The sequence below is a fragment of the Mizuhopecten yessoensis genome, unplaced genomic scaffold, assembly GCF_002113885.1.
Source record: "Mizuhopecten yessoensis strain PY_sf001 unplaced genomic scaffold, ASM211388v2 scaffold11101, whole genome shotgun sequence".
Classification (NCBI taxonomy): domain Eukaryota; kingdom Metazoa; phylum Mollusca; class Bivalvia; order Pectinida; family Pectinidae; genus Mizuhopecten; species Mizuhopecten yessoensis.
The window spans coordinates 1683962-1828140 of record NW_018408880.1 but is presented as its reverse complement, the minus strand read 5'-3'; the positions used below and the strand labels follow the sequence as shown (position 1 = coordinate 1828140).

The window sequence follows — 144179 nt, the reverse complement described above, 5'->3', positions numbered from 1 at the left end:
CTAATTCAATCGTATAATTCTGTAATCGCAAACAACTAAACCGCAGGTATCAGACAGCGTAATGCAAAAGATAATTTGCACCGCAAAAGTTTGACCCCAAGCTGTATACTGTTAATTCAGGTAAATTTCATTCGCATTTCGTTGTTTTACCTGAAAAAAACACACGTCATTTAATTGTACCTGAATCGTATCTGATGACCTCCTCGCCTCAAAGCATACGAAAAGCACAGCTAAATCTGTTTGGTCCTAGGTGATTTGTTTGATAACCAAATGATGAACCTCGAACTGTAGATAGTGTACAGAGGGAGACAGACGTGCATAGTTTCTTTTTATTTCCACATGGTCGACTTAACTTTTTTGACGTGAAGTGATGCTCTCCTCATTTGCAATTGATAACAGAACAACCAATGTATACACAGGAGCACATTTTGCTATCCGCGAAAGGAATCATTTTTCCAGGTAAACCAACAAACTTGGACTATGGTCAGTTAAAATTGATAATTATATATTCTAACATTTTATTTGACCGTTGCATCAAATGTGGATGGTTTGACAGACGTGATAAAGAATATTTTCAATCTATGGAGTTTTTACAAATATTCGGGTTTGTTCGTGGATATAATCATACCCGAATCAAGCCAGGCTAAGAGTTATGCATGAATATTGGTGATATCCATGCACTTCTGAATACCGAAACCAGTCCTATTCCAACCAAATCACTTTCTGTTATGGAATAGGCTATGCATCATGATATGAATAACAATTAATGTGTCAATTTATCAAAAAAATGTGTTTCGAGTGCAGCTTTTTCCCCGCCATTTTCCCGTGTATTGAATCATCATTGTGTATATGCAGATAAAATGTAAACAAAGCAGCCCTACCTGTTACCAGTTACCTCTTAATTACCAGGTTACGTGTATATTTTGTATCACTAGTCAATAGAGAAGGAGGTTTGAAATTTCCACACAAAACGTAACAGACACAATTAACACAGGTAAGGTCTATAAATGTTTTGATAACTGTCCAACCATCGATGAACTATAATCGTCGATCGTCTCCATTCACTGTATATATGATCTAACACTGTACCTGTAACTACAATTCCATTATTGATAGTTTGACAGTCGTTGTAATAATGTGAAACATGCATGGAAGAATAAAATAAAGTACAAAATATACTGATCGGATATTGAACACGTATACGATGTCCAATATTTCACTCGAGCCTTCCGGATTTATTTTCATTCGGTAAATTCGAACAATCGATCTTCCCATATCGCACATGTGGGCGTTTTATCGCACAACGAAGTGATCGATTGTGAAATCGCCCAGACGTTCGGCTGATGTTCGCACGATGTATGCACGGTTAGTTGGTGCGTTGTGCAATCACATAACTGTGTTTTTTCTCGACTGCGTGTTCATGTATTCTTCCCTTTTCTGCAGAATCTGTTTGAAGACTTTCTCCTCGCGTTTGAAGTTTTCAGCCATATCTACAGCTTTTTTCAGACTCTCTACTGCTGATGATCTCTCCCCATCGAGCCAATGTAGTTTGGCTTTAGCACGTTTATACAGCATCTGTCGTCTTTTGTCCGTTTCTATCCAATAGTTTTCTTTGGCTCTCGCCAAGCAATCACTTGCTTTTTCCCTATCATAAGGGGTAATATGAAGTTCTACTGGATCAAAAATGTCCTCGCCAAGTAGACCGATGTTCAAATAACAAAATGTTTTTTTCACCAGATACATTCTTGCCCACATGTTCTTTGCATCTCTGTCTTCTATTAACTCTGCTTGTTGCAGACCCTCGGAGATCAGCTTGAAGATGTTGTCTTTCAGGTCTTGCTCTTTTGTCCTTGTTGCTGCTGCGTTAGCACTGAACTGCGCCAGGTGTACATTTATGTATCCATAAAAACAACTTGCACTAGTTTTAGCCATGATTTTGGCCGTCGTTTTGTCCTTAAAACATAATAGAAGTGTTTTATACCCCTTTTTTGATTCCTTCATTGCCCCTCCTATATCTCTAGCAACAGCTAAAGCAGCTGCATATCTGTAAAGAAATGATGCAATTTTGTGTAAAAAATCAATAATATGTTTCATAAGATTTGGCGCGTAAAATTGCAGCTTCAACTTTTATAAATACGGATAAGAAAAATCACTCTGGTGACATAAAAGGACATTATTTGTATGTATTATGGTGCATAATCGATGTATCTCCATCATATCCAAATTTAATTAAAGGGGAAATATTGGTAAAAATCACTGTTAAAAAAATATCATAAAAAGTGTCATTTTCAGAAAATATGTTATAAAACTTACACTTTCGTTTAATAACACTTATTAAAAGTGTCTGTTAACATATTCCGCACGAGTAGTAATGCGCGTGCGATTTTCCGAGAAAAAAATATAACATGGCGAATCTATTCGAAGCGAACTGTAGTCATTCGTGACGGAGACAGTAAAGTAGCCAAACAGGGAAATTAAAGACCTTAAAAAAGAGGCAAGCCAAGAGGGTCGAACAGAATTTCAGCAGACACATCTAGGAACAGACAAAATAAAGCTTGATTCCGACTTTCCATAGCAGGTGCTTGATACTGACAGGTAAGTAGGTCACATAACCTAACACGAATAGTGATTATAATACGCGTACGGCGACGATTACTCAGCGTTACCCGGTTGTTGAGTGCTTTACAATGATATATGCTACTGCTTACTATCGGATTGGTAATCGGTACAAAACTATTTACTGTAAAACTGGTCACATAACTGATTGTGTGTATATTTTGTCAACAACACATACTAGAATGCAGTGTGGGGCACCATTACTAGGCATTAGGGGTAATATTGTTGGTAGTGTATACGTATTTCTTATTCAAAAACTGAAAATAATGCCAATTCCATTAATGAAACGAGTCACCGATGTAGTGATGTTATTTATAAATTGAAAACAGTCAATGACAGTTGTCTCTGTGGGGACTTATAGTATTGACATCTTCGCTTGCCAATGGTTATGTTCATACAACTTTGATTTTTTAATATATACATTGACTGTAATTCTGCACCATCAGTAATCATTAGTACAGTGACCTGAGAATTTGTGACAGCTACATTCGGAATTAAATAAGGTGCCAGAGTATGTTTACATATTTTTACGGTTTTAGATCAAACTTTTGGTATAAAAGCTACCTCAATGGGTGATATACACTCTAAACCATCAAAGATGTAAAACTTATGTGAACACCTTAGTTTAGGTTCAAATGTAGATGTAACAAATTAGCAAGTCCCTGTCAAGCCAATATATGTGTATTAATGATAGACATTCTTTCTTGAGGAGAAATACATGTTTAGCCATGGCCTAACCTTCCAAATGGTCCCCACAGGCTCTGCGGATCTGCAGAATCTATCAATAGATGTTAAAATAAAATTGGAATACTGATGGCTGTTGGCCAGGGATCTGTACCATGCCCCTGCTACTAATTAGTGATATAGTGTCGGGTAATTTATGTATAATGCAGGCAGTAAGTTGAAATGACGTATCCGATGAAAGTAATGAAATATCTTATTTAAATTTTTTCCAATCCTCTGTAAAAATGTGAGGTGACATTTACAAATGTGTATTGTTTATCACAAATGAATTAAAGATATTTTTTGTCATAAAATACTTATTGAAGCATACTTCAGCATATACCCCCGTATCTATAAATGTCACATGTCACATTTACACTTACTTATATCATGTTGTCATTTAACATCATCTTTCTGTTTAGGCCTACTCAGAAGGAAGACCTACCGCATGTGGAATTCAGTGATGTAGAGTTTGGCTTAAATTCTAGAACAGGACAAGGTTAAAAATAAGAGGAAGACAGAAATACTATGAAGTGGTTAAATCACAGTTGAACTAGGGAACTACTGATCCATTTTTTAAGAAGTTGATTTTTTTTTGATTTTTTTTTAATCATTGATATGTACACATGACTGAACTTCAAGTATCAATGTTATGGCTACGAGGCCACTTCATTGTATCACTAGTATAACTACGAGGCCACTGCATTGCTTTGTTTTTACTATTTACATACTATTGTGTAATTCCATAGAGCAGTTGTATTTGGAATACATTTTTAAACAGTAGTATTTTGTTATATTGTTATTGCTGCTGAAAGAAAAATCTTTTATAAATGACTGGTAACATTACTGTAAAGGACAAAAATTAAGCCTTTCATGTTTCCTTATTTTCCGAGGTATATAAACAAACCTTAGGATCCATAGTCTCTCTGTTTTAATAAGTGTACATGTATATATGTCAAATTCAGTTTGTGTGTGTGTGTTTTCCCCCCACATCGTTTTACTGTTCCAATAGTGCCAGCACCATTAGCATGAAGAGAGCTATACACTTAGTAATGAACTTCTAATGATCTGTTCACATTTTCAGAACCAAAAATATTTCTTATTATACAAAGTTTGAAGAAATTATTCTGATGCTTACTTTGTTTGGTTAATTGATTGGTTTTATAAAAATCGGTTTAATATAACTTTCTTGTCTGTGGACATGGACAGGTGTTTGCAAGTATGTGCTATGATCAAGAACATGTAGACTTGCTCTAGTCAATGCATCGATATACTTTGTTGTATTTATAATGCATACTGGGTTTAGATTTACACAAGATCCATACAGGAAATTTATCAAACAGATTTCAAGTAGACACTCCCTGTACGTTACTACCAGTGTAAGTATGTCAGTCCTATAGTAGTGAGAGTTAAAAATGAAAAAGAAAAATATTTAATGCACTATACAAAATTCGGTTAATAAGTAAAGTCAAAACTTAAATAAACTATTACTAAAAAGAAATTGATTTTCCTGTCAAATTTAAAGGACTTGCGATGGTACGAGTGTGCTCTGGCCCGAACAACAGACTTAGACGTTATGACATGTAGATGTCTGCCAAGTTCCCTATGGCCCGAACACCAGACTTAGACATTTTGACATAAATATGTTAGACATCTTTATGTGAAAATGTCTAAGTTTGGTGTTCGGTCCGGAGGAAACTCGGGCTCGGCTTGTGGTAGCTGACATACAGTACGATTACGATGTTTTGTTATTGGTATACTATAGGTTATTGATATGAAGAAAACATATTCTCCTTTGTAGTTTTTAGTCAAATTCCGAAATTAAACGTGAAACGTGGAAATAATTCTTTATAAGATCAAACAAGAACACAACAGATGAATTGTTATTAAATAAGCATTGCATGTAACCCGTGCTACACCGTACTTACCGTATTAAAAATATTTGTCATGAATATCCGCCATTCTTCTTTAAATTTATCTTATTTGTGTCATTTACACAAACCATTTGCGAAAATATAGGTAGTTACATTATACTTACCTGAATCTATGTATCATGTTTGCTATTTTCGGGAAGCCTGTTAGAGGTGCCATCATTTTCATACATTTGTAAATGTCATGTTTTGGCAAAGTTTCGGTTAATCCAGAGTTAGTCCGCAGTGCATCAGCCTGTCCTTCATATCGGGTAAAGTGATGATTATACACCTCTGGTGATTCTTTGTATTCTATCAATTTCTTACAATCATCGAGGCAATTTTCTGAAGGCATTTTATAGCCTTCATTGTAAATCTCTTTTCGAATTTTTCCCGAAGTCCTTATGGGGTGAACATGATATGCCTCAACCTGTTTTCTAATTTCCATGAGTTCATTTTCATCTTGTTCAATCTTTCTAATTTTTTTCTCGGTTGATGTGTCAGCTTCATCTGACTCAATCGTTCCTATTTTGTTCTCGCTTGATGTTTCAGCATCATTTGACTTTATTTTATCTTCTTTCAGCGTTGATGGTGTTGCTTTAGCTTCCCTTGTCCTTTTGTCCAAGGGTGGTCGTTTCGCTTTCTCCACCGGAACCGGATTATCGTCTTTCAAGGTAGCTGATTTAGCTTCAATCTTACTATCACCAACAGAAACATGAAAAATACTATTTTTTCCAAGAAAAACGTTCACATTTGTATCCATGCTCTCAATTGTTTTTCGTCTTTAAGACTAGCATACAATAACAATGACATTACTTGTGTGGTAATTTTAACCCATGCATTATCAATTATAAGGTAGAATTTAGCAGTTCTCAGCCCCGAATCAGGGATTGCTTGTTCACGTTCTGTTTAGCTTCAAGTGGCATTAATGAGAATTTTCAGAAGATTATTTTGGAGAACGATTATAAAATAAAAAAAAACTTGTCTAATTATTATCTCCCGATGCTCATTTTGAATCTATATGCATTAAAGTTTAGTTTTAAATTTCGTTGTTTTTAAATGTAATATAACTTTGCAAGTATTTCATGTAGAGCTGATTAGGCTTTGAAAAAAAATGAACCGACGTACATTTGTATTATCCCATTAAAACAATATGTCATATTAGTGTGTCTTTATAAGTTGTTATTACGTATGAGTCAACGCCAATGCCATTGTCTCTAACTTCAAAAGTCGCGATTGTCTTTTCATTGACACGCAGTGGGTATGATTTACGGTCTTAAACAAATTGCTGATGTTTGAACATTGAACATTGAGCTACTGTGAATAATTCTAAAAAAAAAAATGCGAAATATTATTTTTTTGTCTTTTATCATTGGAAGACTCTTTTGCGGATTTAAATCTTTCGCGAATATTAATTCCATATATAATAACTATCTATTTGGAAAATGCATCTACTTAATCGCGAATTTATGTACTCGAAAAATAGGATAGTTCGCTCAATTAAGCGCGTTCGAAAAAATAAGAGCTACAGTATTTGATTATGATATGATACCTAAGCGTGCACGCACACTCTGCAACTTGTATACGTTTGTAAACTTTATAAATAAACTTTCAACTTGATGCTCGTTCCGATATAATAAGTGATATGTGAAGTAGCATGTAATATAAACTAAAGCTTTATTTGAATAAACGGCAATGTTGATAAATGGCAATTGCTTATTTTATTATTGGTGTTCAGCGACAGGTTTCATCATATATAAACTGAGATTAAATGTTGAAGTACCCTTGTACCCTGCTGTTAAACTCGTTTCGCACGAATTGTGTATATAAACAATGGGCAAATCCAGCTTTATATTTATTATTTACTCATTTATATTTTTGTTCGGGTGTTCTACTGCTAAAACGTGAAACAAAGGAATAGACTATCTGTTTCTCGGTTTAAGGTCAAAAGTAATTAGGGGGAAAACGTAAATATACATAAGGGGAACTAATATAAATACACATTAACTTGAAATTAAATCAAATTCGAGGAAGTGTCTTTTTGTGAATTAATGCCAAAATACCGATATCACGAAAAATGAAGAATTTACAGCATTATATCTTTATATTTGGAGAACATTTACGGTAGCTTGTTTTCATGCACAAGTCAGGCTGTTGTCATAATGAATGATCTAAAAGGTACCCCTGTGGTCCAGTGTTACATATTATAGTATACCTGATATCACAAACAATGGATGTAGGAGGCACGGTTGTGTAACGTGAACAAAAGACGATAAGGACCCATTGTTAAAAGATATAGGTCTACTTATTGAACGCCTTGTCGGCTTAATCATTCAATAATGTAAATTTTGTAAACTCAAACTTAAACAAATATGTGAAAAAATACAAATATATTTGTCTCTTGTTCTAGTACGATTCTTGTATCTCTTCTCCTAAAACGTTTATTTTTAATCCCATTTGATTAAATTTTATAAATCAATTTTAAAACCATTTCAAATATTTCCGACTAGTTCCATTATGATAAGCAAACTTTAATCAACTGGAAACTTGCACGCATTGCTTCTATTTGTATAGGTAAACACAGTTACTGTATGCTTTAATTAAGATATAATCTTTAGAAGAAACAAAACCTTAGGTCAATAAAGATAAAAAAAATCAAAAGACATTAGAGCAGATCTGGGTTTATTATATTAATTTGGAACATGTTCAATTATCGATTTGTCCCGATACGATATCATATATAATATTGTAGGTTAAAGAGAACCAATAAACAAGGGTGGGAGGGGATATGATTTATCTGTATTTTTTTCCAAAACAAACAAATAAATGATAATTGAATAAGTGCATAAATAAAGAGGACAAATTTCGTTTGAAAAAGGAATCTTCGATGGACTAGAAATAATAAAGCTCAAACAGAGTCGGAAGCGTTCATAAATAAAGAAGAAGAGAGTAAAGTGAACAGGATGATAATATATAATTATACCAGACCAGAGAATATTATATACAGTATGTCCTAATCGAGATGGACTCAATAAAAACAAACAATCCATATTTACAATATTGATAAAAATCTACTTTAACATACTTTACGATTAAGATAATATAAATATACGACAGGATCATATTGAACATAATAGATACGGCGCCGAAATAAGGTAAACTAATTATATAACCTAAGTGTCAGTTTCTTCTGTCAAATCAATATAAATACTAAACCAATAACCAGGGATACAAAAGGTCAGCAAGCCAATAACACTCAATTAAGCTTGTGCACGTGGTAGTCCGTAGTGCACCCGCACAGACAGAAGAAGCTTCGTATTAAATTTAAGTTCGCTCATGCTTAGTGTCTTCGTTGAGTTTGGCGAAAACTAGGACATAGAAATATCCGAGTTGTTTCCCTTTTGTTGTTGATTACGACCAGAAGCAGTGTTAATACACATGTACAATCATGTATAATTGAAATTGAAATCAATAGGTGCAATTTGTCTGCTTTTTGGATTTTTGCACAATGCATTACGCATATGCATATCTTTTACTCAGGTAAATATTACACATATTTTAATCTACATCCCCCGTCCCCAAAAAAAGAAAACGGTTAGGTGTTAATGTTGCCTTTCTGATTTCGCCCCGAGAACCGCGTGACTGCTATAAATGAAGTCAGAGAAATAGTCCCTTGTTTAATTAATTGCCTTTTTTTTTTAAATTATTGATAATCTAATATGTTTTAAGTTTTTTGTTCGTGTTTTGGTTATAACCGAGCATAAGACAGTCACTTTGTGAATGTGAAACTCCCAGCTGCTACATTACCGACCAGAACGAATCAACTAGTCATCATGAAATATAGCGTAACAATGTGTTGTCATTGAAAGTCCTTTAAAGTGTAATCAATCTTTTCTTAGAATTTTGAATAATATGCAGGTTTTCGATAGTTTTATTATCTAAATATATTGAAATTGTTTGATGACTTTTACAAAATGTCAACTAAACGTGTTGTTTTTATATCTTAAAACGTGTATGAAGTTTATGACCTTACCATTTTGAACAGCACAGACGTAGTTTGAAAAGGGTTATCAGAAATATATCTAGAGATATAACATGATAGAAATCAGTGTTATAGCAGTGTTAATATGTTTACACATACAAATGATCATCGTTGTGCATTTCAACAAATATTAACAGTTATAATATATGTTACATACTTGATTATATGTGTTACATACTTAATTATATGCGTTACATACTTTATCATATGTGTTACATACTTTATCACATGTGTAACATACTTTATCATATGTGTTACATATATAAGTTATCTAAAGTAAACTTTTTTGTGTCACCAATACCAAAAGGACTTAAGCAAGACTCATCCTGAAAGGAAGAATCACAGAATGGAAAGGTAGCAGAGACGAAACTAGTTGTTCTGGCATCTTAGAAATCAAACTTTTCTGATTCCGATACTAATATCTTTCCCGCCCTCTTCCAATGTCAATATCATATCGAAGACTCAAAGTTGTTCATTTGATTCAGGTGATAGTTTTCTAAAGTAACATTTCCTGTGTCACGAACATGAGAGAACAAGAATCAAGACTCATCCTGAAGCGAAGAACAATAAAAATGAAAAAGTTTTAAGACGAGATATCTTCTCTGAATGCTAAGATTATGTCAGTTCAAAATCGAAAGTTCACAGTTGGTAATTTGATTTGTTTCAGACATAAAAAAAAAACACCTGTTAGACCCCTGTTTCTAATGAATACAGAAGTGCTACACAAAATCACAGGCGATCAATTATGCTACAGTCCGGATCTTGTTGCCTTTTATAAAAGATACACAGGATTCTGTGACATTACCTGGTCAGTAAACTCATATCATCCATAAGGTGTCACGTGCTGGGCATTAAATTGTTTCCATGACGTATCCGAAGGGTGTAGAGAATATTATGGATGTCGAATGCGGGACCCTTGCATTGCGGACATGGCAATCGGTAAGAGTTAGGTGTCTTGCACTAAATGTTGTACATGATTGATTGATTTATAGGGTTTAACGTCCTATCAACAGCTAAGGTCATTTAAGGTTGTGCCTCCATGTGTGTTGTGTAAGCGTGCATGTGTTTATGTGTGTTTGAAGCAGGGTATGTCGGTGTATTTGCCTCCTTGTGATAGCGGCACTGATGCCGACTTTAAAGCGCTATCTCACTGAAATACCATGCCGAAGGTACCCGACACAGAATTCTGTCCGGTCACGTTATACTGACAACAGGTGAACCAGTTGTTGTCATTACCCTAAATGCTGAGCGGTAAGCAGGGTAAAACAACTACCTTTTCAAGGACTGTGGTTTGTCCCGGACCGAGGACAGAATCCCTTTCCTTCCTCCCCTGGGCTTACGTTCAACATTAAGACCAAAAGTGAGGTATTGCCAAGCAAGGTACTAGGAAATAAAAGGTTGTTAAAGGTAGAAGAAAAAATCCCAAATATCGCAATGGGTGCAGAAGATTTATTTTTGTCGCTCTTGTGTCCTCAGATAGCAAAAACGCAAATCCCCAAATCTGCAGAGGTTCCCACACGTCGCATCCTACGATACCTTTTCTCGATCCCCGACCTACAGGGCTGGTTGCACATGAATGATCCTATCAAACACTGAGAAGTTTGTAGATCACCAATAACATGATACTCTGACGAGCAAACATTTACGCGTAAAATGTTTGGAATTAGGTCATGCTGACAACAAAAATGTATTTTGACTCTGTTTTGATGTAGAGTATCTTTGATACATGTAGATCTAAAAGAAATGATAGAAAACCATTACCAGGTAGTTTTCTTGTTATCCAGGACTTTCCCCCAGAATCTGCTACTTACCACTAAATAATCGTTTGTAAAGATTAAAAAAACAATACAGATATGTTCAGTCATAAAGTATAAAAATAAACCTATTTAAAAATCGATATATAGGTGTAATATCATTATAAACACAAACTTTACAACTTATATTAATCACTATTTTTGCCCCGGATGTTAGCTCGCTGGGGGTCTTTATGTTGAAGAAAACCGGATTACCCGGAGAACACCCATGTGGTCGGGCAGGTGACCCCTTATCTTTTCACGTCCGATCGGGGTATTGGGGGATCGGGGGATCGAACCCCGATCGCCTTGGTGAAAGACACACGCGCTATCCACTGGGCCACCCGACCACCCATGTGTAATAAAGACAGAGAATTAGTCTTTTTGTGTTTATTTTATTATTCTCTTGCATATAAATAAATGATATGAAAAGAAAGTCTTTAATAAAAGACACACAAATATCTGCCATTCATACAGTTATCAGTCAAATCTTGCTACTCCAAGTTAATGACACGCTGCGACAAAACTACACACCAGAACTAGGTTTTACTAGCCAGCTGGCAATGTTCCAGAGCAATGTGTGGCAATAAGTCTATTTATAAGCCCTCATACACAGCGTATAACTACGTCAGGTTATAAAATTATCTACAGTGTGATTACGTTTGTCAATGTCAAAGAAAATACACATATATTGGATCGTGTTAGTGTGTGTTTGTACTGCGACCCAGATTTAATTTAATGAAAACACTGATCTCGTAATCACGTGGTATTCCAACTGCAATAACTGTTTATAAACATGACGGCTTACAACATAACAAACTATCGAAATCAGTTGTATAAGCATTGTCCACTTGACATCATATTTATAACTCAAACAGTATGTGTTTTCATCATAATGATTTAAAACCGAAACAAACAAAACATATCAATAAAGTTTGAAGTTTTGATTGTGAAATGTAACATCTTGGACACTAAGACTCAACTTATGTTAAACAAGTTTTAGATGCATCGATTTTACAAATCCGTTCTAAAAATAAACATTTATAACTAAGTACATTTATCTGTAAGTGCTAAATTTCCATGCTATTATTTCGTTAGTTACAACTACATTTTTTGCAAAACACTTATATTTCGCAGCAAAAAAGGATGGTATCATATAGTCAGAAATGTAAATTGTAGATACAGATATATAGCACACCTATTCATTTAAGCTTTTTTGTTCCCTTTTGTAAAGTAATAACTTTCTTCTATTTTAGGTAACCTTCGCCTTGCCAAGCATTGTATAATCTAGTGAAATAAGCTGTGCATTATATATGTCATTAGTGTACAAGCACGTCTGCGTCACGCGCTGTTTGTTTTCTATACTTCGTGATTTTTTTTGTAGGGTTTATTGTTTTCTAGTGACTCCTGAACCTTATTTACAAAACGTAGATGAGACCAATTACCTAGATAAATAACTAGCTTTCAACATTTGGGCAAGTCCAATAAGAAAATCATGAGGCTAGATCTCACAGATATGTATCCCAATAAATAACAACTACAAGTAGTGTATGCTACAAACAAAGAATGCAATCACTTATGAATACACCAGTATAAAAATAGATACAAAATGTGACGCTGCAGTTTATCTAATGAAGAAATTAATATACGAAATTTGACAAAACGCCCTATCTAGCTAGATAAGCATCCCCAAAGCGCTTAACAGTACACATATGTACAAGTTATACAATCAATACAATTAACATATACAGTAAATAACATTAATCAATACAATTTTCAGGAATTTGCAGGAGCTGCCTTATCAGGCGGTTACTAATAGTCATAGGGCACCTGGGTAATAATTCCATATGTGTGTATGCCTTCCTGTGTGCTGGAGATGTATTCTGTACCATCATAAAACATAAGTAGAGTATAGCGAATAGCTACTGTTTGGTCTTAATTACATTCTTCTTATAATATAAATAATTGATCAGGGTTAATATACATTTGGATCTAGAAAGCTCATATTCACTACAGATACTAATTATCTCATAGTATTATGAACAAACACACCTTCAATTTTAATGGTCTTCTCAAATCTTGAAACACCTTCTGAAATACCTTAGGCATTCTTTGGTATTGGATACTTTGAAGTCTTTAAAGATAGTTTGGACTATTTCTCAACCTTTTCCATTCAGTAACCAGCACAGGACACCAGAAACAAAACTTACACGCGATAATTTTAAACATACATAAAATGTATGTATTGAATCCACTTAAATATTTCTCCTTATTTCTAGAAGTATGTGAAGAAGATAACTATGTTAAAAGAATCCACCGTGGTATATGTTTGAATTTTTAATTCCTAAGGCGAACTGGTGTGCAATTTCGAACGAATCATAATAATACACTGACGAACTGCAATACAACAGTTGCTTCAGCAATATTTTTCTAATTTTTCAATGATATGAACTCGACATAAGAGTTAAATTTCAATCATCATCAAATATAATTTGCAATAATAAAAATGTGACTAGTTTGTGAAAATACAACATGCTGATGTAGTGATTTCTTCGACTAAACAACCAGATAGAATAATTTAATAATTTAAAATGTAAAACCATGTCTGTATCACAGACCAAAATATTTAACCAATGTTTAAAAAGAATAAGTTAAAAAAAAAATCAGTTTAAAAAAAGAAAAAGGATAAATATCACAGATAGGAAGATTTACACATGGATCAAGTCTGAGGAGTATGCTGGAAATATTTCTCATCAAATTTAGATCAGTGAATATCTCTAGACACAAGAACACAATTTTGCACAGTTTAGCTGAAGTTTTTCTCCGCCAGTTTACAAGTCAATGATTATCGCGAAGATATATGACTGTCATGTGGTCCATTTTTGAAGAACAAACAAGTAGCTTTTTTCCTCGCGTTTAAATCCCTTTGCAAGGCGTATTGCTTGTCTTAAATATTCCTGCGCTGCCATTTTGTACCCATCAAGAAAGTGGAGCTTCGCCTTGGCCCGTTTACACAACATACGCCTCCTCTTATCTGTATTTGTCCAATGGTATTCTTCAGCTTCTTCCAGACACTGTCTAGCTCTTTCTCTGTCCTCACGGCTGATATCGTCCTTATCTGGGTCGATATCTTCACCTGAGAGACCGATTCTCAGCAGACAACATGTTTTCTTTACCAGAAACATTCTCATCCACATATTGGACACTTCACTCTCTGTGATAGCTTTCCCTTGTTCCAGTCCCTTCTCGATCCACTCCAGGATGCTTTCTTTCTGTTGCACATCTGATCTTACACAGAAACCTGCTAACTGCACATTGATATATCCATACAAACAACTTGCGTTGACTCGAGCCATGCTTGTCTTATTTAAGAACGCTCGCAGTATCTCCATTCCCTTTTCAGCCTTTCTGATAGCATCCTCAACTCGTCTGCAAACTGCGAAGGCGCCTGCATACCTGTAGAGAATATCTGAGGTTTTAGTTTTAGCTGTTTGTATGTTCTCTAATTTGTTATCAATATAAGTTGATTTATTTGTCTCAGGATGTTAAAAAAATATGATTATTGCTGTACTTTCCACTGTTTAACTAAGAAAAGCTTGAAAAGATGTTTGTTTTTGATAAATATCGCATCTAGAGCAATTTTTTATTATTATCCGACATTGCAATTTCCAATTAATTTATATACTAAATAATAATTACACGTGTATAATATTTCGTGCGAACATTGTTTTCTAAAAATGAAAAAGAAAAGAAAAAAAATGAGAAATACCTCACTAAATATAGATACACACTACGTTCTGCAAACATTCATTAATCACAGAACTGACCCATTTTACTGTGTCATACGGCCATCTCATCAATTTTTTGACATATATAGAGTCAGCTTAGAACACAAAATTGCGTTTGAAGATTTTCTTTCAAATTATGAATGCTATGTGATAAATATATTCTTACATTCGTATCCATGTCATGTTGAATGTATTAAACTCCTTTAATAATTTGATAAACTCAATATGACATGGACACTCATGTAAGATGCTCTATCTATTGCTCTTACCTGAATCTTGTTATCATCAGGGCAATGCATGGAAAGGACGTGTAGGGCGCAAGAAGTTCCAGACATTTATAAATATGATGATTGCATAAGTCTTCGTCGAGACACTTAGAGGTCCTCAGTGTGTCTGCCTGACCTTCATATATTGCGAACTTAACGTTATATTGTGATTTAGGGAGTCTGTAGGCGATGAATTCTTTACATTCTGTGAGACATGCATCACTTGGTGGCGATTGGACAGAGTTATACACATTGTTCTGGATAATGTCTGCTAGGTTTCTGTATTCCGAAATTTGACTGCTTATTGATCGTTCTTCCTGATCGGTTGTTTGATCTATGCTGACAATGTTTGCATGTTCAAAGTTAATTTGACTATTCGACACGTTTAGTACGTACATTGTTTGTGTAGGAAGTAAAACGTTGATATCACATATTTCCACACTGAAGAATCTTATTGAAAATATTAATTTGACTTCCTTCCGAAATCCGTGAAGCTTTTTGCCTCTTCCTGCAACGTTTACATCCCGTTACGTTCTCAGAGGCAAAAGGCATCGTTTTCTTTACGAATCATCACATACACATTGTGCCCCTGGTATGTGCGTACCGAGTTTGTACAACGGCGATCAGGTCAATCTTTACCCAAAGTAAACACACGACAGACCAGGAAGTCGGTGAGTTTCCTCTAAATCCGTAACCGGATTTCCCCACTTTCTTTTTCACGTAACATTTATGTAAACAACCCTCAATATAAATATGCTCTGGGCCTAATAATAAAATACATCAGATTGCTATTATTACCGTGCGATATTAGAAGGTGGCTGTATTCAGTTAGATCGTCTTATGGCGTCCGCCATATGCAATAATACAACATTATGTAGTCGATTGTCGTAACAGATATAGTGTGTCTAGATATACATTTAAACGATGTGTTCAGTATTTATGTCATTTACCGCTTCAAAAGAAAACAGCACCACACTCCCTACTTCACATGGTCACGTGGTTATGTGCGGGTTTATGTAAAGTGCACACATCGTTTTCGGTATATACCTTATAACTCCAAAATTAATCCTGGTTATTCCTTAAAAACATGAAGCATACACAATTATTTTTACCCGTATGTTTCGAACGCTTCCAACAATTCGTTCACATGGATGAATATTGAAAAGTTGAATAGGCCATGTGTGGCATTGTGCACCTGTACGTCATTTTCTATATTTGCATATTAAGGCGTGTTTATTTATTTTTCTAATCAATGATACACAAAAATAGAAATAATATGGAGTAACCAAATGTAAGAAGATGAACAATATAAAAAGAATCATAACAGCAAAATCTGAAATAGGTCTTGAAGAAATATTGTTTAAAGCTGAACATAATAAAAATTAGTGAAAAAAAATTGACAAGGGTGTTTTCATTAGAAAATGTCACTTATGCATTGAAATGTATTGTTACAATTATGATTGTAAGCAATACATTCTCTTCAAACATATTTCATGAACGGTGATGAATCGTAAATTGACGAAATGGAAGAAAAAAGGTTTACTTTGTTTGTATAACACAGTGTTTAAACGTATCTTCCTTACCTCGAATTTCTAGTGGTTATTCTTATAATGATGACTAGGTTCATGAGGGAACGTATGGTCCATCAACAGCAACTCTAGTAACTAGGTGTAGCTACAAAACACAAAAACATACCATATAAAAGGATCGGTCAAGATTTTTTTATTAAAACATTTCATCATCAATGTTTGAAGGTTTTTGAAAATTAAAAGTATTAAATGAAAACCAAAAACACCTTAAGATTTAGAAGAAGAAGAAGAAGTAGAAGAAGAAGAAGAAGAAGAAGAAGAAGAAGAAGAAGAAGAAGAAGAAGAAGAAGAAGAAGAAGAAGAAATGAAGAAGAAGAAGAAGAAGATAAAGAAGAAGAAGAAGAGGAAGAATCTGAAGAAGAAGAAGAAGAAGAAGAAGAAGAAGAAGAAGAATGTGCCCATTGTACAATTTTTGTGATAAATGTTTATACATTGTATATATTTCAATATTATCCTTTAAAATGTCAGCGGTTTTTAATCAAATTTTACTAAACGGAAGCACAACGGAATACGGAATATTCTTAGTTGGAACACATTACGCCATATTGATTATGTTACAGTTTTGGCTGCACCTCTTCCCTCGGACGAACAGTTCGACTTTTGTTCCGTCCGTGTAAGATATTCCAGACAACATCTTGGTTGTACCCAGAGGTTTAGCTTACCGGTTACATCGACCATTGATTCACGCAAAACGCAATCGTAATAAATTCATTTTCCTAACTTATTAAGAAATCCGATTTCATTATAATTCAAAGCTCAGTTTCGAGAGATCTTATTTGATGCACCTGTGAAGAGTTGTCTGTTTTATGGTCTTTACTCTGTTAACTGTGGCTGTACCGGCTTTGCACTAGTTACATCAAGCTTAACTTCATAGACATCTGCATTTGCAATATCATTGCGGACAGTTTGACGCCAAGCATTTCAAAATTGGCCTGAAAGTCCCAGCTGTCGGGAGAGATGTTTCATGATGTCATGTCCCTCTTCCAAGCTTCATGGAATCAGAATGAGGAGCGACCGACTCGGTTGTTGTCAGTAGCCGTAAGCCTGTACATGTCTGCTGGACGTATGGAAAGTGAAGTTAGCTCAGTAGGTAATACTTGATGACAAACGAGGCTAACTGCAGGATGTTACTGAGTTTAACTCATTGGCTCTGTGTATATGCTTGAGGTTTCGCATTAGAAGGCATCAAACTGTCATTCCTACTACATGTATTATCGTCCATGTTTCACTTCTGTAGAGTAAGGTGCTGAGAACACAGACCAGGAAGAATCTTTTCAGCACAAAACCATGCAACAATCTCTACGTCACTATATATCCCTTATTGTGTTTGATTGCCCAAGCCAGGTCGACGTCGATTGAAACACTGTTGCTGAATATCAGTCCCAGGTTAGAAACGATACCCTTAACTGCCATGTTAACTTTGATGAAGGTAAAAGTTATACATCTTGTACGCTGACATGATTTACAATGAGCCCGAATTATTTGCAAGTGTCGTCAAAAAGGTTTTCCGGTCTCTGAAATGCATCCTCTCTGTAGATAGCAAGGGTCGCAACATCAGCAAAGCATAGGACAAGGAACAGGGAACACGTTTGATTTGGAAACAGTCCGAGGGTGATCCGTTGTACAGATGTGTTCCTTTCATGTCCGTTTAGAGTGAGATCAACATGCTTCGGACTTTTGTGGAGGCAGAGGCACCCTCCAATGAAGTTCGAATAGGTCATTTATATTGAGCTATATCACAAATTTGTGAAATAAGGGGTTCTCCATTTTTTTAAACCATTTGCTCTGATGCATTGTGAGTATTTGATATTTCTATTTTAACAGTTTTGAACATGTAAGAAAATGGCTGATTAATCAGTGACTTCATGAACTCTAAAATCAGTTCTATTAGAAGGCAATCCTCGAAATCCATGGGTTCTGTGCACAATACATACATATTTCTCTTTCTGCAATCCTGGAATATGTCATGACAAAATAGAAGGCTTGTGATAAGCTATTTGATTCATTCATTCAAACACATTTGATTGACATTAAACAGTCAAAGGGATTGGGTACAAGTTCTTTCAACTTTTTAGGCCCTCTCCCAGAAATAAAGCTATTTTATTGGTTCATTGCAAAAAGAACTAGGCCAGTCGAAAGTACCTGTCCTTGACGATAACAGAAGAACAACACCCAAAATTAAAGACTGCTTATTTTACCGTTACGTGCCGCTCGATTCAAAGATGTCGGACAGCTACTAGTCTACTTGCATTATCAACAAGGTGTCGGGTACAAAAAAAGGACTTCAATTTTTATTGATATACTCAAGTAGTGGAGAGAAGATATGTGTATCGAGGGTGATCGGCGTGGATTTCGGGGATGCAGGAGTACATGTATACATCTGAATGACTTATGTTATAATTATGTTGGTTATATTAATAAATTATGTTTTAATAAGATAAATCGACTAAAAACCTTTGCAAATCGATGCCATTGAAAAAAAAAGTGGTAGTTAAATGAAGTGAAAGTTTGTATTATGCGAATATAATACTTTTGACTATCTGTAATGTGCCTCAGACAAGCAAATATGCTGAAATGATCGAAATAAAAAAAAACTCTGAAAGTTGTGTAACATTATTTGTGATCCCTTTTGACTTCATGTGTTCATTACAGGCAAATATAATGTATATAGCTGAAAAGAGGGCAATGTTTTGATAATCTGGACCCTACCTCTTCACCAGTCCGTTACGTTACTAGATTAGCTGTGCGGGTATATGAATGATACTCTATAGCTTTTGTCTAAACAGGTATTTACTGAAAACATCTGTCCACATCTATTTACTGGACGCGTGTCTGTATAGTATTAGTTGTTTTCCTTTTGCATTTAGTTCAGCCAGGATGCACAAGATAATTTATGTTTAAATGAGTACATACGTACATGAACCGAACATCTCAAGGTTACCGATCGATGCTTATTTATGTAATCTGACGTGTGACGTTCCTGTATACCCTCAAAAACAACTAATCACTGCATTCTTCACACAATGTTATTCAAAGGAAAAAGGAAAATGAATTTGACACGACCATTCAAAACGTATTTATCGTATAATATCGATGTCTTGCTTTACTTTTTTGACACAATACGTTTGATAAACGTGATACAGGGCTAGGTAGGTAGGGACTGACCTAACCACCTGTCCATGGTGTTACAGGGCTAGGTAGGTAGGAACTGGCTCAACCACCTGTCCTTGGTGTTACATGGCTAGGTAGGTAGGGACTGGCCCAACCACCTGTCCTTGGTGTTACAGGGCTAGGTAGGTAGGGACTGGCACAACCACCTGCCATTGGTGTTACAGGGCTAGGTATGTAGGGGCTGGTCCAACCACCTGTCCTTGGTGTTACAGGGCTAGGTAGGTAGGGACTGGCTCAACCACCTATCTTTGGTGTTACAGGGCTAGGTAGGTAGGGACTGACACAACCACCTGTCCTTGGTGGTACAAGGCTAGATAGGTAGGGACTGACACAACCACCTGTATTGGTGTTATAAGGCTAGGTAGTCAGGGACTGGCACAACCACCTGCCATTGGTGTTACAGGGCTAGGTAGGTAGGGACTGGCTCAACCACCTGTCCTTGGTTTTACAGGGCTAGGTAGGTAGGGACTGGCCCAACCACCTGTCCTTGGTGTTACCTGGCTAGGTAGGTAGGGACTGGCTCAACCACCTGTCCTTGGTGTTACCTGGCTAGGTAGGCAGGGACTGGCACAACCACCTGCCATTGGTGTTACAGCGCTAGGTAGGTAGGGACTGGCCCAACCACCTGTCCTTGGTGTTACCTGGCTAGGTAGGTAGGGACTGGCTCAACCACCTGTCCTTGGTGTTACCTGGCTAGGTAGGCAGGGACTGGCACAACCACCTGCCATTGGTGTTACAGCGCTAGGTAGGTAGGGACTGGCCCAACCACCTGTCCTTGGTGTTACCTGGCTAGGTAGGCAGGGACTGGCACAACCACCTGCCATTGGTGTTACAGGGCTAGGTAGGTAGGGACTGGCCCAACCACCTGTCCTTGGTGTTACCTGGCTAGGTAGGCAGGGACTGGCACAACCACCTGTCCTTGGTGTTACAGGACTAGGTAGGTAGGGACTGGCTCAACCACCTGTCCTTGGTGTTACATGGCTGGGTAGGTAGGGACTGGCTCAACCACCTGTCCTTGGTGTTACATGGCTGGGTAGGTAGGGACTTGCACAACCACCTGTCCTTGGTGTTACAGGGCTAGGTAGGTAGGGACTGGCCCAACCACCTGTCCTTGGTGTTACAGGGCTAGGTAGGTAGGGACTGGCTCAACCACCTGTCATTGGTGTTACAGGGCTAGGTAGGTAGGGACTGGCCCAACCACCTGTCCTGTGACACACTCAGATCTCATTTAACCTTTATTGCTGTTGCCTGTATATATATATGGATATATTAACACCAACTTATCTGATATGACTATATAGTGTACTTAATTTAGCTCACCTATATTTTATCCATGTAGGCCAACCTTTATTTGCATAACATTTTTTTCTACTCTTGTTTGTCGCAAAAATAGCTCTACCGAGCTAATGTTTGTTCGTTTGCGTAATGCGACGTTACATATATATTTTCGTATCTTGTATCTTGTAACCCATTTCCAGAGAGAGGTGTTAAATTACATGTTTTATTAACATTCACCTGTAAAAGTGACTTTTTTTTTACTTTTGCACTCACTCACTTTGGTTTATCTATTTTAAAAGCTGGGTGCAAGCATACAGTAAGTTGGTAATTATATATATAACCTCGCTTCAGTCGGGTTGATAAGTCCATTATTACCCGAATGCCATGCGATAACTTAAACTTGCATCAATGTATATGTAAACATTGAAGAGTTATGACATCATTTACTGATTAGCGATAGAAGGTAGAAATATTGAATACTGTGGTTTAACTACTTGCATCTTTTGTCCGAGAATGTGAAATCTTAACGCTGGACGGAAGGAGGTGAATATATCCCACCAGATTGTGTTGTACAATAGTAAAGGGCACCATCAGTTGAGAGAGGGAAATTTTGTTGAAGATGTGCAACTGAGCAAAGCGAGGTAGGATTAATAATGAAGATTCACAGGTAAATAAGTAAGGGAACAAGGTGGGGTAGGACTTCTATTGGAATTTCACAGGTAGATGTGTAAATGAGCGTAGCGAGATAAGATTGATATTGGAGATTGACAGATAGATATGTAAGTGAGCGAGGAGAGATAAGATTTATATTGGAGGTTGACAGATAGATATATAAATGAGCGAGGAGAGATAAGATTGATATTGGAGATTGACAGATAGATGTGTAAGTGAGCGAGGAGAGATAAGATTTATATTGGAGGTTGACAGATAGATGCGTAAGTGCGCGAGGAGAGATAAGTTTGATATTGGAGATTGACAGATAGATATGTAAGTGAGCGAGGAGAGATAAGATTGATATTGGAGATTGACAGATAGATGTGTAAGTGAGCGAGGAGAGATAAGATTTATATTGGAGGTTGACAGATAGATGCGTAAGTGCGCGAGGAGAGATAAGTTTGATATTGGAGATTGACAGATAGATATGTAAGTGAGCGAGGAGAGATAAGATTGATATTGGAGATTGACAGATAGATGTGTAAGTGAGCGAGGAGAGATAAGATTTATATTGGAGGTTGACAGATAGATGCGTAAGTGCGCGAGGAGAGATAAGATTGATATTGGAGATTGACAGATAGATATGTAAGTGAGCGAGGAGAGATAAGATTTATATTGGAGGTTGACAGATAGATGCGTAAGTGCGCGAGGAGAGATAAGATTGATATTGGAGATTGACAGATAGATATGTAAGTGAGCGAGGAGAGATAAGATTTATATTGGAGGTTGACAGATAGATGCGTAATTGAGCGAGGAGAGATAAGATTTATAGTGGAAATTGACAGATAAATGTGTATAATATTGGAGGTTGACAGATAGCTGTGTAAGTGAGCGAGGAGAGATCAGATTGATATTGGAGGTTGACAGATAGATATGTAAGTGAGCGAGGAAAGATAAGATTTATATTGGAGATTGACAGATAGATGCGTAATTGAGCGAGGAGAGATAAGATTGATATTGGAGGTTGACAGATAGATGCGTAATTGAGCGAGGAGAGATAAGATTTATATTGGAGATTGACAGATAGATGTGTAAGTGAGCGAGGAGAGATAAGATTTATATTGGAGGTTGACAGATAGATGCGTAAGTGAGCGAGGAGAGATAAGATTGATATTGGAGATTGACAGATAGATGTGTAAGTGAGCGAGGAGAGATAAGATTTATATTGGAGGTTGACAGATAGATGCGTAAGTGAGCGAGGAGAGATAAGATTGATATTGGAGGTTGACAGATAGATATGTAAGTGAGCGAGGAGAGATAAGATTTATATTGGAGATTGACAGATAGATATGTAAGTGAGCGAGGAGAGATAAGATTTACATTGGAGGTTGACAGATAGATATGTAAGTGAGCGAGAAGAGATAAGATTGATATTAAAGGTTGACAGATAGATATGTAAGTGAGCGAGGAGAGATAAGATTTATATTGGAGATTGACAGATAGATGTGTAAATGAGAAAAGCGAGATAAGATTTATATTGGAGATTTACAGATAGATATGTAATTGATCGAAGAGAGATCAGATTAATATTGGAGGTTGACAGATAGATATGTAAGTGAGCGAGGAGAGATAAGATTTATATTGGAGATTGACAGATACATGTGTAATTGAGCGAAGAGAGATGAGATTAATATTGGAGGTTGACATATAGATGTGTAATTGAGCGAATAAAGATAAGATTTATATTGAGGATTGACAAATAAATGTGGAAGTGAGAGAAAAGAGAGAAGATTTATATTGGAGATTGACAGATAGATGTGTTATTGAGCAAAGCCAGATCAGATTAATATTAGAGATTCACAGATAAATGTGTAATTGAGCGAAGCGAGATAAGATTTATATTGAAGATTGATAGATGCGTAAGTGAGCGAATCGAGATAAGATATTTATTGAAGATTGACATATAAATGTGTAAGTGAACGAGTTGGGGTAAGATTTATATTGGAGATTGACAGATAGATGTGTAATTGAGCGAAGAGAGATAATATTTATATTGGATTTTGACAGATATATGTGTAAGTGAGCGAGGTAAAGAACGACATTGATATTGACAGATAGAAGGTTAAGTGAGCGAAGGAAAGAAATACTTATATTCGAGATCTACAGATAGACTCGTTCTACTAATGTGATGTTGATAATCATTATAATTTACAATAAGTAAAATTACGTTGGAAAATAATGTAATTAATAAAAGAAGAATATACATTAATGATTACAATTTGTCATTGAATTAATTAAGGAGTCTTGTTTTAGAAGAACACGTTCCATGTTTAGCTATAATACACAACATTGAAACTAATACCTAGATATTGTGAACGATAATACTAAATAATAACTTCACTAATTAACATTTTGTCTTTATATTACACACAATATAAAGGACTATGTATGGTTTGGGCCTGTTTTGGCCCCCAAATGCATCAAAATTCAAAACCTTTAAATGAACTTTGAAATGACTGTTTCTTTAATTTTGAACACTTCCCAAATACTATTATGAAAACATTTATTTATATTTCTAATTATTGTTGCCATGGTAACAAGTTCAAATTTGCATAAATTAGAAAAATTTGAATTTTCACTGAATATTGTGATATTTTGCATAGTTTTTCTCCTTAATAAAAGCTTATTTCTGTGTACAGTAAAACCTCGATATAATGCTCCTCGCTAACCGCCAACAAATTTCAAGGCTGCTCTTTCTATTTTTCTAACAAAATGGATTGTACGTTTTCCTCATTTGATCGCCAAACCTCTTTATAATGCCAATGTGCCAATATAATTCACTGTTGCTGTATTTTGATTTCATCAAAATTCTTATCTAAGTAGGATTGATCGTTCCTTTTTTTACTTCCCTCACAAATTTTGAAGCGACGGTTACCGATGGTTTCCAGGTCTCTATAGATCACAAATCTCCTGTACAAGAACATTATACATTAGAGTCGTGGGTACAAAGATTCGCAGGCACTGTTTCTTCTATTTTCTGTACATTTTAAAACATCATTCAATATCAGAGAAATGGTTTTGAAAACAATTGACCTTACTTTTGTAAATTGTTCGATAGTGCAGTGCGTATTCTCTACTAAACTTAGTCCACTCGGTGCTTTCCTCTGAATTGTCTGAACTGCTCTGTGGAAATAGAAACTGAAATGAAGCGGAGAATGTAGATTTACTCTATTTTTCTGCTTATCTATACGTAAGGTTAATGTATGTCGGTTTTATGTCTGTTGCGTATCTGTCTGTATGTCTGTTACATATCTGTCTGTATGTCTGTAACATATCTGTCTGTATGTCTGTTACATATCTGTCTGTATGTCTGTAACATATCTGTCTGTACATCACTTGTTTATCTTTAATGTATGTCGGTTTTATGTCTGTTGCGTATCTGTCTGTATGTCTGATACATTTTGTTCGTCTGTTACATGTCTCTAAGTCTGTTGTGTGTATGCATGTTACGTGTGATCGTCTGTTGTGTATCTGTTTGTAAGTCTGTTGTGTATCTGTACGTCTGTTGTATATTTGTACGTCTGTTGTATATCTGCCTGTACGTCTGTTATATATATGTCTGTACGTCTGTTACGTATATGTCTGTAGTTCTGTGATATGGTTCACAGTATGTCTGTAACATATCTGTCCGTATGTCTGTTACATATCTGTATGAATGGCTGTTTGTATGTCTGTTTCGTGTCTGTATGTATGTCTGTTACGTACATTTATATGTCTGTATGTCTGTTACATGCTTGTAGTCTGTTGCGTGTCTGTCTCTGTGTATCAGTCTGTACATCTGTTATATATCTGTCTGTATGTCTGTTATATATGTATCTGTATGTCTGCTGTGTGGCGGTCTGTATGTCTGTTACATATCCGTCTGTATGTCTGTTATATATGTATCTGTATGTCTGCTGTGTGGCGGTCTGTATGTCTGTTACATGCTTGTAGTCTGTTGCGTGTCTGTCTCTGTGTATCAGTCTGTACATCTGTTATATATCTGTCTGTATGTCTGCTGTGTGGCGGTCTGTATGTCTGTTACATGCTTGTAGTCTGTTGCGTGTCTGTCTCTGTGTATCAGTCTGTACATCTGTTATATATCTGTCTGTATGTCTGTAACATATCTGTGTGTATGTCTGTTACATATCCGTCTGTATGTCTGTTATATATGTATCTGTATGTCTGTTGTGTGGCTGTATGTTTCTCTGATCTATGGCTGTCTCTATGTCTGTTTCGTGTCTGTCTGTATGTCTGCTACGTAGATGTCTGTAGTTCTGTTATGTAGTTCACTGTCTGTCTGTGACATATCTGTCTGTACATCTTCTGTGTATCTGTCTCTGTGTCTGGTACATGTTTGCACGTCCATTGCATGCGCATCTGTCTGTTGTGTATCTGCCTGTACGACTGTTATACAATGTCTGTACGTCTGTTAGGTATATGTCTGTAGTTCTGTGATATGGTTCACAGTATGTCTGTAACATATCTGTCTGTATGTCTGCTGCGTGGCTTTCTGTATGTCTGTTCCATATCTGTCTGTATGTCTGTTATGTATCTGTCTGTATGTCTGATACCTGTGTCTGGTACATGTTTGCACGTCCATTGCATGCGCATCTGTCTGTTGTGTATCTGCCTGTACGTCTGTTATAAAATGTCTGTACGTCTGTTAGGTTAATGTCTGTAGTTCTGTTATGTAGTTCACTGTCTGTCTGTGACATATCTGTCTGTACATCTTCTGTGTATCTGTCTCTGTGTCTGGTACATGTTTGCAAGTCCATTGCATGCGTATCTGTCTGTTGTGTATCTGCCTGTACGTCTGTTATACAATGTCTGTACGTCTGTTAGGTATATGTCTGTAGTTCTGTTATGTAGTTCACTGTATGTCTGTGACATATCTGTCTGTACATCACTTGTTTATCTGTCTCTGTGTCTGGTACATGTTTGCACGTCCATTGCATGCGTATCTGTCTGTTGTGTATCTTCTACTTCTAAATGGTACTGACCAACTTCAACAATTTGAAGATGAAATGTCAGACGAGGAGTGAAACATGGAAAGAGATTGTTTTTAAAAGATACGAGATGGTCTAATTTGCGTTTGAAAGGTGACGGTAGAGGGCTGATTTGAATAATTCCGTTGTGGGGCTCGAAATAATGTCAGGTGGGAGTTTATTCCACTCGGGTATAGTTCGAGGGAAGAATGATGCCTTTCTGGTCTGGGTTTTTGAGTGGGGAATTTGATACGAAAACTGGTGGTTTGTTCGGGATTTTCTAACTGTAGGGATTAATCTGTCTGATTTTACGATAGCGACTTTCTGGTTTACAATGTTATGAAGCATGGTCAGACGAGCATCTCTACGTCTATCTGCTAGAGGGCGCAGCTTTAGGTGGTCCAACATTTCTGACACACTGGAGGTACGATGGTTGTACCTGTGCTTATTGAGCACATAGCGCGCTGCCCTTCGCTGGACCATTTCCAACTTGTCAATATTTGTTTGGGTGTGAGGGTCCCATACTGTACAGGCATACTCAAGTGATGGTCGAACTAATGATTTGTATGCCTGTACTTTGGCTGATGTTGAGCCAATTTTAAGATTTCGTCTTAAAAAGCCTAGCGTAGAATTTGCTTTTGGGCAGATAGTATTTATATGTGAATCCCATTTAAGGTCAGATGATAGTGTTACACCCAGATACTTGGCCTGACTAAGATGTTCCAGTATGTGTCCATGTAAAGTATAATTATGGACTATTGGAGTTTTGTTTTTAGTCACCGACAACACATTGCATTTGTTTTGGTGGAAGATCATTTTCCATGTATTTTCCCAGAGCGCTAGTTTGTCAAGATCTTTTTGAAGTGTTTTAGCATCACTGTTTGACTTGATAACTAGATATGCAATAGTGTCGTCTGCAAATAAACGGATTGTAGCATTATCTGCCTGTACGTCTGTTATATATGTATCTGTCTGTATGTCTGATACATGTTTGTTCGTCTTTTACATGTCTATACGTCTGTTGTGTATCTATTTGTACGTCTTTTTCATAAATGTACGTCTGTTGTGTATCTGTATGTATGCCTGTTACGTGTGATCGTCTGTTGTGTATCTGTTTGTACGTTTGTTGTGTATCTGTCTGTATGTCTGTTACATGATTGTAGTCTGTTGCGTGTCTGTCTCTGTGTATCAGTCTGTACGTCTGTTATATATCTGTCTGTATGTCTGTTATGTATCTGTCTGTATGTCTGATACGTAATTGTTCGTCTGTTACTTGTTTTTACGTCAGTTATGTATCAGTTTGTACGCCCGTTACGTATCTGTCTGTATTTCAAAACACGGTGTAGAGCACAATGAACACGGAAAACCACATGAAATATACGATCTGGAGCGGTATACATTGCATCGAGATAAAGACCGAATGAAGAAAATGCGGAATGGAAGGAATGACAGTTTATGCGAGTTATCTCCCGTCGGCTTATGTACTCGATTTCATGGTGTACATTTCGCAGCGGTCTGAACTCTTTAGCTTATGAACTCTTTAGCGCATTGCATGATTTCATACTTACTGTGAATAAAAATGTACGCCTAGACCAGCAGCTAAATGCGTACATGTAAAGTCCTAACCAAACTATAAAATAAAAACAAACTATTTTTGTTTACAACAATTATAAAACAAGTTATTTCAACTTATATTAATCACTCTTGTTGGCCCGGGTATTAGCCAAATTAAAGGGCGCACGTGTACTATTTCATTTATATTTCTTGAATTTCAACATATTTTTCAGTGAATATCTGAAATCAATTGCAAAGCTACAGAAACAAAACGTTAGCCCCGTGTAAGGAAATTATCTGCATTATCTCACAATACTTGTAGTTGTTTTCGTTGAGCGGTTTTCCATATGTTACAATGAACGCCTGGTGATCGTTAATGTTCTAGTTCAGGATTTTTTTTATCCATTTGGTCACTTTATAAGGTGATAACTCGAGCTAAGCATGTGTTAATTAAATACAAGAACAACGAAATGCTCGTCCTTTTGTCCCCAACCCCATATTCTCCACGATCTCCCTTCTACCCTTAATCCCATATGGCCCTACCAAATGACATGTACTCTCTACCAGGTACCTCCATCCCCGATCCTCTACATTGTACCCAACTCTCTACCTTGTACCCTACCCTTTATATTGTACCCCCTTCACTCTACAGTTTACCCCCTACTCTCTACCTTGTACCCCTACTTTGTAACCCTAACTATATGCCTTGTACTCCCTACTTGCTACCTTGTACCCACTACTCTCTGCCTTGTACCCCTACTCTCTACATTGTACCCCTACTCTCTACCTTGTACCCCAACTCTCTACATTGTACCCCTACTTTGTAACCCCTACTATATGCCTTGTACTCCCTACTTGCTACCTTGTAACCCCTACTCTCTACCTTGTACCCACTACTCTCTACCTTGTACCCACTACTCTCTACCTTGTACTCCTACTCTCTACATTGTACTCCTACTCTCTACATTGTACCCCCTACTCTCTACCTTGTACCCACTACTCTCTACCTTGTGCCCACTACTCTCTACCTTGCACTCCTACTCTCTACAATGTACTCCTACTCTCTCCCTTGTCCCCCCTCCCCCTTCCTTGTCCCCCCTACTTGCTACCTTGTACCCCCTCCTCTCTCCCTTCTACCCCTACTCTCTACCTCATACCCCCTACTCTCTACCTTGTACCCCTACTCTCTACCTTGTAACCCCTACTCTCTACATTGTCCCCCCTACTCTCTACATTGTCCCCCCTACTCTATACATTGTGTCCCTACCGTCTACCCTGTACCCTCTACTCTCTACATTGTACCCTTCTTTCTACCTGTACTCCTATACGGCTTGACCAGTTTGCTGTATATTGTGCCGATATATGCTTCATGATTTAAAAAGAAATCACGGTTAAGTATATTACAATGTCATTTTTTTTCAAATACAGCCTCGCCTCAATATATATCAATTATATACGTATGGAGAACGACGGTCTGATGTCACTGAAGTATATTTAAAAAAGCGTATAATTATTGAAAATAAAATGACTTACATGATAATGTATTGTATGGTGTACAGTTTATGAACAATAAAATGTTTTCTTTTAAATTATTCATTTATGTATTCGAGCGTAGCGAAAAACACCTATAAAGAACAACTGTATAACACGCACGGGCACTCAAAAGTCGGCTCACCTGAGATGCACGTGTTCGATAGATTACTGACAGGTGATTGCGTACGGCAGCACGTACTGGCCTCATTTTCAACCACGTACGTGTACTCGCCTAACGTGTAGAGAAATGGCGAGAGGAATCGAACCCGGATCTGCTGTCAGATCAATTGTAACATGCTAGCTCATATACAAATGTCAGTCTTTTAGATTTCAATGGTAGGTTTACGTAATGAGTGCATGCTATATGATGAAGTACTAAATTGCAAATCATAAATATTGACGATGGTTTAAAACCAAATTGTTTACTTGCATATTCCATTATGCATCTTTAAGGATAGGTTGTTGCGGACATATGACACACAAGTTTTTAATTCTTAACACATCTATCTACTTCAAAAGTGGTAAAGTGAACTTTGACCCTTTAGTCTTGACCGGTGACGACCGAAATGTAATCATCCGTAGAACTCGGTATTACCATGTTATATTGTAAATGTGAACTCAATCGGACACCATTCGGGGGTCAAATATTGAGTTTGACTTCATGACAAAACTGGCCAGCGATAATTGATTCATTTGCTTCATTAACCTTCAGACATTGAAGGTTTTTTTATAACCAGAGATCGCTTTAATGAGGTTTCACGTAATGTTTTTATATCTTTATTCCTTTCTCTCTGTTTGCGGTTTTGATCTTCCATACTTAGTATGCCAGTCAGCGACACCGTGTCACAGTTCGACAGGAGTTAACAACGGCAACAACCATGTTGGTAACACCTCCGAGGAAATGTTTCCCGAAAACAATCCGGGTATTTCTCCTGTTGATACTGATGATCTACTTGTCTACCATGGTGAGGTGGTCGTCCAAGGAACTCCCCGCTTCTAAGAAACACGGTGCCCCTGGTAAAATTAAGCACATCGTCAAAGAGAAAAAGCCTGTCAATCCACGAAGGTTTTCCTCCATAATTAAAGATTTCGGCATTTCCTTATATAAGGATACAGATCCAAAGCGTTTCCATATCAACGTCAACAGAACTCACATGATTTCAGTGAATCGTGAGAAACCGGAGTATCGTCCTCGTGAGTGCGCATTTGAAAACTATACTATCAGGTTACTTCCGGTGGCGTCCATTGTAATACCACTCTATAACGAACCATGGTCCACATTCGAGAGACTTATAAACGGCATTCTCAGGCACTCGCCCCGATTGCTCATACACGAAATCATTATAATAGACGATATGAGTGATTTGGAACATTTGGGAGCCCCCTTGGATAAGTATGTGGAACAGTTCGATTTCATACGGGTACACAGAGCACATGAAAGACTGGGAACAATGAAATCTAGAGTCGTTGGTGCCAAGCTGGCCAAAGGGGACGTGGTTGTTTTTCTTGATTCTCATACTGAGGTTAACGTTGGATGGTTGGAACCCTTATTGTACGAAATAAGCCAAAATGACACGGCAATCGTCCAGCCGTCCATTGACAGCGTTCACCCACAAACGTTTGAATACAGAAGTTACTTTCGGAACAATATACGGGGTCATTTTAAATGGAATATGGCGTTCGAATTTGTTCCGGTTCCACCAATGCAAAAATCTGAAATTGAATCGCAACCAACTAAAGCATTCGACACCCCTGCCATTGTAGGCTGTGCATTTGCAGTAAACCGGAAGTACTTTCTTGATGTCGGGGGGATGGACACGGGCATGCGCACATGGGGCGGGGAAGATGTTGAGCTCTCCATTAGAGTTTGGCTTTGTGGCGGAAGTATGAAAATAGCGCCATGCTCTCACGTTGCCCACATTTTCAAGAAAGGACACACGTTCAAAATGGCTTACTCCGATCTTGTTTACAACAATAGACGAACAGCAGAGATGTGGCTTGGGGATTACAGGAAATACTTCTATTTTTTCAACAATGGATTTGCCAAACCGCCAGGGTCTTCAGAAAGGTTCGATATAATGGATACAGTCAAAAGGAATTACAAATGTAAAGACTTCAACTGGCTTCTGAAAAATGTATACCCGGAACTAGAAGTTCCACCGGAAGGAACTGTATATTTTGGACACATGCGCAACACGGGTTCCCGAGATTGTTTTGGGCCTGGAGATTCTGCTGTTCTTAATACATACCCTTTACTAGTTTCGTGTGATTGCTTCTTTTACTATCAGGCCAGGAATGTCGCCTTGCTGGAAAATGGTGGTTTAATGACGGTGGGGAAATGCATCAAAGTCGAAAAGGATCTTTTAGTTGTGGCGCCGTGCACGGCTGAAAGTGGAAAGTGGGCCTTGAAAGGGAAGCTACTCGTGTATACTGACGGTGTAAGTTCTAAATGTGCCTCGCAAGTTTCTAATGAAGTTGGTTTCGGGAAGCAGGATGTCATCAAACTCGTGTCATGTGAAAATATCAACAAGATGTTTAAGTGGGAATTTCCTACCAAATTGTTTAAAAGTCAGAAAAACATAAAGTAATAAAACTACAAATGTAACATGTGACTTGTTTATTTTCTGGCGTAAAGGATGTTCTAATCAAATGCAGAATTGAAGAAATTAAAGTTTATTCGATCTCGAGTTATCTCCTGTCGGCCTATGTGCTCGATTTAATTGTGTACATTTCGCAGCGGTCCATTGATAGTGACTCTTTAGGTGTCGAAAATACATCGCATGATCTTATACCTTCCGTTAAATAAAAGTGTACGCCTAGACCAGCAGCTTAATGCGTACATGTAAAGTCCTAGCCAAATGATATTTATTTCTTGCATTTCAATATATTTTTCATTGAAAATCTGAAAAATATTGCGAAGCTAATCCATACTCTCTAACTTGTACCCCCTACTCTCTACCTTGAACCACCTCCTCTCTACCTTGTACCCACTCCTCTATACCTTGTATCCCTTCTCTTTATCATGTACTCCCTACCCTGTACCCATACTCTCTACCTTGAAACCCCTACTCCCTACCTCGTACCCCCTACTTTCTACCTTGTTCCCCTACTCTCTACCTTGTAATCCATACTCTCTAACTTGTACCTCCTACTCTCTACCTTGTACCCACTCCTATATAACTTGTACCCACTCCTCTCTACCTTGTATCCCTTCTCTCTATCATGTACTCCCTACCCTGTACCCATACTCTCTACCTTGAAACCCCTACTCCCTACCTCGAACCCCTACCTTATACCGTGTATCCTACTCTGTACCTTGTACCCTTCTCTTTACCTTGCACTATTATCTCTACCATGGACCCTATTATCTACTATGTACCCCTACTCTCTACCGTGTACCCCCTATTCTCTACCTTGTACCCTATTCTCTACCTTGTACCCTACACTCTACTTTGTACACTACTCTCTACCTTGTACCCCTACTCTTTACCTTGTACCCAATATTCTCTACATTGTACCCACAACTATCTACCTTATACCCCCTATTCTCTACCTTATACCCCCTACTCTCTACCTTGTGCCCACAACTCTCTACCTTTTATCCCTACTTTCTACCTTGTACCCCTATTATCTACCTTTACCCCTACTCTCTACCTTGTACCCCTACTATCTACCTTGTACCCACAATTCCCTACCTTATACCCCCTACAATCTACCTTGTCCTTCTTGCTCTCTACCTTGAACCCCCTATTCTCTTCCTTGGACCCTTACTCTCTATCTTGTAACCCTACTCTCTACCTTGTACCCTTAGTCCCTACCTTGTACCCCTTCTCTTTACCTTGTACCCTACTATCTACCTTGAACCCCCTACTCTCTTCCTTGTACCATTATTCTTTATCTTGTTCCATTACTCTCTACCTTGTACATCTTCTCTTCACCTTGTACTCCTACTATCTACCTTGTCCCTCTTACTCTATACCTTGTACCCCTACTTTCTACCTTGTACTCCCTACTCTCTTCCTTGTTCCCTTATTCTGTACCTTTTACCTCTTCCCGCTACCTTGTACCCCTACTCTCTACCTTGTCACCCTTACTCTCTACCTTGTCTCCCTTACTCTCTACCTTGTACCTCTTCTCTCTAGTACACTACTCTCTTCCTTGTACCATTATTCTTTATCTTGTTCCATTACTCTCTACCTTGTACATCTTCTCTTCGCCTTGTACTCCTACTATCTTCCTTGTCCCTCTTACTCTATACCTTGTACCCCTACGTTCTACCTTGTACTCCCTACTCTCTTCCTTGTTCCCCCTATACTCTCTACCTTGTACCTCTTCTCTCTACCTTGTGCCCCTACTCTCTATCTGGTAACCCTACATCTTGTACCCCCTGCTCTCTACCTTTCACTCTTACTCCCTACCTCGTACCCCCTACTTTCTACCTTGTACCCCTATTATCTACTCCTATATAACTTGTACCCACTCCTCTCTACCTTGTCTCCCTTACTCTCTACCTTGTTCCCCCTCTCTCTACCTTGTCACCCTTTCTCTCTACCTTGTACCCCTCCTCTCTACCTTGTACTCCTACTCTCTCCCTTGTCCCCCTTCCTCTCTACCTTGTCACCCTTTCTCTCTACCTTGTACCCCCTACTCTCTCCCTCATCCCCCCTACTCTCTACCTTGTCCCCCTTCCTATCTCCCTTGTACCCCTACTCTATACCTTGTAACTCTTACACCCTACCTTGTACCCACATCTCTCTACCTTATACCCCCTTCTCTCTACCTTATACCCATACTCTAAACATTGTACCCCTACTATCTACCTTGTCCCCCTTACTCTCTACCTTATACCCCCTTCTCTCTACCTTATACCCATACTCTAAACCTTGTACCCCTACTATCTACCTTGTCCCCCTTACTCTTCACCCTGTCACCCTTACTCTCTACCTTATACCCCCTTCTCTCTACCTTATACCCATACTCTAAACATTGTACCCCTACTATCTACATTTTATTCCAACTATCTACCTTGTCATCCTACACTCTATCTTGTACCCCCTGCTCTCTACCTTGTCACCCCTACTCTCTACCTTGTCACCCTTACTCTCTACCTTATACCCCTACTCTCTACCTTGTCACCCTTCCTCTCTACCTTATACCCATACTCTAAACATTGTACCCCTACTATCTACTACTCTATACCTTGTACTCCTACTATCTACCTTGTCATCCTTCACTCTATCTTGTACCCCCTGCTCTCTACCTTATACCCATACTCTCTACCTTGTACCCCCTACTATCTACATTTTATTCCAACTATCTACCTTGTCCCTCTTACTCTATACCTTGTAACTCTTACACCCTACCTTGTACCCCTACTATCTACATTTTATTCCAACTATCTACCTTGTCACCCTACACTCTATCTTGTACCCCCTGCTCTCTACCTTATACCCCCTTCTCTCTACCTTATACCCATACTCTAAACCTTGTACCCCTACTATCTACTTTTTATTCCAACTCTCTACCTTGTCATCTCTACTCTCTACCTTGTACCCCTACTCTCTACCTTGTACTCCCTACTCTCCTCTTTGCAACCTTACTCTCTTCCTTGTACCCCTTCTCTCTGCCTTATACCCCTTACTCTCTACCTTGTCACCCTTACTCTCTCCGTTGTACCCACTACTCTCTACCTTTTACTCCAACTTTATACGTTGTAACCCCTACTTTCTACCTTGTACCCCTACTCTCTACCTTGTTCCACTACTCTCTACCTTATACCCCCTTCTCTCTACCTTATACCCCTACCTCTCTACCTTGTCACCCTTACTATCTTCCTTGTACCCCTACTCTCTACCTTGAACCCCCTACTGTCTTCCTTGTACCCTTACACTCTACCTTGTACCCCCTACTCTCTACCTTGTACATCTCGTACCCCTACTCTCTACCTGGTCACCCCTACTCTCTACCTTATTCCCATACTCTAAACCTTGTACCCCTACTATCTACTTTTTATTCCAACTCTCTACCTTGTCATCCTACACTCTATCTTGTACCCCCTGCTCTCTACCTTATTCCCCTACTCTCTTCTTCCTTGTACCCTTCCTCTCTACCTTGAACCCCTTACTCTCTTTCTTGTACCCTTACTCTCTACCTTGAACCCCTTACTCTCTTCCTTGTACCCTTACTCTCTACCTTGAACCCCTTACTCGCTACTTTGTACCTCTTCCTTTTACCTTATACTCCTACTATCTACCTTGTCCCTCTTACTCTCTACCTTGTACCCCTAATCTCTACCTCGTACCCCCTGCTCTCTACCTTGTTTCACTACTCTTTACCTTATACCCCCTTCTCTCTACCTTGTACCCCTACTGTCTTCCTTGTACCCTTACACTCTACCTTGTTCCTCTTCTCTCTACCTTGTACCCCCTACTCTCTACCTTGTCACCATTACTGTCTTCCCTGCAACCTTACTATCGACCTTATAACTCATACTCTCTTCCTTGTTCCATTACTCTCTACCTTATACCCCCTACAATCTACCTTGTCCCTCTTACTCTCTACCTTGAACACCCTATTCTCTTCCTTGTACCCTTTCTCTCTACCTTGAACCCCTTACTCTCTTCCTTGTACCCTTACTCTCTACCTTGTACCCCTACTCTCTACCTTGTACCCCTGCTCTCTCCCTTGTCACCATTACTGTCTTCCCTGCAACCTTACTCTCGACCTTGTACCTCTACTCTCTACCTTATAACTCCTACTCTCTACCTTGTCACCCTACACTCTATCTTGTACCCCCTGCTCTCTACCTTTCACTCCTACTCCCTACCTCGTACCCCATACTCTCTTCCTTGTTCCACTACTCTCTACCTTATACCTCCTTCTCTCTACCTTATACCCATACTCTCTACCTTGTACCCCTACTCTCTACCTTGTACCCCTACTCTCTACCTTGTCACCCTTACTCTCTACCTTGTCACCCCTACTTTCTACCTTGTACTCATTCTCCCTACTTTGTTACCCCTACTCTCTACCTTTTGCTCCAACTCTTTATGTTGTAACCCCTACTTTCTACCTTGTACCTTTACTATCAACCGTGTCACTCTTACTCTCTACCTTGTACCCCCTACTTTCTTCCTTGTACCCTTACGTTGTACCTTTTACCTCTTCCCGCTACCTTGTACCCCTACTCTCTACCTTGTCATCCTTACTCTCTACCTTGTACCCCCTACTCTCTTCCTCGCAACCTTACTCTCTACCGTGTACCCCTACTCTCTACCTTGTCACCCTTACTCTCTTCCTTGTACCCCCTATACTCTCTACCTTGTACCTCTTCTATCTAACTTACACCTCCTACTCTCTGCCTTGTACCCCTCATCTCTATCTTGTACACCCAACCACCTACCTCGTACACCCTATTCTCTACCTTGTTCCACTACTCTTTACCTTATACCCCCTTCTCTCTACCTTATACCCCTACTCTCTACCTTATACCCCTACTCTCTACCTTATACCCATATTCTCTACTTTGTAACCCTACTCTCTAGCCTTGTAACCCCTACTTTCTACCTTGTACTCCTTCTCTCTACTTTGTTACCTCTACTCTCTATCTTTTGCTCCAACTCTTTACGTTGTAACCCCTACTCTCTACCTTGTACCCCTGTCCCTCTACCTTATACCCCCTACAATCTACCTTGCACCCCTACTCCTTACCTCGTACCCCCTATTCTCTACCTTGTTCAATTACTCTCTACCTTGTACCCCTTACTCTCTACCTTATACCCCCTTCTCTATACCTTATACCCCCTTCTCTCTTCCTTGTACCTCTTATATTCTAACTTGTACTCCCTACTCTCTTCATTGTACCCTATTCTCTATCTTGTACTCCATACTCTCTTCCTTGTACCCTTACTCTCTACCTTGTATTCCCTACTCTCTTCCTTGTAATACTCTGTACCTTTTACATCTTCTCTCTATCTTGTACCCCTACTCTCTACCTTGAACCTCATCTATCTACCTTATACCTTCCACTATCTGCCTTGTACCCCTACTCTCTACCTTGTTCCACTACTCTCTACCTTTTACCACTACTCTCTACCTTATACCCATACTCTCTACCTTGTACCTCTACTCTCTACCTTGTCACCCTTACTTTCTACCTGGTCACCCCTACTTTCTACCTTGTACTCCTTCTCTCTACTTTGTTACCCCTACTCTCTACCTTTTGCTCCAACTCTTTACGTTGTAACCCCTACTCTCTACCTTGTATCCCTACCCCTCTACCTTGTACCTTTACTATCAACCATGTCACTCTTACTCTCAACCTTGTACCCCTACTGTCTTCCCTGTACCCTTACACTCTACCTTGTACCCCCTACTCTCTACCTTGTACCCCTACTCTCTACCTTGTCACCATTACTGTCTTCCCTGCAACCTTACTATCGACCTTATAACTCATACTCTCTTCCTTGTTCCACTACTCTCTACCTTGTACCCTTACTCTCTACTTTGTACCATTTCTCTCTGCTTTGTACCCCTATTCTCTGAATTAAACCCCTACTTTCTATCTTGTACCCCCTAATCTCTACCTTGTATCCATACTCTCTACCTTGTACTCCTACTCTCTATCTTGTACCCCTCCTCTCTACCTTGTCATCCTTACTGTCTACCTTATTCCCTCTACTCTCTACCTTGTACCCCCTACACTCTACCTTGTTCCTATAATGTCTACCATATACCCTACTCTCTACCTTCTACTCCCTACTCTCTTCCTTGTATCCTATTCTCTACCTTGTACTCCATACTCTCTTCCTTGTATCCTTTATCTCTACCTTGTATTCCCTAATCTCTACCTTATACCTCCCACTCTCTGCCTTGTACCCCTTATCTCTACCTCGTACCCCCTACTCTCTACCTTGTTCCACTACTCTCTACCTTTTACCACTACTCTCTACCTTATATCCATACTCTCTACCTTGTACCCCTACTCTCTACCTTGTCACCTTTACTCTCTACCTTGTCACCCCTACTTTCTACCTCGTTCCCCCTTCTCTCTTCCTTGTTCCACTACTCTCTACCTTGTATCCCTTCTCTCTACCTTGTACTCCTACTTTCTACCTTGTCATCCTAATTGTCTACCTTATACCCCCTACTCTCTACCTTGTCATTCCTTCTCTCTACCTTGTACCCCTACTCTCTACCTTTTACTCCAACTCTCTACCTTGTCATCCCTACTCTCTACCTTATACGCCATATTCTCTACCTTATACCCCCGACGCTCTACCTTGTACCCCTACTATCTACCGTGTCACTCTTACTCTCTACCTCTACCCCTACTCTCTTTCTTGTACCATTACTCTCTACCTTGTACCTCTTCTCTCTACCTTGTACCCCTACTCTCTATCTGGTAACCCTACTCTCTACCTTGTTCCCTTACTATTTACCTTGTACCTTTTCTCTCTGTTTTGTACCCCTACTCTCTGAATTATACCCCTACTTTCTATCTTGTACCCCCTAATCTCTACCTTGTATCCATACTCTCTACCTTGTACTCCTACTCTCTATCTTGTACCCCTCCTCTCTGCCTTGTCATTCTTACTGTCTACCTTCCCCCTACTCTCTACCTTGTACCCCCTACCGTTTCCCTTGTGACCCCTACCCTTTCCCTTGTACCCTTACTCTCTACCTTGTAACCCCTACACTCTACCTTGTAACCCCTACTCTCTACCTTCTACCCCCTCCTCTCTACCTTGTCACCCTTACTCTCTACATTGTACCCCCTACTCTCTATCGTGTAACCCTACTCTCTGTCTTGTATCCCAACTCTCTACCTTGTACCTCCTACTATTTACCTTGTAAACCCTACTCTCTACCTTGTACCCATTTACTCTTTACCCATACCCTTTACTGTCTACCCCTTCCTTATAATATACTCTCTACCCTCAGCCCTCTACCCCTCTACCTTTAACCTCGATCATGTAGCCTGTACCCTTTACACTCCATCGTCTTACCCCTACCATGTACATCTACAATCTACCGTCAAGTATACCGATCATTTATCCTCTACAGTCCGATCATTTACCCTCTACAGCCCGATCATTTACCCTCTACAGCCCGATCATTTATCCTCTACAGCCCGATCATTTACCCTCTTCAGCCCGATCATTTCCCCTCTACAGCCCGATTATTTATCCTCTACAGCCCGATCATTTACCCTCTTCAGCCCGATCATTTCCCCTCTACAGCCCGATTATTTATCCTCTACAGCCCAATCATTTACCCTCTACAGCCCGATCATTTACTCTCTACAGTCCGATCATTTACCCTCTACAGCCCGATCATTTACACTCTACAGCCCGATCATTTACCCTCTACAGCCCGATCACTTACCCTCTACAGCCCGATCACTTACCCTCTACAGCCCGATCACTTCCCCTCTACAGCCCGATCACTTACCCTCTACAGTCCGATCACTTACACTCTACAGTCCGATCACTTACCCTCTACAGCCCGATCACTTCCCCTCTACAGTCCGATCACTTACCCTCTACAGCCCGATCACTTCCCCTCTACAGTCCGATCACTTACCCTCTACAGTCCGATCACTTACCCTCTACAGCCCGATCACTTCCCCTCTACAGCCCGATCACTTACCCTCTACAGTCCGATCACTTACACTCTACAGTCCGATCACTTACCCTCTACAGCCCGATCACTTCCCCTCTACAGCCCGATCACTTACCCTCTACAGCCCGATCACTTCCCCTCTACAGTCCGATCACTTACCCTCTACAGCCCGATCACTTCCCCTCTACAGCCCGATCACTTACCCTCTACAGCCAGATCACTTACCCTCTACAGCCCGATCACTTACCCTCTACAGCCCGATCACTTACCCTCTACAGTCCGATCACTTACCCTCTACAGTCCGATCACTTACCCTCTACAGCCCGATCATTTACCCTCTACAGCCCGATTGTTTACTCTCAGTCCTCTTTTCTGTACAATGTTCCCTCTACTGTCACAATTGTACTCGCGATTTTGCTTTAAACTGCATTTCAGCAGCATTTCAGTGTATAACTATACGTGTATATTTAAAAAGAATCCGCCACTTTTAATCCATTTTAGTTAATGTTTCACCATTTATTTTTTCCTTCATTTTATGAACGATCAATGATTAATAATCAATTGTTTCAGAAATAGAAATGATTAATCATGAATTTTAAAACAATTCCCAACACCAGGTGGCGGGTAATGGGTAGAAAGTACAGGGTTTATAGTATAGAGCGTGAAGCAAAGGGGTATCGGGTAGTCTCTAGTGGACATAATACGGAGTAGAGAGAAAGGGTAGGGGTACATGGTACATGTACAGGGTAGGAAGAAGAGGACACACGGAACAGGATGGAAAGTAAAGGTTAAATTACAGGCGGTATATGATACAGGGCACAGATTTTGAAGTAAAGGTACAGGGTATATGGTATAGGATAGGGGGTAAAAGGTACAGGGTCCAAGGTACAGAGTACAAGCTGGATAGTAGAGGGTAAAAGGAAGGAGGAACAAGGTACAGGGTACATGGTCCAAGGTACAGAGTACAAGCTGGATAGTAGAGGGTAAAAGGAAGGAGAAACAATGGACATGGTTCAGGGTCCAAGGTACAGAGTACATGGTACAAGTAGAAGGTACAGGAAACATACAGTAGTAAACCTTAAAGGGTAAGGGACAGGGGGTACAATATACAGGGTAGGACAGGGGGTACAATATACAGGGTAAGGGACAGGGGGTACAATATACAGGGTAGGACAGGGGGGACAATATACAGGGTAAGGGACAGGGGGTACAAGGTACAGGGTAAGGGACAGGGGGTACAATATATAGGGGAAGGGACAGGGGGTACAATATACAGGGTAAGGGGCAGGGGGTACAATATACAGGGTAGGGGACAGGGGGTACAAGGTACAGGGTAAGGGACAGGGGGTACAATATATAGGGTAAGGGACAGGGGGTACAATATACAGGGAAAGGGACAGGGGGTACAAGGTACAGTGGAAGGGACAGGGGGTACAATATACAGGGTAAGGAACAGGGGGTACAATATACAGGGTAGGACAGGGGGGACAATATACAGGGTAAGGGACAGGGGGTACAATATACAGGGTAAGGAATAGAGGGTAAAAGGTAGGGGGACATTTTACATGGACCAAATTATAGGGTAGGAAGTAGAGGGTAGATGAAACATAGTAAAAATCAGAGGGTAAATGACATGGAGTACAACGTACAGGGTAGAGAATAGAGGGTAAATAGGGGTACATGGTACAGGATGAATGGTACAGGGTGGAGAGTACATGGTAAAGAGTAGGGGTACATGGTACAGGATGAAGGGTACAGGGTGGAGAGGACAGGACAAAGAGTAGGGGTATATGGTACAGGGTGCATGGTGGAATGTAGAGGCTAAAGTACAATGGGTACAGTATATGAAGTAAAGGGTTTGTGGTACATGGTACAGGGTAGGACTTACATGTAGAGGGTACACGGTACATGGATAAGGATAAAAGGCAGGGAATACAGGGTAGGGAGTAAAGGGTATAAGGTAGGGGGTGGGGGTAGACGGTACAGAGTGGAGGGTAAAGAGTAGAGGTGTATTCCCTGATCGGACGTGAAAAGGTAGGGGGTCACCTGTCCAAACTCTTGGGTTTTTCTCCGGGTACTCCAGTTTCCTCCCACAGTAAGACCTGCGCGTGATAACATCTGGGCGAACAAGAGCGTTTTATATAAGTTGAAATAACTTGGTTTCTAATTGTTGTAAAATATACCATTAAGTTTATATTTAATCATTGAATAGAGGGTAAAGGGTATGGAGTATAGGGTATTAGAATCAGATATATACTGTAAACGATATATTGATAGATATTCGATCTCCTGGGTAAACGTTAAGTTCATACCAATGTCGGAGTAGAGTGAGGTGTAGGGGTTACTCTCACTTCGCTCTCTGAATATGTGATAGCGAAATTGAAGGCACAACAATAGCTGTTTGATTGGTCTCAGGTAAAAAAAATGACAAATCGCTAGGCCGATTCCTGTCCTTTGAAGATAACAGAGGGGCGACACCTGACTTCAAAGTCAGTATTTTTTACCGCTACGCGACCGCGAGATTGTTTCCATTAATTATGTATCTCAAAAGATCGAACTAGTCTTCTTGTCTCATCCACACTGAGCCTCCAATTTTGCTCTGACGTGTTCCAGGGGTTCAAAGAGCGAATGTGAGCGAAACCCTCGGAGTATCGAGGATGATGATCGTATAAAAAAACAATATATTTATTTTCTGATAGACAGTTCACTGTATTCTTTTCAAATTTAAAGTATTAATGAACATATTTTTCACTGTCAACTGTAGAAGTTTATTTTTCATATCGATCTGTATTGTAATAATAAGCGTATTCCCTTCCCGACTTGACCAGTTATAGTGTGCCGATATGATTCATGATTTAAAAAGAAATCACGGTTAAGTATATTTCAATGTGGGTTTTTCTTTCAAAAACAGCCTCAATATATATCAATTATATACGTATGGAGAACGACGGTCTGATGTCACTGAAGTGTATTTTAAAAAAGCGTATAATTATTGAATACAAAATAGAATGACTTACATGATAATGGATTGTATGGTGTACAGTTTATGAACAATAAAATGTTGTTTTTTTTTTTATATTATTCAATTATGTATTCGAGCGTAGCGAAAAACACCTATAAAGAACAACTGTATAACACGCACGGGCACTCGAAAGTCAGCTTACCCGAGATACACGTGTTCGATATATTACTGACAGGTGATTGCGTACGGCAGCACGTACTGGCCTCATTTTCAACCACGTACGTGTACTCGCCTCACGTGTAGAGAAATGGCGACAGGAATCGAACCCGAACCTGCCGTCAGATCAGTTGTAACATGCTAGCTCATGCACCCATGTCAGTCTTTTAGATTTCAATGGTAGGTTTACGTAATGAGTGCATGCTTTATGATGAAGTATTAAATTGCAAATCATAAATATTTACGATGGTTTAAAACCAAATTGTTTACTTGCATATTCCATTATGCATCCTTCAGAATAGGTTTTTGGGGACATATGACACACAAGTTTATTTCTTAACACATCTATCTACATCAAAAGTGGTAAAGTGAACTTTGACCCTTTAGTCTTGACCGGTGACGACCGCAATTTAATCATCCGTAGAACTCGGTATTACCATGCTATATTGTAAATGTGAACTCAATCGGAAACCATTCGGGGGTCAAATATTGAGTTTGACATCACGACATAACTGGCCAGCGATAATTTATTCATTTGCTTCATTAACCTTCAGACATTGAAGGGTTTTTTTTATAACCAGAGATCGCTTTAATGAGGTTTCACGTAATGTATTTATATCTTTATTCCTTTCTGTCTGTTTGCGGTTTTGATCTTCCATACTTAGTATGCCAGTCAGCGACACCGTGTCACAGTTCGACAGGAGTTAACAACGATAACAACTATGTTGGTAGCACGTCCGAGGAAATGTTTCCCGAGAACAATTGGAGTCCTTCTCCTGTTAGCACTGGTGATCTGTTGGGCTACCATGGTGACGTGGTCCGCCAAGGAACTCCGACCGCCGCTCCGCGGTGATAAGTTTGTATTGAGCAAAGCGCCATTTAGAAATCTCACTTCTCAGAAATACGTGGTCCCTGGTAAAATTAAGCACATCGACAAAGAAAAAAAGCCTGTCAATCCACGCAGGTTTTCCTCCATAATTAAAGATTTCGGCATTTCCTTATATAAGGATACAGATCCAAGCCGTTTCCATATCAACGTCAACAGAACTCACAAGATTTCAGTGAATCGTGAGAAACCGGATTATCGTCATCGTGAGTGCGCATTTGAAAACTATGCTATCAAGTTACTTCCGACGGCGTCCATTGTTATACCACTCCATAACGAACCATGGTCCACATTCGAGAGACTTATAAACGGCATTCTCAAGCACTCGCCCCGATTGCTCATACACGAAATCATTATAATAGACGATATGAGTGATTTGGAACATTTGGGAGCCCCCTTGGATAAGTATGTGGAACAGTACGATTTCATACGGGTACACAGAGCACATGAAAGACTGGGAACAATGAAATCTAGAGTCGTTGGTGCCAAGCTGGCCAAAGGGGACGTGTTGGTTTTCCTTGATTCTCATACTGAGGTTAACATTGGATGGTTGGAACCCCTAATGCACGAAATAGGTCAAAATCGCACGGCAATCGTCCAGCCGTCCATTGACATCGTTGACCCGCAAACTTTTGAATACAGAAGTTACTTCCGGAACAATATCCGGGGTCATTTTAAATGGAGTATGGCGTTCGAATTTGTTCCGGTTCCACCAATGCAAAAATCTAAAATTGAATCGCAACCTACTAAAGCATTCGACACCCCTGCCATTGTAGGATGTGCATTTGCAGTAAACCGGAAGTACTTTATTGATGTCGGAGGACTGGACACGGGCATGCGCACATGGGGCGGGGAAGATGTTGAGCTCTCCATTAGAGTTTGGCTTTGTGGCGGAAGTATGAAAATAGCGCCATGCTCTCACGTTGCCCACATTTTCAAAAAAGGACACCCGTTCAAAATGGCTTACTCCGATCTTGTTTACAACAATAGACGAACAGCAGAGATGTGGCTTGGGGATTACAGGAAATACTTCTATTCTTTCAACGATGGATTTGCCAAACCGCCAGGGTCTTCAGAAAGGTTCGATATAATGGATACAGTCAAAAGGAATTACAAATGTAAAGACTTCAACTGGCTTCTGAAAAATGTATACCCGGAACTAGAAGTTCCACCGGAAGGAACTGTATATTTTGGACACATGCGCAACACGGGTTCCATGAATTGTTTTGGGCCTGAAGAATCTGCTGTTCTTAATACATACCCTTTACTAGTTTCGTGTGATTGTTTCTTTTACTATCAGGCCAGATGTGTCGCCTTGCTGGAAAATGGTGGTTTAATGACGGTTGGGAAATGCATCAAAGTCGAAAAGGATCTTTTAGTTGTGGCGCCGTGCACGGCTGAAAGTGGAAAGTGGGCCTTGAAAGGGAAGTTACTCGTGTATACTGACGGTGTAAGTTCTAAATGTGCCTCGCAAGTTTCTAATGACGTTGGTTCCGGGAAGAAGGATGTCATCAAACTCGTGCCATGTGAAAATACCAACAAAATGTTCGAATGGGAATTCCCTTCCAAATTGTTTAAAAGTCAGAAAAACATAAAGTAGTAAAACACACGATTGACCAATACTTTAAATTTCTATTATATTTACATATATGACTATCATCAACATTATACTATGCATTATATGATATATATAAACAAGATTTTCTAGCTGATATATCATTTCTGCTCGTTTATAAAAGAAGAGTATAACCCTTGAACAAGAACAAGGAGCAATCTTTAAAAAAAAAATTAAAAAAATCTGGACGATATTTTCAGAGATAGTTCGCACTGTATATTAATTTAGTCTTCGCTTGAAACGCGAAACTTGTTTCCTGTACCTATTTATTTAAGATTCCGTTAGGAAGGTGTTTTCTCTATACGTTAACTCGTTTTTGAATAAACGAAAACAATTTTCACGGTTTCTATTGAGATTTGTCAATGATATTATACTATATCAAAATAACCCTGCACTTTGCGTTAATTGAAAAAATGTAATTGGTATGATCGACTATTTCAGAATAACCGAAGACTTATCAACGCAAACATGTTGATATTTTCTTGTCTCTTTTTTGTGTTACTCTTTTTGAAGGGAGATTTATTCCACAGTAAGGTAACATACAGCCTTAATATAAATGGTCCAATGTCAGACACGGGTACATGTAGTCACAGAGCGAAGGAACAGACATACAACCTTAATTAATGTCACATATCGCATATAATTTCTTTCCTAAAAGAGTTAATGAAATTATATTTACCGACGTCATAATCGATGCCCTACTTGAAAAGTACATAAATTAACAAATGATCGAATTTTGATAAAAAAAAAAAAAAAAAAGTTAAATGAAGGATTATTGTACCGCTGCCAATAACTTTGAAAGTTATAAGTGGCATGGAAACCGCTTTAAAATTCCTTTCTGAAAAGAGACGCACATATATTTCGGAACTCGCACTGTCGTTCTTACTCACTGATCTACACATACGTGATCAGCAGCAGTTTCCTGATCCAGTCTCGCTTCAGTTATATCTAAAACGAAATTAAGGGGGGATTACTATAGTTTGAAATATCAGTGGTTTATCTGCAGTGGGACAGGGCTGCTTAAGAGGAATTCCTCGCATCAATCATATCTAGGTAGCGTGTAAATGTACCCTTAATATCCAAATAACCTCACAACCTATATACTCAAATCCCAAATTTACATGCAACTTAAAATGAACATGAAACATATTTGAGGTAGAGTTTGAATAGAAATTCATGTACGTGCTTCAATGTGAATATATAGGGTACCCAGTCGGCTCTCTCTCTATATATATATTATGTCGGGTCCATGTGTCACCAAACAAACCTTTAGTTTCGGGTTCCTGTGTTACAAAGACCATATTCAGCGGAATTGTGTGACGTCACCTGTTAGGCTAGCCCGAGTTTTCTCTGGCCCTAACACCAGACTTAGACATTTTGACATATATGTCTGGTGTGGGCCAGAGCGCACTACTTTATTAAAACGTGGAATTCTCAGACACTGTTTGGTCTCGGAGAGTTATGAGGTGCTGACAACAAAAATCTACTATGACATAACACATACCTCACATAAATAAATTATTTATTTATCTAAACCAGCTCTTATTATCATATTTTGGACCAGCATTTGGTTAATTTTCATCGGAATTCATTTAAACTTGGTTAGCATTATCAGTATTGGATAGCAGTTTCATGATAGGCACATATTAGCCCTGTAGACTGACCCCCAGGGGTTGATGGATGGGGCCAGAAAGGGTCGAATTGACTGAGATTTCATAACTCTTCTCCTCAACACCCAGATATGGTAGAATCAAATACTCTTCATAGATGGAAGGGTCTGAAGGTGCTTTACCAAAATTGTGAATTTCATAACCCTGGGGTGTCACGTTTCCCCCTGGGGAGGGTGTAAACTTTACTATAGCTAAATTGAGAAGTATATAGTCCCAAGCCCCCAGGAGGCTGAAGGGCGGAGCCAAAAAGGGTCAAATTGACTAACATTTTAAAAAAATCTTCTTTTCAAGATCCAGATATGGCAGAATCAAATCCTCTTTACAGATGGAAGGGTCTTAACCATAATTCAGAAAACTCGGGCTACTATTAGGTCGGTCAGGGGTCTAGAAACAGAAAGGAATTAAGTTTCAAACAAATTATCATCTTAATTACAAAGGCAGACTAAAAATGGTTCCTCTGTGGATACGTACGAAGTCGTGGATCCAACTATACCCCCGGGTCCCGAGATCTACCTGGAGTTTTATAATCAGGAATGGTTTCATTATAGATTCCTGGGTCCACTGTAGATTTGTTTTAGTCCTTGGAAAATGTTTATTGCATATTTCTAGGCTTACTGGGATTTCTGGGTCTCGGTAAAATGCCTAGATCCAAAGTGGATTTCTGGGTCCAGGGAATAGTTTTATTGTGGATCAAGGATCCTAGGTCCACTGTTGATTTTAGGTCCAGGAACAGGATCATTGCGGATAACTAGGTCCACAGTGGATTTCTGGGTCCAGGGAAAAGGTTTATTGTGGATCTAGGACCCTAGGTCCACAGTGGATTTCTGGGTCCAGGGAATAGGTTTATTGTGGATCTAGGATCCTAGGTCCACTGTTGATTTTTAGGTCCAGGAATAGGATCATTGCGGATTACTAGGTCCACAGTGGATTTCTATGTCCAGGAAAAGGAGCATTTTGGATTACTAGGTCCATAGTGGATTTCTGGGTCCAGAGAATAGGTGTATTGTGGATCTAGGATCCTAGGTCCACTGTTGAGTTTTAGGTCCAGAAATAGGATCATTGTCGATTACTAGGTCCACAGTGGATTTCTATGTCCAGGAATAGGATCATTGCGGATAACTAGGTCCATAGTGGATTTCTATGTCCAGGAATAGGATCATTGCGGATTACTAGGTCCACAGTGGATTTCTATGTCCAGGAATAGGATCATTGCGGATTACTAGGTCCATAGTGGATTTCTATGTCCAGGAATAGGATAATTGCGGATTACTAGGTCCACAGTGGATTTCTATGTCCAGGGATAGGATCATTGTGGATTACTAGGTCCACAGTGGATTTCTATGTCCAGGAATAGGATCATTGCGGATTACTAGGTCCACAGTGGATTTCTATGTCCAGGAATAGGATCATTGCGGATTACTAGGTCCACATTGGATTTCTTTGTCCAGGAAAAGGTTCATTGCGGATTACTAGGATTTCTGGTTTCGGATACATGTCCTCTGGATTCCTAGATCACCATTACACGTCGACTGTGGATTCGTAGGACCACATGAAAATTCATTTTGGATTCCTCGATACTCAGAATGATTTAGCTGGTTCTTCTCTGTAAACTTTTGGATGAAGTGCTCCTCGTGCTCAATAATAGCAAAGACTTGCAAAGCCTAAAAAGTTTTCTCGTGGCCATTAGCTATAATTAATGTTCAAATATACCAGCAACGAAACAAAAAAAGGGAAATAACTCTTATGTACGTGCATGTAAATCGGACAGTAAACTGTAATTTTAACACAATATTCAAATAACTAAACTGTGGATATTTCAGGGATGAAAAAAAAAACATATTTGAAAAACATCAACAAATATGAAATGTCTTCCTTAATGCCACATCTCGCAAGTTTCAATTTTGATGGCGACCATTTTTAAATCGTATCAGAAGTGACGAGGACGGGTTTATTTCAGTCCATCACGACGCCAGTTAGGTCTCTCCATACCTCTATTAATGTTCTTTAACCATATCAACTCCATTATTGGTTTGTTGAATGTTTGGTCTTCCAATATATCAACCACGCCCCTCCAAATCATGGGTGTGGTTTTTTTCCGGCAGAGGTGGGTTTTTTTTAAAACTATGTACTCTTTAATCCATTCTGAAGCTTTACTTCAGGTAAAAAAAATCAATGGCTCCGCCCTGAACCACTGGTTCAAATTACTTTCTACCGAAAGAGCTAAAGAGAAATTCTCTCCAAGTGGGTCGGTAGGAAACAGCTAGTATTTTACAAGGGTGACAAACTCCCCTCTAGCTAGGAAAGAAATCGTCCCGAGTTTTCCAGGGGTCATAGCGATTCCTTTGAAAGTATCGCCGAGTTTTTTTGTCACAGAGGTAACTATTTTTTTTTCTATAAGTCGGTCCCGGGACCTCTGGTTTACTCAATCGGCAAACCTCGGGTAACTCCGCTACGCTCCATCATTTTATTGATAAGTAAGTGTCCGAGGACCAGTTAGCTTTAGCTTTTAACAGAGAAAAAGCTGAGATGAGTTCTCCTTAGCTGAGTCGGTAGGAAGCGATAACATATTAATACAAAAGGTTATTCATTTTTGTGAAAATCATAATGCTCTCAAACATTGTTATGCGACAATTTCCTCTCTATTTTCATGGTCTGGTAATATTAGTATTCATTAATAATCTCATTACAATTTAACTGAACAGTGTAAAATAAAACAAACTCTATCATAAGTTGAATAAGAAACTGAAACTCTTATACAAGTGAGGGTAATATTTTTAATGTTTTATCATTGAGCGCAGATTTTCTGTTGAACTGTTGATGTTTATGTGAACGCCTACCCAACCCCAACTCTTCCCCAAAAACAAATTAATCAAATGTTTTGGGAGAAGAATTGACATATATAAGTTCTAGACTTGTATATAGAATATAAACAAATATGATTGAATATTGAATAAAACGCCGTTTTATTTAAACTAAGATGATGATTTTATTATTCTAAATAGCCAGATATACGTCATATCTTGTACAGACCACGTGGACATAACGTACATGTATATATAGGTCTATAGGATATGTTAACCGGACACCAGTGATTATGATCGCCAGCTGGACACTGGCCAAAGCTTCCATATGTACATATATATCAGGGATGGGTGGGAAGGTTTCAAGGTCTGCGGGCAAACGAACGTTTTACGTTAGACGTCAATGAGAGGGTTAGTGAGGGTGACGTGAGTGTGAGGGAGAAATGCGTGCATGTGTGGATTCGTGTGGAAATGAGAACATTCTTATGCTTACATAAGCGTGTGAGAGGGTCTACAATGGGGGTTATTTTGACGAGTGAGGGTAATCTTAATGCGGACTATGGACTTTCAATGGGGATAGGAGTAATACAAAAGTGTGTACACATGTGTGTGAAACGGAGATCGAATAAATGTTTGTGGTCTATACGATGAGGCAATTTTGCACGTGTGTGAAGGAAAGGCAGTATAAGTGTATATATACCAGAACACCATATGTGATCCGCGTGTTTAGGTTGGGGGTATCTACGTGTGTGAAAGGAAAGCAGTATGCGTACGTATGTATGTATGTGATCCGCGTGCATGTGAATGACGTGTGCATGCACGTATGTGACATACAGAAAGTATGACTGCGAACGCACATGTGTGAATCAGTGTATATTGGAAGAGGGTATGCGCGTGTGTATGAAGGAGGGGGAAACAATTAAGATGTGTATGTATACCTGTATGAAGGATAGCACGAGAGATGGGGTGACAGATTAATATGCATGAGGGCAGCAGGAATATGCATGTGTGTGAGGGTATGTGCGTGTGGATGAAGGGTATCGTATGTACAGAAGGATAGATGGTTTCAGTGAGAATAGAAAGCGGGTTTTTCCACGCGAGGGTACGCATGTATCACTGGTTGCATGTGTGGGCGGAAGGAAGGACTTGCATACGGGAGCAATATTAGCTCAGGGAGGTGAACCTCTGGACATTTTTAGGATATTAATATAATCTTTAAACAATTTTAAAATGTCTATAATAACTGAATTTATATTCGCCATTTAAACATACATTTTTCTGTGACTCCAATATTTAGTCATTTAAAAAGTATTGATATGTATATATTTTATTTAAAACATATTTAATTCATTGGAAAACTTCTTGGCTGAATTCATGGGTGATGTTTTAGAAAACAAAAAACTTGATTGTATATTATTATACATTTTTTGCAATATAAAATTGCAATTATCTAATATGATATATTTTGTAATTAACGTTCAATCCAGATTCGTGCCTTTTTGCATCACAACATGTACGTTTAAAAGTAAAATAATTATTACATGTAGCTGGGTTTTATTCTATTTAGCCCCTGAAGTATTCCGATACCTTTCCCCCCTGCAAGACCCCATCCTGGAAATAGATCCCGGCTGAGCGAGCTGACTGGTCTCCCTTATTAATCCCTAGTTGGTAGCGAGCTGGCTTCACAGGTTTACTAGCTGGCTCGCAAACAGGCAGGGACCTGTGGCTACCGTAGGTAAATCAGGGTCCATGCATACACCGGGTCGTGGATTCGCCCCCTAGACGGCCTCTCCGTCAGCGTAAGTACACAATATTGATACTTGTATATACGTTTAGTTACAAAATTGTCTTATTTTCATTGAAAACGTAAGCAAATGTTGAGAAAGGGTCGGGTCCCTTCTCGACGCCATGACACACTGCTGTCAGACGCAGTGCATAAGCCTACTAGGGGCTGTGGTTCGGTTTCATTTTGACGGCGACAGACCTTACACATGTTATGCATATCAGCTGATATCTATCACAGAAATGCCAAGCTTGTTTTTAAACGTGTGTTGGGTCAATTTCTAGTTTTGAGTTTCATTGTGTTCTAGAATAAAAAGGGCAGTTTGCTACGGTCATTACGGGGATAAACATAGCGCATAAATTATTTCCGTGACCCACGATAGGTGGCGCTGTGTAGTTGGCCCCTAGGGCAAAGTGAGGTCACTGGTATATGTAGCTGTGTGCGTATGTGTATTGAATATATATACAAGTTTGCGGAAATAGACTGCAAAACTATGGAAAATAGGGCTAAAATTTAGCTCGGAATATCTTAATTAAATTAAAATATGTAAAGTTAGATAGAGCACTTGTTTTCTTGCATCGAAATCGGTCCATTTATTTCCGGATCATGTTTATTTCCTTCGTCGAGGTAACGAGCTAAAATCCCCGAATATACAGTGTATCTATTTATAGCCCATTGTTGTATAAAGTCCAGAAAGGGGGCCGCGGAGGGAAAATATATGAAAATTATTCAGAATAAGAGAAAAATAATGTATATTTCATCTGCATGGATCACTTTTTGATTTCAGTTTATGAAATAGATTTTTAAGATAACTATTAAAATACTTATTTCTGTTATTAATTAACTTTTTCAATCAAATATTATGGTTTTAAATTAGGATAAACATGATTTCTAAAAATTTGATTTTGAATTATTGTATATCATTAGTACTTAATTTTAATTATATTCAAAAAATAAATTTAAATTAGTTTAGTATTTTTTAAATATAATTTTTTTTATTAACCCTGTCAAATCTTAGGCTTGCAGCTTGGAGTTATGAACCTGAATTAATTAGAATTTCCATAACCTTCCCCATCCTCGATATCCAGGGGTTACGCTCACTTGCTCACTTTCGCTCTTTGCACCCCTGAAATATGTCAGCAAAATTGGAGGCTGGTTTTTGCCACCTTGTTGATGAGACAAGAAGACTAGTTCGATCCTTTGATGTACATCAAAATGGTAAAAACTGACAGGCTTTGAAGTCGGGCGGTCTCTTTTGTAATCTTCAAAGGACAGGTATCAGCCTAGCGATTGGTCAGTTTTTTTTTACCTGAGACCAATCAAACAGCTATCTTTTTGCCTTCAATTTTGCTATGACATATTCTAGGGGTGCAGAGTGCAAAAGTGAACATAGCCCCTGGATATCCAGGATGACCCTCCCCATACCAACTGTACAGAATGATTAAATCTTTTCCTCCAACTTCTAATACAGATTTTTACGAAAATTTGATTCCGATATTGCAAATATAACAAGACGTAATGTAGATATTTTAGAAAGGGTACAAATTATTTACCAAGAATATATCCCAAAAGAATGGAAAAACATATGACGTGGTTACTAATAGTTTTGCTTAAATAATTCAAACAACAATGGGGAAAAAAACCAGATTTGTCTGCTATGACTATTTCTGTGAGCTGATGTCAGTTGCAAACTTTGGCAATAGATTTCTGCCACTGATAGGAAACAATTAAATGAATTTGCTGGTCATTTGTCAAGGTTCAAGGTCAAAGGTCACAGTCAATCATCACTTTTCCGCTGTTGAAGTAAAAAGTTTGTACCCCCTGCAGAATGGGGGATTTGCTTTGGTGTCCTCTATTTGGGGACACAATAGCGACCAAAATAAATCTGCTGCTCCCTACCTATTATTTCCTAGCGCCTTGTTTGACAACACCTTACTTTTGGCTTGAATGTTGAGCGTTCGCCCAGGTGAGGAAGGCAGTGGGTTCTGTCCCCAAGAAGGGACATACCAAAGTCCTTAAAAATGGTAGAACTTTGTTATTCTCTGCTAACGTTCAGCATTAAGGGGAATGTCAACAACTGGTTAACCTGTTGTCAGTATAATGTGACCGGGCGGAACGCTGTGCTTGGTGCCTTCGGTATGGCATTTCAGTGAGATAGCACTTTAAAGTCGGCACCAAATCCGCGCTATCACAAGGAGACAAACACACCAACATACTCTGTCTCCTACATACACTCACGTAAGAAGGCATACACTCACATAAGGAGGCACGTCTTTAAATGACCTTAGCTGTTAATAGGACGTTTAACAAAATTAAACCAAACCAAGTTGTGTACCAGACATCTCATGAACCCCTAAACAAATGTAAGTTTATTTTTACACCATAGTGTGGTAAAATTAGATTCTACACCTGTTTAGATTTTGTTGGTCATCAGTCAAGGTTAAAGGGTCAAAGGTCATTGGCAAAGAGTGGGGGATGCATGGAGGGTGGTATTTCTTTGTTAGCCTCAGAGCTCAGTTTGTTTTTATTTTAACTCATTCACTCTTGAAAATTCATAATGAACTATACCAACCTTTGAATTGGAAGAGGTCAAATGTGTCTTCAGTAGGGGTGAATGAGTTAATAATGCTACAAGAAGACAAGGTTGGGAAATCCCATCCTCGATATCCATGGGTTAACTCACTTTCGCTCTCTGCACACCTTGGATATGTAAATGACAAAATCGAAGGATCAGTTTGCGGGTCCTTTGAGGATGAGACAAGAAGACCAGTTTGATCCTTTGATTGTACATCAAAAGCATTTTGCTGTCCTGTAATGATAAAGAGCTATGGCGAGTTGCTATGCCTATTTCCCCAAAGCTATAGTGCGCGCTTCCAACCGTGCACTGTTATGATGCATTCTCAGGTATTTCTATACAGGTAGCTCTATCGGAATCCCTTGTCTAAGAATAGATTATTGTAAACAGACGAATTCAAGGCCATGGCTCCTAATACATGCGTTTCACGATAAAGACTCAACAAAATGCCTATTTCGCGTTATGCTGTATAAAACACAAGATTGTACAATCCTTACCAACACGTTTGAAAGGATTTAGTTTTTAGCTCACCTGCCCGAAGGGCAAGTGAGCTTATGTGATGGTGCGGCGTCCGTCGACTGTCTGTCCGTCTGTCCTCGTCCTTCAACTTTTCCTTTAAACAACTTCTTCTGAAGAACGGACAGGCCTAGAGTCATGATATTTGGCTGAAAGCTTTGTTGGTAAGAACCCTACAAAGTTTGAGAACGAAAATGACCTTGACCTACTTTCAAGGTCACAGGGGTCAAATATGTCAAAAACTTAAAACGACTTCTTTTGAAGAACTAAAAGGTATAGAATCTTTATATTTGGCTGATGGCTTCCTGGGATGGAGCTTAACAAAGTTTGAGAATGAAAATGACATTGATCTACTTTCAAGGTCACAGGGGTCAAACATGTCAAACACTTTAAATGACTTCTTCTGAAGAACTAAAAGGTATAGAATCTTTTTATTTGGCTGGTGGCTTCCTGGGATAGAGCCCAACAAAGTTTGAGAATGAAAATTACCTTGACCTACTTTCAAGGTCACAGGGGTCAAATATGTCAAATAGTTCAAACTACTTCTTCTGAAGAATTAAAAGGCATAAAATTATAATATTTGGCTGGTGACTTCCTGGGATAGAGCTCACCAAAGTTTGCGAATGAAAATGACCTCAACCTGTTTTAGAGGTCACAGATAGGTCAACAACATTTTAAAGGATTTGTATTTCAGAACTAAAAGGAATGGATTCATAAGATTTGGCTGGTAGCTTTAAGTAATAGAGCTAACCAATTTGAGAAGGAAAATGACTTGACCTACTTACAAGGTCACAGGGAAAAATATGTCAAGCAACTTCTGAAGAAGAATAAAAAAGCATAGAATCTTATAATAATATTTTGCTGGTAGTTTCAACAGATGGAGCCAACAAAGTTTGCGAGGGAAATATTTTTAATGCAATATAATATTTAATGAGAATATTTTGCTATGACTGCTTAAATATATTCAGGTGAGCGATACAGGCCCTCTTGTCATTACTACTGCCTACTTCATGCCGTTACCTGTTTTCTTAAAAACACACATTTTGATTTTGTTCTTCCTTTACCTTGGAATGATAAAATTACATACAGTTTTCGAATAGCATGTCTTACACGTGTATTGCGCTCCTAACTTTGTGCTGCAGTCTTCCTGCATTTAAAACAAATGAAACTGTCCTCGACGATGAATTTTCCCGCATGTTTGGTTATATCTTTGTGATAATAAGGAGGACCACTTTTCCGTCATACAATTTAATTTTGCATTTTACATCACGGAATCAAAAAGTTTATTCAAAAGTTGGTCCCAGGATGGGAAAGTATTGAAAATATTTTTTTAAGTCTAGGAAACCCCTTCACTTTCATAGATATAGTGAATATGGCTATATTTGTAGTATTATATTTAACAATATCGAATATCTCAACAGTTCAAAATTTCATATTCAATTGGTTTTATATCTATTCCATGCATTTTTGCTACTAAAGATTATTAACTCATCAATATTTTTTTCCGTTTTCAAAAATGCCGACTTAGGGAAATACGGGCAGTTTTCCGCCATAGCTCTTTGACTGTCTTTGAAGTCAGGGGTCGCTCCTCTGTAATCCTCAAAGGACCCGGTATCAGCCTATTGATTGGTCAGGTTTTTTCACCAATCAAATAGCTAGTTGTGTGCTTTTGCTATGACATTCCAGGGGTGCAGAGAACATAATTGAGAGAAACCCCCGGAATATCTAGAACGGGGGAATCCAGGCCCCTGTTTCCTCCCCTGTAAATAGCGTGACTAAAACAGTGCTACTAGAATCTTAAAGAGGTTCAGATTTGTGAGAAAGAATTTGTCATTCATATATACATGTTCAAAATGTTAAAAAAGTCATTTTTTTCACTTTTCAGATGAAGATTTAAAATCCACTACCTGAAAGCTTACTATATATATCAACCAATGAATGGAGAGGCCACAACAGGTAACCTTGACCCTGAAGCAATTAAGAAAGAGGTCAAGGAGGATGATCAGTCAATGAATGGGGAGGCGTCAACATCGTCTGTTGCCACGCGATCCAGTGTTTGGACAAGGTCAAGTGTGGAGAAGTCGATGATTACTGCGACGGCCACACCTTCCAATAAAGACAAGTATACAGTACAGGTAGTCACGAAATTTATGTGCAGATTTTGTGCACGGCAGTTTGATACGCCAGTCGAAATGCAGAACCACATAGCGACACACTCGAGGGGTAAGTCAACATCGCATTCTTGTTATGTTTGTGGGAAAACTTACTCGACACCGTCAAAATTACAACGCCATGTTAGAGTACATAGCGGAGAACGGCCGTACGCGTGCAATATCTGTGGTCGCAGATTTACTCGCTCCGATCACGTCAAACAACATCTGAAGGTTCATATGCCTCAGAAACAAAGAAATGTTTGTCGCCTCTGTGACATGAAGTTTCTGCGCCGTCAAACCTTACACTCCCACCTGCAGCAGAGTCATGGAGTCTCAACAGTGTTTACTTGTCACCGATGCGGCGAGGCGTTCGACTTGATCACGCAGCTTCATACTCATAAGGAAAGTCATCTGTCTTTGTATCCCCCGACAACTGAGGTCACAGAAAATGGTGTGATCATCAAAAAAGAGCCCAGTATACCAGAAGATGATGAAAATCCTGTCACTGGCCTTGCTAAATTTAGTTTGGGCCCCCAGCCCCAAGTTCCCGAAGATTTCTCTGGAAAACGGGATACAGTGCCTCAGAATAATGTTCACCGCATCGCAGCTAAAGATGAAAAAGCCAATGGTCTACCAGCCGATTTCCAACTCAGTGAAGATATTGCTATGGAGAGCATCATCAAAGATGCCATTTCAAACGCTGTGCAGAATGAGATGGAACTCTCTTCATATGGAGGTGGGGATTCAGAGAAGAAGGAAGTAGAATCTTTTGGTGAGAATAATGCGAGCGAAGCAAACAATGGCGACGGATACAATGAATATCAGTCCACGACTACTTTCACTGATGATATGAACATGTTTATTTTACCGTCAGACCTGAAAAAAATCAAACAGGAACCAAAAGATGCTGATGAGATTGAAGTACCTGTGGATGCTGCAGGTAACGGGACGTCAAGTGACTTAAGTAAGGAATGTCAAACTATGGATGATGATGATGACGAATCGGACGAGGGTGAGAAATCTAAAAACAACGGCAGTAAGATAAACGATAAAAATGAAGAAAAATCAGTATCAAAGACAAATGAACAAGAAATTTCAAATTCTAAAGTTCAAAATAATGATTCTACGACCCCAAAGCTTCAGGAAGTGGTGGTGGGGCCTCGCTCATCCACCGGGGTGAAGAAGATGAAATTTAAAGTTATTGGACCAGCAAGCTACAAGGCAGCCATGCAACAGAAGTTACGAGCCAAATTAAAGTCGTACGTTCCAATTTCTACCATCAACGCTGTCAGTTCTAGCCCCGGAATAACCACAGGCGTTACAGAAAATAGTTCTAATGTAACAAAACTGGTAAATTCCACTCGAACAGCCTGGGGTAGCACCCTGACAACACTTCCAGCGGGTCCAAGTACGGTCAACAAAGTACCTGCAGGAACTCAGGTGAAAAAGATGATGCGGTGCGAGCATTGCTGTATATGGTTTGAGGATTATGCCATGAGTTTGTTGCACAATTCCCTTCACTCCGCGGATGAATCGGATCCCTTCACCTGTAGGAAATGCTTGAAGAAGCTTGGGAATCGCCTCGAGTTCACGGCACATTTAGTGTGGCACCTCGAACCTACCATGGATGGTTAAATGAGGAATACTCATGAGAAGGTCATCTTGATCTAATATATAAATTCAGATATTCATGTATTTTTCAACTATTGAGCAGGTTGTTTTTGCGAACTCATGCTGTATAATCTGAAATATTCGTATTTATTTACATTCATTCCTGAGTTTTGCCGATACAGGGAAATAACAAAATTATGGTTTTACAAATATGTGTAAAAATTAACCCTTTCACCAATGTAGACCATAATGGACACATCCAGATCAATGCATGGTAGAATATAATCTACTAAATTTACATCGGGAGAAGGGTTAACTAACTTTACACTCATGGACTTACTAAACTCATTCACCCCTGAAATATCATAATGAACTATATATATTTCAACCTTTGAGTTGGAAGAGTTCAAATGTGTCGTAGGGAGTGAATAATTTAAATCACTTATAAATCCCTCTACAAAATGGTTTGTAAACGTGAAACTACAAACCGTAATACCCACAAATATTTCATTTTATACAGAGTGTTTATTGTTTAACTTTAAGTTTCAAAAACAACCTATATATATACATGTTTATGGTTATTCCATACCTGTTATTTTCCCTAACAATAGTGCATATATTTTTAGTCATTGTGTAATATTTTCTTGTGATAATTCTCATAGTTCTTACGTATACGTGTCTGTTGTGTTTACTCTGACACACAAAGTTCACGTTTTGAAAATTTAATCACGTTCGGTGTTAAAGATATTTAAATTATTTATTTATGTTCAGTATTATTTGCTCAAAATATCTATTGGTGTGATTTTCTTTGTGATAAGAAAGATATTCTTTGTTTAATTTATAAAAACCTATGTATAGCTAAATATTCCTTCGTGTTTGCCAGTTACAGAATTAGTGATATTTTTGTCTGTGTTTCCTAACTGTTTCACACAGCGGTCGATTGTTCTGCTAATTTAATTTGCATCAATGTTAGAAGTTGTTTTTTTCCTTCATACGACCAAATGAAAAGAAAAAAAAAGTTTCTTATTCTATTACCATTCATTTCTTTTCCCATTAAGTCTTTTCTAAAAACTGAATTTGACTCATTTTTTCTGGGAATTTGAAGGAGGTACTGTATAGTTGTTTAGTTGGGGGGGGGGGGACTACATCATGTATATTTCAGGGTTGTCTTTATCAAAACAGATGGATAGCTGCCTATACTTTCGTACGCCGGTATCCACTAAAGTTTGAAACATGAAAATACTTTTGCTTTTTGCAACCCCTGAAGCTTGTGTCCCTATCAAGTCCAGCCCTTGACCCACTCCTTAATTAATGAATCCACGCCAAACAAGGGCTGGATACAACCCAAAACAGTTTCGCAGGAATTTAATTTTGTTCAACATTGTTATATAAATACACAGCACTCACAAAGGTACTTTTGTATTCTAATGATGGGATTTACAATGTGAAACACCGCAAATACAAAATTGAATTGTTGTTTTATCATCCTATTCTGCATTAAAATTAAAAACAGTTATTTTCTTTTATATGTGTATATTCATGGAAAAGTTACTTTAAAAACAAAATAGTTTGCGTAAAATGTATTAGAAAGTGAAGATATGTTTTACCTCACTAACTTATTAGCTCATAAAGTTTGAATGCAGATAGCTCTGTTGATGTGCTTATAGTTTCATATTTTATTATCATTATTGTCATGATAATGATAATTTCTGTCTATGGTAAGTTTAGATAATAACATGTTGATAATGTTATTGAAATAATGGAGAAAGCTGAACACAAATCATGAAAACTAAATTCCATAGAAAAAAATATCCTATTCTGTAAGGGTTGTTCATATGCATTCTTCTTTACAATCTTATTAATTGAAATAATTTTTCAAAAATGCATGTTTCATCAACTTCATCCCTTCACACTTATCATCAAAAAATGTTTTTAAAGCTTTTGTATTGTTTAGTAGGAGTAAGAACAACAGCTATGTGGTACATGGATCCAACTCGGTAAACAGTATAAGAGACTGGTTCAGGTATTGCCAGTTTATGAGAACTGGTGTATATAATTAAACAAATTTGAAATTCATTGGTAAAATCTTATTTATTAAGGAATTAAGTCAACTTAAACATCGCAAAGAACTTTGAAATAAAAAAATGTACCTGATACAAAAGTATTTGTTAAATTTTTAGAAGTTGAAAAAGATCAGATGTTTGTAAATGTAGACAATGTGTATGCATGGCGAACATTTAACTTACAACATTGATGGTGTTTGCCATTAGTAAAATCTTACTTGTTAAAGAATTAAAATAACTTAAACATTGCAAAGAATCTTTGAAATAAAAAAAACATTGTTAGAGTATTTGCATTTCACCTACATGAATGATGGTGTTTGTTTGAGCTGTTGTTAGTAATTTGTTTGTTAAAATGGTAGCCACGGTATATTTTAATCCATTGACCCCTAAAGTCACACATAAACTCTTCCAAGACAATGAATTGGACAGTCTATTGTTAAAATCGAGGTGTGAATGAGTTTAATTAATGACATAATGCATACAAACTTGAGAAATATTTTGATATACATTAAAACAAAGAAAGTTAAACATTAACACTTCCTGGTAATCACCAATGGATTAAATAAAATACTGTTTATAATGTTTATAATTTGTCCATGCAAGTGGAATAAAGAACAGTCGCCACCCAGAGTTGTTGTTCCTTACACTGGCTTACACTGTAAATATTTACAGTGTAATATTTACATTACAGTGTAATATTTACAGTGTAATATTTACAGTGTAAGTGAGTATAAGGAACAGCACATCTGGGTGAGGATTGATTGAAAGTTGTTGATTTCGGAGACGAGGACAATACACATGCCAAATTGAATATTTTAACCCTTTCACCCCTATGTAATTTGAGTAGACTCTAGTTACCATGCATTGATATGGATGAGTCCATTATGGTCTACAGTGGTGAAAGGGTTAAAGACTACCTTTCCAGAGCTGTTAACTCCATGTAATCGTTCAATCATTCATGGGTAGTATTAATTCCAGGAGGATATTTCGGCTATTGTCCTGTGGCAACAAATGACTACCTCAAAATTGTTGTAGGGGCCTCGTTTGTAGTTAAATTCCCTATTCATCTAGGTATATCTGAAGGCATTTATTCAAGTGACTCCTCGCATTTACCCCCCAGATCAAATGGCCCTCATGTGCATACAGTTACGTGGTAAATGGCAACAATTAGGGCGAAATAATGGTATCTACCACTGGGCTTATTGGCTTATTGACGGTAAACCTGACGGCCCTATTAATTAGAAGTAATAATGGTTTGGACTAGGGATTTTTTTTTATTACAAAGTTGCATTGTATATTAATTTGCTAAACAGAGTTGGATCTAGTGGGAGGGACCTTGGGGTCTTGGGTACAGCTTCATACTTCCATACATTTATTAAAATAAATAAATGAATAAAAATGAAAGAAATGAAACGGCATAGACACTAAAATGGTTATTTACCCATAAACATTGAAACTTACTACATTTTTTCCATCAATATTCATTTTTTATTTCATCACTCACTTTAAAATTTATTCTTATACAGGATGTTTGTAATCCAAATAGGTAAAAATAGAATAAAAGGTGATAAGTACCCCTTACAACATTTCTGGATCAGTTCCAGGTATACAGTAATATTATATGGGGAGCGGAGTGGATGCAAGCTATAGCGTTTGTTATTTGGTCTCCAGATGTGTTTTGAGTTGTATCTGCACTGGTTGTGCTGTGTTGAATGTTATGTATGTTGTCATAATTTATTGTTATAAGATTATCTCAAGGGCACTCAGTATAGCTAAGGTCAGAAGTTCGTTATATAGATATTGCTCTATGGGTCACAATGCAATTGTCATACCTGACGATTGTTTGTGTGACTAGAAGATGTACATGTGTTGATAATGTTCATTGTAGTCTGCATGTACACATCTACCATTTTCTGACATTTCAGGTTAGAGAAAAATCAGATTGAATTCAGTCTTGGAATACTTGTTTGTTGAAGTCAGAAATCAACACGACATTTTATTTGACTCATGCTTAGAACTAAACACATATTTGACCTTTGCAATACTGAGTGACCTTGACCTTATTTGTTATCATTGAAGAGATTATAATTATATTACATTTAACCAAGAATTTATGTCGTGTAAACATGTTTTATAGATAAGTAGTACATATATAAGCTAACTATTATTTAGCAGATATAGACGTATGATTTCAGTTTTATTTATTAGTGCAAGCGAGTTGGAATTTAATTTCTTAATATTTTATTTAACACGTCTGAGAAGAGTTAATGTTGCAAGTTTTGATGATCTGCATTTGTACACGCATGCATTGCAAGGATTCGAAGCAAGAACCATTGAAACGGTCAATGACGGAAACTTGAAGTTCCATAAATTTCTTGTATTCCTTTCGCATTTGTCTGAATCAGTTAATGCAATGTTTGTTTTCCATAAAATGAAATATTAAGACTATTTTAAATTTAAGATATCAAATGGTTTGTAACTTACCTAAATAATGTCAACGAGAACATTATATTCATACGATATTTCGTATTTAAAACTCATTAATGCTCAATATGAATTATGTACTAAATACGAAACTAATTCGTTATCATCTTAGTTATTCTGTTGGAGTGAAAAACGGCACTGCATTCATTGGGTCCTTAATAGTTAGTCGTTAGCTTTATTCCTTATTTTTAAAGACGCGACAAATACTGAAATATTTTTGAAACGGTGTCGATGCTCATGAATTTCCAGTTAAAATGTCCTCCAATTTGTTCGTTATATTTTTGTCGTTTATTTTTATTTTTTTCTGCAGTGTATCAAATAAACACGAAAATGTCTACGTTTTAATTGCACGAATTAAAAAAACAACAGTTTCTACACCAAGCACTTATCAAATGAATGCAAAATATTTGTGATAAACTTTCTTTTAAAGACAACAGTCTTCTATATATAAATCATTGATAAGTAGCAGAAAACAAATTTATGTTGCCGATTTGAAATATCACATAAAGTATTTAAATATATATATATATATATCTATATAAGTTTCATTTCTATTTATACACCAGTTGTGTACGCTATTTTATATATTAGTAAGTTATATTAGCACCAGTAGTGCTACGATGGGCTATTGTTTGATTTTCATGATTGGTATTGTTTTAATTGTTACCCAAATATTATATTGAAATTTTCGTTTGCATTACGCAATTTTCGTAAAGTGTCGTTATAGAGTTATAGCATATTATACACTATGGATAACATTTGTGTTAAATAAAAATTTATTGATCGACAAATGTTGGGAGCTTATTTACCGTATTTTCCATGTTTCCTGTTCTGGTGTGGATACAGCTGATTGTATTAGGCCACTCTTGAAGCATGTAAACTAACTGTTTTGTTTTATTTAATAGTTTCAATAACATGTTCTATAATCACGAAAAGACTTGGACAATAGTCAAAACAAATGTCAAAAATTACTTATGTATAGTAAGCAATATACAAATGTACTGAAACTTCAATTAGTGCAGTCATAATAAAGAGCAATTTTTTAAGAGAAAAATCGCTAAAATAACATCACCGCTAAATTATTTACGTTTTCAGTATGTTATCTGTCTTTTATTTTATTTTATTTAAAAAAACCACGAATTGTAATATAAAAAAAACCTCATGGTTAAGATTTATTCTTATTTTCATTATTTTCCTTTTTAATTTAAAATTCATTTAGCTTCAGGCTGCATTATTTATTATTGGGCTATTTTTCAGCGATGCAATGGATGTGTACATTTTCATTTACATTTTGTATTGTGATGTGCAATATTTAAGACATGTTCAATGTATGAAATGTTACAGTTACTCATCCGTACGACTAAAGTAACGGTAATCCGCAAGAACTGATCATAATTGCAGGCTTAAAAATTCTAATCTGTCGACTACCCCAAACATTGCAGGCTAACATTATTTAAGCATTAGAGTAGCTCGGATACCCCATAATTGCAGACTTAAACATTCTAATCGGTCGGATTCCCCATAATGACAGGCTTATACATTTTATTTTGTCGCTAGTTTTAATCTAATCAGAATTTTGAAAGCTGAAAAGTATGATCAGTTTTAGTGGACTACAGTAAAAGACCTGATATGTCAACATGTTGTCTGGTAGATCGTCAATTTCGAGCATACACCGAAACCATACCTGTGTCGTGATCCAACGTTACATGTGTTGGATGTTGTTGGGTTAATTTGATAAATATAATTGGCAGTATGTTTATCATTATCCATTGGTCGTATATGCAAGTAAGCACGTGTTTTTTGTTGTTTGATTCTATTTGCCGTTGGTATATTGCATTGCTATATTGTAATGTTAGCTGATGAAGAGTTAAAATATGAGAACGCTGTATTGTGTTGTTGTTTTTAAAAATCTACATTTCAGATTGACAGAGTAAAATATAAATGAAGGAAAAAATGACACGGGAGTTCTTGAAAAAATGTCAAAAACAAATTTATCAGACGAAGTTCGCCAGAAATCTTAAGTCAAATCCAAATTATGTAACGTTCTCGAGGAGGGTACCGGGGTAATGGCAATGAAACCATGAGACACACCAATGAGCATAATCGAACACGCCGAAATAATGTTGCACAAGTCGGCGAATTTCATTGGTGTATGTAATTTGTTGTTGAGATTAAATGCAATAATTATTTATGTCACAGAAGACATCCTTTCTTTATGTCATTTGAAATGAGGTCAATAATTTAGGAGACATAAATTCCCAATGAAAGACATCACAATCATTAGCCCTCAAACCAATTGGAATGTGAAACCAGGTTCCTGAATAGAGTAAGGAGGCTCATGATATCAACTTTCCACGGCCGTTGTAACATCAAATTGCTATTAAAATTAGCATGCAGTCATTCGTGATGCAACCGTCGTTTATGGAATGCAATTTTATTTATGAATTCATTTGTGAATGTCTAAATGATTGGTAATACCATAGTTTAAATTTCTCGGTATATTATGGTGTCATGGAATACGGATTAAATGAGAGGAATATAGCAGCCATTTACGTTAACATAAACTACAGTCGAACCAATGTTCAGAGACCATCGCCGTGGACTCCAAAAAGTGTTCCCTTAACCACGGAATTAGATTAGATATATCTAAGTCCGTGCCTTAACACAGACGGTCTCTGAATAAAAGTGCCCACTAGAACAGGGTGTATGGATAACGTATGCGTCGTACACTCCTACCCCGTTTCCTGGTATGAGTTGACGGATGAACCTATGAGGCGATCTGTTACTTAATTATGCAAAATGTTCCTACTCCGTCTGATTTCATTCTTCTGTGCCCATATTAGTTTAATTTATTATTACACTTCATTCCAAATTAATTCAAAAACAAACTTCAAACTAAAAAAATACTAAATGGCTTAAAAGCAACAGGTTTATGTGGCCTATTTTTATAGATAAAACAACAATGACGGTCTTAGATTCTATTTTAATTTTCAAAGTATTTAAGCAGGAGTAGCACAACTCAAACCAACAGACAAGTAAGTTATAAAGTGATACGATATATCAATGTGATTATATTAATTTGTAAAGAAACTATTGTGCAAATGATTAAAAATAACAGAACAAAAGCATACGGGTTTGATCATCATCAAAGTTTCATATTTCACAATTAAAAAATTTCAAGAACATATCAAGATTATCCTTCCTTGAAAATATCTGAAATATAATGATTAAACATTTAAAACACATTATCCTGTAGCCCCTGCTCCCTTTTGATTGCTGATCTTTGAATAAAACCAGACTTGCATACTTAAATAGTGCTCGTGACATACGTCATAGGAATACATAACGCTTGTATAAAACAAAACTATTTTACATTTTTTTTTTGTCATTTTCTCAATGAAGAAGAGAGAACAACAAGAGGGCCTGTATCGCTCACCTGAATATGTTTAAAATAATCGGAACGAAGTATATATAGATATAGCACTCCATGGTAGGTGCTGTAAGTACATATGAAATTTCAGAAAGATCCATCCAGTACTTGAGATATAGCGAGAACAAACTTCAAACAGAGCCCCTCCCCTATGCCCCTAAGGGGGTCATACCCACCGTTTATACAAAATTGAGTCCCCTCGGCCCAAGGATGCTCCAGACTAAAAAAAGGATAAACTCCCTTAATCCGAATGGCCGAAGAAGGGTTTTAAAGGTTTTACCTCTGTTTTTCCTATTGGGCCCGCCCTTTTACCCCTGGGATACCACACCCTCTGCTTATACCAAATTGAGTCTTCTTGGCCCAAGGATGCTTCAGACTAAACTGGGAAAAAATCCCTTAATCCCTATGGTAGAAGAAGAATTTTCTATTCCCCCTATTTGGCCCCGCATCTCTGCCTCCAGGGGGGTCAGACACACCGTTTTTACAAAATTGGTTCCCCTTCACCCAAGGATGCTTCATTCCAAATTTGGACAAATCTTGTCATTCCTACAGAAGAAGAAGAATTTTGAAGAATTTGCTGTTTCCCCTATTGTGCTCCTCCCTTCTGTCCCCAGGGGGGCCACACTCGCTGTTTATACAAAATTGAGTCCCTTTTGCCCAAAGATGCTCCAGACTAAATCGGGATAAAATCCCTTAACCCTATGGGAGAAGAAGGATTATAAAGGTTTTACCTCTATTTCCCCTATTGGGCCCCGCCCCTCAGCCCCCATGGGGACCAGACCCACCGTTTATACAAAATTTTTTCCCCTTTACCCAAGGATGCTCCACACCAAGTACGGACCAAATCCTTTCATTCCTGCAGAAGAAGAAGGATTTTAAAGGTTATTCCTCTATTTTTCCTATTTAGCCCCGCCCTTCTGCCCCCTGGGAGACCATACCAACTGTTTATACCAAATTGAGTCCCCTTGGCCCAAGGATGCTTCAGACTAAACTAGGATAAAATCCCTTAATCCCTATGGTAGAAGAAGACTTTTCTATTTCCCCTATTGGGCCCCGCATCACTGCATCCAGGGGGGTCAGACATACCGTTTATACAAAATTGGTTCCCCTTCACCCAAAGATACTTCAGACCAAATATGGAACAAATCCTTTCATTCCTACTGAAGAAGGATTTTAAAGAATAATTTGGTATATTTCTCCTATTGGGCCACGCCCCTCAGCCCCCATGGGGACCAGACCCACCGTTTATACAAAATGTGTTCCCCTTCACCCAAGGATGCTTCTGACCAAATATGATAAAAAAATCCTTTCATTCCTACAGAGGAAGAAGGATTTTAAAGACATTGTTATTTTCCCCCTATTGGGCCCCGCCCCTCAGCCCCCATGGGGGCCAGACCCACCGTTTATACAATATTATTTCCCCTTTACCCAAGGATGCTCCACACCAAGTATGGACCAAATCCTTTCATTCCTACAGAAGAAGAAGGATTTTAAAGACATTGTTATATTTCCCCTATTGGGCCCCGCCCCTCAGCCCCCATGGGGGCCAGACCCACCGTTTATACAAAATGTGTTCCCCTTCACCCAAGGATGCTTCTGACCAAATATGATAAAAAAATCCTTTCATTCCTACAGAAGAAGGATTTTATAGACATTGTTATATTTCCCCTATTGGGCCCCGCCCCTCAGTCCCGAGGGGGGCCACACCTACCATTTATACAAAATTTGTTCCCTATCCCGCAAGGATGCTTCTGACCAAATTTAGTCAGAGTCTGCTCAGTCGTTCATGACTAGTAGCGTTTTAAAGGAAAAGCTGATGGACGGACGGACGGACGACGGACGCTACGGTATGGCATATAGTTCACCATGGTCCTTCGGACCAGGTGAGCTAAAAACGCAAGGACAAAATATAAACAGTAGGCAGATGCGAAGCAATCATCGGAAATCGGAGATATGTAAAAAGATATAAAGACTTTGTCGACCCCTGCATAAAACAAAAACGAAATGCATTAAAATTTCGTTACACTGCCATCAGTAATCAGGTGAAATACTAGCGTTATAAAGAAATTAATGGATTAATTGATGGAAACGCGTAATGGGGCTGCTAACAAGAAGGACGAGAAACATCATTAATTTTTGAATTAAGGAAAAGAACAATAATTGAAGATAACACACAAATGTAGAAAACGAGAACATATATGCTATAGAACAAGTGGTACTCTAGAAAGCAGAGATTGGAGTTCTGGTGTGATAGAATATTATTACGTTTTAGCCCTGGGATCAAAAATAAGTGCTAGGTTTAAGTCAAATTTCAATTAAAGCAATTCTCCTTTTCATGATATAATGGTGAAAATATCCATATTTACAATACAGTAGTACCTGTGTATCAAATAGCATTTTGATACCTAGCTGAGACATTACACAACATTTCAACGCATGATCCCGAGGCCTTGTAATGTTATGTACCGTGATATAAATACCAGGATTTACCAAACAATCGGTGAGTAAAAGAAGTGCATTCAGTTGTATTGAAAGGTGCGTGTTCATTGTTTCAAATTAGAAGTGACTATTCCGTCTTTTCGTATTGCAGAGTTATCTGCTCTTGTGAGCATGTATTGATTCTTACGTCTTTTCGTACTGCAGAGTTAATTGCTCTTGTAAGCATGTATTGATTGTTACGTCATTAGTTTGTGTGAGACAATTACGTCGTTTTCTCAAAAAATGATGACGTTACTCTCAAAAACAAATGACGTAACAATCAATACCTGCTATCAAGAGCAGATAACTCTGCAATACGAAAAGACGAAATATCAAAAACAAAAGAATTCAACAAGTTAGGAGGATCATGCACTTTTGTTCTGCTTTTCTGTAACGCATGCCGATATCTTCCTCCTCTGTACGTCAGTAAAGCTAAATATTCTGATCATGGCTCGAAGATGGTGATCGGACTCCTTCACATCTGTTAGGTAATGAAAGAACGAGTCTTTGAGGAACCTCAACGTCACATCCGCTTGTGTTTCCGGTTTCTCTGCCGACTCGTACGACTCATGACGTCGAATAGACTGCCATTTCGCCAGCTCGGATTCCGTGACCACCAGTTTTCTAATGAGTTCATTCATTGTCATACTGGAACTTTCAGCATTTACAGCGAGACGCTCCAGCTAGACAGAAGAGAACAATAATTCTACGTCAGTCTTTATGAATTTGTTTAAGCACTAGAAATAACTAAGTAACGAAACACTTAGAGTGAAACATCGATATAATATGCCCCCAGTTTCATCTGCCACCTCGTTTACCGTCAATATATGTCAATGTCCCTTTTCTCGTTTCCTTAAGAATTCCTTTACACATTTTTCTCAATTTATCGCCAAACGCCAAATTTTATCTGGTACAAATGGTGGCAGTATAACGAGGTTTTACTGTATTTAAGAACTTCTTTGGTTGATGCAGAAAGTCAGTAAATAGCATTTCACTGTACCATATGGGCATAGCCTTCGCATTCATAACGAATCATCAGAGGTATAGAGGTAAAAGGAGAAAATTAAAGTCTGGATTGTTTCGAAACTAATATAGAAATACAGCGAAATGGGAATATTAGTATATGGGTTTACGATGAGTTGTTGGATATCATATTATCAAAATCGAATTTTATATCATATTTCACTTTCAGAAGTGACATCATCCCAATTTAAAACCACAACTAGATCGTTTAAATGCCGGGTGCTTGCATCTTAATACCGTAAGCGTAGCTATATATTAGCGTATCGTCCACAATGTCGGACTTCGATCGTAGCTTCATTGTATCATACAGCTGTGACACTATAAATCACTCTGCTGAGATACTAATGTACGCATTAATTTTCGCGGATTCTTGGAATTAATTTGTGCGGAAGATTTCAATAAGAAATAGCCTCCTCTATATCACGAATGCAAGCATTCGAGGACACTCTTACGCGAATGGAAATTTTCAGCACAAATTAATTCCAAGAATAATTACTATTAATATAGAAATTGTTTTCGCTAAATCACGAGTTCAAGTATTCTCGAGAATGGTCTACATGCGTTGTTAACGAAGCAAAGGGATTCACCTATACCATATTCTACTATTATCATAATTTGCTGCATACGATAAACTGATAAATTTTACAATATCCAGTTAGTCAGTTACGACATAATACAGAATAATAATTCGAAAATCGCATAAATCTCGTTTCCACTGTAGCATTCACGTGTACGGTATTCGGATATACATCTTATAGTCCTGAATACAGATCAATAATATAATTGCAAACTAAATACCTGAATGAACGCTTTATCGCCACACATATGTATTGTCACCAGTAAAACTTTTTTATTTATTTTCTTAATAAAGTAATTTATTATAATTTGAATTTCAATAACCATGCAATATCGACTGCAACGCAATCGTTATGCCGGCTCCCAAAGTTGTAGCGCGATAACAATACTTTAAACCACTACGCTTGGGTTTAACAAAACAGATCGATACAGGTTGTTTCTTTGACGTAAATTTCTCTATATATATTGGGAAAGAATTGCTTTTATTAAGGGGAAATCGTAACTTTAGCTAAGGAACGCTCAGGAAACCGAGGCCAACTGATTAATTGATTGGTTTTACGTCTGTTTCACTACCGAGTAGTTCGAGGCCAAGACTAGATTGTCATTGTATAATGCCATCAATACTAAACCCAGATGGAGAACAAACATCACGTTTTGTTTGGGTTGTCTATAGATATACTGCACGTGTTACCTGAGCACGGTCGTTCAAGTCTTGTTTGCTTAACAAACTGTTAAGAGTAAATTTTCAAAATACTATTGAATATAAGTTACCAATATTTGTGTATACCTTTTTTCTAAGGATTGGCATTTTGAATCATAATACATAAAAACGTTAGTGGTAATTTGTTTTTTAACTAAATTTTGATAAATTGATGTTAAGCTAACCAGTTAATGGTGTTATAGTCAATGGACCAGATCAATATTTACCTACTGTGATATATAACATACTCGTGTAAGCGTATTGTGTATTGTACATGGTTTCTTTATCTCTTGGTGGTATGTATCCATAAAAATAGAGATATCAGATCAATAATTCAGAAAAACAATATTGTTTAGTTTGCACGGATTCCACTATTTACATTGAGTCCTACTATTTACATGGAGTCGTACTATTTACATGCAATTAGTATGAAAAATTCAATTTACATATGTGCCCTATGTAGTAATTATTATGTTTTACTTACTTCAACATTCCGCTCGAACTGGGAAGATTCCTGGCCCTTTTTATACATTTCTAAGTAAATCTGCTCATTCCGTTTCTCCTGGCTCGCAATACGTTCCTGAAACAAGGTGATTAGATCGACCCAGATTTAAAGTGATAAAAACATGCATTTAAATGACCACACCCTTAACTCTCGGGAATAGGATTGATTCGCATGCACGTATTAACTGATATGGAGCATGTATTGAACGATAAAAACTGAACTGCACAAATAGTATGGAAACATATTGACACTTGTTTAATGTTCATTACTGCTGAGCTTTTAACTCTCTAGTTCGACTTTCGAATACTTTCTATATAATATGATATTTAATACAGATCATCATTACAGCACGTAATCACGTTTAGTCAATTTGGTTCATTTATATTGAGGATTGCCAAAAAAATATTCAGACTTATTATCGTACCTTATGTTGTTATAAAGTACTCTCGAAAAAAATGTTTTTTGAAAAAAATAAAAATACACTACGTTCACAGCTGGGTCACTTGTCAACATTGTGGTTGACGTCATGTTTTAGAATTTTACTAGAAATAGTAGGATTTTACTCAAATGCACTTTTATTAGAGATGTATTTGTTTTCGTTATCTTTAAGAAAGATCACTTTAAAGTGTTACAAGAATTGTGTAAATCGGTTGATAATTCATTCCCAATATAAATTATATTGGGAACGTAATTGAAACTTTTTCTGGACTGAATAACAAGAGTCAATATCTAAAGCTGCCGACAGATTAACGAGATTTCACTGATTTTTGAGATTTGAGACGAGAAAACATCTAAAAATGAATAAACGGGAGATAAATGCCCATGATTTAAAAAGAGGACACGCGCACGCCTGTCTTGTTTGAGCATTGTTTAACCCCGTACAAGATGATCCTGGATTGTAACATCGCATAAAATGGACACAATGACTTCGTTGAACACTGACTCAATATTAACAGTCATTTCTTGACGTGGGTAATAAAAGATGCTGCAATCAATCCATTCAGTACAGGCAATGACATGTCATACCCTTGCTCTTCTCAACTCTCGAAATGCATGTACTTACATTGAGTTGGGAAAGGGTTTCTTCCAAATCGACAATGCTACATAAGGATTTCTGATAAGACATCTTCAGATCATCATGTTCAGTCTTCAGGCTGTTGAGGTTGGATTGAAGCAGCCTTGCCTCCTCATTCTTCTGTTCAATTATCTTACGTGCTTCTTCATCTATATCCTGCTTCAGTCTTTCTATCTGCTGATCTCGAGCCTCTATCTCACTCGTTAATTCCTTGACCTGAACTTTTAAGTCCTTAAGCAACTGGTCCCTTCTCTGTGTTGGCGTCATATAATCATCACCGTCACACTCTTGTTCGTGTGGAATGTGACGTTTTTCAAAACGCATACGACTCGTAACAGTCTCACGCACACCGTGATTATCGTTTAAACATGTCTGCGATTCTCCGCGAGGAAGCTTTTTCCTGTCTTCATGGTAAAGAACACCCTTTGCTAAATCAACTGTTTTACTCCTTGTCATGTTTTTTGAAACTTTGATGTCTCTTGTTATCTTTTGTTTTGGCAATGACGATTTTCGAATTAATCCCGACGCACTTTTCACCGGAAGTCGTGATTTTGACTCATTTTTGTTTCTTCCGGTGTGTGCCTCTTGCGATTCTGTTGAAGGCAAAAGAGCTGTTAATTCAGAATTTTCGTTTGTGCTTGAATTTGATTGGCTAAGCGAGTCAAAAGAGTCAGATTGAGAATGGGGCGAATGTTTGTATGCATCGTCATATCCGGTTGCGCCATGAAATGGATTCTTTTTATCCAAAGCTTCTCCGTCGTAATTAGTCTCTTGTGCCTCGGGTTGATAATATTTCAAATCATTTGAATCACCATCTAAACTATCTTTCTCCATGTCTGGTTCTTCGGATCCCAAATCCTTATCTGGTGAAGACTTTGTGACCTCGCCAGATTCTTGGTCACCATTGGGGTGCGGAGATTCATCAATTTGGTCCGACATCTTAGATAATCTGTTTCAGTTCATTTTGTTTCTGAAATAAGTCGAAGATAAACATTGATTTTACATGAAGTGGATGAAGTAAATATTGGAACCAACATATTTACATAATAAATTTACGGAATAATTAAGTTCTCACGGCTTTTCAGTAGCTGTATATCAGCGAAAGAGCTTTCTCGAGTCTTAGTTGATGATGTCGACAGTATGGCGTCCAAGCAGAGCTGACTTATGTCGCTGTTAAATATAGCTGCAGATAAGTACTGAGCACACGTTAACAACATAAATTCAGGATTATCAAAATCAATGTTGCTGTAGCTATTACTTGTAAAAAAACAATAAGACGCCATCGTGTAGTTTTATTGTTCAATGCACCAGCTGGCGTTTATATGTCCTAATCAATATATGTAAATATCCAATTTCTTAACAGTATTACACCTAGTAGTACCGCGGTCAATATTGAAGTCTCATTTCCACTGATTCACTGTGATAAAATGATATTGCCGAGAACACAAAGACACCTGTTACTTAAGTGGTTCGAGAACAGCGTTACCCGGATCTGACGTAGCATGACTACGTAATATATACAGGTAAAACTGCATACCTTGTGTTCTGGTATAGAAAGGAAATGAACAGGTACGCAAAAGTAAGCTAGAACATGCTACATTTAAATAAGTCTCGTGTCGCTAGCATATTGTATTCTTTCAATACAAAGCAAATCGTTTACATTTTAAAACATGTTTAGATTATTAAAATGTTTGTCACATAAATTGTTATTTAAAATGAGGTCTTAAATCGTGTTGCTGGGGTCGAAAAACACCTGGAATGTTTAAGATAAAAATTGTATGCCACTGTTGAACAGACTTACATCAGTGATAATTCAATTTGTCAAATCACGTATGGTGACTCACAAAATTCATTCTAAAACTTAGCAGTTCAATATGTTAAAAGATTAACGTACCTTTAAAATATAGAAGTACATACAGTATGTCAGAAATGATTTACACTGCATAATGAATCTGTTTCGCTCTTCTAGGACTCTTCGGGGATGAAACAGAAGGCGTTTGTGTGTGGCAGNTGTGTGGGGGGGGGGTGCAGAAAATACGAATTGCGCTTACATTCGTTTACGTGTACACTAATGTTAAAAGGTTTCTCATCTAGTGGAAGGGACGTCAAATATCCTGCATTTGCTATTAATCATAGGCCTTTGCACGACCCGTCTTCTATTGAATGGGGGTCAACGCAAAGAAGGCCAGCAGAGATTATAATTCACAAAGCAGATATGGCGTTCTACCCCCAGTACGTACCCCATACCATTCGATGTTAACTTGAGATATTTATCATTCACTTGCTCGACTATTTTTGACTACAAAGCTTCTCTCATTCTAGTGTATCCCCTGACATATGTTTTCTTCTGCTATTTTCTACAATTTGAAACTACATGTACACGATCTTTGATCTAATATATGGTTATAACAAATCAATTTATAAGAAACATACCTATAATCTAAACGACATGTCAATGATTAATTATTAAATTATAGCGCAAATAATTAAGAGAGAATTGCATAAATAAACAGTCGTTTCATTGTTAAGTTTTGTAATCCTATCTGCAGGTAACGTTTTTTAAGCCGGTAAGTTTCGCTCTGACGCCGTGTAATCGAAATATGTTTCCACTTACCTTTGTGTTTCGTTAAGACGAGTACAGATACACATCATGAACACGTGTAAATTGTGAAACACGCATGCGCAGTATTATATTGATTGTAATGAAAAAGATACGCATGTCGCAGTTTCATTTCCAATTAAAAATAGAATATTGACATACATGTCACATCTGATAAACACAACAAAAAAAGTCGATTTTGTTTGACCCAGGGTCATTCAGTAAGTGTTTTCGACATTAGTAGTTTCTTAATAAAATATTTGATCAATGTTAACGTAAGTGTACATGCCATATTTTTCTTTCACCTCTTCATGTTCCCAGTGTGGAGCACTAGTACTCCCGTTAGATCGGTCTCGCATATTTGCACTCCGTGCTTAGTTCTGAAACGACATTCTCAAAATTCTACCTCCTAGGCAGAACATAAAAAATTACTAAAGTTAAAACACTTATTTATCTGTAAGTTGATGTTTAGAAATCTGACATTAGAATGTGCTTCAAACTCTATGCACTCGAAAAAAGAAACAATTAAGGCGCCAGAATGGGCATTAATCCTCACAGGAGTCCTAATCGAAAATGCCTCAGCAATTAAATAGGAGACAATATTAAGCATATTGATGTTTCGGATCGGAAATGCAAGTAATATTATTTGTACCAAATCTTGCGTCAATCGATACAACCGCTCTTGAGAAGAATTTGAAAATGTCTCCGCAAATCAGACGCAATGGTGGTCATGTGTACCAAATGTAGTCAGTCGAGAAAGCCATTCTTGAGAGGGAGTCAAAATGATTCAGCCAATCGGATATGCTTGAGAAAAAAAAGACCAATTGATTGGGACACCATAAGGAATGTAAACTAATTGAAATTTGAAGTCAATCAGTTATTTGGTTCTGAAGAAGATGTTGAAAATGTAAAGACCAATAGCAACAACTCACTTGCACAATCGTGTGATCCCAAAACAATGGATCCTGTGCGTTGTAGGGATACTTGAAAATGTCAAAAACATTTGACCTCTGTAAACATGAAAATGTGTCACCAAAAATTTGACAGACATAATTTATAAAGCATGCTACGGCCCTAATATAATCACCCTAGGCATTTCCGTTTATCAGAAGTTGTTTGACGTTTTCAAAGTATTTGACCCCTGTGACCTTTAAAGGCAGTTTCATTTGTAACCTTTGTTGGGCTCCATCAAAGAAAGCAACCAGCAAAATATCATAATCGTAGGCCTTTTGGTTCTTCAGAAGATGTCATTTTAAGTTTTTGATATATTTGACTATTGTGACTTTGAAAGTTGATCAAGGTATTTTTTATTCCTAAACTTTGTTGGGCAAGATTCTTGTCTAAAATAATTCTAGGCTGTTCTGTTCTTCCTAAAATTTAGGACGTTTGACCTCTGTGACCTAAAAGGTAGATCCAAGCAGTTCTCTATCTTTGTCTAGCTTATCATGACTTTATGCCTTTTGGTTCTTCAAAAGAAATGGTTTGAAATTTATTACTTATTTCACCCCTGTGGCATTAAAAGTCGGTCGAGGTCATTTTTAGCTCACCTGGCCGAAGGCCAAGTGAGGTTATGCCATGGCGCAGCGTCTGTCGTCCGTCCGTCAACTTTTCCTTTAAAACGTTACTTGTCCGGAACGGCCAATTAGATTAGGACTAAATTTGGTCTGGAGCATCCTTAGGCCAAGGGGACTCAATTTTGTATAAACGGTGGGTGTGGCCCCCTTGGGGCAGGTAGGTGGGGCCCAATAGGGGAAATAGAGGTAAAACCTGTAAAATCCTTCTTCTACTGTAGGAATTAGGGGTTTTTTTTTTATCCTAATATGGTCTGGATCATCCTTGGGGGTAGGGGACTCAATATTGTATAAACCGTGTGGCCCCACTGGGGGCAGAAGGATGGGGCCGAATAGGGGAAATAGAGGTAAGCCTTTGAAATCCTTCTTCTACCATAGGGATTAAGGGATTTCGTCCCAATTTGGTCTGAAGCATCCTTAGACCAAGGGGATTCAATGTTGTATAAACGGTGGATGTGTTTGACTCAATCTTAGGAAGCCCCAACGTAATATTCTCAAACTTTGTTCTGTCATCATGATTCTGGGCCTTTTGGTTCTTCAAAAGAAGCCGTTTGAAGTTTTTTTTTTTTACATATTTGACTCCTGTGACACTGACAGTAGTTCAAGGTAAGTTGATTGGCAGACTTTCATAGACACCATTCCAGGAAACTACATGCCTAATAACATGACAATAGGCCTTTTGGTTCTTTAAAATATGTTGCTTAACTCAGTCACCCCTGAAGACACATCTGAACTCTTCCATTTCAGAGGTTGGGAGAGTTTATTATAAAATTTCAGGGTTGAATGAGTTAAAGTAAATGTCCATTGAGGAAGAGCAGAGGGATGTACAAGGGATGCTGTACCACGGGTAGGCGAGCTTAATCAAACGTGCATTGAATTACAGTTAAATATTTGTACTCCCAAGTAATTAAACAGGGAAATATAATAACAAAGAAAAGATATGTGATACTTTTATTTTGTCAAACAAATTATTGACTACATGTTCTATAAAGTATTACAACATATGTAGGTGCAAATGTAAATGTCCTGGGTTATTTTGCATGCAAATGGAAAATTGCAAAAACATTGTCAAATTTACAATGGTTTTGCATGATCCCATAGTTTAAGCTTCAGTCGCTCACCTAATAATGTAAGTACATGTACATGTATTGTATTTCAGCTCAATTTTATGGCAGATTGGGACCAATTAACATCCCATTTAGTACATGAACATTTTCCTGTTTCCTGATCAGCATTGACCTTTGCATTATGTTTATTTTCCTTGTTTTAAAATGTAGCTATTACTTAACAAAAAGTCTACATAGGATATTCAGACTGCTCCTTCTATTAAAAATATACATATTTTCTTAAGCAAACATGTAATCAAGGTTGATTTAGTCAAAGAGAAGCTAGACATTCATTTATTTGTATCACTATGGAGTAGTGTGTACAATGCATGTAATGGCAGTGTACGATATATATTAGAGAATATCACAATAAATTTACAATACATGTTGATCAAACTATCCTCATGATTATATTATAATGTCCCTACAATTTCTATATAGCTATCACCCAGAGAAACTGATCACAGCAATTATCTAAAACCTTAATAATACATATCTTCTAATGATTGTGAGTTAACTCATTCACCCCTAGAGACACATTTGAACCCTTCCAATTCAAAGGTTTGAAGAGTTCATTATGAAATTTCAGGGGTAAATGAGTTAATGATGAAATACAACAATGTTAACATACGAAACAAAGTATTATGATATGACATGCTATAATTACACTGTGGGAAGGTAAGTCTGTATAGAAAAAGTATTCAACTATCAATACAAAGTGAACCTCCCTTAAACAGACTTCAAATATCTAAACACTATGCTAACTGATATATTTCAACAGTGAAATTATATATATACATATGTAAAAAAAAAATCCAAAAAAATGTTTCTTTTATAGCAGGTAAAACAAATTCCATAACAGTCACGCCGCACAATCAAAAACAAATCTACTATCGGTATTCCGTCTTTTCGTATTGCAGAGGTATCTGCTCTTGTGAGCAGTTATTGATTGTTACATCATCGAGAAAATTATTTCGTTTTCTCAAAAATCCATGATGTTACTCTCACATACAAATAACGTAACATTCAATAACTGCTCACAGGAGCAGATAACTCTGTAATACGAAAAGACGGGATATGTACATTGTAGCTTGATATCTACCAGTCTTCACATGATCTAGGTGAAAGCTTAACTCATATACCCCTGAATACACATTTGAACTCCTCCTATTCAAAGTTTGAAATAGCTCATTATGAAACTTCAGGGGTGAATGAGTTAATTTAGCACTTGAAAACACCTAGGCAATTATAGATTATGATATTTTTATAAGATCACATAGATATACCCAGTTAATTATATAATGCCATGTAACGTAACATAATATAATAATATATATCATACTATAATTATATGATGATGATCTCTATGATACATTTTTCCACTTTTTTTTAATTAGTAGTAATAACACAGTTCCTAAATAACAAAACAATTTGATCTACAATATTTGTCTACAAACTCCAAAACATATAGTCATCATGTAAACATAAATGTACAATTTCTAATGACATCATGATGAAAAAGAATTATCTGTATACATGTAAAACACACAAAAAACACTCAAATCTTGGTCCAAGATCTGTTTATACCTTGGTCGAGTTCAGTATTACCTTAAATGTCTTATTCCGATTACTGGGAATTGTTTCAATTTTTTTTAACTCCTAAAAAACCCTGAATACAATGACACATTGTACAAATGATTTTCTATGAATATTGAGAAAATAACATGAAAATAACTATTCTTTCCTGTATAACATAGAAAAGTGGTGAGACTCTACCTTAATGGGTACTTGCATAATTTGTACTGTATATAGAGTTCATTTCACTGCAGTATAATCAACACGATTTTCTATGCAAATGACATAAATAATTTTCCGAAATGCAGTAATCTGTACACATTAATCGTATGTGTATCTGCCTTTAACATACATGGTCGAAAATTTAAACAGTACCATACTTGCCAACTTGTTTAAATTTCCATGGGGGAGATTCTGCATGCTCAAAATAAAAACATAAATAAAATGTGTGTATGCATCCCTAATAGATACAAAAGAACCCTTTAAAATGACATATTTTGAGTTGCTCTTTCAGATGAAATCATTAGATCTTAGAATATAGGAACAGTTTAGCAAATTCACTGGTTGAAAATACTAAATTTAAGGGTCCAAAATCGGGAGTCTCCCTCCTAAATAGGGAGGGTTGGAAAGTATGCAGTACATGTATGTAGGGTACTTTAAATTACACATATAAAATATTCACTTTGTTATAGTAAGATATAGCAAGGTAAATAATATAACAATGGAAGGTTATATAATTCTAGCTACAAATCTCGACTACTTTCTACACAGGTAAGTCCTAAATGGGACGTCTGTGTTATTTAACTATGTACAGAATTAGCCTATATGCACCATGGCCTGCAGTCTTTGCACAAGCCCCCCAAAAGTGAAAATGATTTCTGAAATACCTTATGTAAACTGTAAATGTCATAAAGTCGCTGCCAATTTGTCTAGTTCGTTTTACTTAATTGCTTTGATGTTGAAATTAATACAACATACATGTATTAAACAAATAAGCATGTGTCAAAAACATAAGCTTGCTCTTTTGTGATTACTCAAGTTGTAACACAATTTTATTTTTTTTTTAAGTTGAAACTAATTTATCCCTGAAATTTCATAATGAACTATTCCAACCTTTGGATTGGAAGGGTTCAAATGTGTTTTCAGGGGTGAATGAGTTAACCAGTTGTATAACTCTAACCAACCTTCAAGTAACTGGGGCCTGGTGTTTAGCATGTCCCCTTTGGAGTTTAAGAAATCATTTTCATTAATATTGCAGCATTCCTGGACGGATTTAGTGACTATTCACATATACTGGGCCCGTATTCATGAAACCGTTCTCATGCTCAAACCCTGTTTCTGTGCGCAAGTCCAATATCTTTTTACTGTCATAAATTAATAATAAAATTACATTTTGTCCATGTAATGGAAGCATTTTGAGAGACGTAAAGCCAAATCCTGTTTTCAATGTTTACACTTGCCTTTAGGACCATGTAACATGATATAAGCAAGTAACTAGAAACGAAGTTGGCTTGAGCACAGACTTCATGCTTGAGCATAGGAAAGGTTTAATGAATACAGGCCCAGGTCTATATATCTGATCATTTTGAAGTTAAATTTAGCTTTTGTATATATGGTTCTATAAACTACAGTAAGTATGAACATTTTGAAAACATGAAATGGTGGGGTTAAGGGGGATGGGAATTCTAGTGAGGATGAGAAACAGGTATATTTTTCTTATAAAGGTGATCTATATAATACTTCCTTTACTTTTCGAAAACTTCTAGGATTTTTTTTTACATACATGTACAAATAAATGTTTTGTTGATTAAGAATTGTATTTCTTTCAATTAACAGCAGTAATACAAGCTGGTATTCTTACCAATATCTATAATTTAATGAATATTCTGACTTTTTATTTATAATTCAGGAGTTAAGAGCTTTACCAATGTCCAGTAACTGTAGAGGAATGTTAGGTTTTTGTCTTCTAGGTTTCAGGTAGATACATAGGGCATACAGAAGCCCTCAATATGAAATAAGGGAAGCAACTCCTGAATCCAGCCAGATTTCCATAAAAAAAATCTCCATCATCATATTTGATCAAAATTGCATAAACTTTTGTAAAATAATTCTGCTTGTTTGTACCACGGAATTAGATAAGCCTTGTTTGTAGTTTTCAAAATTGCCAAGAACTACGAAATTAATTTTGTTTAGCACGTTTTTGGGCATGGCATCTACAGAATAGAGTTACAATGTAAGCAAAAAGGAACAAATAATCTTTGTGGATGTTGTATATATAATGTATATAAAAACATGTTTAATTACAGAAAGGGTCAATGTATATGTATAAATATTGTCTAAATGATACAAAATATAACATCCAATACTGCGGAAAATATCAAAACATAACTGACAGCACACAATTGTATACACAAACTTATATACAAAGATATTTACAAAATATTACATATAGATGAAAAAAAAATAAAAGCACTGTACAACAAAATATGTGAATGAAATATTAAATCAGAAATTTTTAATGATATCACACTATGTATAAACAGTTGTGAATATGTGTAGATCTACATAAAAACGTACTGTCAAACATGTTTAAACAATTCAAATATGTATATCAATTAAAACCATGCCCCCCCCCCTTCCTGCTCCCAAAAATCTACATGATTACCATCTTAATCTACTCTATTTTTGTTTAACAACAGGCAATCTGCTGAAGTGTACAACTTCAAAAAGTGTAGCCAGTACCATTGTGTCTAAAATTACCTACATGATCAAACAAATCTTATTTCATCAGAACAAAAAGATAATTTCAATAGAAAGATATATAAATATGTCAGATATATTGTGTTTCCAGTTGACTATACATACATCTCCGAATATTTACTGGGTCACATGTGACTCTGATTCTCATTGGTCAGTTTATCCTACAGTAAATGAAATGATGATGAAATAATATGAAAATTACTCAAAAATAATTGAAGGACTCAGTGCATTCTGTTCACGAGCAATCCCTGAGAATCTTCCAGCAACCTTTCACAGCGCTCCCTCTGTAAAACAACATCAGTACAAAGTGCATTTTATTAACAAATAGAAATAAATTTTGCAAATACCACTTACATCTATACAAGATATATATACCAATATAATCTTTCAAAATCGTTCCAATTGGCAACAATTTTACATTTAGCTTGTTTATTCTGAAACTATTTAAATGTTAAAAAGTAAACATCCTCCTTACTATTTAAATCAACAGCTGAAGGTCCTCAATTTGTAAAACAATAAAACAATTTACTGTTTCTCAACCACTACCTTGGCAATTTTTCATTTACCAAAAGAGTGAAAATTTGGATAACATTTAAAAACATTACCAAATCAGCCAAATTCTGTATTTTTTCTTAACAGTTTTATTTGAACAAATCGTTCCCAAATTAATGAAACATGAATTCAGGTTTTAAATTATATATTTCCTGAAATTTAAAGCACCTGGCAGTTTAGTGCCCCAGACAAGACTTCAATGCTATGTACTCACCGATAACTTATCCAGAGTGTCCTTCCTTTGTCGGCGTTCAGCGTACGAGGGAACCAAAGCCTGTAACCGTACAGCCCTGGCAGCTGTGGGCTGACACGCAATCAAATGACTGATTTCTTGACTCTGTTGTAATGAAATGAGATAAAAATCATGCTGCAGTATTATTATTTCATAATTCAAATTAGTGTTCAAGAATGTGGCTGTGTTGTAAGCCAATAAGCGTTGTATGCACATCAAAATTCCTCAAAACTACGAAATGTGAGCTAAGAAAAAGTGATGAAATGTTGGAATTGTTTAAAAAAATAAACAGATTTACTGTTTCAGTCCATGATAATAAACCATGAATTTTCATAACAACTGAGATATTGTGTATTCAGAATTTAGAATATCAGGTGATGACTTTTACTGGAAGTGATATTGTACTAGGTTGTTAACTGACATATACTAACAATCAAGTTTTTGTTTGTTTTGGAATCTGTGAAAAAGCACCTAAATATTGAATAAATGAAACACTCAAATATTGCTCTCAAAAGCCACATTTTCTCATTCACCCCTGAAGACACATTTGAGCTCTTCCAATTTAAAGGCTGGACTAGTTCATCATGGTATTTCAGGGGTGAATGAGTTTAGTAGCACCAGATTTTTTTGATTTTTTTCTTGGTTTCAAGTATAAAAACCTGACCAATCGTTAAGCTGATACCTGTTCTTTGTAAATTACTGAGGACTGTCAACTGACATCAAAGCCGCTCAACTTTACTGTTATGCTAGCTATGAAGTGACCTCTTGTAACTTCCACAAGGTGGTGCATACAGATTAAGCCTTTGATTTCGCTATGCCATATTCCAGGGCTGCAGAGAACGTAGTTGAAGGCAACCCCTGGAATTTTGAGGATGATGTAAGTACGTAGGGGTGGGCTTATTACAGGACAATGAAATATGATTTGTTTGCTCTTCTACTGAACTGCAATAGCCATCAGTGGGCTTATCACCAGGTATGGGTTTATTGCCTGATAAATACGGTAGGCGTGATATCTTACCCTATTTGATTGGTACCGTAATCTCATGATCCTTAATCTATTTCTTGATTCAGCGGCTCTGAAATAAAATTATCCAAAATATTATAGGATGTAGAAAGTAACACTTAGTTTAAATGATCCTATGATATTTTGCTGTGAAATCTTTGTATAGCATAACCTGTTCCTGCCTTTCAATTTCATTTTTAGAAGTTATCAGTGTTTGAAACTATAGCTGTTGTATGGTTGTCCATTTTACATGTATTCACAATTGCAATGTACGTTACATCAGAGTCCAGCAACAATTAATCATCAGAGTCCAGCAACAATTAAACATCAGAATCCAGCAACAATTTATCATCAGAGTCCAACAACAATTAAACATCAGAGTCCAGCAACAATTAAACATCAGAGTCCAGCAACAATTAATCATCAGAGTCCAGCAACAATTAATCATCAGAGTCCAGCAACAATTAATCATCAGAGTCCAGCAACAATTAATCAAAGTCTAAAACAACAACTTATTTCTCACACAGCAACGATGTAAGGCAAAAAATCTCCATTTTTTTTTTTTTAAATTAGGACAAGATTAATACTTAATTCATAAGCATATATATCAAAAACATAGATATTGTTGTTTTTATCTATATTTGCATATTAATTTCATAGTTTCGTAGACAACAGAAATCAGAAAATTTTGTGTTGAGATAGTTAACAAATACACACATCATGAAGGCAGTAGTAGAGCCAATACACCAGGAATAATTTGAAAAGTCAAATGTGAATATATTTGTACGTGATAATTTCCATTTTCCAATTTTTCACTGTGATGGAAGGGTTAAAAATAGGTGCCATAGCGGATCAAAAACCAGCTGGGGAGAACACTGTCAGTAGGTTACAATGTGAATGAATTAAATTTAAAATATTATAAAACATGATCAATGAAATTTTAAAGACTTGTATAGAAACTTTGTTGAAACTATTCAAGACTTACTTCAATTGTCCAATTAGCTTAGCGTGTTTCTCTCGCTCCTCGTACTCCTCGTCCGGCAGCGGAGCATTCAACCTGGCAAGAAAAAGGTTAACAATCAACTTTCAAACCATAGAAGCTCTTATTCTATAAACCACTCATACAAATGAACAAGAATTCCATGAATGTGAGTATACTGGTTTTTAGATTTGGCCGAGAATACAAACTGGTTAATGATATTACATGTGTATCTATGTCTTCATAGAAAGTTCCCTGAAATTAACGCATTCTTTCAAATGTTACGGTAAGGAAACCATTTATGCAGATTGCCAATGCCAATACCATTAGAGCGATCCCTATATACCACCTTTGCTTTGGTGGGACACAATTGAAAGTATAACAGGAGGTCGATGGCCACATAGCTGGTGGGCTAACATTATTTGTAGCCCAAGCATGGGAAATTTTCGCTGCACTTTAATTCTCACCTGTTTTGCCGGCCGCAATGAAGGTGAATTTATCACTAAAGTGAACATTAGTAAACAAAATATAACATGGATACATTTAGTTATTAAATGTGAAGGCGAAATTAGCACTGTGGTGAATATGGATTATTCTGGTGAAGGGCCAAAGTTTGACTGGGCGAAAAAAAATTCCTGGTATACAGAATCACTTTTAAATTTCACCAGATCTAAAGGGAGAGTCGGTGCAATTTGTGTATGTTGGAGTCGTGAGGAACACTAACAGTACCAATTAGTTTTTACCAAACAGGCTGCTAAGGCCCAGTACCCAATGTTGAAACACTTACTACAGCTTGCTGCCGACACTTTTTTCAGCACAACTACATTTAAAGTTGGGAGCAAACTTAACTTGGTACCTAGTGCACCTTGTAGTGCACTCCAGTTCACTACATTGTTAACTCCAGTTCACTACATTGTTAACTCCAGTGAACAATAATGTTAATTCCAGTGCACTGCAGTGTTCACGCAAGTTTAAAAGACTGAAGTACATGTTTCAATGATTTTTTTTTTATAATAAAATTGGTACCTTCATGAAAAGAAAATTGAAAGAGTAGGGAAAATATACTTTAAATGCATATTTCATAATGTCAATATACATACATATTTTTTTCTGATTAATTTCTTAGATTTCAACCTAACCACTGTACAAGCAAGCTTATGAGGACAAACTTCAAAATAGATTATTTGAAAATCAACAGCTTATCTTTCAAACCTCAAAATCATGGTACACAAGCCATTTTCCCTGGCATGATAGCATTGGCTGCTGGGCTACACCTACCAGTTAACAATTGGGTATTGTAGATGTACCTAATTTCATTGCGTTTCCTATCCAACAGCCTTTTGTTTGTTACACTCTGGGCTTCTGTTATTTCCTTTGCTGGATCCTCGTACTGTTAAGGAAAGATGAATTCATAATTAGGTACCAGTATTTCAATTGATGAGAATTTTGTTTATGTCTTTATATTTCTGGTTAAAACCATTATTGATTGATTGATTTCCTAATCAAGAACTTTTTTCAAACTTCGAGCTTTTGATTGATTAAAACTTTTAAATGGTGAATTGGAAACAAATTTATTATTTACAGGTATGGAAACATGGACATTTGATTCACCAACAAAATCATTTAAGGATCCTGGTAACACCTGGGACTACCCAAAACTGTAACTATGGCATGTGTTGGAAAGTTTTTCCGACATGACTACAGTTCTGATAAATAATTTCTTAAAAGACAACCATTCTGACTAACCACTGTCTAAATGGTCACTATCTGACCCTTGCCTTTATTCTATGTGTGGATGCCTGCGTGTATGCTGGAGATGTAATGTTAACGGTTAAGTTACTTCATCTTGCAGAATTCATAAACAGTGTACATAATATTACGTAGCCTCCAAATGATGATGAAAGTAAATATTTGTTTATACCGGTATTCAATTGCTTAAAGTTGTCTTTATGATTTTTTTACCTCTATACTGTCTAATTTGCCAGAAATCAAATATGTTGCCATCGCCCATGGGGTTATATACTGTCTTTGTGAAACTTTTATGAAAAATTATAAAGATGAAACAAAAACAAAAAAATCAGCAACAGTATTTTTTGTGTAAATATACAACAGGGCCAGAGCTGGATTCTAACCCTTGACCACAAATCATTATAGTGTAGCTCTACCAATCTCAGCTACCTAAATCCCTTTCGCAGCTGAAACTGTTGAACCTGAAAACAAACGACAGGCGCAGATCTGAACCGTGGCTGACCTCTAGAATATTCAGCATGTGTAGACTGAGGGGTCCAGACGCGCTGACCAAAACTAAAATGCAGACTATTGCCATTTTGCGTTATTTCTTAATAAAACAATGTCAATCCAGATGCAGATTTTAAGATGCATTATATAATTTAGAAGATGCATGAAAGAAGGACAAATTATTCTTGGTATATTGTTATTTATGCATTTTTTTAACTCTGCCTACAGTTCCGTCCATGTGCGTTCGTTTATCGTGGAGTATTTCTGCACCACCTGAACTGTTTCAATCGGGATACACGAATGTAACCCTAGTTAATGGTAACCCTGGCTTAGTAGTGCTACGGTCAAAATCAAGGGGAAGTTACTGCATGTACAAACTCGGCAGTGTTTCGCCTTCAGTGGGACAAGGATCCTTAATACTTAAACTTTATATTAAATACTTACTGCCAGGTATTTACTTCTTAGTTGGGGATGCATCTTTTTTACATCCTTTTTCTGCCAATTCCTTGCCTTGAATTTCCCATTTGGATCGTTATTGTCACGATCGATTGGTGGAAGATTTTCCTGTGATTTGTAACAAAAACAAGTAAAACATGATCAGAAATCTATGGATGTATGTGTGTTACATACACTAGATTTGTAAACAAAGTGATAACTACACCAGCATTCATTTGCAGGGCCCCAATTAGGAGGTTATAGTTGACTCCAAACCGTATCTTACAATACCAGTGACTTTACTGGGTATTTAAAAAAAATATTCTAGTCTTAATTTATTATGATTTAATTACGACATGAAATTGCAGCCCTATGCAAATCATGATCAACTTAGGTTGAGGTATGATCAAGTTTTGGTAAGTCAATCACTAACTTGAAGATTTATTTTTTCCGAATATTTTATTCCCCCAGACATTTTTTTCATAAATATGTAGATATATATACTGTTTCCAAGCACAGATGTATATATATATATAAATATTTTGATATGGGCTACCAGGGTTGGGGAGCCCTGAAGTCAGCCCCTTAACAATATGGTGTCCAAACTTTAAGAGTTGAAAATGTTTTTCACTGAGAGGGAATTGGAGGTCTTTCTTGATAATGAAATCATGCCCTATTTGCACTGGAAATTGTTCAATATCTTACCCAATTTACATACAAAGGCAAAAAAAAGCCACTGGATACAGTGAACTCTGTCTTAAACAGACTCATCGGGATTTTTTTTTAAACCAACCGAAAGATTTTGTTATAGCAGTGACTATACACAATAGGTAGACCAATCAGTCTGCAAACAGCGAGCAGAGAGTACAAGACTCTTACTTGTATTGTTCAGTCCCTTAAGACGTTTTTATTTTTATTTAACATGCATGATGTGATCCTTCGTTTTTGTTTGTAATTTTCTATGCCTTTTACTCATGTTTTGTCGTAGAAATAGCTCTACATAGCTAATGTTTATTGTTTAACATGTACAAATTTAAATAAACCTTCTAGTATCTTGTATCTTATCTTGTACCAACCAAATCCTGCAGATCTAGTGGTGTCCTGTATAGTCAGATTACGTTTTATAGTGCAACACATCGTTTGGTATCTGAGAATTCCAAATTTTCATATAGCGATGTGCTCTAGCCCCAGACATCTACATCCTAGACCTTTTATAACTATCACCCAGCTGCTATCATCCCTCTAACTTTACGTCAATGTATAATTTGGAAATGCAAAAAAATAAAGGTGCAGGGTGTGGCTACTAGCTACATATATATTATAGCGCGACTTTAAGCACATTGCCGTACAAGGATAACAGCAAGTTGATTTTACTTCCTTGTATGTTTTAACTGGCAATCATTCAGGACATTTACGATGCTTTCCATTACTCACTCTGCATTTTAACTTACCGGCATGTTTGTGTTTTTTATCGTCACTAAAATAAAAATCCCCCTAAACCGTTGAAACTAATACCAACACCCTCATAAAATCTCCTGTCCCTACATGGTAGTCGCCATACTGTTTATTGTTGTCTAGCAACTTTGGCGACATCTGTCGGCACATATCGAAACAAAAACTCCAAGTCGGTGCAAAGTTTGCCTCTGAGTCTGTTTCTATGGGAGGAAGTAAACACCAAATTGACGTTGAAGAAACAAGAAACCTCCAGATGAGAGCAGAAATTGTGAAAGATAAAATGCAATATCTGGTGTAGTTAAGAAGAATTTGAAAATAATTTGTGTATAAAACAGGTAACTAGTTCACTATTGGTTAATCGAATGAGTATGTACAAATTTAGCAAATCAGTATATGGGTGTTTTTCGTATGGAGGGTGCATTGCACGACATGTACACTGTCACTTGACACGTGATGTGTAACCGGCATCACTTTACAGCATCATGCAAAATGGCATGACAGATTTAATGTTCCTTATTATAACATAAAAGATACAAATGTAGGATGTAAATGAAATCTAATTAAGTCGTTAAACCCTGCAGGTTCAGGTAAGGAATACATTGTAGGCCTACTGTGTCCTACTGCATATTGTCGTAAGACGCAATTAAAACACTTAACAGTGTGTATATATATATATGTATATAAGCAAAAGTCAGTGTAACATGATGAAACACAAATATTTCATATGATTTGAATGTTTCTGGGAACTGAAATTTTCTACCTTGTATGTGTCATTTTTTAAAAACATACCGATTTAGGGAAAAAAATACTTGTCCAACGTATACTTTCATATTCAGTATTGATAATGCTCTCATAAAATCTGAAGGCGTCGGGCTAACAGAATTACAGGTAGACACCCAAGCCTTCTGCATTATATACATCCCAGATTTGAAATATGTATGCTTTAAGTTTAAATAATAAAGACTATTATTAGCATTTAACTACTGTATTTGTTTTTCAGGAAAGGCAATTCCTGCCAAAATGATAAAGGTCGTATGGAACATCATCAAGAAGACTTTTGGTTTTGTGCTGCTGATATGTTCTCCATTCAAACGACTTTTCTGCAGAAGGAAGAGAAGGACATCTGACACTGTTTTGCCTTTGACAAATCACTACAGCATTCCACAAGATTTCACACAAACACCGAGTGCACCAAAACAGGTTAGAGTCTTGACATCTTAACTGAAGCAATTAGTTTCTATTATAATTGGTTACCATATTTAACTGGCAATAAGCCCATGTCTGGTACTAAACCGACACACTCATTGCAGATCAATATATATATATGACAACCAGTGCTATTTTTTCATTGTCCTGTAATAAGCCCACCCCTCTATTTTGAGTCAGAAATTATGTGTCTACTCCCTGGGCTTATTGCAGGATAAATATGGTACCAGGGATTAATGCAGGAATAGAAAGTTAGTACCCTTTTTTGAAATAGGGAAATAGGAAAAAATATGCACTGTAGGTGCATGACCCGTCCAGCAAGGGGCTGCAGGCCGGATCCAGGGGGAGAGTACAAGAGGGGGGGCATGTATCACATCTGTAATTTTGTTTCTCATTGTTCATAAAAGATTATAAAATATCAGCAGGGACAATTAACATCAACACAGGGAAAATGAAATTTAAATCACTTAGTTGTGGAACTGATGGAAAATTAATAGAAAAATGGAACCAAGACAGATATTCATGTGGTGGTATATTTGTTACAAGTGGGTGAATTTTTAACTGAAAGAGGGTAAAATAATGCCAAAATTAGAGAGGGGAACTGGCCAATATTTGCCCATAAAAAAGCCTGTATATATCCATGGGTACAAGTTTCAATTTGATATAGAATGCTTAATATGTTTGTTAAATGCTAGATGGATGATTTAGTGAATACAGAATTTGCTTTCGTCAATGATTGCACAAAATTAAATACCCACAAATATTATTACGAGAATTATAATCGCTGTAACTATTTACAGATACTAGTACACAAAAAGTGTATGGACATGTTGACCTGGCATTGATATGACTGAAATATGTCAAATTTTGTTTTGGCTAATAATCTGGCATTTAGCTCTCAACTGATGCTTGATCTGGAGGTGCATATGATGTAAGGAAAGACAACTCTGGATGGAAATCTAGTTTGTGGCCTGATGAGGTTTTAGGGATATGAAATAGCTGCTCCCAGGATAAAATGGATAGGCACCTTCTAGATAACTGTTGAACATGTAAACATTATTATAGATAAAAGTGATTTTCAGATAAACAAGTTTAAGAAACTATTCTATTACACTTGCCCCAAGCAAATGGCCTTTTTTGCACTACTGGTTGTCTGGAGCATCGAGCAAATAACACCCCTGAACATATTGTCAAAAAATCTTTAGAACATTGTAACATTGTTATATCTTTATGTTTCAGCCTGAATTACAATCTTGGGAGAATTGGGATCAAGATCAGAGCAGTAATTCAAGGTCACTCAATCACAATTACTCCAGGTCAAGGTCACTGTCACATGATCACGATGAGTTGTCTGAACCAGAACCAGACTATTTTCAAGATATGACTCCGAGAATTAAGAGACAAAAAAAGGTAAACAAAAATTACTTTTGTATTCATGAAATGAAAGACACTCAAATCTTGATAATAAGCCTGATTTGAAAATAAGACGGGATACTAAAAGTGAAAATTGGCCATGGCTTATATTATTATCAATATTTTAGGGCACTGAATGTTTGCCTAAACCAAACCAATCATATTCAGATCATTCATTAAATCAAAATGTAGTTTTAAGGATTTATTAAACCAGTGAAAAAAGTGACATTACATTTATGAAATAAAATATAAACCTGTCTCAAGTTTTTTGCGATTGATGTACCCTTTTAGATTTGCCCTTACTCTCCAATCGCCCTGCATACTTTCTCATATCCAAGCACAGGACACTGGAACTTACATATCCGCCACTACTCACCTTGGCGATGGCTCTACCTTAGGACTTTGTGAAATGAAATCAGATATTTTCCCCACCCACGCACCTACCTATCCAATTATTAAATCCTAGGTCAGGTTTAGGCAAACACACATTATAAATAGTGGCCTAGCGGCCAAATAAATCTTTAATGTATTCAGACTTGTTTTTGTTTCAATTCCTGAGCTTTTGGCCAACAATTCCATTATTGTTTTGTCAATATATTTTGATCACTACCGGTATGTCTTCAAATGACTTTCATGTCATGCTAAAATTTTCAAAAGAAGTTAGATTTTGGAATCTTCTTCATTTGCGTTGTTCATTCCAGTATTGAAACTGTAAAAATGACCTTTTTGACACAAACGAGCGTTTGAGTCCTTGTTAAAGCTTTAAATATGAAGTGAAATGCCCTATGAAGAGACATACTACCATGGTAGTTTAAGACAAGTTTTAATAGTATAGATGCCATACTTTTGATTTTGATGACTTTGAAAAGTGCTGATATGACCTGCAGTTTTCAGACTTGACCTACATTTTGCCTAACTGTGATAATGACCCTCATTTTATTGTCGAGAACTTGATTTGAGGTATGTGTGACATGAAATGAAATCCTTGAATATTTTCAGGTTTTGATCAAACAGAAAGAAGAGATGAAGAATCAGTCCAATAGATTTGCTATGGCTAGTACTGCTGATGTACCTTTATCTGCTGTAAGTAACCATCAGCTTTACGGTCAAATCTCACCAGAACGTTGTCTTGGGTATCAATGGCTGGGCTCCAGTGCAGCTGCATACATGTGTTAACTCATTCAACCCTGAAGACACATTTGAACCGTTCCAATTCAAAGGCTGGAATAGTTCATTATAAAATTTCAGGAGTGAATGAGTTAAGTGAGGAGAAAAAAATACCAGTAATACAGTACCAATAGGTTATGTATTATGCTTTATGCAGGCAAATACTCTAAATACAACTTCTAAGTATAAACAAAAAAAATCATTTGGAACTTTATTAAGATTTTGATAGGATTATTGTATTGGTCATACAAGATTATTGCCATCGGAAGAACCAATTGTTTTTGGAAGTGATATATAAAATTCTATGTATATGATTGAACGTGATAGTTTTACTGAGAGAATTTTGTCATAAAATACTAGGCCATTTGTGTCTTACAGATTTGTTCTCGTTTTGCTATTATGATAGTAATAGTGGAAAGTGATGGAGTTATGTCGAGTCCCCCATTCAATGCGGTTCACAGCCATGTTGTCATGCAGGACCACACCATATTATGACATGAAATATTACACTACTAATTTCCATTGAGTTACTTTTTCATTTTGATGGTTTTAAAAGTTTAAATAAAATATAGAGAATTTGATGGCTTGTCCCTTTTAACACCACTTATATCAGAATATTTACATTTGCTCTGAATTGCCACTACCGTATACAGTACAGTGTATACCGGTGAACTACCAAGACCAGTTCCATGTTATAAGACCATGACACAGGCATAGTGATATCTCCACAGGTCCGAATATTAACTATCGAATCGCTATTCCCCTCCGCACTAGAAAGCAGTATAAGCAACAACAAAAAAGTATTATTCAATAATATTCACTGTTTTATGCAAGACTATTATAAAATATTAATTGAATATATAGATTATATAGATTGGTTAAGTTTGGAAATTGTATCAATATTTTTGTGTTGATTTTCACGAACTATATTTTTGCAGGGGGAAAGTCACAGGACAACATTCCGTGCACAATTCCTTGGGCTGTTCTACCATTTGAACAAACACCCCGAAATATGAATTTAAAAATGTTTTGCGAAATTAGAAATGAAAATTTAAAAAAAATGAAGAATGTAAATATAAGCATAAAACAGCATTCTGTTCCGTGTTATGGTCCTATAACACAGAACAGAATGCTGTTTATTACTTAAATATACAGGTATTTATCACTTGTTAACCTGAATTTTTTTTTTTAAATACTTACAAAATATGGTATTCAATAGGAAACCATTAAACGTCATCCTCCATACACATAGTTGAACTAATGAAGTTGTGTTTATAAATGTATAATGAACTGAAATTATTCATATGGACCAACATTTTTTTTTTCTGTGATGTTCCAGGGACCAGAGTTAGGCACATGGGACGACCGACAGACTGGCTGGAATGATGAAGGTGAGGAAGATTTATCATGGCAAGCTGAGGCTGCCATAAAGGAACAGAAACGATCAGAGCGTCGGGAACGAAATTTGGAACAACAGCGTCGAAAGCAGGAAAAGGAATCTTCTAAAAGAGATACATTTTCAGCTGTGAGACTTTCATGACATGAAGGAATGTTAATTTAAGAAAAAATGGGATTTTTATTGTGTAAAGATTATGTTGTGATTATTTTCAAAACATGCTATCATCTTCATTGTCGAAATTTCATATCACTATGTTGGAGAAAAATGCGATAGAAAATGACAACTTTAATCATGATAATATTGAGAAATAGGGATGCATCCTACTTTCTGTTGTCTCTGTAGATTTTCAATACAAGGAGTTACCGTTGATCTACCTCCATTTTGAAGAATTACAAACATTTTTTTTCTAAAAGCTGCTGTAATGTAAGAAATATTAGGGCCACATTAATTTATCGCAATCCAAACAATTGAACAAATTGGACCAGAGTTGTTCGTTTATGGAATAAGGTTGGACCTAGTAATCTGATGCTGCTTTCAGGCGAGTCTTGACAAAGCCTTGCACGACCTGCATTAACATTTGCAGGTATGCCAGGATTTATACCCGAAAATGTTACATTTGAATACAGACAAGCCTGTTGAACCGGTCATACCAAAGCCCGGGGCCTAGGTCTCCAAGGAAACAGAAAACAACTGATTTCATGTTCTGTCCTAAGATTGGTCTTTCAACAGAGATCTTTCTGAAATCAAGTTTTTCATGAGTGTAATGTTTTAGAAATTTCTGTGTGTATTTTTATCCTTATAATGGTCATTTGGGAAATTTTGCAATTGATACATGGCAATTTATTTGGTGCACTGTATGAGGGTTTGACCATGATGTATGTACCAGTACACGTATATATCTGAAAACAAGGGAGAGAATCGAAATTGTGTTCTTATGATATTAAATTGGGTTTAAAAATTGAATGAAACTAGATTTGATATTCATGCTTCTCTACCCATATTTTTTCCAGCATGGTTTCAGTTTTGTTGATTTCTAACAACCTTGCGGGACATTTATGAAAGTATAATAAGAATGAAATTAACAAAATAAAACCAACATTCTGAGTGTAAAAAGTCACCAGGACTAGACCAGGATTTTAACCCTGGACTTCAGAGTGGTATAATAGCGCTATCATAGACTGAGCTACCTGGTCAGCGGAAGTGTCCTGGCCTAACTGTGCTACAGTTTTATCCAAAACAAAATTAAGGGGAGGTCACTGTATAGAAATGTGACGGAGATTCTGAATCCAATGACTTTTTCTTTTTCAGTCATTTTCTGTTCTTTTTTGCCTTCTTTTTCTGACCTGCTGACCTTATTCTGACCTGCTGACCTTTATCTGACCTGCTGACCTTTTTCTGACCTGTTGCTTCGTAGAGTTTGTCTTTTCTTTCCTGTCATTCACCAAATATATGTAGTTTTCCTTATTTGGGTAAGTGGTAATATTCTAGTGCATAAGTTAAACTTTGATGAACTCTGATACTGTCTTTAATCCTGGCTGTGTTCAATCTATTCTTTTACAAAAGTTTTACATTGCATAGAAGCTTAAATACCAATACTCAAACCAATCATCTTTATTTTTCCAAACTTGTAAGAAAATCAGAGAAAAGATTAAATATATATTGTATGTGAAGAGGGAATGACCTTGCCCTATGTTATATGTAAATATTACTGTATTTGTTTTAATTCATCATAAAATTGGTTACTGAGTAGGTCTGGTTGGTGGTCATGGTTAAACTGGGTTGGAATGAAATGTGTTGGTCACAAAAATAGATTCAGTGAAACCTGTCTAGTCTGAAACCCTGTGGGACACAAAATATTGGACAGATTAAACAGAAGGTCAGAATACACAGGTCTTATTTAGTAGTTTTCATTAGATGTGGGATTTAATACAACATTATAGGCTGAAGCTAGGTCTATTGAAATTAGATTCTACTACACTCCTTTTTTTTGCAACAATAAAAAAACAAGTCTAATTTTCGACTGTTCCTTTGTTTTACAATTTGCTGACTTTCAATGACTTTCAGTTCACTTGGTTAATTACCATTTCCACACATATTGTTTGATGTCTGGAGAACCACATTTCCATATAATTTCATTTTGGATGGTTTAAAATCTTTTACTAAAGATGCATTGCTTAGACATAAGGTCTATGTAACAGAAACTTGCACTGACTTTTACATAGACTTTGGTCAGATAAGACAGGTTTTTACTGTAAAATTATTATATGCAAACGGTACCCCATCTCCACCACCTTAATTCAAAATAACTGATAATCTTCTTTTGAAATTCTTTAAAAAAAAGTTTTTAAAGGAGATATTGTTGGTCATTTCCAACTTCACCCCCTTGGGACATTAAATGAGGGAATAACTTAATAGCTTAAGTTGACTATGGTTTAGTTGTAAAAATGTTGTTTTCAGAGATTCTTATGATGATTTGTAAAATCATGATAAATTTTGTGAATTGTTGAATCTCCAATAAAATAATGTAAATACTGTTATTTCTGTGGTATTTTGTGTGATCGTTTCCTTTATAGCACTACAAATGGATTACATCTCTGGAAGCCTGAGTGTCCCTAAACTTCGCTTTCAAATCAAGAAGGCCAATTATTTAAGCAGTGAATGTTTTAGCAAATAGTGTTATGCGGGTAGGGCTTTATGTAAATTTGATGTCAGCAATAGAAATGTGTGTTATAGGAACATAACAATATTTGCTAAAATGTTCATTATTAATACTTACATTTGTATAGAGTAATTATGCTTTATTTATGCTTTATTTAGTTATTTCCAATAGTTCTTTGAACAGAAAATCAAGTGTTGGCAACAATGAAATTGATGATGTCACAAAAGAGATTGATGACGTTACCATTTCAAATGTTGTTATAGTCTCACAACAACATTTGCTTTCTCAATGCATCACAGTTGAAGGATACAGAGCAAAGGCTAATATCTATTGATATTAGTGTATTTCGTATTTCCTGAACTATAAAAGAATGCAGGAAAACATCTTTTGAAAAAGACACAAAAACAAACTCTTAACATGAATCCAGTTGAACGAAACCCCCACCCCCAAAGAACAAGAAAAAAAACTTAAAGGTAAAATATCTATTGCTTTAAGGCCCAGCTGTTGACAGGATGATTAGTTACAAGTAAAGACAATGTAATGTGTAATCTTAATGTTGTATAATATTTTTCAAAAAAGTTTCTATTTAAAAATGGAGATGTATTATTTAAAATGATCAATAGTAACATCTGAAGATAAAAAAACACTGCTGTATTTGTAAATCTAAAGATTTCTCAAAAATCACCTTCTGTAATTTAACATTAATTAATCTGTAAGCTAATCAGAATTTCGACAGATGGGGCCCAGAAGGTAAGTGGTTTCCTACACCTAGTGACTAGATAGCCCACTGTCTATATGACCAATTTTGCTTGTCTCTTAAGGTTGTATGCTACCTTACTTTGACTTAAGGTTGTATGTTACCTTACTTTGACTTAAGGTTGTATGCTACCTTACAGTGACTTAAGGTTGTATGCTACCTTACAGTGACTTAAGGATGTATGCTACCTTACAGTGACTTACTGGTGTATGCTACCTTACAGTGGCCTACATTGTAAGGATGTATGCTACCTTACAGTGACTTAAGGATGAATGTTACCTTACAGTGACTTAAGGATGTATGCTACCTTACAGTGACTTAAGGATGTATGCTACCTTACAGTGACTTAAGGATGTATGCTACCTTACAGTGACTTAATGATGCTACTTTACAGTGACTTAAGGATGCATGCTACCTTTCAGTGACTTAAGGATGTATGCTACCTTACAGTGACTTTAGAATGTATGCTACCTTACAGTAGCCTACATTGTAAGGATGTATGCTACCCTACAGTGACTTAAGGATGTATGCTACCTTACAGTGACTTAAGGATGTATGCTACCCTACAGTGACTTAAGGTTGTATGCTACTTTACAGTGACTTAAGTATGTATGCTACGTATACCTTACAGTGACTTGAGGATGTATGCTACGTATACCTTACTTTTACTTGAGGATGTATGCTATGTAAACCTACTTTGACTTGAGGGTGTATACTACCTATACATTACTTTGACTTGAGGATGTTTGTTACCTTACTTTGACTTGATGGTGTATACTACGTATACCTTGCATTGACTTAAGGGTGTATGCTACGTATACCTTACTTTGACTTAATGAGTGTTTTAATGAATATTTTCAATATCATCAGTATCTCGTACGAGAGACTGACCGACAGAGTCATCTACAGAGCTAGGGCAGCTCTCAAAAGCGATCAACATGAGAACAAGTGTAACAGCAATACCTTCGCCGTTTCTACTGAAATACGAAAATATTAATAGCATAAACATGGTATGAAATCCGGTAGGCACATTGAACGCAGCTTGACGACCTAAAACTTTGTAGACGATAATTATCCCAAACATAAATGTCATAAGCAATGCAGAGGGGACCATTGAAGTTGAAGCACAATGACAAAAGGAAGGCGCTACGACCAGAGTCCGACACTGGGAGCTTTAGAATTACCCGGGCAAGTTCGAGAAAATGGTCCAAGACCGAGACTTCTGGAGACGTCACGGGAGCTATGGGTAGTAGCATATTTAAGAACAAGTCTGTAAGTCTCTTTTCCTTGCGTTCATATATCCAGGGGACGTTAACCCGTGTGACGGGGTTATATTTCGGTTTTGGTGCATTGCCAATCACACCCCAGCGTCTCTTTCTGATGCTTTTCTGAATGTTCCTGGCTAGTACCGTCACTGTACCCAAAATGGGACACTTGTGGGAAAACAGCCCAAGAAACTGTCATTCAATGCAAAGAAGTACTTTTATGTACACAGTTTTCATTTGATAATACTTTTCATGACAATTAAACTGTATTAAGCTTTATTGGCTGTTGATTATCGTTAAATGGATAATTTAAAGGTAAGAATAATTACCAAAACAAGACTTTCCTGATTTACGTGCCGTGCGACGCTATTTATTTGGATATCATTTTCAAAAGTCTATTTTAACAAAACCAATGCTAGTTTGAAGAAGAAATTTAATCAGAACCCTCGTTGAATCTAAAATATTTCAACTATGCATATTTTCTGCCGATATTGATCGTTTATCCCCAAATATTCGCCAAAGTACCGGGAGTTTCCCTTTCAGGGTACAGTAACGCCGGTTAAAGGGCCTACAAATGTACATAACTCTGATGTATTTCGCGTTCTTTTTATAGTACCACGCGCCCGAAATATCAAAAATGTGAGGAAAAGTGGATAGTATCTATTTCTGAAAAATGGGAAAAAAACATTTTTGGAACAGATAGTATGGTATTTGATATTCAGCTTGTCCCGATTTGGGTACAGTGACGTTACACCGTAGCTCTTGTTTAAGATTATCGATGGTAGAAGAGGCTCACCCTCATGAAAATTCGGCACCGTCCAGATGTACCTGACCGAGCCTAAAATGCTGCCTATAGCTAATTTGCGTTATTTCTTTCTAAAACAATGCCAAGCCACATGTAGTGTTTAAGATACGTTAGGTAATACGGTGGACGCGCGAGTGAAGGGCATACTATTCTTGATACATTGTTATTTATTCTCCGAAGTTGGCATTTTTAGCTCTGCTTATAGAACGGGGCAAGTGCGTTCGTTTCTGCGCTACCTGTACCGTTTCAAACGGGATGCGCGAAAGTAGTCTAGGACATCTCTATAGATCCCGTTTTTCTCACTTTATCTATGTAAGCCGCCATCTTGGATTGAGGAGGGTTTGCATCATAACAATGAATCAATATTTCTTAAGTGTTTAATAAACCATCTTTTGAATGTTGGTATGTAAAATACATGATTCATGACTAGACTACTCGCGAATGTAACCTTATAGTGGACGTGGATTTAGGAACGTTTAGAACTGGCATAAAAGGTTGAAATAACAAATAGCGTTGGTTAGGAAATTGGTTTTATGAGTTTTAAATAAAAAATATACCACTCGTATTTCTTTGTTTTTCGGTAGCGCCACAACCCCGGCACTATGGTCATGTGAAACGAACTTTGAAAACAACTCTTTTCAAAGAGGTTCGACGTTTATAGTGTTTTTGAAAAGTTGGTAGAAGGTGACTTTGTAAGTTATAATAGCTTGTGCTCCAGTCCTTTGTACTAAAACTTATGTAGTTTCTTGATTTATATTTGATCTCAGACAGTTTTTTTCTTTGTAGATACAGGATTCAGTGATGAAATGTATGCAAGCCTGTCAGAAATAACAGGACATGGTTTTAATCAGGTTGTTCATAAATTACGTAACCCAGATATGCAGACGCCGCATCCCAAACTTTATTCAAAATCAAGTCTTGAAAATAAGTTACATTCTTTTTGCGTTGAATCCTATTTTTGAGAGTGTTCCATATTTAATCACGTAGAAATAGTAGGTTTGTCTATTTGACATTCAAACATTTAAGACGTATTTTCCTCTTTTTTTTTTAAGTTGCCAGAAAAAATATATATAACAAATTATTCATAAAGTTTATTTCCTTCGATGAAACATTTGAACAGTTCTGCGTCGGAGAAAAAAACAAAACAACAAAAAACATGCACTATGCAGGAACGAAAATGCAAATGAACGAGCCATCCCCTATCCTTTAAGAAATGGCAACGATCAAATGGGCCGCACGTTATTACAAATTATGTATTACAATTTATTATGTTTGCTTCCGCCATCCCTAGCTATACGCGTACGCACCATGATATCAGTGGCAGTAACGCCAAATCAATACATATCCTAAGATACGAATTCCCCGCCTGAGGGCCTCCCTGCCGGTCGCCATGGTAACCGAAAGAGATAAATTACCAGCATCTGGAGCCAATCGCACATTTTCTCGGGCCTTTCCGCGTCGTATCCAAATTGCGTGTTTCCGGTACAGTCAGAATCGGAGTTTGTGTCAGACATTTTGGACAGTTTCTTTTTTCCGTACAAAGGTGAGTTTTGGTATTAAGAGTTATCGGATGTGTCTTTAGTGTTAATTAACTCACCCTCTATATACACTACAGTTACGAATGTTGAGTGTACTTATCAATATCTGTATACACACTCGCAGAACAGGAGGTTTTAAATGTTAAGTTGGTATGTAACTATTCCAGTATGAGTCAGATATACATTGTAGTAACACTCATATACACCGATCTAACATAACAAGCCGGTTCTCATCCTTACAATCAAACGTGTCTCCCATAGTCATAATTGTAAACCAATAATACTAAAATCTTTAATTTTACATAACATAAGGGTGTACCTTCTGGAATTTTCAGCACAATATGGGTATTTTAACTATTTTTAGATATATTTTTATTCATATATTTATGAATAACCCATCCCGTGGTTCTTATCCTGTTGTATAGAATGGCTTGTGCCGTTATATAGTGTAGACCACATTGTTTTTTTTTATAGTGTATAGATTCGATGGTTTGCATGGTTATTTGATGTAGATTCGATGTTTTGCATGGTAATATAGTGTAGGTCGAATGTTTTCCATATTCCTATAACGGTGAGTCAATGGTTTCCATGGTTATATAATGTAGATTTAATGGTTTACGTGGTTAAAACTTATAATGTAGGGTCAATATGGTTTCCATAGTAATTTGATGTAGATTCGATGGTTTGCATGGTTATATAATGTATTCAATGGTTTCCATGGTTATATAATGTATTCAATGGTTTCCATGGTTATATAATGTATTCAATGGTTTCCATGGTTCTATTATGTATTCAATGGTTTCCATGGTTAATACTGTTAATGTAGGTTCAATGGTTTCCATGTTTTTTTTATGTAGATTCGATGTTTTGCATGATAATATAGTTTAGGTTGAATGTTTTCCATTGTTATATAATGGTGATTTAATGGTTTCCATGGTTATATAGTGGATGTTCAATTGGTTCGATGGTTATATAATGTAGGTTCAAAGATTTCCATGGTTAATACTTAGAATGTAGGGTCAGTGGTTTACATGGTTAATTGATGTAGATTCGATGGTTTCCATGGTAATATAGTGTAGGTTGAATGTTTTCCATGGTTATATAATGCAGATTCAATGGTTTCCATGGTTAATACTTATAATGTAGGGTCAATGGTTTCCATGGTTATATAATGTAGGTTCGGTGGTTTTCATGGTTACATGTATATAATGGAAGTTAAATGGTTTCCATGGTTATATATTGGATGTTTAATTGGTTCGAGGGTTATATAATGTAGGTTCAAATTTATCCATGGTTATATTGTGGAGGTTCAATGATTTTCATGGCTATATAGTGTAGTTGCAATGATTTCCATGGTTATGTAGTGTAGTTGCAATGGTTTCCATGGTTATATAGTGTAGTTGCAATGGTTTCCATGGTTATATAGTGTAGTTGCAATGGTTTTCATGGTTATATAGTGTAGTTGCAATGGTTTCCATGGTTATATAGTGTAGTTGCAATGGTTTCCATGGTTATATAGTGTAGTTGCAATGGTTTCCATGGTTTTATAGTGTAGGTTCAATGGTTTCCATGGTTATATAGTGTAGTTGCATATTTTGCTGTATATGAGGTCTGGAGATGGTTAATTCCGTTATATAGCATAGGTCATATGGCTTTTTATCTTGCTCTGTTTGAGTTATATAGTACTATAGTAAGTGTAAAATGGTTCTTTTCTTGTTGTATATGAGGAGGATGAACTATTCCTAATCGTAAGCTCTATGATTTTTATTTTGCTGTATATAATGTTACTAATATATGTATTATGTATGTTCCGTGGGTCTTGTCTTTCTGTATTTACCGTGACTCACACCGTTATATAGTGTGGATACCATGGTTCTTATCTAGCTGTATTTAACGTGACTCATACCGTTATATAGTGTGGATACCATGGTTCTTATCTTGCTCTATTTACCGTTACTTATACCGTTACATAGTGTAGATACCGAGGTTCTTATCTTGCTGTGTTAATTGTGACTCATAACGTTATACATATAGTGTAGATACCGTGGTTATGATCTTGCTGTATTTAACGTGACTAATACCGTTATATAGTGCATATACCGAGGTTCTTATCTTGCTGTATTTACCGCGACTAATACCGTTATATAGTGTACATACTATGGTTCTTATATTGTTGTATTTAACGTGACTCATACCGTTATATAGTGAAGATACCGATGTTCTTATATTGCTGTGTTTATCCTGACTTATACCGTTATATAGTGTAGATACCGTGGTTATGATATTGCTGTGTTTATCGTGACTTATACCGTTATATAGTGCATATACCGTGGTTCTTATCTTGCTGTATTTACCGCGACTAATACCGTGATATAGTGTACATAATATGGTTCTTATATTGCTGTATTTACCGTCTCTAATACCCTTTTATAGTGTTAATACCGTGGTTGTTATCTTGCTGTGTTAACGTGACTTATACCGCTGTATAGTGTAGATACCATAGGTCTTACATGTATCTTGCTGTATTTATCGCGACTCATACCGTTATATGGTGTAGATAACTTGGTTCTTATCTTGCTGCATTTACCGTGACTCATACCATTATATAGTGTTCCCAGGTTCTTATCTTGCTATAAATGAGGTGGTTTATACCGTTATATAGTGTTCCCAGGTTCTTATCTTGCTATAAATGAGGTGGTTTATACCGTTATATAGTGTTCCCAGGTTCTTATCTTGCTATAAATGAGGTGGTTTATACCGTTATATAGTGTTCCCAGGTTCTTATCTTGCTATAAATGAGGTGGTTTATACCGTTATATAGTGTTCCCAGGTTCTTATCTTGCTATAAATGAGGTGGTTTATACCGTTATATAGTGTTCCCAGGTTCTTATCTTGCTATAAATGAGGTGGTTTATACCGTTATATAGTGTTCCCAGGTTCTTATCTTGCTATAAATGAGGTAGTTTATACCGTTATATAGTGTTCCCAGGTTCTTATCTTTCTGTATGCAGGGTGATCAATACCATTTTACAATGAATGAATCCAACTGAATGTGGATTACTGATAATATTATATAGTGTAGATACTGTGGTTCTTATCTTGCTGTATTTACCGTGACTCATACCGTTAAATAGTGTAGATACCATGGTTCTCATCTTGCTGTATTTACCGTGACTCATACCGCTATATAGTGTAGATACTATGGGTCTTATCTTGCTGTATTTAGCGTGATTAATACCTTTACAAAGTGTAGATACCATGGTTCTTATATTGCTGTATTTACCGTGACTCATACCGCTATATAGTGTAGATACCATGCTTCTTATCTTGCTGTATTTACCGTGACTCATACCGTTATATAGTGTAGATACCATGGTTCTTATCTTGCTGTATTCACCATGACTCATATTGCTATAAAGTGTAGATACTATGGGTCTTATATTGCTGTATTTAGCGTGACTAATACCTTTACAAAGTGTAGATACCATGGTTCTTATATTGCTGTATTTACCGTAACTCATACCGCTATATAGTGTAGATACCATGATTCGTATCTTGCTGTATTTATCGTGACTCATACCGTTACAAAGTGTAGATACCGTGGTTCTTATCTTGCTGTAATTGCCGTGACTCATACCGTTATAAGGTGTAGATACCGTGGTTCTTATCTTGCTGTATTGACCGTGTCTTATACCGTGATATAGTGCATAAACCGTGGTTCTTTTCTTGCTGTTTTTATCGTGACTCATGCCGTTATACGGTCTAGATACCATGGTCCTTATCTTGCTGTATTTACCGTGACTCATACCGTTATATAGTGTCTTATTGTTTGAGGTGGTTTACACCGTTATATAGTGTCCCGTGGTTCTTATCTTGCTATAAATGAGGTGGTTTATACCGTTATATAGTGTTCCCATGTTCCTATCTTTCTGTATGCAGGGTGACCAATACCATTTTACAATGAAGGAATCCTGCTGAATGTGAATTACTGATAACGTTATATAGTGTGGCGTAAAATTCTTGTCTGTGGCACGTGAGAGATTCCAAGTGTGCAATGTATATTTAACAGCTCCGGGATTTGTTTGTCGTTTAGTAATAAACAGCATCTCCCAGTTTTGAGGCTAAACCAAATATCCAACAGGTACATGTTTTACCGAATTAAACGCAACTCGTACGGGATGTCAAAGATACTTTATATATATTGTGGTGGCCTTTTCAATGTGGCAACTGGCAGTTATAAACACATATATCATATGAATATAAAAAACCCTGTCTATGAGTCGTACATTGTGTAACAATGTACTGTATACCGGAAAGGCGAATTGTTTATAGACAGGGACAGTTGTTTAGACCACAGGCACTTGCTGCAATATGAATCACAAGAGCTAAAAACAGTAAAGAAGATATCACTGTCTCTACAATTGGAAAAAATCCAGATACAAGAGGATAATTCAAAATTATCTGTCTAAACCACGCCACTGGCTATAGTTCTCACGGGATACAGTGTACTAAAATAGAACTCTTGCATTGAAAACACCCGTCTAACCCAAGTGGCACCATAGGGACCTGATAATTTGTTGCAGCTCTATTTGGACATAAGCTAGGGTGTTTAAAGTAATTTTACACATTTTAGGGGTTTAGATAAATTTTCGGTAAAAATGCCACCTTGTACATGTATCATCATTGGGGTGGCATTTTTACCGATAATTGACCTAAACCCTTAAATGTGTAAAATTACTTTAAACACCTTAGCTTATGTCAAAATATAGCTATTACAAATTATCAGATCCCTGTGAACGGTTCGCGTGGCTAGCCAATCTCTCAGTCCCAGAGTTGTCGTGCCTTACACTCGCTAGATTGGTGACCTGGGTTCGATTTTCACATGTAGTCCTTAATGTATGACATTATCAGAAAGCGTCTTTGTGTTGGATGCAAGAACAGCACATATTTAATTGTCTTTTTTTCCACCATTTCCCCTTTTATCGTGGGGTGTTTTTCAATGTGTTTCAAGCTTTGAATGGCCATGTTTTCTGCTTTGTGTCGAACATTAATTGTTTTCGGCAATCAGTGTCCTGAAGTCTATAGTGACCACGAAATAAATACATCATATAACTTAAAGAAGACTGCTGTCTCCTAACTCCTTTCCTAGAATCAGGGATTTTCTTTTGTTTAAAAAGGACATTAGAACACAAAATTGATCTGCCGTCCCTAATGAAATGGGATTTTTCTTTTTTTCTTTTTTTAACTCTCTACTCTTCTTTCCTGGCGGTGTCTCCCAAGGCAACCGTTTCTTATAGCCTTACCTGTCGCGAAGACGTTAAACCCCCAAAAGGTGTATATCTAGTTACAATGTGTCTGGTCTGTGATTCAAGTGCCCATGTATCTATTTACAATGTGTCTGGTCCGTGATTCAAGTACCCATGTATCTAGTTACAATGTGTCTGGTCCGTGAATGTCTAGTTACAATGTGTCTGGTCCGTGATTCAAGTCCCCATGTATATATTTACAATGTGTCTGGTCCGTGATTCAAGTACCCATGTATCTAGTTACAATGTGTCTGGTCCGTGAATGTCTAGTTACAATGTGTGTGGTCCGTGATTCAAGTACCCATGTATCTAGTTACGATGTGTCTGGTCCGTGAATCAAGTACCCATGTATCTATTTACAATTTGTCTGGTCCGTGAATATCTAGTTACAATGTGTCTGGTCTGTGATTCAAGTACCCATGTATCTATTTACAATGTGTCTGGTCCGTGAATCAAGTTCCCATGTATCTATTTACAATGTGCCTGGTCCGTGATTTAAATATCTTTCAAAATATCCATTTATATTAAAGTTGTTGTATTTTGGGGTTTTCCACAGTCTATTCATCTTAAGAAGACAAAATGTCGTCGATGAAATCCAAGAAGAAGCACCGGTCTCGGACCCAGAGATACACATCAAATGTGTTCGCCATGTTTAACCAGGCACAAATACAAGAGTTCAAGGTCAGTACTCAGGGTCAAGGCCAAAGTATGAGGTCAGACGGTTTCTGATATATCCATGTTATATTTGAACACGTAAAGTACGAGGCCTTGCAGTGAATTCATTAGTTATCTCCCTTCATTTGTTAGATCCCAATTAAAACACATTTTGAGAAAATTTCTGATATTTATCAATTTTCCAACAAACGCAGAAAAAGGCATAAATTATCAAAATTGATCAAATATTTTGCAAATAAAATAAACGATCAATTGTGTTATTCTGATCAGACAGGTGATATAAATATGCAAGACCACACTCAGCGCACTCGTGAATATATATATTCGTCCGCGCAATAAACTCGTGCTTTCTGATTCGTTTGAAAAACACAAGTGTGTGGTCTTGCTTTTATCACATAACTTCCGTATTTGGTAGAGATCGATATAAAGATTTTATAAACTTTGATAATTTTTGCAAATACCGGGAAGTTTTCAGTTCGCCATGGCAAGGGGATTCCCATAAAAAGGAGTTACGGCTAGTAAGTAAAGACAACGTTGTATTTCATGGTCTGAAAATTGCTTGTATTACTATAACAAGATTCAGCAGCTATGTGATAAATTAACTGGATCTTTATATGTTTGTAAAATAAAGGGATACAACCGAGTATACTACAAGTCATTATGTAGAAAACATTTCCCGCGTATGCTGAATCTCGATTAAATGTAATTTTATGTTCACTTGGTAAGTTTTCAAGTTGTCATTTGCCAGGAAGCCTTTAACATGATTGACCAAAACCGAGACGGTTACATCGACAAGGATGACCTTCTTGACCTGATGACGTCACTAGGGAAGGATCCCTCCAATGAGTACCTAGATAAGATGGTGAGCGAGGCCCCGGGCCCAATCAACTTTACCATGTTTCTGACACTCTTCGGGGAGAAATTAAACGGGACCGACCCAGAGGAAGTCATTAAGAACGCCTTTGCTTGTTTCGATGACAGAAATGCAGGTTAGTTTTCGAAATACCAATATATCGCACATTCTCGGAAATTTCCGGAATTCTGCGGAAAAAAACAAAACTTCACATGCCGGAAAAACCCGAAGATACCCGACTGGAAATGCCTACACATACAAATAAACAATATTACATATTCATATATTTTATACGTATCCTTTCATTCCGTTATCCCATTGCGTAACAGCATCAAATAAACGTTTGTTACATATTGATGTAATGTTAAGAACACTTCACGTTGATTGTGACGTCATAGTGAAAACACGGGAGTATGACGTCATGTTTGCATAATATCTATCTAGATATTCTGCAATACCCTCTTTCGAGTATTATGTGCAGCAAAAGGAAATAAATATTATAATGTGCCTTTAAAGCAGCAATATAGGCACTGGATTGAGAGGCCTCCACTACACAAAATGTTTCAAAACGTTTTTATCCTTGTAATGAACTATCGCCCGATGACAAATATGAATTTTATATTGTCATAATCATACTTTTCTACCACTGTTATACATAACTTGCACATGGACCTCAATTTATTTCAGAATTGCGTCAGAAGACCCTTCGCAACCTTTTTTTTGATTTGCTTGGAAATTGTCCATTTGTAATACCGCGTATAATCCAAACAACATTTTATCGAATAAGTTTCTTAGGTGCATATTTCAAATGATTTTATATGTCCGAGGTGTTTCGAGTGCTGTAATTTTCCTGACACTTTGTGGATCTCTGTTATAGGATATATTAACGAAGACTACCTGCGCGAGTGCCTGACGACCATGGGCGACCGGTGGACAGAGGAGATGGTGGACGAACTCCTACACGGAGCCCCAATCGCTGGCGGCATGTTTGATTACGTCGAGTTCACGAGCATGCTTAAACATGGCACCAAGGACAAGGACGATGACGGGATTCCGTCACTTCCGCCGGACCAACAGGCCTTCAATCCGGTACAACCCTTGTAGTCTGTCGGATAAACCGTGACTTACTGAACAAAAGCGTCGGAAATGAGAAGGGATAACACCTCTATGACATGTAGAACGATAGAATCAGTTTGTCCAATTCCATTCTAAAATATTCGCTGGTGGAATTTAATATATCCTGTGCATTAGTACTGGAGGAGTGCACAATGATACCTACTTAAGTTAATTCTGCGGAATAAATAATTTTCTTTGGGGTGTATTTTCGTGAATTCCGAGTGCATTCTTTATCATCAAATGTATATGCCAGTGAACATATGTTAGCATGGCAGATTCTGAAAAAAATCGTCCTCGGTCGAATTTGGTAAAACTGCGAAAACTTTGCACCACGAAAATATGTGATTTCGCAGTATTACATTTTGGTATCCATAATTTATTAGAGTAATCTCCCTTTGAACATTAAATGATATCGAAATATACTCTTTATTAATGATATATATTTTTAGGATTTTGTGAGTTAAAGTTAAACAACCATCAACAAATTAAATCTAGTATATCGTAGTTTCTACTAGACGTGTGAAATCATAGAAAGACATCATTTTGTCATCAAGAAAGTTTGTGTAAAAGCTAGAAGTATTCTTTTGAAAACTTCTTTATTAATTATATTAATACTTATGACCAGATGTGTTTGTACGAAGCACGTGACTGACGGCTTTAATCGATTAGCCCCTGTCCCCGTTATCATCTCGGACTTGTACAAGGCTATCAACTGATACGAGAAGTAGCCTTGCTCAAGTCCGAAAATTTGTTCAAAGGGATAGACTAGTCGATTCAAGCACATATAGTTGGAAGGAATGTATAATCCATAATCACTGGTGATTAATGAAAGGTGCCAAAATCTACCTTGATACTGCTGAGGAACGAGAAAACCCTTCATGAACTTGAAACTCACGTCATGTTTAATAGTTGACTGTTTTATATCTAAGCGGCGTGCAAATGCATATTATTGAATGTACTGTAATGATATTAAGATACATGTAATGACAGTATTATATTGCATAAGAAAATAACCGAAATATTCTTTATAGGGCAAATTCTGACATAACCAATCTTAATATATATTTATATCCTTACAGAGGCAATACATTTTACATTAATTCAAACAATTAATTATTTTAGAAATTAAGAAAAATACCGAATTGGCAATAAAAAATATAAAAAAAACCAACATATCTACTGCAATCGAAATTGACGAGTGGTTTGTTTGTTACCGGAAATCGCTGAATTGTTCCGAGTTCTTTTTTTCGCGTTTTCTAAATACATATAATGACTTTTATTCACGAAATAAACAATTGCTACATGTTCCGTGTTTGTATTTGAATAAGTGTAACTGATATTTTTTGAATTTGCAATAGTATTTCGTGTATTAACGCAACAATGTATGCCTTTCGGGAATCTACAGTATTAAGACGCATTAAAGCAATTTTGGTCTCTGTGAAGTATAACATATAGATATTGAATAATATTTTGAGGATTATTGACGAATATTCTGTTTAAGGATTAAAATGTTTCCTACAAGATTTGAAATAGTTTTATAATGCTTTACTCGTGTACTTCATTATATATATGTTGTTTTTATACCAATTAACTATCTTTTTATCATTATTTTTATCGATATATCTCCATGTTTTACAGAAAAGTTTTTACCATGAACGGCCAACCACGGAATTGTTGTGCATTAAAAATGTTCATTTCGTTACCATTGAGCAATATAAAATCGAACTTTTACTTTAGTTTATAATATATGTTTTAATAATGTTGTGCTTTATATCAATAATATGTTCATGCGTGTACCATTATCAGTTTCATTTATACGTTATAGTTGCTTTCGATTTTCATTTTAAGGTGCGTTTTAATATCCCGTTTACAAATGTGGACGGATTCCGGATCATTTTAGTCAAATGTCTGGTTGGCGTCATGGCGTACTATTGCAAAGGTAGTTGAGACTGAGGAGGGTCAACTATCAATGAAAACACAAACACAATTATCATGTTTTTATCTGTACATGTACATATCTTTATTTCTTGAAAGCGCATGTAACTTTATTAACATAATATCAAGTTATGTATTTGTATTACGCACTTGTAGTACTTGCAGTACTATACAGTATATATTAGGGTGGGGCCGTTTTAACTAGGGCCGTTACTGCAGTGAGGCCGTTTTAACCGGATTCGGTTACAGGTATAGTTGAACCTAAATTGATGTGCAGAGTAGTTTTACACGTTTAGGGGTTTATATCTATTATAATACCATCATTAGGTAGCATTTTTACCAATATGATTGATTGATCTAAATCCCCAAAGTGTGTTTAATAAATCTGAACACTTCAGTATAGGTTCATATATACCTGTAACAAATTCTCAGGTCCCTGTGATTATCGATGTTCTTCAGAGCAACCAACAGTGTGGATGCAAGTAAAAATATAAGACAATACAATAAAATCATAGGTACTTATTGAATACAATACGAGCTATGCATCTTTTCGGCCGTACTTAAACTGTTAATAAAATATCATTATAATAAAAAAGAGTTTATCATTTTTGAAGATAAAAATGTTTCCTGAAAATTCTACAACCATGACCTTAAGTTTGTTAACTTACTGTCCCTGGTTACCTTGACCTCAAGTCTAAAGAATGTCACAAGTTAGAGACGGGACCTTGTCTTAAGAATTCGACAAGTCGGAGATGATGTTTTTTATTTCTTTATCATGTCTTAAGTGATGATCTTTCATAAACAACATGTATATGACATTGTATTATGAAAGGTAGTCTTTTAATCCTTTAGTTGCTTTGAGAGGTTTTGATGTTAATAACGACGGTTACTAAGTCATCTTGTGACCTTGACCTTTGACATTCAGTCTGCAGAATTCACACTTTTTTGATGATTACGACGATGATGACGACGACGACAATGGTGATATCTGGGTGAAGAAATGTAGCCAATTAGAGGATTTCCCGTTCATTTCTTTGACAAAAATTGAAATTGAAACTTGAAATCAATACAAAATATTAATGTGACCTTGACCTGTCTAGTAATAGGGACATTGAATAGACAGGACACTTCTCTTATTGTACAGCTGCTCATACATAGGTGTGCAATTTGTCTTTCCCTTTTTATGTATCAAAATAACGCATTCATTTACGTTCATTTAATTAAGACACAGGTACCTGTTATGATCATTACACACACCCTGTAGTAACTACAATATAGATTTTGAGTTTGTGTGAGTTTGGACTTGAATGAGGGAGTTTCGAGGGAGATTGGTAAATTTTGGTGAAAATGAGAGTCTCCCTCCTATTAATGAGGGAGAGTATGCCCGTTCTCTTCAATTTCCCACATGTAAACTGCCGGAACATTACAGGTGTTTTAAAATAAAGTTCACACGTGCTTGTAGAAATAGTCTTACTCAAGCCAAATATTTTTAAAAAGAGAGGGACAAAACGAAACAGGCATGTCGGAACGGGCACGACGATTTACCCCAAAACACCCAAAACTACCCCAAAACACCCAAAACTACCCAAAAACCCATTCTATTTTATTTTAAATAATTTCTTCAGCTAAACGCTATTGGTGAGGTGTTTTTGTGTGTTTTTTGGGTAAATCGTCTTGCCGTGTCTGAACTACTTTATCAAGTAAGAGCTCGACCTTGGTAATGTGTTAAAGGGTACCACTTTCAATATCACAGGAATCTGTGTTACGACATTAACCATTTCACCCCTATGTAACTTTAGTAGACTCTACCATGCATTGATCTGGATAAGTCCATTATGGTCTACAGTGGTGAAAAGGTTAAACATCTTCTTCTGAAGAACAAAGAGGTCTATGTCTAGGATAGACATCCACAAAATCCGAGGATTCTGCTCTGGATACACTTTTCTTCTCTTTACCCCTGAAATAAGCCATGACAAAATCAAGGCATAAAAAAGTTATTTGATTAATTTCAGGTAAAAAGCCTGACAAATCGCTAGGCTGATAAGTACTTGTCCTTTAACAATTACAGAGATTCTACACCCCACTTCACAGCCTTTTGATTTTACCGTTATGCTGATGCATGATTCCTTTCATCTTCATCAAAGATGTCAGATGTGTTGAGCTGTATCATCCGCAAGGTTTAGTGTAAAGAGCTTTCAATTTTGTCATGATATATACCAGGGGTGCAGAGATGATCTATTTTTATGATGGAGGATTCATTGCTGGAATGAAGGGCTATCAAGTTGTATACCAGGGCCCAGATGTTCAAAAGGTGATTAGCTTAATCACAGTTTAACAACAGTTTTTCAGCCTTTAATACTTTTGTCGATATACAAGGTAAAGTCTCACAATTGTGCATGTAAATTCACTCTACTAAATATTTGATATCTTGAAAGTTGTAACTAATTCAGTGGTTGTGTCTTAAAGACATACAAAAATTAAAATTTACGCTAATCACTGATTAAGCGAATCACCTTTTGAACAACTGGACCCAGGGATTTTGATAATTGATCAAAACATATGAAAGTCGTTTATCAATCGCACAGGAGCAAGACCCTCCCACTGATAATGTTTTGTAATCCAGTATCTAAAAACCATATTTTATAGTCATAATAATACATGGGAATAACATGATCATTAATTTTTCACGGATCTCAAAATAAAGTGATATAATTTAATAAATATGAACAACAGAATTGTGTTTAAAAGCCACATTCATCACATAAGGACCTCTGAATTGTCTTTATGGTCAACTTTCAAACATGCTGATATTTTTACTTTATACAAATGTATGTTCTATTATGGTGGGGGCACACCGGATAACACACTCGCCTTTCAGAAAGACGGCCAGGATCGTAATCCCTGATCAGGTTCTGTTTTCCTTCCTACATGTATATAAAGACCCCCTAGCTTGTATGCTATTGTAATAGGAGTGGGAAAATGCACGGCCAGGCCAGGGTTCGAACCCAGGACCCTCCAAACTCTAGACGGACGCTCTACCAATTGAGCTACCAGGTCGCCGGCGACCGACCCAGTCCAGTTCTACTGCGTTACTATCCTGGCCAACACGAACGATTAATCTAAGAAGATATCATGTGCTGGTTTGTTGCGTCAGAATTAAAAAAGGCCAAGCAAAAATAATAAACTGTTATTATTGGAAATATTTTTTCCTGAAAATGCGTGAAAAGTCATAAGTCATATTTTTGAAACGCAGAAAGACAGCAGCACAAAAAAGGAGTTCAAAACAACACATGTACCAATTTAATGAAGAACTTTAAGAAAATGTAGTTAATATTCTAGCAGATCCTGACATCAATTTTTTTTAATTTTTCACTGTCTATGTCTATTGTAACATCACAATTGACAACTTATGTCTGTTATATTACTTGTTAATTTTCAGAACATAAAATATCAACTTTATTTAAAAAATGTGTATATTTTATTTGTAAACATTTTAAAATTACGGCTATTACCAAAACTATCACAAAAACAGATGTATCTCCATGGAAACAGTTCAGTCTTGTTTTGAGGGGGTGTACTGTGGCTGAATTCCTAGGTTTCCCACTTTCTTCAGCCACAAATTTAGTTTCCGTGGAAACCACCTGCAACAGGATATCAAAATCAATATCAGGAACATTGAATCATCGAATCCATACATTGACTATAAAAGAGCTCAAAAAGAGCTTATATATCAGAAGTGAGAGCTTAGACCTCCAGATGGAGCTCACGAGGCTTGTTACAGATCTGTATATGTGAATGTATGATGTATTATATACATGCAAATACTCCCACACTGGTGATATACAAGCTCACACTGGTGATATACAAGCTCACATTCTGCAATGAGCCCATGCCTGGAAATAAGTCCAACCTTATATTTATTCAGTTCAACAGAAATGCAAAAAAATCGTTAACTAATTGTTAATGCTTTTTCTTGTAATAAGCTCGCCCACCCCTACTTCAAATTACATGTTAAAATTGGCCCCTCCGCTTATTGCAATATAAATATGGTTAGTACATGTGTTATTGTTGCAAAATTGTCTAAACTTTTAAAAATTTCACCAGGTAATTCTGGCTAAACTTACGCTGCCACTCGCAGTGAGAATGCCAAATGGTCTGGAATCGTAACAACTGCCCTGTTCATCAAAGTTCCATTTACAGTTGCCAAGGCAACCTCTTTCGGTGTCAACATTTTTTCATCTCTGTAACAAAGAATGCATCTCATGTCAAAGCTACCAAGCCCCACTCATGTTGTGTACAGATCAAAAAGCCTATACTCGTACTCATCCATAGAAAATTCTCCTTCTAAATTATTGAAGTATTTTACATACATTTGTATATGGTATAATGACATTCTGACTAAAAGCCAAGCAAGATTAAATTAGGCACCGCAGACAATACAACTACCTTCGCACTTCAAAGTTCTAAGAAATTTATGCAAATTTTTTACTGCAGAAGATCAAAATGAAAACTTATACAGGAGGTGATGTTTGTGAACACATGTGTGAAGTTTTGTGACAATCAGAAAAGAAATGACGTCTGTAGAGCAGCGACGTCAAGAATTTCATCAAATTCTATTTATAGTAACAATGACCTAGATTTGGACTGCAGAAGGTCAAAACATGTACTTGAACAAGAGGTTTTGTGACAATTGGGTTAGAAAGGAAGTCTGCAGATATAGAGAGGTGAAGCAATTGGGACAAGACTGTACAAATGAGCAGATCCCTAAATATACGTACACCCTTGACGTCTCGTCATACGTGCATGGTATAATACAAAACTACCATAACTTATACACTAGTCCCTGATTTCATGAAACCAGTCAACAACCATTGGCCAAATAGTAGAAAACGTTTTACTTGACTTACACATCGGTAGTAGCTTTGACCAGTCCACTGCTTACAAACATTGGACACACTGTGGTAAACTTGATGTAGCTGTGACCAAGTCTGTCCATTTCCTCCTCCATAGCCTCCGCAAACCCATAGGCAGCGTACTTAGAGGAGCTGAAAGGGTATTCTTAACAATACAGTTAAATGTACACCCTTCCCTATCCTGAGTTACCTCTGGCCTTGACACCAGACTTAAACATTTTGACAGATAGATGTCTGGTGTAAGACATATATCTGTCAAAATGTCTTAGTCTGGTGTCCGGGCCAGAGTCTGGTGTCAGGGCCAGAGGAAACTCAGGCTAACACTTTTGTAAATATATATGGGGCGAGGGAGTAATTGCAACAGCGTCGAAAATATCAGGTTTTCAAATTTTTGGAACAATCCACTCTATATATATATATTCTCACACAAACATGGTATCATGGAACTGAACACTTATAATTATATAAGAACATAATGGAAATAAATCAATTATATATTTAAAAACAATAATCCCCTTGACTAGCACTGTATAACCCCAAGACGACAGTAATACTGACTACATCGTTGACCGCAGTCAGGTTTCTTTTACAATAAATCAACAATAATGTGCTTTAATAAGATGTTACGGGAGAGGAAAATGCACAGCCAGATCAAGATTCCGACCAAGGTCCCTCATAGTCACGACAGACCGATATGAAAAAAGTCGATAAAACATCAGAATAATTCGGACTAGGTCCCTCAGAACTCTAGACTGATGCTCTACTAATGCAGCTACCTGGTCGCCTGTGACCAACCCTGCAGTCTAGTTCCTCTACATTACTCCCTCCTTTAACAAAGTCTTCGGCCCCCAAGACACACGAGACCCTATTCCACCTTCTGTGGGTATATTTCGTTGGACACCAAATGTAACTGGAGAGGAAAAATACACAGCAAAGACTGGTATTCAAACCAAAGACCCTCCAAACTCTAGATGGATGCTCTACCCATTGAGCTACTTGGTCGTGGAGATCGACCCAGTCTAGTCCCACTACAATATGTACAGTATGTGTGATGGACACAAAACATTTTTACACTCTCTTCATATCATAAAACCATGATGAATTCAATATTCATGGGTTTGATGTGCTACAGGAAATCATGTACATTCAAGTATGTATAATGTTCAATATTTTGAAGATCATAATTTTTTCGGGGGACCATCCATTACCTGTAGTCGACCAGAAGAGCAGTGCCTGACTTTGCAGACATTGATGATGTTGTAACAATGTGACCCTTTTTTTTCTTAATCATGGCTGGCAAAAACTCTCTGGTGGTCTGAATAAATCAAAATAAGAGAACTAAATCACACATTTTGATGTAAAATATACATAAAATGAAACCAAAACAAACATTTTAGTGTAAAATACATGTAAAATAAAATAAAAAACAGTAAAATACATGTAAAATGAAACAAAAACGTTTTAGTGTAAAATGAAAATAAAATGAAACAAAATAATTTTATTGTAAAAAAAAATAAAAAAAATGTAAAAAACATGTAAAATAAATTTAAAAAAAATCTGTATTTAACCTGAATGGTGCCCTGGTCTCATAACAATTTGAGAGATTGTATCGAATAGAGAAACTGCCAAATCCTGTTTATAAAATTTTGAAAATATACATTTTGTTAAAGTAAAGTGCAATTGAAATTAATTAGGGTAAAGAGATGGCCGGATGCTCCGACCAGAAAAGGGACGGAGGCAGATGGAGTGGTTATTAGGTCAAATATGGTACAGTAACATGTCAAAACAGATTCAGACCTTAAAATGAATACAAAAAGACACGTGAACTGATCACTGAGGCCAAACAAAATTATACATCTGTTAAGTATAACAACAAGAATGTTTTTAGAGTTGAGATAGGCAGTTATTTTTAATGTTTCTGAAAGTTTCTATGAAATAAGAACAATATACAAATATATGTGTGACATATTGATCTTAGGCAGCATTCGCATATCCCGGTTGAAACAGTTCAGATGGCGCAGAAATATTTCATGATAAAGTAATGCACTTGGACCAAACTGTAGGCAGAGCTAAACAAGAGGCACAGAGGGCCTGTATTGCTGACCTGGAAATGTTAGCAAAATTGAAGTAAGAATAGCCAGATGTTACTGGAAGTGGACATGTATTACATGTTAGTTAGGGGTTATATTTATATGCAATTGGACATAATCCTGTCATTCATAAAGTGAAAGGATGATTTCAAAGAATTTGGTATGTTTCCCCTACTGGGCCCCGCCCCTCTGCCCCCAGGGGGGATAGACCAATCGTTGATACAAAATTAGGACCCTTCACCCAAGGATGCTTAAGACCAAATATGGACAAAATCCTATCATTCCTACAGAAGAAGAAGGATTTTAAAGCTGTTTTTCTATCTAAATACAAAATTGGTTCCCCTTCATCCAAGGGTGCTTCATCCCAAATTTAATCAAAATCCTGTTATAAGAAGAAGAAGGATTTTGAAGATTTTGCTATGTTTCCTCTATTGGGCCCTGCCCCTCAGGTCCAAGGGGGTTCAAACCCACCATGGATACAAAATTGATTTCCCTTCCAATTAGGATGCTACTGTTCAAATTTGGTCAAAATACCTTCATCCCAAAAGAAGAAGAAGTATATTAAAGCTATAACTCTATATCCCTTATTGGGTCCCGCCTCTCAACCCCAAGGGGGGTTAAACTCACCATTTATACAAAATTGGTTCCCCTTCACCCAAGGATGCTTCGTCCGAAATTTACCGTAATCAAATCCTGTCATTCCTACAGAAGGAGAAGGGATTTGAAGATTTTGCTATGTTTCCTCTATTGGGCCCTGCCCCTTAGGCCCCAGGGGCTTCAAACCCACCATGAATACAAACTTGATTTCCCTTCCGAAAAGGATGCTACTGTTCAAATTTGGTCAAAATGCCTTCATCCCAACAGAAGAAGGATATTAAAGCCATTCCTCTATATCCCTTATTTGGCCCTGCCTCTCTGCCCCCAGGGGGTCTGCCAACCATTTATACGATGTTGGTTCCCCTTCACCAAAGGGTGCTTCATACCAAATTTGGAAAAAATCCTGTCGTACCTACAGAAGAAGAGGGATTTTGAAGAATTTGCTCTTATTTCCCCTATTCGGCCCCGCCCCTCTGCCCCCAGGGGGGCCAACTGTTTATACAAAATTGGGTCCCCTTGGCCCAAGGATGCTCCAGACTAAATTAGGCTGAAATCCCTTAATCTGTATTGTAGAAGAAGGATTTTAAAGGTTTTACCTCTATTTCCCCTATTTGGCCCCGCCCCTCTGCCCCCAGGGGGGGCCACACCAACCGTTATTACAAAATTCAGTCCCCTTTGCCCAATGATGCTCCAGACTTAATTTGGATGAAATCCCTTAATCTCTATGGTAGAAGAAGGATTTTAAAGGTTTTACCTCTATTTCCAATAATCGGCCCTGTCTCTCTACCCCCAGGGGGGTCACACTCACTGTTTATGCAAAACTGAGTCCCCTTTGCCTAAGGATGCTCCAGATCAAATTTAGTCAAAATGTGCTTGGCCGTTCAGGACTAGTAGCGTTTTAAAGGAAAAGTTGACGGACGGACAATGGATGGACGACGTACGGACGATGGACGCTGTGGTATGGCATAAGCTCACAATGCTAAAAATGATGATGTTATCAATATGACACGCACACATGACTGGAGACTACAGTGTTATCAGCCCTTTATTACTATACTGTTTAAACAAATTTGATGGACACTGTGAGGGACCAACTGCTCCATGCAAGAGAAGAAGGGTGTACACTCTCCACAAAATCCACTCAAGCAATGCAACCTATGTACGTTAATAGAAAAACTTTATTACCCAGAAATGAGACAGAGTGTTGACTTCAAATGTCCTGCGAATGTGTTCTTCTCTCATTTTGAGCATCTCTCCTCCATATAAAATTCCAGCATTGTTGACAAGGATATCTACATTGCCTACATTGCTCTTTACCGAGGCCGCTACTGTCTTGATGTCATCTGTCTTACAGAGGTCGCAGACGTAAGGATGTGCCTCGCCTCCAGCAGCTTTGATTTCAGCAGCCACAGAGTCATTTCCACTCTGTCAAAATACAGGTGGACTACACCATCATAAAGGGAGATTCTGGAGATATTAGTTTGATTATATTTGACATAATTTGTTATGGAGTTTGATATCCATGACAGAATTCTTTACAAAGGACATCAAATTGTATACTACTTTCACTTTGCCTGCTGTTATTTTCGCATCAGCATGCTGCATCAGAAAATTAATATTTGCACAGTATGTAGATGTAACGTAGGTTCTCAATAAAAACACTCCATGCCTTTCCAGTTAAGGATATATTTATTTCTTGTCGTGGACAAATAAACCTATATAATAATTAAACATACATAATTACTCATACATCGCTCAACCTCTAAATAATGGATATATATACAATTGATGAAATATGGCTATTGATAATTATGTTTTGATTTATTATTTCATGACACACATTAATACTAACCGGGAATATCCAGAGTAAGGATAAAGGCATATACGAGGAGACACAAAAGAGATACATGTATAAGGCAGTGCAAGAAGACACAAAAGAGATACATGTATAAGGCAGTGCAAGGAGACACAATAGAGATACATGTATAAGGCAGTGTGAGGACACACAATAGAGATACTGTATGAGGCAGTGCGAGGAGACACAATAGAGATACATGTATAAGGCAGTGTGTGGAGTCACAATAGAGATACATGTATAAGGCAGTGTGGGGAGACACAAGAGAGATACATGTATAAGGCAGTGTGTGGAGACATAATAGAGATAAATGTATAAGGCAGTGTGAGGAGACACAATAGAGATACATATATAAGGCAGTGTGTGGAGACACAATAGAGATTCATGTATAAGGCAGTGTGTGGAGACACAATATAGATACATGTATAAGGCAGTGTGTGGAGACATAATAGAGATAAATGTATAAGGCAGTGTGAGGAGACACAATAGAGATACATGTATAAGGCAGGACACTATAGAGATACATGTATAAGGCAGTGTGAGCAGACACAATAGAGATACCTGTATGAGGCAGTGTAAGGATACACAATAGAGACACATGTATAAGGCAGTGTGAGGAGACACAATAGAGATACGTGTATAAGGCAGTGTGTGGAGACACAATAGAAATACATGTATAAGGCAGTGTGTGGAGACACAGTAGAGATACATGTATAAGGCAGTGTGAGGAGACACAATAGAGATACCTGTATGAGGCAGTGTAAGGAGACACAATAGAGACACATGTATAAGGCAGTGTGTGGAGACACAATAGAGATACATGTGTGAGGCATTGTGTGGAGACACAATAGAGATACATGTATAAGGCAGTGCGAGGAGACACAATAGAGATACATGTATGAGGCAGTGAGATGAAACACAATAGCTACAGATACATGTATAAGGCAGTGTGAGGAGACACAATAGAGATACTGTATGAGGCAGTGTGTGGAGACACTATAGAGATACATGTATAAGGCAGTGTGAGGAGAAACAATAGAGATACATGTATAAGACAGTGCAAGGATACGCAATAGAGATACATGTATAAGGCAGTGCGAGGCGACACAATAGAGATACATGTATGAGGCAGTGCGAGGAGACACAATAGAGATACATGTTTATGGCAGTGCGAGGAGACACAATAGAGATACATGTATGAGGCAGTGCGAGGAGACACAATAGAGATACATGTATGAGGCAGTGCGAGGAGACACAACAGAGATACATGTATAAGGCAGTGTGAGGAGACACAATAGAGATACATGTATAAGACAGTGCAAGGATACACAATAGAGATACATGTATAAGGCAGTGCGAGGAGACACAATAGAGATACATGTATAAGGCAGTGGGAGGAGACACAATAGAGATACATGTGTAAGGCAGTGGGAGGAGACACTATAGAGACACATGTATAAGGCAGTGGGAGGAGACACAATAGAGATACTGTATGAGGCAGCGTGTGGAGACACTATAGAGATACATGCATAAGGCAGTGTGATGAGACACAATAGAGATACATGTATAAGGCAGAGATACTGTATGAGGCAGTGTGTGGAGACACTATAGAAATACATGTATAAGGCAGTGTGAGGAGACACAATAGAGATACTGAATGAGGCAGTGTGTGGAGACACAATAGAGATACATGTGTGAGGCATTGTGTGGAGACACAATAGAGATACATGTATAAGGCAGAGATACTGTATGAGGCAGTGTGTGGAGACACAATAGAGATACTATAAGGCAGTGCGAGGAGACACAATAGAGATGCATGTATAAGGCAGTGCGAGGAGACACAATAGAGATCCTGTTTAAGGCAGTGTGTGGAGACACTAAAGAGATACATGTATAAGGCAGTGTGAGGAGACACTATCGAGATACATGTATGAGGCAGTGCGAGGAGACACAACAGAGATACATGTATAAGGCAGTGTGAGGAGACACTATAGAGCTACATGTATAAGGCAGTGTGAGGAGACACAATAGAGATATACAGTATCAGCAAGGTTCTTAGATAGGAGATATACAGTATAGTGTGTGGAGACACTATAGAGATACATGTATAAGGCAGTGGGAGGAGACACAATAGAGATACTGTATGAGGCAGGGGGTGGAGACACAATAGAGATACATGTATAAGGCAGAGATACTGTATGAGGCAGTGTGTGGAGACACTATAGAAATACATGTATAAGGCAGTGTGAGGAGACACAATAGAGATACTGAATGAGGCAGTGTGTGGAGACACAATAGAGATACATGTGTGAGGCATTGTGTGGAGACACAATAGAAGACACTATAGAGATACATGTATAAGGCAGTGGGAGGAGACACTATAGAGACACATGTATAAGGCAGTGCAAGGAGACACAATAGAGATACTGTATGAGGCAGCGTGTGGAGACACTATAGAGATACATGCATAAGGCAGTGTGGTGAGACACAATAGAGATACATGTATAAGGCAGGGCGAGGAGACACTATAGAGACACATGTATAAGGCAGTGCAAGGAGACACAATAGAGATACTGTATGAGGCAGTGCGAGGGGACACTATAGAGATACATGTATAAGGCAGTGTGTGGAGACACAATAGAGATACATGTGTGAGGCATTGTGTGGAGACACAATAGAGATACATGTATAAGGCAATGTGTGGAGACACAATAGAGATACATAGAGATACATGTATAAGGCAGTGTGAGGAGGCACAATAGAGACACACGTATAAGGCAGTGTGCAGAGACACAATAGAGATACATGTATAAGGCAGAGATACTGTATGAGGCAGTGTGTGGAGACACTAAAGAGATACATGTATAAGGCAGTGTGAGGAGACACTATAGAGATACATGCATAATGCAGTGTGATGAGACACAATAGAGATACATGTATAAGGAATAGAGATACATGTATAAGGCAGTGTGAGGAGACACAATAGAGACACACGTATAAGGCAGTGTGCAGAGACACAATAGAGATACATGTATAAGGCAGTGTGAGGAGACACAATAGAGATACATGTATAAGGCAGTGCGAGGAGACACAATAGAGATACATGTATCAGGAAGTGCAAGGAGACACAATAGAGATACATGTACAAGGCAGTGTGTGGAGACACAATAGAGATACATGTATAAGGCAGTGCCAGGATACACAATAGAGATACATGTATAAGGAAGTGCAAGGAGACACAATAGAGATACATGTATAAGGCAGTGTGTGGAGACACAATAGAGACACATGTATAAGGCAGTGCGAGGAGACACAATAGAGATACATGTATAAGGCAGTGTGAGGAGACACTATAGAGACACATGTATAAGGCAGTGCGAGGAGACACAATAGAGATACATGTTTATGGCAGTGCGAGGAGACACAATAGAGATACATGTATAAGGCAGTGCGAGGAGACACAGTAGAGATACATGTATCAGACAGTGTGAGGAGACACAATAGAGACACATGTATAAGGCAGTGAGATCAGACACAATAGAGACACATGTATAAGACAGTGCGAGGAGACACAATAGAGATACATGTTTATGGCAGTGCGGATACATGTATAAGGTAGTGTGAGGAGACACAATAGGGATACATGTATGAGGAAGTGCGAGGAAACACAATAGAGATCCATGTATAAGGCAGTCAGATGAGACACAATAGAGATAAATGTATAAGGTAGTGAGATTAGACACAATAGAGATAAATGTATAAGGCAGTGAGATCAGACACTGGAGATACATGTATAAGACAGTGCGAGGGGACACAATAGAGACACATGAATAAGGCAGTGAGATCAGACACTGGAGATACATGTATAAGACTGTGCGAGGAGACACAATAAAGATACATGTATAAGACTGTGCGAGGAGACACAATATAGACACATGTATAAGACAGTGCGAAGAGACACAATAGAGAAACATGTATAAGACAGTGCGAGGGGACACAATAGAGATAAATGTATAAGGCAGTGAGATCAGACACAATAGAGCCACATGTATAAGACAGTGCGAAGAGACACAATAGAGACACATGTATAAGGCAGTGAGATGAGACACATTAGAGATACATGTATAAGGCAGTGCGAGAACACAATAAAGATACATGTATAAGGACGTGTGTGGAGACACAATAGAGATACATGTATAAGGCAGTGAGAGGATTGAGACACGATAGAGATACATGTATGAGGCAGTGTGTGGAGACACAATAGAGACACATGTATAAGGCAGTGAGATGAGACACAATAGAGACACATGTATAAGACAGTGCGAGGAGACACAATAGAGATACATGTATAAGGAAGTGTGAGGAGACACAATAGAGATACATGTATAAGGCAGTGCTAGAACACAATAGAGATACATGTATAAGTCAGTGCGAGAACACAATAGAGATACATGAATGAGGCAGTGTGAGGAGACACAAAGGAGATACATGTATGAGGCAGTGTGAGGAGACACAATAGAGATATATGAATAAGGCAGACAAGGAGACACAATAGAGATACATGTATAAGACAGTGCGAGGATTGAGACACAATAGAGATACATGTATGAGGCAGTGCGAGGAGACACAATAGAGATACATGTATAAGACAGTGCGAGGATTGAGACACAATAGAGATACATGTATGAGGCAGTGTGAGGAGACACAATAGAGATACATGTATAAGGGCTTAGACAGTGCGAGGAGACACAATAGAGATGCACGTATAAGGCAGTGCGAGGAGACACATGTATAAAGCAGTGCGAGGATAAGGATGTGGTCTGACACCTCAGAAAGATCAAACACTAGGACAATCTTCATGAAGATATTCCTTATGTACAAGAACATCGATACAGAAAATTCCATAAGAATGACAGCAGTATGGAACAATTTGCCAGCCCACTTTGTAAATGCCAACTCATTAAATAGCTTCAAGAACACACTTGACAATTTCTGAAATGGACAGGAAGTAAAAAAACAACAACTACAGATGGACATGTACAAAGGGACAATACGTGTAACAACTGGAAGTGAACATTATAACACTACAGAGTCCAGCGAAGAGGATCCTGAGAGGAACCTGTGCAGGAAATAAGATAAAATTAAGTAAGTGTAGTAGGACAAGGAATAGTGATAAAGAAAGTGCCGTCACTTGGGCTCGAACCCGCAACCATTGGCTCTCCAGCCCGATGCTCTACCACTGAGCTTAAGGGAAATTTCCTACAGCTGACGCTTGTAAGGCAATCTAATTAATCCAAATCTTTTACACTAGTAACAAATTATCTCGTAACAGTATTATTATTATAAACAGTATTGAGAAATATGTCATATAAAAACCAAGGGTATTACTACTTTTTTATAGTAATCACCTTAGTTTTTATGACATGATATATCTTAATTTACAGTCAGAATTTCAAACACCTTTGTACATGCTGTGTCACCATATATTAATTACCTTGATCCGGATGGCATGAAATGGAAATGAGCTTAAACAGTCAGACAGTTAAAGCTCGTATTGGCCCAATTGAAATATACAAACATTTTTGCTGTGTTATTGTCAGCAATTCATTAAATTACAAAAATTCAAAACATCTAATGTATTTAAGTTGAACATTACCTTGTTAATATCCCACAGCACTACTCTAGCGCCCAGCCGACCAAACTCAAGGGCAATTTCTCTTCCTATGCCATGCCCCGCCCCCGTCACTAATACAACGTCTCCTTTCACATCTTTGGGTGATGGCCGGAGGAAAACTGATCGCACAAATGCTTCCAGGTAAAAATATATCATGTAAAATGGTAATTTTAAAAGCAGCATTAGCTTGTCTTTGGATGCCATATCTTATTTTGCAGAAAACAATGGTCTTTTGACCATAACAAAGTACACAGTCCTTCCTCAACTCCCACAAGCAGGGGTGTGTGCTTTTTTGCCTTCAGTGCAAAAGAGTTCCAAAATAGCATTGAATGTGATACATTGTAGGCCAAATAATTCATCATTTGTTATTTAAGCTCGAAAAATATGATATCAAAATATTTTGATAAAATACAGTTCGAAAATGGAAACTTAACAAAATTAATTGTACAATGAAATAATTGTTATAAAATACCATAAATGAGCGCTCCCCTTGAATTGGAACTCTTCAGTGTTTTGGTACTCAACGTAACACGTGCATTTATAAATGTAATGGGAAAGGCGAAGAAAATTCGTGTGTCTAAGGCCACAGGGGATGGAGATAGAGGCCAATCACTTGCTGACCAAATATTAGAAGATAAATCCATCAGACAGGCTGGTCGAGTGAAAGTTCGAACAAGGAAAGAAGACGACGATGAGGTGTGAATCGATTGACATTTCCTTATGGGGGGGGGGGCGCAATGTGTGATTTAATGTGATCATTTCTCCCACACAAGAGTCTGGATCATATGAATATACAACAATTATGCATCTATTCCATTTAAAAATTAGATTTTTCCAGTTTCGAAAAAGGGGATGGAGAGTTAAATCACAGAAAAAGAACAATTCAACTAGCAGACCAGGACTCCCGACCAAAGGTGTTTGAAATTCTGACTGTAAATTAAGCTTAAGAGGGGCACTCTTACCAATAGAGCTACCTGGTCGCATAGGTGTCAGGTCGTTTCACACAATATTCTGTTCGCGCTGGGTCGTTTCGCACTAAGTTGTTTCACCTATAAAATTGAAGATGCAGAGTAATTAGTTACATGTACTTCAAGTTCAACAGACTTCTTTTCCCCCTTTTGCGAACAAGCTTTGTCGGTGAGGGCTGCCCAATCACTGGCTTGCTCGGAACTCTCTCTCGTACTCTCCTCGAAATAAATTTTCCTTCTCTTAACTTTAACTAAGTGATTAATTATTATGTAATATATATAGTCTGTCATTTGTGCTGCATAAACCCAACTTTGTGACAAAATCTTCAATTTGTTGAAGGTGGTCACTATATGGTAGAACCCTTAAAATATGTTTTGGACTAATTAGTCCTGTTTAGTTGTGTATAGCCCAAGTTTCCTCTGGTCCTGACACCAGCAGCTAGACTTAGAAATTTTGACAGTGTAACGGAACTGGACTTGGTTGATCGTCGGCGACCAGGTTGCTCAATTGGTAGAGCGTCTGTCAAGTTCAGAGGGTCCTAGATTGGAACCCTGATCTGGCCGTTTCATTTTCTCTTTGTCCCTTTACAAAATTGGTGAGCTTGCCCACCCTTGTTTCAAAACTTAGGAGTATACCTTAAGCAAGGGGGTACCTAAACTTGTGTTGTAAATAGTTGTGTCTTCAGGGGCGAAGATTTAGAAACAGGAGGGAGGAATGTAGGGGAACTGGACTGGGTCGATCGTAGGACGTAGGTAGCTCAATTGGTAGAGCATCCCTCTAGTGTTTGGAGGGTCCCAGGATCAAACTCCGCTCTGTCAGTTACATTATTCTTTTCTCCAGTTACAACAGACAAATATCTAGTGTGGGGCATGAGCGCACTACCATATGAAAATGTGGAATTCTCTGATACCGTTTGGTATTGGAAAGTTTTGAGGTGCAGACAACCAAAATAATAATATAAAAATATACAACATTTGATATAGCGCCCTATCTAGCTAACATAAAGAGCTTTACAGTAGACATACAATTAGAATATACAATTTTTTGAGGAATTCGCAGGAGCTGCCTTATCAGGCTCTAACTACTAGTCCTATGCCACCTGGCTAATATCTCCCTATGTGTGTATGCCTGCGTGTGTGCTGGAAATCTACTATGACACAACATGTTTTTCATATATATTGATAAATTAATTAATTTTAAGTTGATCCTTATCTGCCCTTATTTTCACGGTTTTCAATTGTTAGTTTTCTTTGGAAGATTTTCTGAACACCTTTTTTTGTTGATTAATAGATTTTAAGAAAATTTTAATATTTGCTACGAAAATAACGTTGGGCTTTTAGAATTTTTCCAAAATCTAGTTTGTAGGCTAGTGCTCCACAAATTAGACACCAGTGAAATTAGTTAAGACTGATCACTATTGGGAGATCTCAATTCAAAAAGGAAGATAACTGTTTTGAAAGTCGAAACCAAGAGACTCGCAAGCTTATCCAGAGAAATTACAGGTATTTCTCTAACTTGTATCAATTCATAATGATATACATGTCGTTGAGAGTGAAAAAAATATAACAGAATTTTTCAGTTTAGGGACAAGATGTGGTTGCTATTGGGGAGGGGTATCTGATGGGAGTAAAAAAATAATTGCATTGATAGAATCAATAATGAAGAAACAAATTGAGTTTTGCTTGTGATACCTGCAGGCCTAGTATCATAGTTACTGTAGTTTTACCTAATATTATTGTCAAGATCCCATCACTTCAGATACATTTAAAATATTTGTCAGTTACAGTAATTATCCTTAAGGTATTAGGATTGTGTCGTCATTTCTCAGTAGAATTTATTCAAAATTTGTAGCTATATTGCTTTGAAGTAAAGAAAAATTTCTCCCACCAAAAAATATAGGTTGTCAGAATTTAAGGATTTTAAATGGAATTTTATGTAAAAAGGAGTGAATTTTGAAAAAAAAAACCACAATTTTTTTGCAAAATAATGTCAATAAAATTATGATACTCACATAGATTAGTATTGCATTAACGTATATCAATTTCATAAATACTGAAATTGTGTAAAATTAATTATCTATAAACGATTAAAAATTGACATTTAATAATAAAACTTCACAGTAGTGAAATAGGTAGCCGGTTTCCTGAAGTACAGAAAAATGGACACATATGACTCATTGATTAAAAAACAACTGAATTAATGCCTGGATTGCTTTGCAATACTTTAATATTGAAAGAACACACTGTTCTGTCAATAATAAGCATACAATATTCATCAATTTAATATTAAACATTAGAATATATGTGGCAATTGTGATAATGTCTCCCTACATTTGATTTTCAACTTGGGATGTACTTCCTATTTCCATTTAGCAATACACTCCTATGACCTTAAATATCTTGGGTAAAAATGCGTCTTCTCATCTGTTATATTTAAGAATCTCTTACATTGGCAAGTCTATATATTTATCTTGTTCTGTTGTTGACTTGCATTATTTTTATTTTTTTCAGTTTGTTGATAACAAATTATCCCGGAAAATTCTACAGCAAGCTCGTAAACAGCAAGAAGAATTGGAAGATGAACATGGATTGAAAAAGTAAATATTAGTGTTAACGTGTACCCAGCTTTACTGGTATGCATTGACAATTTACACACATAGTATAACTACTTTGTCTGTGTATTAGCCTTATAAAGATGTTTTAATAGGTTACTAGATTTACTTAATGATACCATTAAATATTTACTGTGTGTAATTTATGATACAAATTACTTTATTTAGTCACATTTTTCCTCAAACAATATTCCTTCTATTTTGACCATTATAGTTATAAATATTTTACTTTTACAAAATATCTGGCACCATTCATAAGGTCTTAGATTAGCAGATTGTTACGCTCCAGTTTATTCTAGATCAATTATAGACTTCTTAAATGTTTATATGAATATTTGTGTTCTCAGAAAACCAACAGAAAAAAAGACCGTTTCCCTAGGCGGTTCAGGAGCAGTGGGCGGGGCTTCTAGGGGGAGATCCTTACAGCATGGGTCTGATGATGAGGACGAGGAGGTGGAGGAAACTTCGGATACAGACGAATGCTATGAAACAATTGTAAGTTTGGGTCAGGAAAGCAAAACATCAAACCACAGGTTGGAGCTCCAATTGTACAGTCCACAATATACTGTATATCTTTAATATTTCCTAAAAGTTTTGTTTTCACTGTCTGGAATGAAAGTAAAATTTAAACCCAGCAGTTATTTTGCTTTTCTTGATGAAGATTTAGGTATGACTCACTAGTGTGTAAGGCCCCAAAAATACTGAGTTTATTGCACTGGACATTCATGTTTTGATAAAGAACAATGTTTGAAGGCCAAAATGTTTATATTAGAAAGCTTTAAGACAAATGTATTTAAGCTGGAGCGGATTAAAGAACATTTATAATAATAATAATATACAACATTTGTATAGTACCCTATACATTTTGCAAGATTACTCTAATATAAGGCACTTTACAGAACATGACTAATAGTATTCCTGAAAACCTTATAAGTATCCCAGTACCTAAAACAGTTCTAAAACGAAACTCTAACCTTTTGGAACATTTGAAAATAGAAATTAGGGGTCTCCACCCCCCAGTTGTTACTTTTGGAAACATTTATAAAAAAAAGTAATGATTATATATAATTACTGAAATAAAGATGAAAAATCCAAATTCAAACCCTGACCCTGATGAAAATCTGATTTCTCTAAACAACTTAGCTTCTTGTACAACTGTAGTCCCTGGCACAGACACCTTATAGTTACATCTAAAATGAAGTAAAGGGGAGGTCACTATGTGTATGAAACTTCAGTGGAACTCTAGTGTTTACATGCAGTGGGACAGGGATCCTTAAGACTGTAATTACCATGTTGTCTATCTGACAGGAGGTTGATGAGGGGGATGAGACAGCTCTCCAGATGTTCATGTCTAAGGAGCCGCAGGTACGACGCACTCTGGCCGACATCATACAGGAGAAGATCACAGAGAAACAGACAGAGATACGCACACAAATGTCAGGTACGTAACACTGGTAACGGAGAGATGTGGAACGTGTTTACTTGTTTGTTTGAGATTTACCGTCTTCATAACAGTAGAGGTCTTATGACAATTGGTGATAGGCTGATGATCGATTATAATCAAATATTGATCTGTTTGCCCTATAATGACGACTGTGTCTGCTGTTACTTATCTCGCCGTTGTCGACGTCATAACATTAGTCTACGACTACTATTGACGCATCTACTGGTAAACAGCTAAGGTCATATGACGACAATGTCCACTGATGATCAGGCCAATAGCAGAGGTCATACAATGACCGTGTCCATTGATGGTTGGCCAATCAACATTGTAGGCAATGTGATCACAGTCCATTGATGAGCATGCTGTAAAGGAACTTAGGTCGTTCTAGAGTGGTGTCCCCTAATGATCGGGCAGCTCAACACCTAAGGTTGAACAATCAGAGTCGATTGATGGTGAGACCATTCAACAGCTTGGGTTATACATGTATATGTCAAGAGTGTCGATGGTTGGACATAAAACAAAGCTGTACACTTATGGTGCTGCATTTTACTTTAGATATAAATGATTTTCTTTTTGCAACTCATTACCTGGAACATAAAAACGATTTTTACGTAAATTTCCTTTTTTTTCGATATATATATATATTTAAAAGGAGTAGCCCTTACTTTTCATGTAGGATCATCAATCTTGGTAAATAGATAAATTGAGATATAGTTGGTTTACAAGCAGTACCAGTCTACAGATATCTTTGTTTACATGGGATAGGTGTATCATTCATGTGCAGAGGTGGAAGAAATAGAGTTCTAGTCAACAGATTTCTTCGTTTACAGACAATGCCAGTGTACAGATGCAGGAGCTTGATGAGCGCGTTGTAACCATGTACAAGAGTATAAAACAAGTGTTACAGCGCTACAGGAGTGGAAAGCTCCCCAAGGCCTTCAAGATTGTCCCTAACCTTCGTAATTGGGAACAGGTAGGCTTTGTCAATCATTATCCACAAAATGTTTGGAGGACACCAGGAAAAAGACTCCCACTAAATTTCTGTTACTCATTCATTTCCATATCAATGAGACAGATTTTCACTTACAAGCTCTTAAAATGGCTCTTAATCAAATAATAACCCAGTTTCAAAATTTTGTTTTGAATGCTAAAAATTTTAATTTAGAGAACAGTATTATTTCATTAAAGCAAAAAACTGGGATATGGGAATGTGTCTGATAAATTTCATTTTTGATTTGACCTTTGCCAGATTTTATACCTTACGGAACCAGACAGCTGGTCTGCGGCAGCAATGTACCAAGCCACTCGAATATTTGTGTCCAACCTAAACGCTAAGATGGCTCAGAGGTAAGTGTCATTGTACATGGTAAATGCTGGCAATTTCATATTATCATCCATTTTGTTAGTACCGGCACATATCATCATTAGTAGCATTATCACATCCTCGATACTCCAGGGGTTACGCTCACTGACAATCTCTCCACCCCTGGAATATGTCATAGAAAAATTGGAGGCACAAAGATAGACATTTGATTGGTCTCAGGTAAAAAACAACATGACCAATCACTAGGCTGATACCTCTCCTTTGAAGATTACAGAAGAGTGACACACGACCCAGTCAAAGTCAGTCAATTTCACTGTTACGCTACCAAGGCATTTGTTTGATAAGAATCAAACTGGTCTTCTTATCTTATCCACGATGTGGTGCACACTGAGCGTTTCCTTTTTTGATAGACATTTCCAGGAGTATGTGCAGAGAGCGTAAGTGACTGTAACCCCTGGGCCCGTATTCATGAAACTGTTCTCATGTTCAAGCATGGATTTTGTGCTCAAACCAAATTTCTTGTGACTCACTTAAATCATGTCAAACCATCAAAAAGTAAAATGTAAACATTGAAAACAGTATTTCGCTGGAAGTCTCTTAATTTTCCCCCCAATTTGTTGACAAAATAAGATTTTATTATCAATTTATAAACGGAAAAAGAAATTAGGCTTGAGCACAAAATCCATGCTTGAGCAGGAGAATGATTTCATGACCCTGGTGTATCAAGGATGGCATTATTGTTGCTTTCACGCACGTCTTTAGTATGGTTTATACAAGATAACCCAACCACGCTAAAATAATCTGAACAGTCCAAATGATAAAAAATTCACATTTAAATGTACAGCAAGTATCAGTTTAAGCACTAAGCCTTTTACAATGTCACATGTCAACTATTTTGGTTCAATGGCTGTACAATGCAGCACTATTTATTATATGAGCCCAAAATAAAAGCTGACAATTGTTAGATATTAAATTAAAGAAAAGAGACAAAAATTATAAGTTTCCGAAGCGATTTCCATACATCCTCTGGTTGTCTTCAGATTCCCACAGGTTACACAGTATATCTACATTGCAAAGACATCACATTGTTATTTTATACAAAAGTGTTTGTAACATCAAATTTGCATGTAATTGTGTTACGGTAGTTGATTATGATACTTTTGGGATAGATATTGCATTCTTGAAATCTGAATATTTGTTTTGAAGGAAATGCATTATATATATTGTATTTGTATGAATTTCTACATCTTGTATTGCAGATTTTTCAACCTTGTTTTATACCCAAGAATACGTGATGACATTGCAGAATACAAAAGATTGAATTTTCATTTATATATGGTAAGATAACATAATCTTTCAAAAAGCTAGTTTGTAAACCGACTGTATACAACTGTACAAATCTATACTGATAGCTGCAAAGCTTAGAGTTAGTAAAGAATTTGAGTGATTTGGCTGTTATATATATTCCTAATTGAATGTTATAGATATCACTAATATAGCAACACAAATTGGTGGTTCTATTTCAGGCTGTGAAAAAATCACTTTTCAAGCCAGCTGCTTTTTTCAAAGGAATCCTGCTACCTTTGTGTGAGGTAAGTTTTTTGCCCAAAGACATTAGTCACTTTGATAATATGGTAGGGTGGGGTGTCTCACATCTTTACTACATGGGATCTAAGACCAGCTTTAATCCCCTAAACCTAACAAAATGACAACGATAGCTCACATGCTGTCTGTGCAGGAGTTGGGATCAAAGAAGCAGAAACTTCACAGTGATGTTATCCTACACCTGTACAAGACCTCGTGTCAGCGTGGTCAGCGTGGTCAGCGGTCCGAGACAGATAGCTCTCTGGAAATCTACTACAACATGTTTTTCTTTGTAATTACTGGAATTATTCTTGTTTCTTCATGATTATAATTCCCTCACTGGTTCCCAGTCTGGGGTGGGGAACTATAGGTTTGCACTTCACCTGGCCGTCCAAATTCTGTCAATCCAAAGAGTTTGTCCGGGGCATATCTTCTACATTATTTTACATGGAGTAACCAGATTTGGTACGTAAGTACACCTCGAGATAGCAGAGTGTCGAGCAAAAAAAGCATCAAGATTTGTTTCAAGTAAATTAAAGAAATAAAATACCGAATATTGTCCAATCTGTCAAACCATGCTGTCATTATGATGTGAATTATTTAGTGACTCAGTTTGTGTTAATTTAGGCTGGTGATTGCACCCTACGAGAAGCAGTGATCGTATCAAGTATTTTGTCCAAGAACTCCATACCCATGTTGCACTCTGCTGCAGCCATCTTGAAAATAGCCGAGATGGACTACAACGGAGCAAACAGTATATTTCTGCGTACCCTCCTGGATAAGAAGTACGCCTTACCGTACCGAGTGGTAGATGCCATCGTGTTCCATTTTATCAGGTGAGAATTAGTACATAATAAAAGGATACATAAGGAAATCTTATCTCTTTATTTCTTATCAATTTCAAATCAAAAGGTTTTTTGTGTACAGCATAGATTGCATTGCATTGACCAATGGATGAAAAGAGTGTTTATCAAACACAGAATCTATTTCCTTTACAATGCAATGTGCAAAGGGAAAATTGTATATTTTTGGTTAAATGCATAAAGAATATAATCTTGGTCCTATTCTGTTTGCTAGTATGACCTGTTTGTTTTGATGCTTGATGAAGTACAAATTATTTTCATGGCACTTTTTATCTTTTTCTAGAGTTTTGGTTTGATATGTAACTTTTGATTGTTCTGAATACCAGCTTTTTTGTAATGATGGGTCAATAAGTATCAGTCAGTCCTACTTTTTAATACAAATAAGCATTTGTCATTTTCTCAGATATGGTCAAATGTTTGTATTTTGTGGTCCAAAGGTCAATGCCAAGGTCACTGTTGCTATTTATAGGTCAATCCCAGGTCCAAGGTGGCATTTATGTCCGACAGATGTTTTCTAGCTTTTTCTACATTTTTGCTCTTGAACACCTCCATACCATGTTTCCTTAATCTACCTTTCATTTACTATTGATCTTTTTGAATCGTTCTTTTGTTTAGAACACCTTTTTGTGTTGATGGACGTTTAAATCTCATCAATCCATCAATTGAACATTTCAGGTTTATGTCTGACAAGAGAGAATTACCGGTATTGTGGCATCAGTGTTTCCTGACTTTCGCACAGCGATACAAAGAGGACATTTCTTCTGAACAGAAGGAGAGTTTATTAGAACTTTTACGCGTACACTCACATGGTCTCATTACACCGGAGACACGAAGAGAACTGCAGCACTCCAAGTGTCGTGACCAGGAGGCGGGGGAAGGGGGAGAACCCATGGCTGAGGCCTCAGAAATGGTTCTCAGTGATTCTGATTGATATGTGTGGAATATATTTTAGATCTGTGATCTTGTTAGGCATTGACATGTAACAGAACAGAAGGTACAGTTTGGGCAATATCTTTAATTTCTCTGATTTGAGGAAAGTTTTATCTTTGATAAAAGATTTTAACCCTTTCACCACTGTAGACCATAATGGACTCACCCAGACAAATGTATGGTAGAGTCTACGAAAGTTATCTAGGGGTGAAAGGGTTAATTCCTAACAGGTTTTAGCAGTTTTGAGCCCAAAGTAAGATTCAGCCCACCTCTTAAAATGTATCTGGCATGAATATTGAGATGTGATTATTCCAAAATGAATATAACAGACAATTTATCAAGAAAGCCAGCTCTTATATGAATTTTGGTGGAGCAGAACACTGACACAACAAGATATTAAAGGAGTATAATGTAAAACTTTCAAATGTCACTTGCTGTCTTAATCAGAATTCCTGAATTAAATAAAAAATACGAAAGTGCAAAATAAGTTAGTGCCATTTTTCTTCTTTATTAGATTTTCTGGTGAAGAGAATAGAAAAATAAATAAATTTAAATTCCATCAGCAGAGTAATAAGCAGTAACTGAAATATACTGTCTGTTTCATCAGATTTCTAGGTAAAAACAAAATCGAAAAAGGAAAAGACATTAAGAACATACAGAGAATATACTATTTGTGTATACATTTCTGTGCATTCATTGTTAAACAAAAATTGTTGTTGAAAATAAAGATATGTAATAACATTATTACCGGTTTTCCTTCTTGTATATTTTAATTTACGAAAATTATCCACTGTAATTAGTATGTTTCACTAAAATAAGAATATATAATCCTAGACATTGTCTGTGAGAAAAACAAATTTCTCTACGATTAAGATTATATTATCCTTGCCATCATCTGTGAGAAACATTTTTCTCTTCAATTAAGATCATATGCTATACCTTTTCTGTGAGAAACGAATTTATCTACGATAAAGATTTTATAATGCTAGACATTGTCTGTGAGAAACACATTTCTCTACGATTAAGATTATATAATCCTAGACATTGTGAGAAATACATTTCTCTACGATTAAGATTAAATAATCCTAGACATTGTGAGAAATACATTTCTCTACGATTAAGATTAAATAATGATAGACATCGTCTGTGAGGAACAAATTTTCTCTTAAATTAAGATTATGATGCTAGACATTGTCTGTGAGAAACACATTTCTCTTCGATTAGGATTATATAATCCTAGACATTGTCTGTGAGAAAAAAAAATTCTCTTAAATTTGAATTATATCATGATAGACATCGTCTGTGAGAAACAAATTTCTCTTCGATTTAGATTATATAAGGCTAGATATTTTATGTGAGAAACATTTCTCTTTAATTAAGATTATATAATTTTAGACATTGTCTGTGAGAAACAGATGTCTGCCACTTAGGCTCTGTATGTAAATTGAGTTTAAGCATAATCATCTACCTTGGAAATAGTGGAAGTCTCGATTAAAGAAACTCTTTTTTCCTAATTAGATATACTCAAGACAGAAAATAATTGTCCAGACTAATGAAGGCAGACACCACAGTCTTGTCTTTTGAAGTTTTCATGTACAAATCAATATACTGCAGCCACCATAAAAGAGGCAATACTTACGTGGTTTCATTGTACACACAGTATCGCATCCTCGATATCCAGGGGTAACACTCACTTTCGCTCTCTACACCCCTGGAATATGTCGGCAAAATTGAAGGCTCGGTGTGCGCCACCTCGTTGGTGAGACAAGAAGACGAGTTCGATCCTATGATGTACATCAAAAGAATCTCGCGGTCACGTAACGGTAAAAATTGACAGGCTTTGAAGTCGGGCGTCTCTCCTTTGTAATCTTCAAAGGACAGGTATCAGCCTAGCGATTGGTCAGTTTTTTGACCCGAGCCCATTCAAACAATCAAAGCCATCTTCGTGCCTTCAATTTTGCAATGACATATTCCAGGGGTTCAGAGAGCGAAAGTGAGCGTAACCCCTGTATATCGAGGTTGACAGTATCGGTACTGATAAAGTTCCACTGTATACAGAAACAAAATTGTTGAAACTGACAAGGTTTCACCGTGAACAAGAATCAACAAATTTATCGAGACGGAACACAGAAAACCAGCATGTGCAGTCTGACAAAAGATTCATTGCTTTTACTAACTATAAGTAGGTCCAGCTGATTATTCGTAAATACTTATTTAAAAAACAAATGAGTTCACCAAATGAATTAATACATATCAATATGCATGTGTTTGATCAATATTTGTTAGCTTTATGTATGATAATTCACGAATTAACGCGAATGTGTATGTCTTTTGCAAAATGTAAGTGATATGCAGTACATGTATATGTAACTGTCGCCAATTAAACTCATCTGCAGTCATGTGTATCGTCTTCACCTCTACCAGAGACACCCAACCATTATTATGACAATTTTTTTTCATGTTGCCAGACCTGAAAAAGTCATGGAAATATATATCAAGGTTTTTAAGCAAATTGCTTTTATAAGTATATATTTTGAAGAAATAAGTTCCAGCGAAATTGTTATTCTTCTTCATTATACCATATTCCTTGCTATAAGTAACACATTTGGACATAAAACCTAGAAAAGTGCCGTCATTTTTGCTTTCACGATAATTCCTGAAACCATTGCATACGACATCACAATTGTTCATTTGACATGTTACATTTTTTACAAGTATGTGAAGTCGTTATTTCACTGCAAGATGACTAGATCATATGAGGACATGTTTTTCGTGATATTTTAAGGTCGTGACACATATCACGGCTGATGAATTATTTTCCGGTGATCTACAGTCACAGAGTATTGCAAGGATTTTGATTTTTTTTGTCTATAAGTACCATCGATGAGACGTAGACAGAAAATCATCTTGTGTAGTAAAAACACTTCCTCAGATAGTCTCCTGTTTAACCAAACATTATAAAGAAATGAATACCAAACATGGAAACTCATTTAACTCGAATTCGAACTCGGAAGTTTGTTCCCACTATCCCATCGACTTCGACATAACTAGGTTAAACTGTATATGTAATGGTACATAACATCAGATGTTGAGTTGACCTGGATTCCATTCATTGTTCGATTCAGTGTATGTATTTACTGCAAAAGAATTGACATATCACTATTTTACAAAGACTTGAGTCTAAACACCTTTATTTCGCTATGTACCATTAACTAGATTTATCACATACCTGTTGAATCTTGTTATGGTAATACAAGCAATTTTCAGACCATGAAATGTGCAATACAGAATGTTCTATTTACCTACTAGCCGGAACTACTTTTTATGGGAATCCCCTTGCCATGGCGAACCGAAAAGTTCCCGGTATTTGCAAAAAATATTAAAGTTTATAAAATCTTTGTATCGATCTCTACCAAATACCGAAGGTATGTGATAAAAGCAAGACCACACACTTGTATTTCGGGCTTTCTGATTCGTTAGAAAAACACAAGTGTGTGGTCTTGCATATGTATATGATGCTGTGTAATTCACTTTTGGCATACTCTATTTATTACCCAAATTGTTAAGGTGCAATCACATGATACAAGGCGGTAGACTCTGCTAGCGGATTTCTTAGTCCCAGAGGTTTGCTGTAACATTGAAGGTGACTGTAATGGTTTTTTTGGGGTTCATAATATACAGATTTTACCCGTTACTAAAGTTATTGAAGTAACCAGTACTTCTGTTATTTTTGAAATTCGTTTAATTAAGGGTTAACACACCTCCCATTCTGCTTCAACAATATTTTAAACAATTCGGATTTCCACCTTTTCAGCCCCTTACATCACCGATGAGTCATAGAAGGACGAAACAGCAGTATGATGTTACGTTGATCTCCCTGTAATTTCATCATTAATGTTTATGTACAAAATGTATATATTCTTAATGCATAACCACAGCAGAAGCTTTATCAGTAACAATTACGGATATGCTAGTACACTGTCTAAATTAAAATATCCTTTCGGTTATCAGTAATCAGATTATTGATGTTAAACATACACACCCATTAGTATATCGGTGGCTATTAACATGAAGGTACGCTCATCTGACTATAAACATTGTTATTTTTATCGCTTCCATTGGACAAGCCATTGACCAATCAAATTTACTAAAATTGTTATATTCCTGTTTGATTAAAATTGTATTATTTATTACATAAGGTTAGGTATAAAGCGTCAACGTTGTGTTGCCTCGACAGAACATGTTAACTTACACACATTGATTCAAATGGTCGACTTATCATCAGCAGGTCAACAGGCAGTAAGGAGCAAAGGTCAATCCATCTGTGCTTATCACCATGGAAACCAGGTGATTTTCGAGTGTGAAACGTGTAATGAACTTGGATGTCTCCAGTGTCTACATACAGTTCATAGAAACCACGTTCTGGGAGACCTAAGTATCAAAATAGCAGGGAAGAAAGAAAAAATCCAGCAGTTTATTGAGCATATAGAGAAAAAGGATTTACTTGAAGTCAGAAATGAGTTGGATTGGACAGACAATGAACTGAAAAATAATTCTGAACATTTTGCGAATCATATCATACATTTGACGGAACAAGGCAACCGAATGAAAGAAGAGATAGACGCTCAAATTGCAAAATTTACAGGACTTTATAAAGTATTGGAAGAAGGAAATGCTTTGGAATTGAAAAATTTCAAGGAAAAACTTCATAAAAGGCTGCAGAGTTTTGAAACACATTTGCAAGAATGTAAAGAGTTCCTTCAAACTGGAGGTGATGTTGAGATCTACGACTTTGCTATTCCTAATGCTTTTGTATGTCCATTCAAACCTTCTCTAAAACAAGTCAGGTTTACTTCAAACGACCACTTCTATGGAAACCTTGAAAAAGCATTTGGTACCTTTGAGCATGTCGATCTGCACGAGAGAGATGCAATCCCTGATATATCTCCAGGTTCGTCGGGGTCTACTCAGTCGAATGACATTGCTACAGCTAGATCAATACGTTCAGAGACAAAAAAACATTTGCACGAGAAACTTTCCCAGCCAGAACCTGTGTCATCCAAAGATAGACTACTACCAAAAGCTAAAGTAATAACTGAAGTCGCAGTCAAATCTAACGTTGGAAATACCATATGTACCGACCGAACTGATAGAGTTTGGACGACTTTTTCTGACACGAAAGGTGTAATTCTCTTGCACAGGAACGGCCTCGTGAACACAGAGGTGCGCTCCCACCGGAGAATTATGGATATTAGTGTTTCTCCAACCACACATACCCTTTGGGCCTGTTCCGCAGACGATTGGTCCGTGATGAATTGCTTGCTGTCAAAAAATCAATTTTTTCGTTTCCAATTCTACACCAACGACATGCCCGTTTGTCTGTGTGCAACCAATGACAGTCACATCCTGATCGGAACCAATCAAAGACTCACCAAATACACACTTGCTGGCCGAAAGAAAATTTCTACGAAATTGTCAGGAACGGAAAATTTCAATGGTCACAATCCAGTCAAGATTTCCGAATGTAGGGTTTCTCAAAATATCGCAATTTTGGATCTAAGCGTATCCGATGAAAACACTCCTCAGAGGCAGGTGCTAGTCATGAACAAAAACTTCGAAATACTGTTCAAATACACAGGTGAAATGCCGATTTTGGAGCCCATGGATATTTCGTATGACAGTTATGGAAGCCTGGTTATAGCTGACAGACGTTTTGTTCACCTTGTCAGTGATCAGGGGAAACACATTTCGGTTATACACTCCGACAGCACGTGTATCAGAGCGATCGGTTTGGATCAGGACAATATCGTCTGGATTGTCACTGATTTGAACAAGGTGAAGCTTCTACAATACTATCATGATTCTAGCTCCAGCAAATCTTGTACTATTTCCTGAAACTTTTTGGGTGGTCCGGATGATCATTCTTCAATACTATTAGGTGTATTTTGCTGGCAAATCTTGTACCATTTCCTGAAACTTCGTTTGTGGCCTGAATGTTCATACTTAAATTACAAGGCCGCGCAGTGTTGAATTGAAGTGTTACTTAATAGAAATAATTCGCGGTTGTGTTGGAATCTAATGTTTTTGTGCCACGGAGATCATGTGACTACGACCCTTCATACACTGCTCTCCTGAATCTGTAAGATTGAAGATTGTAACTCTGTAAACTGATCGCAGTGTGGAAATTGTCGCGTTGACAATTACTGAAATAATAGTGGAGGGGAGAGGTGGGGGATATTGAAGAAAGCGAGGGTAGTGTCTGGATTTCCGTCCCAAATGTAATGATACATACTCAAACAGCTTTTTGAATTACCGTATATGATATTGTTAAACATTATCTTGCTAGCAGTGTAAACTTTGTTTGTATATATATTATTTTCTATCAGTATGTCTAGAAGTATGGTGTGTAACATAGATATATACATTATCTTCTAACAGTATGATATGTAAATTATATATATTATCTTCTATAAGTATGGTGTGTAAAATAAATATAAACATTATCTTCTAACAGTATATGTAAATTATATATATTATCTTCTAGAAGTATGGTGTGTAAAATAAATATTAACGCGAATGTGTATGTCTTGCAAAATTTAAGTTATATGCAGTACATGTATATATAACTGTCGCCAATTAAACTCAGTACATGTATATGTAACTGTCGCCAATTAAACTCAGTACATGTATATGTAACTGTCGCCAATTAAACTCAGTACATGTATATGTAACTGTCGCCAATTAAACTCAGTACATGTATATGTAACTGTCGCCAATTAAACTCAGTACATGTATATGTAACTGTCGCCAATTAAACTCAGTACATGTATATGTAACTGTCGCCAATTAAACTCAGTACATGTATATGTAACTGTCGCCAATTAAACTCAGTACATGTATATGTAACTGTCGCCAATTAAACTCAGTACATGTATATGTAACTGTCGCCAATTAAACTCAGTACATGTATATGTAACTGTCGCCAATTAAACTCAGTACATGTATATGTAACTGTCGCCAATTAAACTCATCTGCAG

General features: G+C 37.1%; 11 protein-coding genes across 12 annotated transcripts; 7 read left to right on the top strand and 4 right to left on the bottom strand.

The window, feature by feature from the left end:
• Positions 1-11454: 11454 nt before the first annotated feature.
• Positions 11455-16147, bottom strand: LOC110465816. Its single transcript, XM_021521919.1, has 2 exons — positions 15142-16147; positions 11455-14540 (listed from the first exon to the last, which is right to left on the bottom strand). Exons 1-2 carry the CDS (start codon positions 15534-15536, stop codon positions 13952-13954), a joined length of 984 nt encoding a protein of 327 aa, XP_021377594.1. The 5' UTR covers positions 15537-16147; the 3' UTR covers positions 11455-13951.
• Positions 16148-30778: 14631 nt separating this feature from the next.
• LOC110465796 (polypeptide N-acetylgalactosaminyltransferase 4-like) lies at positions 30779-32568 on the top strand. Its single transcript, XM_021521890.1, has one exon. The coding sequence runs from the start codon at positions 30823-30825 to the stop codon at positions 32530-32532; it is 1710 nt and encodes a 569-aa protein (XP_021377565.1). The 5' UTR covers positions 30779-30822; the 3' UTR covers positions 32533-32568.
• An 11783-nt stretch (positions 32569-44351) lies between these two features.
• Positions 44352-47729, top strand: LOC110465748 (polypeptide N-acetylgalactosaminyltransferase 4-like). The gene has a single exon (XM_021521788.1). The coding sequence runs from the start codon at positions 44468-44470 to the stop codon at positions 46229-46231; it is 1764 nt and encodes a 587-aa protein (XP_021377463.1). The 5' UTR covers positions 44352-44467; the 3' UTR covers positions 46232-47729.
• Positions 47730-51681: 3952 nt separating this feature from the next.
• Positions 51682-64405, top strand: LOC110465775. The gene is made up of 3 exons (XM_021521850.1): positions 51682-51894; positions 52285-52516; positions 57477-64405. The coding sequence occupies exon 3, from the start codon at positions 57526-57528 to the stop codon at positions 59377-59379; it is 1854 nt and encodes a 617-aa protein (XP_021377525.1). The 5' UTR covers positions 51682-51894; positions 52285-52516; positions 57477-57525; the 3' UTR covers positions 59380-64405.
• Positions 64406-70086: 5681 nt separating this feature from the next.
• LOC110465784 (DNA repair protein rad-50-like) lies at positions 70087-76367 on the bottom strand. Of its 2 annotated transcripts, none has more exons than XM_021521872.1 (4): positions 76304-76367; positions 73678-74659; positions 72594-72689; positions 70087-70493 (listed from the first exon to the last, which is right to left on the bottom strand). In XM_021521872.1, the coding sequence occupies exons 2-4, from the start codon at positions 74626-74628 to the stop codon at positions 70176-70178; spliced, it is 1365 nt and encodes a 454-aa protein (XP_021377547.1). In that variant the 5' UTR covers positions 74629-74659; positions 76304-76367; the 3' UTR covers positions 70087-70175. The 2 variants fall into 2 exon arrangements, with proteins under 2 accessions (XP_021377547.1, XP_021377546.1); XM_021521871.1 differs by lacking the exon at positions 76304-76367 and adding an exon at positions 74765-74862.
• A 4782-nt stretch (positions 76368-81149) lies between these two features.
• Positions 81150-90340, bottom strand: LOC110465769 (protein LKAAEAR1-like). The gene is made up of 7 exons (XM_021521843.1): positions 90191-90340; positions 88749-88868; positions 87374-87456; positions 86073-86144; positions 85103-85160; positions 84067-84189; positions 81150-83584 (listed from the first exon to the last, which is right to left on the bottom strand). Exons 1-7 carry the CDS (start codon positions 90194-90196, stop codon positions 83522-83524), a joined length of 525 nt encoding a protein of 174 aa, XP_021377518.1. The 5' UTR covers positions 90197-90340; the 3' UTR covers positions 81150-83521.
• Positions 90341-90386: 46 nt separating this feature from the next.
• On the top strand, positions 90387-97916 carry LOC110465768 (receptor-binding cancer antigen expressed on SiSo cells-like). Its single transcript, XM_021521842.1, has 5 exons — positions 90387-90529; positions 91195-91394; positions 92640-92810; positions 93813-93896; positions 95320-97916. The coding sequence occupies exons 2-5, from the start codon at positions 91215-91217 to the stop codon at positions 95518-95520; spliced, it is 636 nt and encodes a 211-aa protein (XP_021377517.1). The 5' UTR covers positions 90387-90529; positions 91195-91214; the 3' UTR covers positions 95521-97916.
• Positions 97917-102301: 4385 nt separating this feature from the next.
• Positions 102302-111290, top strand: LOC110465757 (myosin regulatory light chain 12A-like). The gene is made up of 4 exons (XM_021521822.1): positions 102302-102408; positions 108266-108390; positions 109133-109373; positions 110115-111290. Exons 2-4 carry the CDS (start codon positions 108289-108291, stop codon positions 110339-110341), a joined length of 570 nt encoding a protein of 189 aa, XP_021377497.1. The 5' UTR covers positions 102302-102408; positions 108266-108288; the 3' UTR covers positions 110342-111290.
• Positions 111291-112430: 1140 nt separating this feature from the next.
• LOC110465756 (estradiol 17-beta-dehydrogenase 11-like) lies at positions 112431-127690 on the bottom strand. The gene is made up of 6 exons (XM_021521821.1): positions 127400-127690; positions 121074-121313; positions 118410-118516; positions 117196-117333; positions 116413-116529; positions 112431-115929 (listed from the first exon to the last, which is right to left on the bottom strand). The coding sequence occupies exons 1-6, from the start codon at positions 127619-127621 to the stop codon at positions 115842-115844; spliced, it is 912 nt and encodes a 303-aa protein (XP_021377496.1). The 5' UTR covers positions 127622-127690; the 3' UTR covers positions 112431-115841.
• Positions 127691-127921: 231 nt separating this feature from the next.
• Positions 127922-137880, top strand: LOC110465808 (bystin-like). Its single transcript, XM_021521904.1, has 10 exons — positions 127922-128113; positions 130897-130982; positions 131345-131492; positions 132306-132438; positions 133272-133414; positions 133691-133788; positions 135025-135103; positions 135292-135357; positions 135977-136185; positions 136888-137880. The coding sequence occupies exons 1-10, from the start codon at positions 127967-127969 to the stop codon at positions 137141-137143; spliced, it is 1365 nt and encodes a 454-aa protein (XP_021377579.1). The 5' UTR covers positions 127922-127966; the 3' UTR covers positions 137144-137880.
• Positions 137881-141408: 3528 nt separating this feature from the next.
• On the top strand, positions 141409-143037 carry LOC110465821. The gene has a single exon (XM_021521925.1). It carries the CDS (start codon positions 141409-141411, stop codon positions 143035-143037), a length of 1629 nt encoding a protein of 542 aa, XP_021377600.1.
• Positions 143038-144179: the final 1142 nt, after the last annotated feature.

Bases quoted from the DNA above. Each gene is read 5' to 3' on its own strand.
- LOC110465816 (XM_021521919.1), bottom strand. From the start codon at position 15,536: ATGTACGTACTAAACGTGTCGAATAGTCAAATTAACTTTGAACATGCA. The intron at 14,541-15,141 runs GTAAGAGCAATA...TATTCTCTACAG, and splicing joins CTGATGATAACAAGATTCAG to GTATGCAGGCGCCTTCGCAG.
- LOC110465796 (XM_021521890.1), top strand. From the start codon at position 30,823: ATGTTGGTAACACCTCCGAGGAAATGTTTCCCGAAAACAATCCGGGTA.
- LOC110465748 (XM_021521788.1), top strand. From the start codon at position 44,468: ATGTTGGTAGCACGTCCGAGGAAATGTTTCCCGAGAACAATTGGAGTC.
- LOC110465775 (XM_021521850.1), top strand. From the start codon at position 57,526: ATGAATGGAGAGGCCACAACAGGTAACCTTGACCCTGAAGCAATTAAG.
- LOC110465784 (XM_021521872.1), bottom strand. From the start codon at position 74,628: ATGTCGGACCAAATTGATGAATCTCCGCACCCCAATGGTGACCAAGAA. The intron at 72,690-73,677 runs GTAAGTACATGC...ACCTTGTTTCAG, and splicing joins AAACCCTTTCCCAACTCAAT to GAACGTATTGCGAGCCAGGA. The intron at 70,494-72,593 runs GTAAGTAAAACA...TCTTCTGTCTAG, and splicing joins AGTTCGAGCGGAATGTTGAA to CTGGAGCGTCTCGCTGTAAA.
- LOC110465769 (XM_021521843.1), bottom strand. The intron at 86,145-87,373 runs GTACATCTACAA...TTTTCTTGCCAG, and splicing joins AGGAAACGCAATGAAATTAG to GTTGAATGCTCCGCTGCCGG. The intron at 85,161-86,072 runs GTAAGTCTTGAA...ATTTTATTTCAG, and splicing joins AAGCTAATTGGACAATTGAA to AGCCGCTGAATCAAGAAATA.
- LOC110465768 (XM_021521842.1), top strand. From the start codon at position 91,215: ATGATAAAGGTCGTATGGAACATCATCAAGAAGACTTTTGGTTTTGTG. The intron at 91,395-92,639 runs GTTAGAGTCTTG...TTTATGTTTCAG, and splicing joins CACCGAGTGCACCAAAACAG to CCTGAATTACAATCTTGGGA. The intron at 92,811-93,812 runs GTAAACAAAAAT...GAATATTTTCAG, and splicing joins GAATTAAGAGACAAAAAAAG to GTTTTGATCAAACAGAAAGA.
- LOC110465757 (XM_021521822.1), top strand. From the start codon at position 108,289: ATGTCGTCGATGAAATCCAAGAAGAAGCACCGGTCTCGGACCCAGAGA. The intron at 108,391-109,132 runs GTCAGTACTCAG...GTCATTTGCCAG, and splicing joins CACAAATACAAGAGTTCAAG to GAAGCCTTTAACATGATTGA. The intron at 109,374-110,114 runs GTTAGTTTTCGA...TCTCTGTTATAG, and splicing joins TTTCGATGACAGAAATGCAG to GATATATTAACGAAGACTAC.
- LOC110465756 (XM_021521821.1), bottom strand. From the start codon at position 127,621: ATGGCATCCAAAGACAAGCTAATGCTGCTTTTAAAATTACCATTTTAC. The intron at 117,334-118,409 runs GTAATGGATGGT...ATACCCTTTCAG, and splicing joins GCTCTTCTGGTCGACTACAG to CTCCTCTAAGTACGCTGCCT. The intron at 115,930-116,412 runs GTAAGTTTAGCC...ATCCTGTTGCAG, and splicing joins TTCTCACTGCGAGTGGCAGC to GTGGTTTCCACGGAAACTAA.
- LOC110465808 (XM_021521904.1), top strand. From the start codon at position 127,967: ATGGGAAAGGCGAAGAAAATTCGTGTGTCTAAGGCCACAGGGGATGGA. The intron at 130,983-131,344 runs GTAAATATTAGT...TTGTGTTCTCAG, and splicing joins GATGAACATGGATTGAAAAA to AAAACCAACAGAAAAAAAGA. The intron at 133,415-133,690 runs GTAGGCTTTGTC...GACCTTTGCCAG, and splicing joins ACCTTCGTAATTGGGAACAG to ATTTTATACCTTACGGAACC.
- LOC110465821 (XM_021521925.1), top strand. From the start codon at position 141,409: ATGGTCGACTTATCATCAGCAGGTCAACAGGCAGTAAGGAGCAAAGGT.